General features: G+C 35.2%; 1 protein-coding gene across 2 annotated transcripts; it reads right to left on the bottom strand.

Moving 5' to 3' along the window:
* Positions 1-4,826: 4,826 nt before the first annotated feature.
* On the bottom strand, positions 4,827-65,588 carry LOC131073842 (aldehyde dehydrogenase 1-like). Of its 2 annotated transcripts, none has more exons than XM_058010354.2 (10): positions 65,305-65,588; positions 61,576-61,718; positions 60,578-60,731; positions 60,256-60,485; positions 35,288-35,377; positions 34,996-35,169; positions 34,749-34,886; positions 5,547-5,684; positions 5,379-5,440; positions 4,827-5,245 (listed from the first exon to the last, which is right to left on the bottom strand). In XM_058010354.2, the coding sequence occupies exons 1-10, from the start codon at positions 65,447-65,449 to the stop codon at positions 4,972-4,974; spliced, it is 1,548 nt and encodes a 515-aa protein (XP_057866337.2). In that variant the 5' UTR covers positions 65,450-65,588; the 3' UTR covers positions 4,827-4,971. The 2 variants fall into 2 exon arrangements, with proteins under 2 accessions (XP_057866337.2, XP_057866338.2); XM_058010355.2 differs by having other exon boundaries at positions 5,030-5,245; positions 5,402-5,440.
* Between the last annotated feature and the right edge of the window lie 56,308 nt (positions 65,589-121,896).

Here is a 121,896-nt window from a genome sequence, read left to right as displayed (position 1 = left end):
ACAAAGGTTTATTTTAAGCCTTCTAAGAATCTATGTGCAACTACTTTAAGTAAAACACTCAAATGCAAGTTGTATGTTGTTGATTATCCTCCTAGTTAAGCTAGATGAACAAGATATGATGTTTTACTTGAAAAACCCTTAATTTAGTTGAGGAAATGCATGAAATTTTCTCAAAATGAACCCTACACCCACAAATGTCAGTAGTTTTCAAATTTTCAAGTCTTGGACATTCGGACCTGCAAAGTTGTTAGCTTTTAGATTATAAAAATTCCAATTCACCCACTAACACAACATAAGTGCTAAAACTGCCACAAAGTGCTATCCCAACAAGCAAAAGCGCTATCCTAAACAACAAAAGCGCTAACTTGGAAGGAAAACACACTATCTTAAGCAACAAAAGCGCTAACTTGTGGGATATCCTACTGTTTGAATGCGTGAATTCATGATTAAAAGAACTATTCTATTGAAAACAGGCGCTAACCTAAGTGATAAAAGCACTTACTCAACAAATGCGCTGTCAGATTTCACATATGCGTGAAACTGACTTACAAAAGCGTTAAATTGATTTCACAAGAATAAGACAAGATATTAGAAAAGGTAAATACGCGGCCTGCGCCCCATGGTGGGCGCCAAAAATGTTGAGGTTAAAGATGAACTCCAAAGAAATGTCTTGAAACTTGTTAGTCCATCATAAAATATAAAAAAGGAAAGCTACATGAAACTTAACTTCAACCAATGAAGTAACATGAAGTAAATGAAATAAACAAGATTATACCTTTCAAAATTTACACCTCATTGTGTCCTAACTCCACTGTTCCTAGTTGTAGATGTTTTTGCTCTCACACAAGCACAAGTAGCTTCCAAGATGGCATATGAAGAATGGATTGATAGTTAACTGTTACTATGATATGCATATGCAAATGATTTAAGCTAACATGATATTAAGCTATGATAAGAATTCTAAAATTGCTAATTGCTTCAAATTTAAACTCACAGATGCAAGATGAAAAACTCCTAGAATGACTATATGATTAGCTATTAGTGTCAAAATGGCTTAGGAGACCTCTTTTATAGATTTTTGAGTGCATGAGCTTAGGTGGTAGAGATCAACGGTCATGATTGAATCTTGCGAATTGGATGACTATGAGAAAAAGGTTGAAGGTTGAGAGAAAGGGGAAAGGAGAAGACAAGTGTCACTCATCTCACCTTGACCGAGTTGAAGACTTGAAAGGATATAGGATAGTTGGAGAAGATGTAGGAATGAGAGGACAAGTGGACTCAAGTCCTCCTAAGATATAGGGATGCTGGAGAGAATATAGAAGAAAGCTAGGAAATATGTGTATGTACACAATATTTAATTTATTTTGGAAGTTGGAGATAAGTGGCTAATAAATGATTTTATTTTATTTTATTTTGTTGAATTAATTTAGCCACATGATGGATGAGTTGGCAAAGAAGAAGTGATGTGGAGAATGAAAGGTGAGTTGGAAAAGGGATTAAATAATTAAGAAATTATTTAATTAATAAGACAATAGGATAGTAGATAGAGGAATAATTAAATATTAGATATTTAATTAATTGATTAGAAGAAAAGGATATAACGAATTAATTAATAAAATATTTCAATTAAATTAATTAATAGAAAGACATGAAATGAATTAAATAAATTAATCTTTTCAAATTAACTATTTAATAGAAGAATAATTATTAAATAAATATAAAACATTTATTTAATTGCTCATAGACAATTTTATATGTATACAATCGTTGTTGGCAAATGCACACTCCAATGAGAAATTGTAGGTGATTGAAGGTATTGTCATTGATGGTAACCTTACAATCCTATGGCATCGACAGACACCGGCACAGGCACAGACACCGGCAGCGACAACGGCAAAGATGTTTACCGGCACCCTGGCCGACAAGATTTTGTTTATTGTATTTTGTATTTAATTGTAAAATCTTTTTGTAAGCCGATAAGGAGAATTGTATTAGGACTCATATAAGTACGAGATCTTGTAAATCATTTGTAAGAAGTGATAAATGCATGGAAGGAATGTAATAGGCAGATGCGAATATTAAGGCAGATTTTGGATTAGGGTTTTGAAGTTGTATGAGCTTAAACCGGTACTGAACCTAACATAGCAAATGCTGAACTGAAGCAGTACATGACATTGGATCTACATAATCCACTTTTGCAAGTTAGTGGGACTTCCTTTTTGTATTTAAGCAGTGAGCTTTAGGCAGTTGGCCTTCCTGCATGTGCAGGCCCCTATTGTATCAGTAATATTCACTTATTGGTCAGTGAGCGAATATTGTGGGTCACAAATCCCATTGAGGTTTTTCCCATACCGGGTTTCCTCGTTAAAATATTGTGTTATGGTGTGCTTTCTATGTTGTGTTTACTGATCTTATTTACTGCAATATTTCTGGTTTATCGGTACACTGTTTTGGCATGCAATTCATTTAATAAGTTTAGAAAATCCATAAGAAGCAACAAAGACATTGTGGAATTATCTAAGGGAGTCTCTTCTTTCTTCTTTTTATTTTGTTCCTGCTTCATTTGTGTTCTTTTTAAATCTCTTTTGATGTGTATGTGAAAGATTTTAGTTTATTTATTTTTGGTTTTATGGTTGGAAATGAACACTTGAACCTTGCCTTTGGCTTGCCCCCTTTTCCATGTATCATAAATTAATAGTTTTCGATATAGGTGCGAAGTGTTTTGAGCTAAACCATTTTTCTCAAAAGAACTATGTTGGTTGGAAGTTTGACATAGTTTCAAACTTTTACCTTCTTGTGCCATTGTGGTCATAACCTCACTGTTAATTTGTTTCCCTTTCATAATGATCTAATTCCCATTTCATTAAGTTTCCCTATTTCTAAAATAATGGTTTCATAGGTCACTTTGACCTTTTATTTTAAAGTCAAATTAAATATATCATATTTGTTAATTTAATTATTTAAAAATTCAAATTATGATTATATATTGATTCCTTAAAGCAAGATATCCTTCTAAGATGCATCTTTGACAATGAGGAAAAATGCGGTTTTGACAATGAGAAAAAAAGTTCATTTACATCTTCAATAAGTATTGAACTTGTATCATGCATACATTAAAATAATAAATAAATCAATGCACTAATCCATGGAAAGGTAGATTGGGTATCTCTAGGGGATATCATATTGATAGATATTGTATCCCTAAATTTAAAACTAGTATACCTATATTTAAAAAAATATATGTAAAATATGCTGAGAGATCTCTTATAATAGTAATAGAAGAGAATCATCTAGAAAATAAATGTTCTTCTAAAATGCTAAACACCAAGAATACAAATCCATTAAAGTCCTGCATGCAAAAAGCTGTGAATCTAGCTGGAGACAAGTGGTGAGGGTTCTACTTTATTTGGAGTAATAAAATAACACCTCAACAAAAGCTGAAACATGACATATTTCATGCATTTACCTATCATTTGCATGTCAAATTGTTTTTAAAATGGATTTTTGTTTATGGACATTTTGATGTCATTGTAGATGCCTCTCGATATTTGGCTAGTAATATTTACTATTTTTTGTATTTTTTATATTTTTTATAAATATTAATATACAAATGCTTGCAAAGGTAATAGGAGATTATCTAATAAAGTGAAATAATATGAACTTTTTGTTTAAAGATTGAACTCCAAACAAGATAAAAGTTTTCTTAGATTTAAAAGACTACTTGGTTGGTATTAATTATTTTTCAACAGTACACCAAATGTGATATTATCTAATATTGAGTTTAGATGTAAAAGTACTAGAATTTCTTTCATAATATTGAAAATATTTTGGTGGCTTTGGAAACCTTATCAAGACTGTGGAAAATGTGAACATAGATGAATATATTGGTATTGATAATGATGAGTTAAATGTGTTTCTTCATTTCTTACTAAGATATCTGATAGGTTTCTCGGTGATCATTATGGATATTCAACAAACTTGTTTACCAAGTAGATATGGCATGTGATTGCTCATCTATATATGGAAGGAAATAGTGGTAACAAGTTAAACTCATGGTTACGATTCTTCTCTAGATAGAATTCCACTCTTTTCTTTAATTTATTGTGTTTTCATTTAGAATAGGTAGCAAAGGCAATGGAAAAATTTAGATAAATCTTTATGTAGACTAATATTGAGCATTTGCATTTTGGGGTTGGGATCAAGGTTTAACCAACAAGATAGATTCATCATGGCTATATGATTCTTCTCTAGATAGAATTCCATTCTTCTCTTTAATTTATTGTGTTTTTATTTAGAATAGATAGCAATGACAATGAAAAAATCTATTTAAAAATCTAGATAAATCTTTATGTAGAATAATATTGAGCATTTGCATCTAGGGGTTGGGAAACAATTCCTTTCTATAGGAGACCTGTGTGGAGGTAGAGCTTGAATTGGACTAAAATCTATATTGTGATATTCTTTGTTAATATTTATATATATATATATTTTTAATGGTTAGTTTCTTTATTAGAAATGAATTTTTGATAATTAAATAGTCTACAAATTAAATTCAAAAGCTAGAAATTTCATTCTTAAAAATGTTTTTAAATTGTGCACATAATAATTTGAATCATCCTCAATTTAATATTTAATTTTTTTTAAAAATAAAATATTTAAACTTGTTTATGATTCATTATTAATTTTCACTTGTCTTAAACTAATTAAATACACAAAGAAAAACGTGTGCACCTCAACCATATGTTTAAGAATTCAAAACTTTAATTCTATTTTGGTGTACATGCAAAGAGGTTATAGAGTATCTTGAAATAAATGTTAAGTAGAGTAGCATATTATATACACTTCCAATATTTTTCATGTCTATAATTCAAATTGATATTATTTATATTAGAACGAATTAATAAAATATATTCAAATATAATAATGTTTAATTGAATATAAGAGTGTTATAATATAGATTTGGTGGATTTATCATAACCATGGTGACTCTTGAAGTGGAGTAATAACACACTTGACTTGTAAATAACTTTCAAGACCTGCAAGGCCAAGCTCTCTTCCAATTCCACTCATCTTATAACCTCCTAATGGACAATTGAAACTACCCGCATAATAACAATTAATCCATATCCTTCCAGCACGAAGAGATCTAGCAATTCTATTAGTTGTATTTATGTTGTGTGTGAGAACTCCAGCTACTAGACCATATATTGTTTTGTTCCCTCTTTCTATTACTTCTTCTATAGTCCTGTCAAAAAATTCATAAAGTACAAATGAATTTGAAAGAAAAAATAAAATAAAATAGTATGGAGGATAAAAGTAAACAATCATAATGGAACATTAAAAAATACTATTAATAGATTAATATTATACACTCTTACTTGAATTTTAAAATGGACATAACTGGTCCAAATATCTCTTCTTGTGCAATTCTCATATTATCCTGCATTGAACATAATAATGCTTTTAAAATAAATTATTTATTAATAAAAAACTAATCAAAATAATACTTTTAAGTTATATGTATTTGTTAGATATACACAAAATACCTCAACATCAACAAATATTGTAGGTTCAATATAAAATCCTTTTTCACCCAAAGAATTGCCACCTATAAGCAATTTAGCTCCATCATCTTTGCCATATTGAATGTATTTCAATATTTTTTCAAATTGTACCTTTTCAATCTACAATAAAACAAAAATATATATTTTAATATAAATATAAGTAATGTTAAGACATATAATACATTAGTGAACAATCCACACAATACATACTCCTTTACATTCATAATGAGAAAATTAGTTGTCTATACGAAATCAATGTAATCTTAAAATATTTATATTTAAATGGACTTTTAAAGAAATGAATATAAAATATTCATAGGTATAAATAATAATAAGCACATTAAAAATGTTTGTTAGAAGACTAAATTGATCTGCATCCTAAACTATGGCATTATATTAAGAGGAGTGCTTGCAAGCTAGGGGGATTTAAAACCAAGTTTCAACTCCTCAACCTATAAATTGTGTGTGAAGTTGTTTTAGGATTATATAGTGTCTTATGAATCTTGATTGTTTTAGCATAAGGAAAAGATTGATTTAAAAAAAAAAAAAATTCTGACTGGTGATATTGGCATGACCTGCCCTCCAGCTCTACATGAAGCATGTTTGACTTAAATCTTTGAACTAATGAAGAAAACATTGATTGTTATTTAGAACAATGTGAAGTGATTAAAACTATTGCATGGGTGATGACTTCAAGATACATTTCAAAATAATTTTTAATTTAGATTCATTGGCTATGGGAGGGAAAATCCTTGAGAATGGTGGTTATTCAATGACAAGAAATAAGGTATCCTAGAAAAATCTTGGATGGTAAAACTATGGGATGATTTCAATGGTATTTTAAATTTTGAACAAGGTGAATTGTAAACTAAGGGGAAAGTGAAAATTAGTGATGAGGAATTTCTTAGAGCCATGTATGAGTTTAGGATCTAATATGTTATAAGAATGATGAGAGTTTATCCAAATATTCTTAAATTCCAACTAGACAGAAATGAAGTTCTTAGGAATGTAGAGGGTTTTTCTCCTAAATTTAGAGTTATTTTCTTTCATGGATAAATGGATATTAAAGGATGATACTTTGCATTAAGTAAGATTGGAAAGGAAGGATACACTGATATTTTTCATCTCTTGAAATTTAGCTTCATTATTTTATATTTTCTATGGTCTTGCATGACATAGTATGTTACAACTCATGTTTTTTCATGTATTTCATTTTGGCTAAGATATTTAGAATGCTTGGGGAAGTGATTAATTTCATGAGCACATGATAGCTTAATCTCATACTATCTATGGTAGATTTATTATTTATCATGATTTGGAGCATCTACTTCCTACAAATATCAATGTAACAATGGATAATAGGTTTTTCATTAAGCTCTAGATTATGAAAAAAACCTTTTTTAAATGTTGCAAAATAGTTCATATCAGTAAAGTTGTCTCATTTATGTTAATAAAGGAAAGGTTCTATATTAAAAGAATAATATTTGGAAGATTATACAACTATTAACCTTTTACAATTTGTATCCATTAAATAAGTCATGAATGGTTCTATTATAATGATTTGTATATACCTACTCATAAATATTTCAAAGAGAAGATATTATATTAAAGTATGATAGGAGTACACTATCAAAGGGATAGATTTGCTATAAATGAATATGAATAAAGTGGAATAATTAAGTTTGGGGCAAAAGAAGAAACTAGGGTAAGAGAATAGAACCTCTTTTTTCAAGGGTTGTCAATTTCAATTAGAGACATGATAGTTGAGAACGAAAGAGTAGGAATTTAAATTTGTTAATTATGAAGGAAATGGTTTTAGAGACTGTTAATGTAGGATCTTGGAAAATAATAAAATTTATTATTTTCATAGAGGATACATAAGAATCATATTTTATAAAAATGAATATTTATTGTTGGAATATTATAGACATTAATGTCCCTAGAAAGAATTATTATGTTAAGATGTTTTAATTAGACAAAATTTCTATTTTGTAATTCATCTAGGAAATACTCTTCTTATTCTTTCAATTCTCTTTTGGGAAAATTATAGATTAGATGTCCTTACAAAATAATTCCTACCATAGGGTTTTTAGGGGCCTTGATTGTGTTATGGAAGACATTATTTTTTGGTGCCTATTTTTGCCAATGGAAAGAAATGGATGATAGAATCTTTCGAAAGTTTTGCTAAAAATACTCAAAGATAATTTTAGAATGTGTTCTCATCTTTCTTATCCTAAGAAAAATGTATGGCGAGAGATTTTTGAATTCATGGCTAAATTTGAGGATCACATCATTCTTAATGGGGGGATTTTATTGATATCTTATTAGTAAAGGATAAATTTGGTGGCATAAAGTTCAAGTCTTATTTTTCTAATGTTTTTGATGATTTTGTGCATAGATGTCAATTATATGATATAAAACCATGTAATGATAAATATTTGTTAAAATGATAGATTTAAATATTTTTATTATATTGTTGAAATAATAGATCATTTTTTGGTTTCTAATGAATGGCTCCTCTATGATTGTACCTTTTTATCTTTTTATTTTGCCTATTGTGGACTTCAATCATTTCTTCATTTGATTTGGAGACAAAGGTTGATAGTCATCGATAAGTAAGTTGACCATATTAGAAATATTTTTGAAGTTGGAAAAGAAATTGATTTGGAGAACATGTTTATTGAAGGTAAAAATAGTTATAGTTTTGGAGGATGTTTTTCAACTTGTTCAAAGGGATAGCCTTATAAACACTCTTCTTACAAAACATGAGTTCTTGTTGGATCAAAAAATATATTTTATAGAAATAAGAAATTCATTTGAGGAAAATATATCGTGATATGTGTATTAAAATATCATGATAGACATATTAAATAATTTCATGTAGCTACTAGAGAAATCTAATAAATACAAATATTATTTCTTCTTTTCTTGATATGCAATGATCTTTATTACCTCTAGTCTTGGAAATATTAGGTGATTAGAGGTGGAATTTTCTCTAATCTCTTAAAGGGGGATGATAGGGATAGGTAGTATGATCTGATGCTATTGGAATGAATTATGAATATGTTTTGGTTCCATTTTTTATAGATGAGGTATTAGCTACAATCATGACATTAAAAGGGGATAGTGTGTCAACTCTTGTTTTGGTCTACCTACTATTTTTTCTTAATATTTTGGGGATATTATTGGTGATGAAGCTATGTTGGATGTAAATGAATATGAATGGTTGGATTACTAAGGATATTGTCCCAATTCTTGCTTCCTCGTTGGTATTCAAGAAGTGTTGTTATTATATAATTTATTACATCATATTTAATCATTTCTTATAACTAATAGTAGTTGATCAATTGCTTCTATTCAATGTAATTCTTATCGTACTTATTTTTTTATTGCTCATTTTATAATGCAATAACATTTCTTGCTCATTTCCTTTGATCATGTTTTATTTCTCTCATTATGGTATCAAACTAGATTTCTTTCCTTTTCCTATGTAATGAAGGAAAATAAAGGACGTGAGATTTATGGAGACATAACAAATGGTGTCTAAATTCCAAGTGCCTATGTATATTAGTGACCTTCATGGAGTACACTAAAACTAGAATGAATAATAGAAAGATAGAGGAGTAGATGCTTCCATTGGAAGAAGAAGAAAAACATTAACATTGAAACCTTGTTGTAAATGAATAAGGCATGGGGAGAAATGTTATAGAGTAGCATGATTATGTGTGAGAATAACATGTGTTTTCTAGTCGATTAAAGGCTATTGCTAGGTATGAAATCGATAAAGAAAAGAATCATACATGTTATAACATTTTACATGTTGAAATCCATTGGATTTGTGCATTTCATGGTACATACCACTATTTTGAAGGAGGTCATTCAAATAGGCAAGGCCCTAACAAGATCATACCCTTATTCTCAAGATATAATTTTTTTCTAGTATGCAAAAGGAGATATCTACAAACTAAAAATGCACTACACATCCAATGTGGAAATGGTGTTCTATAATTAGAAATGAGCTGCTAGTTTGTAGAATAAAAGGCCTTGGATATATTGTAAATAAAAAGGAATGTATGAAAAATTTGTATTTTTGATAACAATAGTTCTAGTATATGTTTTTTTTAAATATAGTTTGTTTTTTTTGGATAAAACACATGGAGTGTATAATGTATTAATAATAGGATAATATAAGGTATGGGTACATAGATAAAGAAATTCTACAAAAAATGGGAGAAAGGCTGAACCATTGAGGCAACATAATATAACTAGACATGAGTAATATTCCTGTAGAACCTCTAGATTTAGACTCAAATATACATAGGATTGAAGAATCTAATATTAGATGTGTGGACCAAAGACACAAGATAGAAGAAAATTGTTAAGGATCAACTCTACAACAAAAGCAAAATAGCAAAGAGAGGCTTCATCAAAGAAGGTCCTTAGTGAAACTTGGTCACAATTGTGGCTAAGGCTAAGAAGAAATCCATAATCTTTTGCATCTTCCTCATAGATATCCTCATTGTTTGAATAGAAGATATGCATGGGTGCATAGTTATCATAAGCTACCCAAGATTTGAAGAGGTTCCATGCCTCCATTTTATCATTCTTGCTCTCCCATGAAAGATTTAAAACTTCACCTAAAGAGCTCGAGATTAGACTAATATTTATCCCACCCAAAGCTTGAGCTACATTTGGCCAATACTGATTAGACACCAATTTACTAACCACTATGTAGACCTAGTCTAGAAATGGGACTGTTTGGATCAATTGGGTGAAGAACTCAAAAACCTGACCATCATGGATATGAGAATCATCTTGATCAGTGTTGTGCTTGAGGATAAGATAAATTGCTTCCTAAACTGGCTCTTCCATGCTTCCCAAACCGACACATCCTCAGAATGGATGAGCCAATGACATTGATGATCTAGAGACTCATCTTCACAATCACATGAAACACCAAAGGATGTTGACATTGTAGAATGAGTGATAGACCAATTAAGATGCACAATGAGGCCCAAAATGGAAGCAAACAATTAGTTGTTAAGTATTGTAATGGCCTGTGTGATTGAAAGACACTTAAGGCCAAAGGTAGAGGCAAGAAAAGAGGCATATGAGCCTTGATTGCAAGAAAATCAAGGAGATGCACACATGTGTACATCGTATCCATTCAAATCCACCTTTCTTAGAAAAATGTTGACTGACGCATTACTAACTATGTAGAAAAGGGTCAAATCTTTTAAAAGATCAGCCATTCAAAGAGTGAGAGCAACAAACACACTAATGTATCCCCGAGAAAAGTGTTTCGATAGCACATGGGCTTGCAAACGGGTAAAGTAAGAAACTAAAAATGTTTGAGATGAATACATACAACATAGAGGCATGAAGGATGAATAATAACCACCGATTTGAAAGGGCCAAGAGAATTTCAGGGAGACTACACTATGCATGATGAGATTCACTAACAGAAGCATACATTGTAAGATTAACCGAATGTACTAGTCTAAATCCTAGGCAAGGTGGTTGAAGACACATGAACTTGCAAGTTGGTTGGGTCATAGTATGGTAAGAGAATTGAAATATGAGAATCATGCAAGGAGGGGAACAAAAGAGTAACTTTGAAAAAAAAAAACATTGAAATTGATGTAGTTAGCCAAAAACGGAAGACAAAAACCTAGATGAATAAAGAGAAAGTTAAATATGCTTAGCATCCTCATTAACTAATCAGGAAAGTAAGGGATCCACCAAAAACTCAGAATGATTGAAGGATTCCTCCACAACAACTTGGGATTAGCCCCTATTTGCCAGCACATCTGCAAATTTGTTTGCTTCTGTGAAGAAATGAAGGAGATGGTTATAGTAAAAAGAATTGAATACAATCTCAAGATTCTTGCATTAATCTTTGAGTTAGGAGCTTCTCTTCTTCTGAATGTAAAGATAATAATTTGGGAATCCTCTTCAATGATAAGATGCCTCACCTTATACTTCATCGCTAGTTTGAGACATGCTTCTGGAGCTCTTGCTTTAAACATTTTATTCATGTCATTGGGAGCTTTAGAAGAAAGTGTTGCAACAACCAACTCCATGGAGTCTCTAAGAATACACCCAACCCCTTAATTCAAGGGTTTTCTTTTGAAGCCCCATTAAAGTTCAATTTGACAAAATCTTTATCAGTGGGATACATTTAATTTATTTTCTATTAACTTTCTTAAGAGAATTGTTAAGAAGACTCCTTTTGAATGGGAGAGATATAATATTCCATTTTAAGAGGATCCTATTATCCTCAAATAAAAATAAAGAGTCCATTTTCTTGTGTTTGATAGTATATACATTTACTAATTTTGAAATTGATTTTTCAATGTTCAAGAGAACAAAATCTAGAGAATTTCTTTCGTTCTTAAAGATGTGCTTGTTTCTTTCCCACTAGATGTTCTAGATCGAGATGGATGGTGCAACCTTCCAAATCACAACAAAGAAAAAGTTTTGGTGGAGAAGAGACCATGATTCAAATACTTCAAACAAATCAGAATGAAGATGGGCACTCCAATGAAGTTTACCTTACAGCCATGATCAATAGGATTGAGCAAAGGGGTAGGTCAAAAAGTAAGTGATTTCTAGTTCCATATTCTAAATCACATAGCACACATTTCAATATAGGAGCAATCCCTAGACAAGAGCATCTATGACTAGTTAAAATCTTTCGTTTTAATGCTAACCAAGAAAAGGAACCTAGCTTAGGAAGGCCTACATCTAACTAGCAGAAGGAAAAACATCTTGTCTTTGCAACTTGTCTAGGATTTCTAATCATATTGTATCCTTGTTTGACTAAGTAATTAGCCAAAGTAGAGGGAGACCAAATAATATAGTCTTGAAATTCTTTAAAATGCACAAACCTTTGATTGAGTTCCCTTTGTAGAATGATTCTTTGATTTATATGAATAGGAGTAATGAAGAGGTCTTTCTAGTGAGATGATCTCAACCCATTGCAATCTTTAATAACAAAATAATCACTCACTTTGTCACCCCAAGCTTCTTTGAGGAGGGCCTTTGATTGATCTAATGAGTCCACATTGTTTAGGGGAGGAAAAACATTCCAAGAGTCCTCTCCCAAAATAAGGCTCTCCTCCCATCATGAATGACCTAGGTTAAGAAAGGAAGAAATATCTTTCTACAATCAACCATAAAGTTCCACATTTGGGACCCCAAAGGTAGATTTAGGGATGTGAAGATCCTTTCGGGGTCATTAGTGTCCAAATATTTTGATTTCATGGTTGTTGCCCATTTAGAGTTGTGGTTGACAAACATTTTCCAAACCATCTTTGTGCTTGACACCCCATTTCTATGTTCCATATTATGGATACCTGGCCCTCTAGCAGATTTGGGTGTAGATGCCTTCTCCCAAGATAGAAGATGGAGTTTTCCTTTGGGGTCTTTATTACCTTTCCAAATAAATATCTTAATTTTAGATTTAATGTTATCCCAAACTCCCTTAGGATTATGAAGAACTGACATGATGTAGTTAGGGATGGTAGTTAAGACAAATTTAATCATGAGAAGTCTACCTACTAGGGAAATACAAGTGTTTTTCCATGATGAAACTTTATTTTAGATTGAGTTTGAAATGGTATCCCAAAGTGATCTTTTGTTTTTCCCTACAAAGTGAGGAATGCCAAAGTATTTACTTGGGAGAATTCTTGTTTAAATCCAAGAAACTCTGATAACCTCTAAGATACACTTGAAGAGTAGTTATGAAAAAATATCTTTGATTTGGTAGCATTAATTTTCTGACCCGTGACATCACAATACTTCAACACTAATTTGATAGTTTGAGCCTCTTGCAAAGTGGTTTCTCTAGATAAAATTGTATTATCAACAAATAGGATATGTGTAAAGGTAATCCTGAGTGAGGGGTTTTGATTCCCCTCTACATCTGAAGGTGGTGTTTAGTAGTAATATATTTTCTAAGAGCTTCATCCAGGATGATGAATAAGTAAGGAGATAAGATATCACCTTGTTTGATTCCTTGGGACAAAGATAAGAAACCACATGGTTGGTTATTAATTAGGATAGAAAATTTGATGCTTGAAACACATTAAATGATCCATTTACTTCATTTGATTGAGAATATAAATTTGATAAGCACTTGCTCTAAGACTTTCCAGTTGACTCTATCATATTCTTTTAACATATCCAATTTTATAACTATGCTTTCCAATTTATGTTGTTTGATAGCGTGAAGAGCCTCATAGGCAATCAAAGAACCCTCAAAAGTTTCCTTTTCAAGTACAAATCCTCCTTGTTCTTCTGAGATGATTTTAGGAATTAGCTTTGCAATTCTGATTGAAATGGCCTTGGTAAATATCTTATAAATTGTATTGCAAAGGGAAATTGGTATGAAATCAGCAAAGGAATCAATACAACTCTTTTTAGGAATAAGAGATAAGAAAGTTTTGCTGAATTTTTTGAGGATATTACCATTCCTTATAGCCTCTTCAAGAGCTGGCTAGACCTTGGGGCCCACATAATCCCAACATTTTTGGAAGAAGAGGGCACTTAGTCCATTCAAATCAAGAGCATTGTCAAGGGACAAAGAGAAAACCACTGCCCTAACTTCTTCAAGGGAAGATGGTTTGAGGAGAGTTCAATTATCTTAATTAGATACCAAAGGAGGGATGCTAACATAGAGATCACAAAGATCATTTACTTGTGATTCTATATCCACTTGGAGAGTTATAGAAAGGTTGGTTAAAAATTAGACTGTCTCAAGCTGGATTTTGTCATTTTCAACTAGGAGGATATCAAATGAATCCTTTGTTTGAAAGATTGAATTCTTGATGGCTCTTAGTTTGGTTGAGGAATGGAAGAATTATTTATTTCTATCCCCATCTTTGAGCCAAATTTCTCTTGACTTTTGGCACCAGAATATCTTTTCTCTATAGAGAGCCTCATCATAGGCATGTTGGATTCTTTTTTGTTCTTCATAAGAAGTTGGATTGATACCTTTTTCAACAATTTTTTCATTAACCTTGGATAGCTAGTCTTCAAGAATGGCCTTGGAGGAAAATATATTTTTGAAAACTTGTTTGTTCCATGGTTTGATGTGTTCTTTAAAAAACTAGACAAAGTTGATACATTTTGGAACCCCAGATGAGAGGGGGAGTTTTGTCACCAAAATTTGAGGAGATGAAGGAAGGTCAAGTCCTTGAACCATATTTTCTCAAACTTGAAGGAGAACTTAGGTATATGATAAGCCCTACCAAATTCTAAAGTAATTTGCAATGGGAAGTGATCTGATCCAATGAGGGGCAAAATTTCTAAAACACAACAACCATGAAGAGAGATCCACATCGGGTTGATGAATAATCTATCCAATCTCTCAACAATATGAAGGAAATTAAACCTTCTTATCATCCATGTGAATTTTCCATTAGAGGGAATTCAATCCGTGAGATTATTGGTAGATACAAAATCACTTAAGTCCTGCATTTTCTTAAGAGAAGGGACTATTCCACCCACTTTATCTTTCAAGGATAGGATATCATTAAAGTCACGTCTAATTATGATTGGTTCATCCAATTTTTTTGCACATGCCACTGACAAGGAATCCCATAATAGTTTCTTTCAGACTATCAAATTAGGGTCATACACATTGAACAGATGGGAGCAAGTGTTAAAATGTTTGACTTGGACTTGAATCCAATTATCCCTTAGTGTGATTTTTTGAATCTAAATACATCTATCCTTTCAAAATATTTCCAGACCTCTAGAGGCCCCAATAGATGCAGATGCAATGTATTTCCATTTTTTCCACTTTGTAATGGGATAATTATATTACTCATTAAAGAATTTAGTTTCTTGTAGTAGTATTATGTCTACTCCATTAGCCTCAACTTGGGATTTCATGATACATTTTTTTTTAGGGGCATTGATGCCCCTAACATTCCAAGTTAATATTTTTATAGTCTATGTGGAGAGTGACGGGGTCTCCATGGGCTAGGATTGTCGTCCAATGTAGTTTGGATCCCTGCTTTGATTTCTTCCCTTAATTTTTTTGTTTTTTGATGTCTTGTCACCTTTTCCCTTTTCCTTTTTAGAAGGATAAGTAGAGTCTGCAATGGGAGTCTAGTTGATAGCACATGGGATAGGGGACTCAATATTTGAGAGAACTTGGGAGAGGAGGTCCTTAGGCCTATTCTAATGGTCATCTTCTGAGCTTGTGCATAAATCATGAAGAGGAGGTTGTTCTTGTGTAGGAGGGGCCTCCTTTCTGTTTGAACTAGTTGATTCAATAAGCTCATCCACTAGGAATTTAAATTAGTGGACCAAATATAAGATATCATTCCAATACAATTGTTCCATAGTGGGCAGAGCCTTTGGTTGAGATTGCCCGTTTTGGGAAGTGTTGATTGCAGTGTTAGCACGGCCAACGATAGGAGATCCAAAAAAAACTCATCTCTTGAAAAGCAAACAAACGTATGCTCCAAGATTCCAAAAGGCTAGGTCTTGGCTGTCCAAAATTCTTATTCCCAAAAATTTGGTTATTCTGAATATAGTTTTGTGGGTTAAATTTGAGGTTGCATTATGTGAACTCTACTCATGATAGGGAGTAGGATTTAATCTCAACTTAGTTAACTCACCAATTATTTGAGACATTGTTTTCTTAACAACTTCTAAGTTAGACATCAAATGTGAATTTTGTTCCTTATTTTCCTTAGCTTGCTATTGGAAAAAGGTTGTCTATGGGGCCTAAGGTCCACAGATCCATCCTATGACAACCTCTTAAACCTTGATGTGGTACTCTCCATATCACCCTAGCCCCTCTTTGTATTTCATCACTTTGAGATGGTTGGTTATTATCTTGATTGGTGTAGAAGTAATTATCTTTTTTGCAAGTGAACATTGTATGATCGTCTCCTTTGAACAATGTGCACTTTTTCCTCTTTTTGGCCCATCATTCATATGTATATTGGCAAACTTTATCACAATTGAAACAAGTTGCATCATACCTTCTTCTGTTTCCTTGGCCTCCTCTATATTTAGAGTTCTAGTTATCATCTTGGTATCCTTGGCTATTCATAGGACAAGAATTTTGGTTCTCCTACCAGGGGGAATTTGGTAGCCTAATTCATCTATCTCTTCTTGTGTCTAGTTATGATTTGAACAACATGCATTTCTTCTATTGTATATTGGAGTTCTATTTCTAGGATATTTTTAATTGAGATGTAAATCTCATTCTTGATAGTAGGCACAACACATAGAGTTATGTTTGAATATTCTTGTGGCCACTAATGTCTTCTCGACCCTATTGTTAGGACAATTTCTCTGGAGATGCTATTCTCTACCATAATAAGTACACCATATCTAATCTAGAACTCTAGGATTTGATGTCGTGATTTATTGCTATATCACTAGTTTTTTAACTTGATCTTGTAGGTTCTCCAAGATTTCTACATTCTGGTCTCTTTCTAGTAGCCTCCAAGGTTGGGCCTCTCTTCATTAGGCTATAATGATTATATCACTATAATTCTAAAAATTGCTTCCATCTAGCTCAACTCTAATTTCTCTATTTAGTCTAGAAATGAACCATTCAATTCTTAATTTTTTGGTTAGAGGTTTTTCAAATTTTCTACATACCTCTTTAAATTTTTTTATCATATTCTTTAATGGATGTTGCGTCATGTCTCATGCTTCTCATATTTATCACACTTTCATTAGGGACTATTGGTGTCTCAAAGTTTATTAATAATTCCACCTTAACATCATTCCATGTGGCTACATGTTGGGGGTAATGTTTAACATACCACTGTAACTCATCTTTTTTTAGGGACCCCACAAAATCCAACAATATTTCCTTGTCTACAAATTTCCTAATCTTCTCATATATAGATTGCAAAATGAAGTGGTGTTCTATTACATTAGTATTGTCAATACCAAATACTATAATTCTAATAATTGTATCCATTGTTTTAAAGTTTACTCTGAGGTTGTGTGGTGCTTGATAACTATTTACTAGATTGATTACCAGTTTCTTGCTTATGGGTTTATTTTCTCTTACTATTATTACTTTGTGGCTTCTCTTATCTTCCCTTGTCTCTTTCTAATTTTATGTCAAATTATTATTTTCTTAATATCTTACTCCATGGTATCTCTTTCTCATTGCTTGATATTGTTTTATCCTTCTCTTATTATTTCTTCCCTTTTTGTTGTGTCTTTTCTATCTCGATTCTTCTACTTTTGTATCTAGCAAGTGATGCGTCCAAGTTTTGAGGTTGTGTCATTTCAAGACTCCTTTTTACTCCTTGATTTATAAATTACATGTTACTTAGTCACACCTCTTCATTTAGTCCTTGCTTATCTTCTTCTTCGCATAATATTATTATACTTAAATTGCCCAATCTTTGCAAATAGTCATCGTTTATGAATACGATTATTTTTAAAGCTTGCAATTACTCATTGAACCTATCTTCTAAATTGATCATGATATTGTAAAAATATTTCTTGGGGGTTTTGGTAGGGCAAGAGCTATACTGCTACTACTTGACCCTAACAACAATTCCCTCCTTCCTTCATACCCTTCAAAGGTTGCTTGCATATCACTCAGTAACCCTTGCATTCTCTAAAATTGTTAGTTTATGTTTTCAAGGGTATCCTCTTCTCTCGGCAACATTTAATGTTAATTCTTTTTTATTTTGATCACAGGATGAAGAAGATCTTGAAGATAAATTCTAATTCAGAAATTGAATACAATTTAATTGGTTTATCTCTTTTCTTAGATTCCATTCAGGATCTAATAAAATATCATAATTTACATAATGACATTTTCAACAACACTTATTGGTGCACTTATTCCTCCTTCTAATTGTTTCTTCCCTTTCCATTTTTTGTCTCAATCTTATTTCCTTTCCATTAGAGCTAGCCATTGTATTTACTTTTCTTGCTTTGGTTTTCTCCTTGATCTATCTTGAATTCTTGTCATCACCTTTTTCTATGTGTGTGTAAGATTTGGTATTGCATTACACCTATATTTCATCTCATGGCAGTTATTCATTTGGTTTTTTCAATAGTGACATCTCTTCATATGCCTTGTTTGGGTCTTTTCCCCCTTTCCATTTCCCATCCCCTTGGTGCCTAACCGTCTCTCATAGGGTAGATGTCAATAAGACAAAATTTTGTCAATCATATTCTTATTCTAATTATTGCTCTTTATAATCTAGTAATTGATTTAAAGTTTGAAATTTCTTCTTGACAAAAACCCCAAGAGAACCTAACAAGGTCCCAACAACAAAACCAATGTTAGCAATAAATTTGAAGGAGATAGACTGGATTTTTGTTACCAAAGTATTTCTATAGTTATAGTCTTGAAACCCTAGACTCAATCCTAGTGGGATAGCAAAAGATTATTTTGGATCCTACTTTAGTATTCAATGTAAAATAAATAACACATACATATATCGTATCCACAATCAGATGTATTTAGATTTATATTTATATATCAATATATAAAGTAAATTCCTTATATCTTTGTTGAGTCTTCTATCTCTTATCTCTATATCTTATCTCTCCATTATATCTATCCTCTATTTTGGTGAATAGATATCTTTTGTATACTTATATTTTTATATAGGGACATAGCCCTTAGATAATATCTCTAACACCCTATCTTCCAATCTATATATTTCAAAACCTTGTTTCTAGATTACACCATTATATCTTTAGATTTGTGTCTATATCCTATTTTTTGGTCAACAAGAATCATTAGCAAAGTGACCATTCAAAACTTGAGTTGAAGAATAGATAAATAATTTTAACTAGTCCTTTAGATATATAATGAGCTAGAATGTAGCCAAATCGTTTAATAATAGGCACATACAAAGTTGGATCTAGAGGATTGCCTTGGCATATAGATCAAAAGATCTCAAATGCAATATATTTTTTACTACTAAGAGTAAGACAGGTAGAACCAATGATGAATGAATTGATGACCAAATTTTAGGGCTTGTAGCATTGCCAAGATAAATGACCAATCAATATGATTGGAAGCCTTAGCAAAGTCAATTTGTATGATAAGATCATGTTGATGATATCATCAAGCCTATTCCATGTCTTCCCAAACTATAACATTATTACCTTATATTTATTTAGATGTGATAAATCCATTCTATTGTGGTTGAATAATTTGAGGAAGAAGATGACACAATTTAAAAGCTAAGACTTTGGTGATAATTTTAAAGAGGTTTGGAGCAAGATGATGGGATACCAATTGTAGATATAATATTTTTCCTCATATTTAGGTTTGAATTTAATATTACCTTTGTCCACAATCTATCCTAAGGAATTATATAGATAAAATTTGAGCCTACCCAAAATTGTCACAAAGAGTTTTATATAATTCATAGGGAAAGTCATCATACTCAAGGATTTACTATTGGCCATAGTAAAATATATTTCATGAAAACCAATAATGGAGATAAATAGATCAAAATGATTTTGTTGGGAGGAGTAAAGTTCATAAGGAGCAACCTTAAAGAATTATTGCAAAGTGTGATCATATTTAGGAGAATTATCCTAAGCCTTAAAACCTACTCATAATGCTTGAAAAAGGCTTGAAGGATATCTATAAGATCCTTGACAATATTCTACCTATTCTTGATCTACTAAGCTCTCTTAGAAATATGAAAACCTCAAAAATATTGAAAACAAATCTTTACAAATTATATTTTCTATTCTCAACCAATGTAATCTAACTTTGATTTGAGAACCTCTAGTGGAGTTGTCATTAGTAATTTACTTTTGGTAATGGATATTATCCACCCGAATCTACAAATCATTAAGGCCTTGAATGATTAAAAAAATTAAGTTTGTAATGTAATTTTTTTAACCCATAATTTAGAATTGATAAGCTTAACGATTGTAATGATAGGCCTTGATGTTTCTTGATTGATTTGGTTTGATGATGAAGAATTAGATTCTCTTTTTACTTGTTTGTAGATCTAGGATGCCAAAAACACTATGCAAATATATTGAGACATGAGTAAAGTGTACTATACTTGTGTGAATTAGATTCTCCTTTTACTTGTTTGTAGGTCTAGGATGCCAAAAACACTATGCACATATATTGAGACATGAGTAAAGTGTATAATACTTGTGTGCATGCATCTTCTATAGTAGAAAATTCAATTTTACTTGATAGATGGAGAAATACAACTACACGAGGAAGACGAGAATGAAATGAATTAGACATCGGGTTGTAATTCACTCATATGGAGGCATAGTAGGTCTTACATCATCTTATTGCAACATAAAGTTAAATTAGGTCTTACCCTATAATGGTGGATCTAAATTTGAGATTAGGATGAGTCAATCAAGGAACAAAATATAAATCACCTCTATAAAAGGAGAAGTGTTTTCATTTTGTAGGGGGAATATAGGAGAGTAATTTTGAGATTACGAGGATAAGGAAAAATGATGAATTTTAGTGTGCTAGTTCTTCACCTTGGATGGTGATGCATGCGTATTTGTCATTTTGAAATGAATTATTTGGTGGAATTCAATAAAGTGTTGAATGTTTATTTTTTATTTTATGATGGATTTGTCAAAGTTTTTACAATACGTGTCCATGTAATATAATATTTTTATGCAAGCATTTTTTCTTTGTCACCAAATTCCTTAGGATATTGCACTTATGATGTTTATGCTTGTGTGAAATACTAGTAACGACATTGCAAATTAAATTTCATTGTGTCATTGAAAAGGGATAGTAAGATGAAAAGTTGATCCTTTTATAATCAATCTATCTCCTTTCCAAATCCCCATCTTTTGTTATTTTTATACATATCTTGCTAGTTTATGTGTAGTTTAGGGTTATATAGGATCTTATTTTTATCAACTTGCTATTTTAAATCAGATTTCTTGTGTTTGAAAGTTGTCCTATTGATGTTATAGTGGTGAAAGTTTTCATATCTATGCAATAAGTGATTGGAGTAGATATTTATGCATTGTTTATATTATTTGTTGAACTCCTAATGAATTTAGCAACTTGTTCACTTGTTTATCAACAACCCCTTATATAGGTACAAATACATAAGCCACTATACTATCCAACATTGCCATAACCTAACACAAAGAGACCATTGGGTTATCAATCTCTTGAGGTTGGTTTCCTTTCAAGAGAGGTGGTATATTTGGTGTTCTACTTGCATGTTGATGTGTGCATCAAAACACTCCTTAACGTGTATGAGTCATTTTTGTGGAAAATTATTGTTTGTTTTCTATAATACTAACTTTTTTCATGTATAATCAAGTAGATGTTATCTATTGCTATAATTTAGATTGGATGTTTGGTATGTAATAAGGCCCACAAATAAAAACTAAGAAAAATTATGATTAGTCCATGCCCTTTTTAGCTTCTACACAAGGCTTCATTTTTGGTCTAATATAGTGCCCCTCCCTGATTCATCTTTCCTTTTTGTGCATCGATAGTCTATATTGGCATAGCTTAGACTATTTTGTGATGCTTTGATTGGATGTTTATGGATTTACTTATGATTTGGATGCTTTTTTATTGGTGATAGACATTTTATATTTGCACTTGAAATTATGATTTTATGTGGATGATGATATTTCTAGATTATTATGATGATGGATTGCTATTTGATGATCTATATGAACTCATTTTACATGCGTGGTTTATACTTATTTATGGTGATTTGATGGTATCTTATGATGTACTAATCCTATGTCATGATTGTATTGGATATGATGATGATAGTGCTTGATTGGCGTGACAGTCTTCTAAGTGTATTCATGATAAAGACGATGTCATATTACTCTTTGTGAGCATCATATGATGTCACAATTCTCTTCACTTGCATGTTTATTTATGCTTATATGTTGTTGTATATGTATTGGTAGTGACATATTTGCAAGTACCAAACATCGACTCCACCTGGCTCCACAGGTCTGAGCGTGTCTTTATCCCAATGACAAGTTGATCGGAGATGACATGAAAGCCCATTCTATACTCTAGGTTTAAGTTGATTAACCTTGTCAGTGTAGTGTCTTGCTGTAAGATGTTGGTTAGTGTCAAGTGGTTTCTTGAGTTATCCTATTGTTTTTGTAGTGTTGTGATTATTGATTGATTTAATTATTAATTTATATAGTTTGATAATGCTAAATTAAATTAATGGATATACATAGTTTAAAATAATAAATTAAGTATATAGTTGATATAAACATTAAATATTAATATGTGATTATTATTGAGAATTTTTGTTTTTTTTAAACTATGTTTGGTAAACTTTTTAATGTGATCGGTGATGTTGGCACGACACGCCCTCCGGCTCCACGTGAATGCTTTTGACCCAGAGCTATGAATCGGTGAGGCTAAAAATGGGGGACCTCATCCCCACACTTCACTTGTTCAAATCTACGAGCACAATGTCCTAGCGAAGGCACAAGGCCTTGTGAGCACAATGGCCCAGCAGGGATTTGAACCTTGGTGGCCGCTTCACCAACAAAGTGTTTTAATCGCGACACTAAATGTATAAAGACATTATTGAGAATTATTATTATTTATCCCTTGGTTTTATATTTAAAATAATGATTTAATATCATTATTGTTTATCAAGGATTATTTGTTATTTATTTAATTATTGGGCTGTGGCCTTTAATATTATTTAGAGCATTTAATTGTAGAACCTTTGGTTATTTTTAATTAACAATCTTTTATATTTATTTGTGTCCATGGTTTAATTTATTATTGGATGATTATATTATTACTTACCCTCTTGAGTTATTTAAATAATTATTTGTTCTACCTACCCTATTTTAGTATTGGCTAAGATATTGGGGTAAGTTAATTAAATAATATTTATATTCTTGCCTTGGTATTTGCATCAAGTTGGTAAGAAATATATTTTAATTCTTTATTTTCATTGGCCAAGATTTTTCTATAGTTTTGGTTTTAATTTTTCTATTTATTGGATTTTGTTGTGCGTTGTCGGCGTTGGCATCTCTGCAAAAATTTTGTTGAAGAATTGATTGTGGTTGATTGGGCTTGGATTTGGATTGTTGGAGATTTGGATTTGGTTATTGCGCTTCTTCAATTTTTTTTGGGCCATTACTTCAACTTCTCCAGGTTGGAGCTTCACTACTTTCTTGCAATATACTGGCTAAAGGAATGAATGTGACTGTGTATGATTCTCAGTGGTTGCCTTGTTATATTTGATGTTTTGATTGTTTATTTTCTCTGCTTGTTGGACTTGTAGAGTCTTTATTTCCTTTATTAAGGTGTATGAACCTTCCCTTTTACTCCATTGAATCTTTTGGAGAGATCTTTTGCAATCTAGGTTGGATTGTGTTAGTTTGTGAGAAGGAGGTGTTGGGAACTGTTGTCAGTTTCCCTTATATGAATTTGTTGGCTCTAATTGGCCTTTGTATCATCTTTATTTGAGTCTTTCGCACCTTTTGGTAATGTCTTTTGGTCAAATTGAGAGTCCTTTGTGATTATGGCAAGTCTTGTTATCAATTTTGCCTGTTTACCTGTTTTCTACATTCTAGACCTAGAGATCTAATTCTCACACCAGGAGAGATAATTCTCAGACCAGGAGAGATAATTCTCAGATCAGGAGTGCTAATTTGGCTTCTAGATGCGCTAAATGAATTGAGGGATGTACTAAAAGAATCCAAGAAAGCGCTAATCTACCCTGTATTTTGTGTTGTTGATATTTTTGAGTTCTTTGTGTTGATTATCTAGTTTTGTGACTTTCTAGAGGTTGTTTACTTTTGGTTTTTCAGAGTTCCTGAGTTGTCCTAGGACCAGTTTTCTTATTGGAATAGATTCTATGTGTTTTGGTGATTATTTATTTGGGCTCATCTTGGTTGTAGTCTTCGTGTGGTAATTTTGATTGCATTTTGCTCATGAGGTTGTTATGATTGTATTTTTGTATTGTTTGATTCAAAACCTTGAATTACCAGGTCATGTACTATTAAGCCCATGGTCATTCTATATTATGTTGTACATATTTGTCACCCTAAGGTCTAGGTTCATGCTATGGGGGAGTGGGCTTCCAAGTGACTTGTTGGGGTTGCGTGGAGAAGACAACCAGGTTACTCGGGGTCTAGATTGCCAAAATATCTCATTGGGAGTTTTTACTTTGTAATCAAGCAGTAACTAAAATAATAAATTGAGGGTTGGGTATAATAGCTCATCTTAATAATATAAGAAGAGGTTATGGTGGCCCCTATTCCTTTCCTAGTGGTGGCTATCCAAGATAGGATTTGGAAGGCCTTGGTAACCTAGGTAAGCTAATCTCCCTTACTCCATAAAGGTTGAGATGGATCTGCATATGCATCTAGGATGGCCAGGACAGGTGCCCAGGTTCCCATTTGTCACATGTGATGACACTCTTTTCCCTACATGTAGGTGTTACTACTTATCAGATTGCCATTAGTTTTATGTCAAAGTTATACTATATACTCTAGTCGGTTATCTATTACCGAAATATTCAGTCGGTATGAACAGTCTAGTCAGTTACAGAAGAAAGCAGTCACAGAACGCAGTATACATCGAGCTGTCTATCAAGTATCTTTACATGTCTACTAAGCCGCAAAGATGACACATTGAGTTGATTTACACCGAGTGAAACGTGTTACCAGATTCATTGAACCTGGACATGCATATGAAAACCTGTTACAAGATCGAGGCACATCTAACCGTTATCACATTGGAAATTGCACTTAAAGATTGTGTATGATTTTGAGGTTATCTAACCAATGAAATATTTTGCATGGTTATTCATTCAATAAATCGTGTTTGTAAGATCGAAGCAATCAATTGGATCACCGTCATAAGAGATCTATTTATACAGCATGAGTTAAGAGTTAAAGGTGTGTGCATGAGTGTAAGAAGACTGTTATAGAGACACAGAGGTCACCAAGAAGGTTTTCAGAGAACAGTCAAAGAACAGAGTAAACAAAAGGGTTTACCGAGTTACTATATGGGTTACCGAGGTATGCTATAAGCAAGGTAACTTATTCTGAGCACATAGAATCTGCTATAACATTCTAGATGTAAAGTTGCAGATATTTGTAATGATTTTATTGTAATATTGTGAAGTTGTAAGAGAAACCTTTGATAGGGTAAAAGACTCTAATCAAGTCTATAAATTGTAAAACCTCTAACCAGGTGCAACATTTAGATGAAGTGTTGTAAAATCCTTTAGCAAGGTAGATCTAACAGATCTTGTTACTCCTAGCAGGGTATGCTATTAGAAATAGCTAAACATGTAGCTCTAACCGAGCACTCTTTATTATTGTAGTAGTGAAGTTGTGGGTGCCATCCCCACCACAATTTTTCTCTCTAACCAAGAGTTTCTGTGTAATCAAAATATATGTGTTATGGAGTGAATCATGTATGATTGTTATCTATTTGTTTTAGTTTTATATTATGTTACTGCACTATTCGGTTTATGCATAACAGTAAAGATATTGTTGAAGAAATGTTTTGAAGTACTGATTCACCCCTCCCCTCTCAGTACATTAGCTTTCCATATTGGGCCTAACAATTGGTATCAGAGCTTGAATCTTGGAAAAGGGTTTAACTTCCTAAAGAGAAAGATCTTATCAATGGAAGGCTATAAACAATCTCAGAGGATTGTGTATCTACAAGAAGAGCTGGATCATGCTAATCAAGTGATTGCAGACATGCAAAGGCAAATGCAAAAATCTTTGAAAGTGAGAAGAAGATTATTTGATGATTTGCAGGACTCTCAAGAGTTAGTGGAACAAATTGAGACATCATCTGAGAATAGTATATCTGAAGAGACTGAAGAAATGATTCGAGTATTGAAAGAAAAGAACAAAGCATTGGCTGATCAACTGAAAGCAATGAAAAGAGAACATGAACATTTCAAAACATAGATGACTGAAAATCTAGATGCATTGAGAACAACTGAGGATAAAGTAAGAGATCTAGAAAGAGAGAAACAACAACTTGAAGTCTTGGTATCTAATAAGAATGATGAAATCACAAGGTTAACTAGAATTCAACAAAACCTATCAGATCAACTAGGTTATGCACATCATGAAGCAATTCTGAAAAATGAAGAGAATCAAGCATTGAAACTTGAAGTATCAAGGTTGACCGATGAACTTGAAATAGAGAAGAAATCCAAAGAACCATTGAAGAAGAGTTATGAAGCATCAAAGATGTTGGATGAGTAGCTGAATACAAAAAGACCCAACAAAGATGCAGGACTCGGTTACAAAGGAAAAGACTCTACCGAGAAAGGAATTCATACTATCGAGAGAGGAGAATCATCAAAGCAAGCTGGAAACAAGAATAACATCAAAAGAAAGAAGCCTATTTGCAACTACTGTGGAAATCAAGGTCACATTGCTAACATATGCCAAATCAGAAAAGGTAAGCAACCGAATGCCACTAAGTCCAATGGTTATTGTTACAATTGCAATAAATATGGTCACACATCTAATCAATGTAGGACAAAGTCTGTTAACAATTATCATAAGGCAAAATTCAAAGGGTTTTGTAAAAACTGCAATAGATGTGGACATGGTACTGAGAAGTGCTGGTTTAAGCAAAAGAACTACATGTGGTATGCACACCGAGCAAATGCTAGAGGTTACCGAACTCACACAGATCCTTACCGACAGTATTCTGCAGTACCATGGGATTACAATGCATGGATATGGTGTGAATGTTGTGGAAGATATGGACATATAAGTGCTAACTGTTTTATAAGGTTTGGGATGTACAACCGAAGATCATGGAGGAATCTTGGTATGGCATGTTTTCATTGTCACAAGGCTGGACACTTAGCTGGAGATTGTAGAGATCAACCTAGAAAAGACACTGAAGAAATAAAAGAAAAATTAAAGATGATTTGGAAGAAGAAGGAAATTGTGTCAAATGAAGAAAGCACCTTACCTACCGAGTTAGGTGCACTTATTCCAAATTAATCGGTAAAGGTATGAAGGGACTGCATTCTCTAAAGGTTAAAATCTTAACAGTTCCTATTCTATTATGTACATAATTCAAAATCTACATGGTTAAGATGTAATAGTAAGTTTGAAATTCTATCAAAGTCTTTGAAGCACTTTACAAGAAGCCTGTCAAGTCAATGAATACAGGAAGCCTATCAAGTCGGTAAATGAAGGAAGTTTGGTTACTCGGTTAAAATGAGAAAAAGGAGAGTAAATTGGTTAAAGAGGAACCGAGTGCATTTAATGTTTTGACCTAATCCGCACGGAGCTTGATAAGGTATTTTGTGTACTTAAAAGTATTTTCGCAGTCATTTACACTTACCAAGTTTTCGAGAGAACAGAGCAATCGATTCAAAGGTGATCAAACCTCCTACAAAGCAAATTCAAGGTATTTACATCAAATCTCAACACATTGTTAAGCTAGTTTATCGATCTTATCTAGTTGCCATTATCTGCTAAGTATAAAGCATCTGTCATTTGAAATCCTGAAACCTTAAGGACTCTTTGTTAGTTTTTTATTTGAAATCTTCAAATGGCACCCAAGATCCAAGATCCCATAGTTGTCAAGAATGTAGAGAAGCCCTCACTGAAATACTCTTTGACTCCCAAAGTCGCTTCTAAACCGGATGACAAAATCGCCTTTTCACTCATCCCGGACAGAGTGTTGTTAGTCGAAGATGTGAGATTCTTCACCAAATGTCGTGTTGAAGAACTTGGTCATGTTGAAATCAGAGACACCTATGATGAGCTATGTATCGATGGTATATTGAACAACAAGTATGAGGACATCAAGATCAAGGGATTAATTGAAGCCCTAACCTATCCCCATGTGTTCAAACCCCAGTGGGTCAAGTTTGTTCTAAGCAGAGTTCATGATGATTTCATGTGGCTAGAATAACAACCATTTAAGATTACAAAGGAAATCATTCATCTGATTACTGGTTACCCTATCTATGATCATGCCCGAGCCCAGAAGATGATATCACAAAAGGAATTGATCAGTTTAACCAGAGTGGAATCTGATTGCAGAGGATTGAAACTGAATAATGTCACTGATGAAGAACTAAAATTTACCATTAGAGTTATGGGCTACTGTTTCTTCCAATCGGCAAGGGAAAACAGTGTTCCCTGTGTAGTAGTAGACTTGGCATACAAAATTGTGAAAAAGGGAATGAAAAATGACCTATGCGAGGTATTGCTGAAGAACCTATTTGAAAATCTGAACACCATCGGAAGTCGAAGAAGAACAACTTGGCTAATACTCTAAAGTTTGGATCACTACTGGTATGCATGTTTTTCTACTTTGAAAAATTCTTTCCTTCAGTTGGTAAAGTTGTTTGGGAGCTACACTGACCTATCACCCATCAGATTAATGACTTCATTAAGAAATTAGGTGATAATTTCAATGATATCATGGATGATTACTTCAGTAAATTTCAAGAGAAAATGCATAACAGATATAGGATTCCACCCCAGCTAGTAGAGAAATACAAAAATGATATATGTTTTGAAGTTGACACCGATTACTGTTATGTGAATGTTGTGGAACCAAGGACTCAATCTTTGTCACCTATGGGTTACGAGATTGATTTTGACATCACAAAACAACAAATGGATGCATTTCTTACATTGCTCAGACATGCTACTAAGTTGAGGTATGGTACCTATGAGGAAGTAAAGGAAAAGGTAAAGATGAATATTGTAGTACCCAAAGCTACAAGAAAGGTAACAAAGATGATTAAAACATTGTTAGAGAAATTTGGAGAAGACTCTTCCTCTACACCTGTCAAAGGCACCATTGCCATTACCGAAGAGGAATCTGAAGCCCAAGAGGCAGCTATAACATTGAGCACTAAATTGCCTAAGGGTAAAGTGTTAAAGAGAAAGAAACAAGACACATCAAAAGTCTCACCGACTCCACCTCCAGTAAAACGACCTAACACTAGAGCACCTGTAGCTTCACCGAGTAAGAAGACAAAGAGTGTTACTGTTCCCAAGGTAACAAAGACATACAAGAAATCTACTCGGAGACTCATTTTGGCAAAAGAGTCTAGTGATACCGAATCAGAAGATGCAAGCAAATTTCAGATTGTCAAGAGCAAGAAGGTAAATATACATAGTGTTGAAAACTTCTGTGCTAATCTGAAAGAATATGGTGGATTTGGAGGATTTAGATATGTCAAGTATGAAACCAGGAACAATGATGAAAAGAGACAAATTGAAGAAGCTGTCATTTGCACACTTCTAAAGTTCTGGTTAGCTCCATTAGAACTAGCTAAGTCACTTCCAAATGAATTGTATCTACATATTGATAATAGGAGGAAGTATGCAATGGACTCAGAGAAACAAATCAGAGAAAGAAGTCTAGTCCATCTCTTTCTTGATATGTCAGTAGCTGAAATAATGGAACACCTGACAACCTACAATTCAAAGTTTCTTGTCAAACAGAGAGCCTTAAAACTGATGAATGGGCTATATATTGAAGTAGAAAATGAGACAAAAGCAAAGTGGTAGGAAATCTTCAAAATCAAGGATGCCAGTGAGAAAGCTACAGTTGAAATCGTTGATATCACTGAGCATGATCCTAATGTCACTGAGCAAGGTCCCGATGCTACTGAACAAGACCCTGCCGACACCATTCAAATAGATGAAGATGTCATGGATACAGAGGCCCTGGAAGAGGAAATGATAGAAGGCACTGCATATGCAAAACCTGTATCTAGTGAATCCGTTTTGGAACAAGTTCAGCCTTATCCACCGGTCAAGCAACCTGTCTCAACCGAAACTCCTTAGGATACAGATCAAGGCACCGAAGGTCACAAGTCTGCAACATGAGAAGGTACTCAAGAACAGACATCTCAAGCACCTTTTGGCACTGAGAATGTTGCAATTGAGACACCAAGTACCAAACACCGAAGAACTCTACAAAGGCTAAAGGAACTGATCAAAGTGTTGCCTCTACCGGGCAACCTACCGAGGGTAATCAAGCCTCACAAGAAATTGTCTTAGTTCCATCAGTGAAAGGTAAAGAAAAGAAAGTGAAGAAGCATAGTTTTAAAATTGATTTGTCAAAACCCATAGTGTTGCCCAATGTAGACATAGAAAAATTAAAGGGGCGAGCACTCATTGATTTCAGTGAACTGTGCAAAGCAAAGGCCGAACAAGAGAAGCAAATGGCCATTCAAAAGAAAAATAAAGTACTTCAGAAGGTAAAAGAACTCCTAATAGATATGCTACCTGAAGCTACAGTATTAGCTGATGCAGCCATCCACATTCAACTGGATGAACTCCTAACAAAGATAGAGACATCTGGAGTAGATGCATTAGAGTATTTGAGCAAGTTGAAAGACAAAGAGCTCACTGCCAAGATGATAGAAGAGGTACAAAAAGCTATAGCTATTGGCAAAGTTAAACTTGTCAAATTTATTGCTGAGTTGACTCCTCAACTCAAGCACATTCATTATTTATTTCAGAAACTCTGCACATTTTCTTTATTCATTAAAGACATTAAGAATAAAACAGAGGCAATTGAGAAAGAGATCACCAATCTCTCAAATAAGTTGACCACCGAGCCAAATTCAGTTCAAAATTTTTATACAAAGCTTCAACAGCTCATGGCTCAACAATTGGACTTAAGAAATGAAGAACACAAGATCAGGATGGACATAATGACACTTTAGACATTATTCCTTCCCCATCTTTCATCAGTCCAAGAACAGATCAACCGAGCCACATACTTATCTACTACTCAAGAGGGAAGCACATTAGATGGCTTAATATCACTATTGGCTGATATTCAAGCACAAAATTCTTTAATGGATAGTGTAAAGGATGCACTCTCTGTCGCTCTCACCGATGCCCGGACCAAGTACAAATCCATTTTTGACCAGTTACCACCCCCGAATGGAAATTAATTTTTTGATGTTTGTCAAAAAGGGGGAGTGTTACTATATTTGGGAGGTAATATGTTACAGTACTAGGGGAGTGATCCAGTATTAATACAGTTTTGGGAGAATGATATAGTATTCAGAGTATAGTATACAGGGGGAGTATACCGAGCAGAATAAGCAGAGTATCCAAGAGCAGTACACCGCATAGTGTACAGGACAGTAAGCACAGAACAAGAACAGATCATCAAGCATGCAAAATCAGAGTTTTGTATAGTATATTGATAAGGGGAGTATATTTGATATATTATTATTAACTATTGTATATACTGTCAGCATAGTCAAATTTTGCAAAGTATATAGATTATTGAGTTATAACTTTGAAAGTAGTTTTTGTCAAACATCTCAAGTAATGTCAACAGGGGAGATTGTTACTACTTATTAGATTGCCATTAGTTTTATGTCAAAGTTATACTATATACTCTAGTCGGTTATCTATTGCTGAAATATTCAGTTGGTATGAACAGTCTAGTCGGTTATAGAAGAAAGTAGTCACAGAATACAGTATACACCGAGCTGTCTACCGAGTATCTTTACATGTCTACCGAGCCGCAAAGATGACACACCGAGTTGATTTACACTGAGTGAAGCGTGTTACCAGATTCATTGAACCTAGACATGCATATGAAAACGTGTTACAAGATCGAGGCACATCTAACCATTATCACATTGGAAATTGCACTTAAAGATTGTGTATGATTTTGAGGTTATCTAACCAATGAAATATTTTGCATGGTTATTCATTCAATAAATCATGTTTGTAAGATCGAAGCAATGAATTGGCTCATCGTCATAAGAGATCTATTTATACAGCATGAGTTAAGAGTTAAAGGTGTGTGCATGAGTGTAAGAAGACTATTACAGAGACACAGAGGTCACCAAGAAGGTTTTCAGAGAACAGTCAAAGAATAGAGTAAACAAAAGGGTTTACCGAGTTACTATATCGATTATCGAGGTATGCTATAATCAAGGTAACTTATTCTGAGCACATAGAATCTGCTATAACATTCCAGATGTAAAGTTGCAGATATTTGTAATGATTTTATTGTAATATTGTGAAGTTGTAAGAGAAACCTTTAACAGGGTAAAAGACTCTAATCAAGTCTATAAATTGTAAAGCCTCTAACCAGGTGCAACATTTAGATGAAGTGTTGTAAAATCCTTTAGCAAGGTAGATCTAAGAGATCTTGTTACTCCTAACAGGGTATGCTATCAGAAATAGCTAAACATGTAGCTCTAACCGAGCACTCTTTATTATTGTAGTAGTGAAGTTGTGGGTGCCATCCCCACCGCAGTTTTTCTCTCTAACCAAGAGTTTCTGCGTAATCAAAATATATGTGTTATGGAGTGAATCATGTATGATTGTTATCTATTTGTTTTAGTTTTATATTATGTTACTGCACTATTTGGTTTATGCATAACAGTAAAGATATTGTTGAAGAAATGTTTTGAAGTACTGATTCACCCCTCCCCTCTCAGTACATTAGCTTTCCATATTGGGCCTAACAGTAGGTCCTAGTGCCTTGAGTCATGTTTTGATGTGTTTCCTTTGGAGGATTTGTGATTGGGGATTTTATGTTGGTGATCATGTGCTTTATTTTTTGCATCCTTGTGTTAGTATTGTGTTATCCTTTTGTTGTTAGGTGTCAGCCTAGATCTAGAGTGTGAGTGGGATCTCGAGTCATCTCCTAGCACAGGGGGTGGTTCCTTATGGTTCCACATGGTCAGGTTGTTTGATGCCTTATTCTATTGGGATGTTCTTCGTTGGATGCCATGTGTGGATGTGGATCTCTTGTCTTCTCAGCTATGGATGGATACTTGTAGTGGATTGATGTATATGATTTATATGACATATGTATGTAATAGATTCATGGTGTAATTGTATTTGTAATTGAGAGCTATGCTCCTTGATGTAGATGTACATTGTGTTCATGAGAAATGGTAGATATTACTAGGAGAACCTAATGATGTAACGTGTGTATATTGGATATTGATTCATCACTGACAATAATGGCATTGGGTATATTGTTATGCATTTGGTTTCATGTAATATTAGGAATATGGTAGCCCATCTTGGAATTAGATTATGATATTAGAAATGAATAAGTAAATGGTGGTAAGGAACATTTGGTATTGGTGCTTTAAAATGAACCTAATGGGATGGTTGATGTATGCATAGTAAATGGATGTATTCATGCCAAGGATAGTAAATGATCATATGTATTTCTTGGGAGGAATTATCTATTGATAGAGTTAGTATGCAATGAGTTATATGAGTGATCATGTTGTTATTGTTTATGGATAGAGTAGGTTATGGTGTTGAGATACCCCAGGGAATGTTATTGATGTTTTGTATTTATTTCCACTTGTGATATGTGCTCTAGTGATTGTGGTCAAGATGATTAAATGATTATCTTGTTAGTAGATGTTAATGCAAATAAGTAGATGGTTATTTATGTTGCATTAATTGTTGCATTTAATTTTTTTTAATCTTTATTTGCATATTAGTTAGTGTATTTCTGTAGGTATTTTGGTGGGCATTACACCCCTCAACATGTATGAGTCATTTTTGAGGAAAACTATTGTTTGTTTACTATTATAGCAACTTTTTTCATATATAATCAAGTATATGTTATCTATTACTATAATTTAGATTGGATGTTTGGTATGTAGTAAGGCCCACAAATAAAAACTAAGAAAAATCATGATTGGTCCATGTTTTTTTAGCTTCTACAAAAGGCTTCATTTTTGGCTTGCGTTATCTTCCACTAAATGGGATAAACTATATAATCCATTTTTCAATTTTGATATAAAAAAAAGGGAAAGTGCTCTAATCCCTCACTTGATTGACCAACTGTAACTTATTTAATTTGTAATTGTTAAACAATATTTTTAGTTATATATTATTTTTTAATGGCCAAATTATCAACACGTACTAATCTTATTTACACTTTTTATATTACAATTTCAATCATTTTGTTACAAAAAACTTTAAGGCTTCCCAATTAAAATTTAAAATTTGGAGGATAAAAATATGAGATTAATGATTTTTAAAATAATACTTTTTCTTAAAATATATGATTTTTCAATTTGAAAATAATATAATCTTATGATAAAAATAGAAAGAGAATTAAGTGTGGTTCTTTCTTCTTCCATATTTCTTTTGTAAAGGTGGAAAATCTATTAACTAATTCCAAGTGAGTCCTCTAAATAGAATCATATTGAGGTAGTATAGTACCTGGGGACCATGTTGAACTCCTTGCTTAAATGGATCCCCTACCACTTGTTTATGAACTCTTTTTATAATTTTCTTCACAAATTCATCATACACATTCTCTTGAACAAAGATCCTCGACCCTGCCATACATATTTGTCCCTATCACATAAAAATATTTTTCAATTTTATATTAGAAGAAAATATATTACTGATTTAAAAAAAAAAATGACATTAATAATGTAATAATTTTTGAGTTGTTTGAGCATACCATATTTATATATGCAGCTGAATGGGCGATATCTACAGCTTCATCAATATCAAAATCATCCATGATAATAAGAGGTGATTTTCCACCAAGTTCTAATGTAACATCCTTCAAGTTGCTCCTTGCAGCTGCCTCCATCACCAATCTTCCTACTTCTGTGGACCCTGTTAATGAAATCTAAATAATACATACAATAAATTAACTTCAATATAAAATGGTTGCATAATCTTAATTTTAATTCAACCAATTATTAAGGTTTAATATAAAAAAGACATTGTGGTAAATATATGTATACCTTATCAATATCCATATGTTTGCTAATGGATGCACTAGTAGTTTCTCCAAATCCAGAGAGCACATTTAGAACACCAGGTGGTATTCCAACCTGTAAGTTATTAATGAACTAGTTATTTAATTATGTAATTGTAGATTATTTTCTATTAAGGATATGAAATAACTTGGTCATTTTAATAGGATAACCATGAAGAAATATTTTTTTACAATTGATTTTATATTATTATAAGTATTATATTTTATTTTATAAAAAAATTAATATTTATAATTCCTAAGTACTTGATTTGGTCAATAAACTAGAATATATCAACTTTCTTTATAACTAAATTTTGTTTAAAGAACAATAAAATAAAATGAAAAATTTACTTATTTGTTGTAAGGAAAACCACCTAACATGTTTAATTAGTTTTTGAAAGAAAAAAGAGATCAATTAACCCTATATATTTCATTTTTTGGTTGTGTTGGTGTATGATCTATGAATTCCATCACATTGAGGTTTTTTTCATTGTGATACATTAATTATAACCTATTTTGTTCATTGTGACACCTTAATTACAACCTATTTTTACTTATTATATGATGTATTCCATTTCACGTATTTTCTTTGATATTGCGAGTTCCTATTTTGTGATTGTTGTCATTGTGATACTTTTTAAATTAAAATTTTATTTATTTGTATTTATTATCAATAATCAAATATATTTATAAATTTGTTTTTTCTATCCAATACGAGAGCATGAGGACCTCTTTGACTAAGAGACAAGGATTGAGGGGTATCTATTCCACCAAATTCGCTTGAGGCATGATCCCAATCTCATCCCTTTTAGATGTCAAAACCTTGCACTCAACAAGAATTGAACCCTGGTGGGCTCATTAAGAATCTTTCAACTTCACCAGCAAACCAAGGGCCCTATTCTGATGATTAGTTAAATAGTGACAGTAACAAAAAAACATATTAGATAGAAAAGTTAAAAAATTTAGATGTCAATGAAAAGTATGTTAACATTCATAGCTCATATTTGGATTCCCTTAAAAAATACTTCAAGATTATCTTGAGTTTACACATGTGGGAATCACAAAATTTGTCAAATATATTGGAGCGATTAGGACATTATCTAATTAACTATATAATTAGGCCCTTTAATTACTATTTTCACTTAAGCTAAACTTAAGTGCTTTTTATCTTTTATTAGATCGAGCTAATAATATATTAAGTGAACTTAGTTGAGCTTATTTTTAGTACTTTGAGCTAATTTAAGTTTCCTAATTTTAGATTAGGTTTTTTTGCGTTCTATAAATAATGTCTTTCATTCATTGTAATATATCCATATCATTTACATGTTGATATCAATATTATATCTCTCTTTGGATCAATTCTCTCTCAAAGTTGCAAAACATAAATCATGGCTTCTTCTTTTCACATGTGATAGGGTTTTTTCTTGCAGGTGATTCATGGGCTTATGAGGTTGAACATGTTACAATTATGTCTTTGTCTTGTCATTGATGCCAACCCCATTGATCCAAAAGTAGACCAGTAGAGTTTTGGGTCTGGAAGTTGTGTTTTTGGTCTGAAGTTGGTCCAATGCGTTCTTGTTTTGATCGGATAAGTTTGTGTATAGATATTGTCTTTTGAGTTTACAATGAATACCTTAATCTATTGGGTGATGATCCAGTTGTTTCTTTTTGGTCCGATTTTACACGTTTGGTCTCAGTTTTGGTTTGAATTAAGCTCTGTGTGTTTCATATTTTGGTCCGGTTGTATAATCTGGGTCCGAAATGTCTATACACATTACAATCTTGCTTGTGGCCGACTTGGTGAAGATGGTTGTTCTAGATTGGTATATATATACATATGCAAGATAGATGAAAAATATACATGCAAGTGTGTGGAATATAGTAGTGAATATCTATGAGACTTAAAGTAAGGATGGTGATGTAAGTAGTGTTGCTATAGAGGTAATAGTTGGTACAAGGATAGTAATCTAGAAACTTGGAGGCCTAAACATTTTGGTCAGGTCAAAATTTGTGCTATAACAGAAATTATGATTAAAGCATATTGAGCGGCTCTTATTCATATCATTATTTTTTTATAAATTGTAATATTGTGTGCACAAGTATTTTTGTTGTATCTTGCCTCAAGAGTAGTTAGCCTTGGTTTGCAAGTCCAGAGTAGTTAGCTCCCTTTTTGTAAAATATTTTTATATAGTGGAGCATTTCTATGAGTTGGCGTTCATCGTGGTTTTTCTTAGTTTGGGTTTTCCACATATAAAATATTGATGTTCATGTGCAATTGATGAGAATGATTTTATAATATCTTCATTTGATGTTCTTCTATAGAAGTGGATGCTTGGAATAAACTTGTTAGATGCAAGATTGAGTTTGAAATTTCCATTCATGTTGATTCACCCCCCTCTCGACATCTGGTGTGTGTTCAACAATTTGTATCAGAGAAAGGTTCCTCTTGAGTAAGCTTAACCACTTGAGGTAGATCCAGAGTTTTGAACACTTGTTTGAAGAAGAATTAAATGTCATGGATGCCATGGAGCAGAGTGATTGTGAATGTGAAGGTAGGGTTGACATGGAAGGAGAACTAAGATTCGCTCTTGTAAATCGGGATGAGAGCAGATTCAAATTAAGGAAGGTTGAAGACAAAATTATGTACTTGAGAAAGTTGTTGGATGAAGGAAGAAAGAAAATGGATGATCTTGATACAAAGTTGAATAGAAAAACATAGGACTATACTAATCTTGAGAAAGAGGTGCATAAACTAAAAAAGGAGTTGGAGGCAAAGGAACAAATTAACAAAAGCTTGAAGTTAAAAGGCATAAGTGAAGTCCTTGATGTTGTACTTAGTGCTCAGAAACAAAGAAAAATCAAAGAAGGCTTGAGATATAAAGAAGGTGAATGTTCTAAAGAAAAAAGAAAAAACCAATGATATTCCAATTCATAATTTATGGAAACCTCCTTTGGTTCCTAGAACAAGTACTCTTTTAAGACTAATTATTTTTCTTGCAATAGATATGGACATATAGCTATTGAATGCAGAAGTCGGATAAGAAATCAGCCTATTAAGATAAGATGCTATTCATGCAAAAGGTTTGGACATAAAGAAAATGAGTGTAGGGACCTAATGATTTTGAATGGATACAAAATACAAATGTTGGAAAATAGTGTCATAGAATATGTTACTCTTGTAATGGATATGAGCATAAAGCATTTGAGTGCAGAGCGTCTAATAGATCCAGAAGTAACATAATGTATGGAATTCATCATCAGAGGAGCCTGATTTGCTATAATTATAGTAAGATAGAGAATATTGTAAAGATTGCAAAAACATATCTAATATGTCTTTTAGATCGACAAAGAATGTGAAAATAAACCTTAAGAAAGAAAAGATGAAAAAGATGTGGGTTAAGAAATCTGATGAAAAGACAAAGCAAAATACAAAAGTTGTGTCAGCACCAACCAATGGTGTTGCTTTCTTCGGAAACTAAATTAGCTTACCGGTCTAAGGGGGAGAATTGAAATAAAGATCGTGCACCCCCTCAAAATTTGGAGCAAAAGGTCAAAAGATAGCTTTCTAGTGCTTTAGAGTGTTTTATGGTTAATTTGGTGTTGTCGGAAAAGGAAGTCAAAAAGGAAGATCCATTTTTCTTGGGAAGTACACTTATCATTAATGCCGACTTGAATCGAAAGGAAATATATTGAGAATACACTTGAGTATTTCAATCACTTGCGAAGACAAAGGAGTTGCAATGCGAAGTATAGCTCTAACTGTTGCACAAAGAAAACCCTAAGCTTGCGATATGTCAATTTTGGTTGTTGTTGATCCAGAGTTGAATCCCCGACCTATGTTGAAGCCATATCTATTTGTAGTGATGTTAAATGATAAGGATTAATCATTATCAAAGATTCCTATTCATTTCCTATACACAGAGGATGTACGTGCTTACATACATGCTAAAATGGAAGAGGTGAGTCATCTCAAATTTAATGACCTATGGGAAAAAGTGATGGAAGAAGATGGTGTGACTTTGAAGAATGATTACAAAAATATTGGAGCTTTTGGGTTAGACATCTGGAGAGTTTTTCCTAATTTTTTTTATGAAACCGAATGGTTTAGAATCACTCTAAGACACATTCACAGTGATACAATGTACCTCAACAAACCCTACCAAATTACAAAGGATGTTCTTCAAACCCTAACCAATCTATAGTCTATGAATAATAACTTCGCCTCTAATTTGTGAGGAGTGAAAAGCAATAGAAGGGCAATGATAGTGAAAAATATCACTAACCCAAGAGTGAAGCTTGTTTCAAAATGCATAGCATACAAATTTATTTTCAGAATTGTGAGGGTATAGCCCCAGCTATAGCAATCCATATGGCCTTCAGAATTGTGGTATGCAATGAATCCTTTGATTTATGTGAAATTATTTTGGGAGAATTGATGGAGAACATAAATAAAACAAGAAAGAGAAAATATCCTTTCAAGTTTGGTTCGTTGATAATTTGTCTAGCTTTCATGTTCTTGAATGAACTCCCCATAAAGGACAATGTTGTATACGAGAAGACATCACCATTGGGAACACAAATAGGGGATTATGTGAGAAGATGCATGTTGGATGACAAGAGTTACCAAAGAGTTTTTAGTGGATGGTTCAAGGAGTTTCAAGCATCTATGCAATAGAGATATAGGTTTTCATCTGACTTGGTAAATCAATATAGAGATACATTCACTTTTATGGTTAGTAGGGATAAGTACTATATCATTGTAGTGGAACCACATGTTGGGTGGATTCTAGAGCTTTCCTACAAAGTATCTGATGAAATGGCTGAAGAAAACATTCTTCAAGTGATTAATTTGGACAAGGATCTTGTTGAGTCCCAATTCAAGACTGTGGAATAAATTGAAGAGAGTTTGAGGAAAGAAAGATTAGCAAAAACCTTAAATAAGAGAATGCATACGATATTTACTAAAATGGGGATTCTACAAATTGTAGAGAAATGTGCATCTCGATCATCTAAGTCTGCATCCTTTCTATCTTTTGCTATGGCCAGTATTTCAGATGTATTTAGAAATGTGAAGAAGAAAAGAAAACCAAAAAGGAAATTTGAAGCGCAGAGAAATGTAGAAGAGACAAATGAAAGCATTGATGAGGAGACAAAAAAGGAAATATTTGTAATCAGTACCAAAAGTAAAAAGGCAAAATTTGAAGAGATTGTTGAGAAGAAACCTCTAGTGAAGATGCAAAAAAGAGGTCCGTCCTCTAGATAGTGAAAGAAGAAGCCTACAACAAAAGAGAAGGGTCTGTAGGTAGAAGACTTAATCCTAGATAGCTTGGTTAATGCTCTAGTTGATAGAAAATCTTTGAATTATGTTTTAGAAGCCTATGATGAGTCTGAATAGGTGAACAAGGACATTTTGCAAAAGGCTATAATTAGATATATGATTTTGTTTGACAAAACCTTGAATGAAATTAAAGATGAAATCCCGCAAGATCTTTATGAAAGTTTGGTAGAGAAAAGAAAATATGTCATGACCAAAGAAACAAACTTTAAAACTCCTCCAATGGATAGGGTTTGTAGTCCTTTGGGCAAATAAGCTCGATTAAAGATTTAGCAATCATTGAATATCCATTTTTGTAATAAGGAGAGGGTAAATCTTATCATGGGTGATGATCCTAAGAATAGTAAAGAATAAGAAGACAGATAGATGATATCACTGAAGAAGTTGTAGAACAAGTCACCATCTCGTTGCTCATCCGAAGAAGGTTAAAAGGGAAATTAATTTGGGAGAGCCTAGTTGAAGAAGTGGTGCTCTGGATTTTTGGAGGAGATGTGCATGTAGTTGAATAGGAAACTATTCAAGATGTTGTAAATATTTCAGATATAGAAGCAAAAAAAGTTGAGAGGAAAGAGACAAAATAGGATTATGAAGATGTGTTTGATAACCTAGGGGATTTGTATGTTGATAATGCCTGAGACTCTTTATTGAATTCATATGGAAGTTCTTTCGAAGGAGAAAATGCAAAGAAAAACTATACACTAGTAGAAGGTGTGGGAAGACCTGAGGAAAAGATGAAAAGAGTTGAGTTTGAGAAAGCTACTAATTCTATCAGCTATTGTGCCCGATACTGTCATTTATCTTGAGTTGCTACATGTTCCTAGCTCTCAAGGTAAAGTTGATATTAACATGTCATCTCCACAATATATGTTTTTACTTGGTAACACTCTACTTTCTAAAACTAGAAAGAAAAGATTTGTCTTGAGATTTTTGGTTGAAGATATGTTGAAGTTTCTCCATGAGAAACTTCTAGAAGTGAAAATAGAATCCTGGAATGATGAAGTGCAAATGAGAAATGCATTTGATAATTTGAAAGTTGGAGCAATAAGTTTTGAAGAAAGAATAGCTAAATTTGTAGAATTTGAAGATGCCATTGCAGATATTGCAGTCATTACATAACAAGTGTACATAATCTCACTCTTGACTAAAGGAAAACATCACCTCACTTGAGGCCAATATAGATTGTGTAGTAGAAACATTTTTAGTCATATTATCTTTGTTGAAGGCCGCTAAGGACATTCAAAAGAAGATTTCAGACACAAAACAAGCAATCTTGGATATTTAAAAGACTTTTGATCCCAAGACTGATGAAGATGGTATAGAAAGGATGAAAATTGCACAGATGAACAAGAATTCAGAGCTATAGATTGTTTAGAAATAAATAGTTAAGAAATACTTTGACAGGTTGCGGGACAATTGAGATGCATATATTTGGATTGTTAAAAGTAACAAAGAATGCAAAGAGGTTGTCTATTGTTGTCTCATCTCCATCAAGTTGTGAGGAAGTTGAAAATTTTATTTTAGAAATGGAGAGTCAGATTAGAGTGCTTGAATCAGTAGATATAGACGGGAATGATGTTCTACAACAATTGCAAACAATACATGGTTGATCCGTTGCTTCGGTTTTACAATGTGCTTAATTTCTTTCTGGTAGTACATTTAATTTTTTATATATGGACTTTTTTCTTAGGGGGAGTCTTTGTATCCTTTGTCTTTTATGGAAAATGGGGAGGAAAGGATAGTTTTTGGATTGTGGTTAGTAGAGAAAGACAAGATTGGCAAGTTGGATGGCAAGTGTTGCCATCAATGATAAAAGGGGAGATTGTTACAAGTATTCCTTTGTCTTGTCATTGATGCCAACCCTTTTAATCCAAATGTAGAGAGAAAGTTGAGTTTTGGTTCTAGAAGTTGTGTTTTTGGTCTGGAGTTGGTCCATTGTGTTCATGTTTTGATCTGGATAAGTTTGTGTATAGATATTATCTTTTGAGTTTGCAAAGAATACCTTCATGTATTGGGTGATGATCTAGTTGTTTCTTTTTGGTCTCATTTTACACTTTGGTCTCAGTTTTTGTTCAGATTAAGCTGCATGTATTTCATATTTTGGTCTAGCTATATATTTTGGGTCAAAAATATCCATACAAGTTACAATTTACTTGTGGCAAACTTGGTTAAGATGGTTGTTCTAGATTGGCATATATATACATATGTAGGATAGATGAAAAATATGAATGTGAGTGTGTAGAACGCATTAGTAAACATGTGTGAAACTCAATGTAAGGATGGCAATGTAAGTAGTGTTGCTACAAAGGTAACAGTTGGTACAAGGACATTAATCCACAGACTTGGAGGTCTGGATATTTAGTCAAGTCAAAATTTATGATATAACATAAACTGTGATCAAAATACTAAGATGATCTTATTCATACAATTCTTTTTTTATAAATTGTAATATTATATCTTGCCCTATTGTAGTTAGCATCAGTACACAATTCTTTTTGTTGTATCTTACTCCAAGAGCAGTTAGCCTTGGTTTGTAAGTTTGGAGCAGTTAGCTCCCTTTTTGGATAACATTTGTATATAATGGATCATTTCTGTGAGTTGGCAATCATCATGGTTTTTCCTAATTTGGGTTTTCCATGTATAAAATATTTGTGTTCATGTGTGATTGATGTGAATGATTTTATAATGTCTTCATTTGATCTTCTTGGAAGTGGATGCTTGAAATAAACTTGTTAGATGCAAGATTGAGTTTGAAATTTTAGTCCATGCTAATTCAACCCCCCTCACAACATTCAGTGTGTGTTCAACATAACAAATAGATCCAACATGGTATCAAAGAACTAGATTTGCTAAGTTCTTGTCCATTTTCTGAGAGATCCGAATTTGAGGAGAAAAATCAGCTCATCTTGGAGAAAAAAATAATTTTTGGATTTTCTTTGCAGCCATAGAAAACATATGGGTCACTCTTCAGTTTCAAAAATTCATCAAATGTATGAAAACAAAAAATCAAAAGAGGAACTAAAATTACACAAAAAAAAGTAAAAAATAATGACTTGGCCTTAACTTTTCTCTATAAATTTTTGAGAGAAAAGATATTTGTTTTATGTTTTTTTCCCCAAAAACCATTTAGGTATATGTTAGATTTTGCATGCAATGAGTAAATTTTTCCAAAAACATATTAGAAGGGCCATGATCATTCGTTATCAGTTGCTAAATTTAATTTATTGTTCTTTTTTCCATAACTTTTTGCATATGGTGTCAAAAGTGGGAAAATGAGATATTGTTGGAAAGATGTATTTGAGCACTTTCCAATGGTGGTGGTTTTATTTTTAGATTTAGTTCCAAATTCCCATTATACTTAGTCAAATTCATAAATTTTTTAAAACTTTTGAGCTCATATCTTTTCACTAGTATCTTCAATTTTTGTAATTCTTGCATTGTTGGAAAGGTGATTTAAAAGCTATTCAGATCTACATATGTATTTTTTTTTTTCAGATTTTTCTCTAGGTATACTTTATTCAAATTTTATTGTTTTTGCTATCAAATTGATTACTTGGATATTTTGACACCTAGAATGGATCTATTTGTATGAGGAGACTTCATTTGATTTTCTTTAAATGTACTTAAGTTTTTGGGGTTTGCTTATTTAATTTGAGGTATTGTGGAATTTTTTGTTCATCCTTCTATTATCAGCCTAGCAAAGGGCATCATGAAACATCTTATGTGGTTTGATTTTTTTCCTTATCTATATGGACTCATCTCTCAACCAACCTCAAAGAGGGCCAAGCATGCTTAAATGTGTTGGCATGTTTGGCATAACTGATATAGACGGAGAATGATGATTGAACCAGTACAAGACTGTTTGAGATGACATTGTAATGAAGAGATTGAGATTGCATGATAGATGACTTTGATTAGTTATTTATGCTATCATTGATGGAAACTAATGTTTATTCATGTCTAATGATGTTTACTTATGTTGTATTGTGTCATCTAAATCTTTTGGTCTATCAGAGAGGGCTTACCAGTAAAGAATCAAGAAACTGAGAATTAGGACCTTAATTGGTAAACGAGGAAATATTCTGATTGTATCTAGCAATTGGTGATGATTGAGGCTTTGTGGTTATGAATGTAAGTTTCTATCATTGTAACATGTATCTGACCAGAACCGCATCATGTTGTGACAACTAGAAGTTATGTTTATAATTTTTGTTGAGTATTTGCCAGGGTTTAAGAAGGGTTTAAGGATCGGTAAAGAATTCTCTTGACTGGTAATGACTTTTGGTTTGGCAGTGATCTACATCAAGTTCACATGTTGATGATAACGCGACACAAACCACATGATGTGTTTGAAAGATGTTTTAGTGCTTAGCGGAATGAGCTAAGAGTTTGACTTTGTACCAAATTGACTTGTTGTGACAATTTATGATCATTCAACTACTGATATTGATTTGTAATTGATTGTAATGATCCATATGATGATCTATAATGAGTTGTAAAGATCTGTGATGATCTATGTAGTAAGTCTTAGGGTTTTGATGTTGACCTAGTTATAAAGGCTATTTATGTCAGTAAGGTTGATGTTTTGAAGTGTTAGTGATTTTGAGAAGTGTGTGAAGCTGAACTAGGGTGTGTGAGAAGATCTGCCAGAGTGATGCAGAAGAACTTAATTGGATCTGATGAAGAAAGCAGTTGAGTGCTATACACAGATCATTCACTTTTGTTCTCTAACAATTACAATAGCTAAAATCCCTTAACCGGGTAGGTCCTAATAGGCCTCACATTGTAAAATCCCCTAACAGGGTGACTCAATATCTGAGTTCTAAATCCTCTTGCAAGGTTGATCCTAACAAATCAAATCTCCTAACAGGGTTGAGGTAAATCCATTAACTGGGTGACTCCTAACAGGGCATCATTGTAAGCTTCTAACCGGGCTTGGCTCCTAACAGGGCGCATTCCGCAAGAGTGCAAAATACTTGTGGGTACCAATTCCCACCGTGGTTTTTCCCTATTTGGGTTTCCACGTGAAAATCATGGTGTTCATATGGTGATTTTTTTTGATGTGATGGTTTGCTTTACTTTCAATTTATGCATGGTTAATGAGCACTTAATGTGCAGTATTGATATATCAGTTTAGTAGATGTTTATCAGTAGATACCGATACTAGTAAATGACTCTAGTGTTGATCTATATTTGATTTGATGAATGTTTTACGAGTCTGAGTTTCTAATTTTAAATTACTGTTAATACTGATTGACCCCCCTATCAGTATTAACCGGATCCTCTAAGATTAACAAAATGATCATTAATGATCATCTTGTATGAGTGATTTGTTCTAATGTTGATATTGACACTATATGAGTTTTAGATATTGATTATCCCTAGACAATTTGAACTCACCTTTGGGAGAACTATGGAGACCCTCATATCTCTCCATTTCTATAGGATTTTATAGTAGATTATCTTGTTCCTCTTGCACATGTAGATTGCATACCCTATGATAATGGTACTTTTGAGATACTTGAGTATATCACAAGTTTGTCATGTCCCAATAGATTACAAACTTATCTCTTAGTTCTCACTCCTGATATTGAGACACTATCTCAATCTTCATCATCTTCTTTAGTTCTTGATTAGATTGGCATTGGCTCTAGCATGACCCCCATTGATGTAGTGTAGCATGACATTGTTCTTCTAGATATGGCTACTTGGGATTCATATCTTACAGATATATCATCCTTATTTATGGAGTCTCACATTGTAGATCTGGTAGATTTTTTTGAGGACATTCATCTCCTATTTATTGATAGCCACATTAGTTTTGTCAGCTTATCTTCATCACCCATGGATATTGTTCGACATCAATTTTTGTAGAGTCTTAGATTGTCACCTTCTACTTTGACTGGGCTTGTACCTAATTGGTTTGTGGCATTGTCATATTTCATGGACCTAGCAATATTTGATCAATTTCTAGAGGCACACACAATTTGGATTGTATTTTCACATCTACATGTTTATGGGAGGGGCTTTTCAAATCACTAATGGATTTATTTCTTCCTAAGGCGAGAAATGTTGTTTATAGGCAATGGATCTTGTTTTGTTTTCACACATTCATCATTGGCATAGGAACTAATTCTTCATTGGGGGATTCCTATCCTCAATTTCTCTCTCTCTCTTGTAGGGAGTGACATTCATTGTACTATTGTGACAAATGTATTCCTTGGGGGGTCACATTGAGTCCTCCTTATTTCCTTCTTTCACTAGTGCAGTTATTTTTTTTTGGAGAGGATTTTTGTCCCATTGGGTTTTCACCTTTTCTCTAGTTGTGAGAGTTGCATGTCTTTGTACATGGGTACCTAATTAGGCCCTTTTTGTTGGGACCCATTCATGCTTGCATATTCACATTCATCATTATCTCTTTAGCTTATCCCTAGGTCCATCTTAAGGGGAGGGGGGTTTGTTGGAGTAATTAAAATATTATCTAATTAATTATATAAACAAATCTTTTAATTATTTTGTTCACTTAAGCTAAACTTAGATGCTTTTTATCTTTTTTATATTAGGCTAATAAGAGACTAAGTTGACCTATTTGGGGAATATTTATATGCTTATCATTGTAGTGAAATAATATTGGTATTGTTATTTAATACAATTAATTAGATGAGATTATTAGTATTGTGCTTTGATTGATTATTAGATGTGAAAGGGATGATATCACATCATTCAAATATATGAGAATGCATGTGATGTTAAAATTCCCTTCCAATTAATTTAATTACTTCAATTGCACACACACACACACACACGCACGTGCGCATGCGCACACACACATGAGTGGGAACACTTGATGTGTGATTTTTTTAGTGACTATAGGTTCAAAGCATTGACTCCACCTAGTTCCATAGGTCTGAGCGTGCCCATATCTCTGACGGTGGTTATGGGAGATAGCACAATTGCCAAGTATGTCACCTAGCCTTAGACACCATTCCTAATTTGGATGATTTTCCCTTATTACATATGATTATATTTTTAGTTGCCATTTTGGTAATATCTGGTTACCCTTTTGCATTATTGTGAGATACCAATAAAGACTATATGTGCATAAATAGTCAGTTTCTAATTGTTGCTATCATAATATTAATATTAATGATATTTTCTATTTAATGAGATTTGGAGGATTACCTTGGGGTTCTTTTGGGAGTTTAATCGGCTTTATAAGTTTAATTTTAATTTTATTATCATTATATTCACACTCCAAAAAGTGATTTAGATTTTGGTGATTGGAATTTATTTTGACAACACTAGTTTTATTTTTTCTTCATCTTGCTCTCAAAACCCTACATGCTAATTTTGATTCGGAGACATTGGAGGATTCATTGGGTAGAATTTTTTTGGTAGAGGCTCAAATGAATTGTGTCGGTGAGCTCCACAAGTTGTCTGAATTTCGTAGCCTATCTTGGTGTGTGTGGATTTTCATTTCTATTTTGAAGTTTTCTTTAAATTGTGATGTATGAATCTTTATTTCTCCACTGTCTCTCAATTTGATTGTTTAAATCTTGTTTAAAATAATTCATGGAATGGTTTAGAAGATTTCCATCATTTAAATTTTGTTATTTTAATTTCTTGCTTGAATTTTGAAAATTATGGTATTATATGGGTGAAATGATGTTTTTATTTCATTTTTGGAGTATTGTGTAATCATAGACCAGTGGTTTTTCTCAAAATTTGATTTGAGAAGTTTGGAAGTTTAATCTTTTTGGAGGTCCATCAATGGTGGATGGACTCCACGATTGGTTTTAGCCCCAAAATGTGATTTGGATGAAAGTTGGAATTTGATGGCCTACATGAGACTAAGGTTAGGTTCTAGAGTAAGTGTAGGGAGTAGCTTCCAATGTGTCCCTAACCCGTAAGTGGCCCACTGACAATCATGTTCGAGGAGTCTCTTAACAAGTGAAAACATAATAATGAACTTGGGGTAAAACACATATTGAGATATTTAGATTCCTCAATCATACCTTGAGTGCTAGTATGAGGCCAAGGATGTATTGGGAAGGCATGCCCACACATGTGGCATCAAATCTTCCATGATCATCATTCTTGTCCGTATGAGAGAATGTTTGGTTCCATGTGTTGTCATTACTTTGTGCACACTGATGAAACTCACTTGCTTGTACTCTAGAATCTAATATCTTGAGTAGTTTTAGTAGAGACCCTCTATGGATTCATGAATTGGTATAATCTCCTCATGGATGTTGCATTGCATATTGTGTGTTAGTATATGCCATGTATGCTCTGTGTTTGTTGTTTGTGTAAGCCTATTATATCCTTGCTTGGATTGTATGATTGTAATGGACTTGTGACTATCTCCATGAGCACAGTGAGGTGAATCTAAGGGTTCCACATGGTCAAGTAGTGTTGCACACCATTGTTGGGGGCTGGTGGACTTAATTCATGATCACCTTGGAGAGCTACTTCACCTTCCTCAATACATGATCTTCTTCCTCCTTCTTCATTGCAAGTTGTAAAATGAATGTATATTATTGTAAATATTGTCATCATTGATGATTTTTTATACCAAGAACACTCCTAGTGGAGAATGATGTAATGAACAATTGATATAGATTAGTATAGACTTTTGTGGATCGGTGTTGGAATCAATCACCAAACATGATCTTGTATGCTTCTCATTTCATGATGCATTATTTTTTATCATAGGAACACTTCCATTGGTTCTTAAATTGAAATTAAATATGTTTCTCATTGTGTCATAGATTGGTTTAGTCATCTCCCGTTTGTGGTCATAAGATATTAACCGAGTTATAGTGGATTTGAGCCCTTTAGAGCCAATTTGAGCTCAATCAGAACCACCTAATGAGTTGTTCTTAGAGTCCAATTATGATTTATAGTTGCATGGGACTCTTTTGTGTTTGTATGTGATGGTTGTGGGTATTGTGAGTTGTTTAGTGGCATTATGAGTCCACCCAAACTCTGCCTTGTCTTGTAGGTGCTATCCAATGACCTAGTGTTACTCGCCTTGACCCATTTATGTACCTTTTCCCCCAATTCTCCCAATTCTCAAACTGTATGTTAACTCTACCTAGGGGTTCAGGGTGTCTAATATATCAAAATATCCAACCACGAATCCCACTGGTCTAAACAAACACATGCTTAGGGATGATAGTGCAAGTTCACCAGTCTTAGGAACATCGAAATGTCCCAGGGATATTAGCATGTCCTAGGGACACCAATGCAGATGGATTACACTATAAAACCATTCTAGTGTCCACTTATTGTGCCAATATCTAGTTGGAAGAATTGATTTAGGTTCAAGAGCCTGTACCTTGCCATTTAGTTTGAAGATGATTCCAAGAGCTAGGGATGTCAAAATGACCCCATTTCAGAGGCATTGTGAAGGTAGCAATATCAAGGAAACCTCAAATGTGGTTTGAATATGTTTTGAGTGAATTTGTGTGGTATTTAAGGTAATCATTGGTGACTACCATTGTGGCAAAGCTAATATGTGATGCCTAGGACCTAGTGATTGGTTTTGTTTGTCAATTCGAGTCTTGCAAGCTTGGGAACAGTCTTTTGTGACCCTAAACACCTCATGGACCTCTCCTAAGGTTTGAATACCTTTCCCCTTGTTTGTTATTGTTTTGTTTTTTTAGTCTTTCACTTGTGTGTAGTTGGTTATCAAGAGTTCAATCTTATCTTCAGGTTTGAGCATTATACTTGTATATGTTATGCATGATGACATTGGATTACTTCAAATTTTTAATGCATTTTATAAATATTTTTCTCTTATCCTCTTGGGTTCCTTGGTGGGTAATTATAGGGGATACCTCTAGAAATATTCAATAGAACACAATACTCAATATGATAATAGCCACTAGCTCTTATATGTACTTAATAATTCCTTGGTTATTACTTAGGTTGACATGGATACTTAACTATAACCCCCAGGATAACCTAACTAACTATATATAATTATAATTATTATTATATAACTCATTTAAGAGTTAAGATAGCCACAAGTTGATCACTCATAACACAATACATGCTATAGGATTAGGGGTGTAGTATTCACCCCCTCTTTACAAAAGCATTTTACTCAACACTAATCAATAATGGATGATTCTACATTAAATATTCATCTTTCCATGTGCTAACTTTGACCAATAATTGTTTCTATTTAATGAGGTACTTTGTGATTGTCCCATTGACTAGGTTGAAAGGACTAGAATACTGAGAGTGGCGGGGGGGGTGTGAATCAATATTCCCACCAATAAAAACTTTTAGCAATACTTTAATCATCCAAAGAAATATCAAACTTCATCAATCATACTTAACAAACATAAAATGAAACCTTGAGGCCTTGAAGGGTTTTATGAAAACCATTGAATGGCTTATTGATGGGAATAAGAATACTGTGGATGAATACAAAAAACTCTGCAACAAAGTCATGATCCTGGAGACCATTAACATTGGAGAGGGGAACACTATGGCCGATTATATCGAATATTTGAAGAACACAATTGCCAAAGCGGAAGACATCAGAGATGCCTTTAATCCCCGTTTTGAGAAAATTGAAAAGGAGATACGGGATAGAAAAACCCTGGAGGAAACTAGCGGAAAAACGCTCTCGGATACAGTTGCCAAAGTGGACAAGATAGAGGAGTGCCTCAAGAACATTGCAGAGCAGAGTCTCAGCATTTTGAAAATCTCAGCCAACAACACCCATACCCTCATCAGCAAGCTCGATGATGAAAAGGAAACCCAGGAAATTGACCTGGATGCAGAAGGAACCGGGGAAGCCCAAGGTTCCAAAACTCGCACCCGTGGAAAGAGGAAGGAAAAGAAAGTGAATAAGGACCTGGAGGAGCTAAAAGCAGTTGGGGCGACCTATGATGAGCTGGTGACTAAGGCAGAGGATTTGCTGAAGAAAATTACTATGTAGTGTCTCCTAGGGTTCTTTGCTATTTTTTGTTGTTTAGCTGTTTTTTTTGTTCGCTGGTTTTTTGGACCAGTCGCTTTGTATGAGGACTATTTTCTCATCTTTTTATTTAACTATGTTGTAATGGTTTCGGGTCCTTAAAACCTGTTTTTCAATCAATCAGAACAAACATAAAATGCAAAAGTAGAGTAAACACGAGGAACACATCCACAAGAGAAACACTAGATTTTATATGTGGAAAACCCAAATTGGAAAAACCATCGAGATGGTTAACTCTTAGGAGAATATAACTAGTTATATGCTATTTACAAAAGGGGTGGCTCACTGCAAAGATACAAAAGAATGGCTTACTATTAGAATTCTCACTACAATAGAAAAGGTTGAACTGAAAAGGATTGCATCTCCAAACACATGATATCAGTTCTAAGGTTAAGCTCAGATTATTATCCACAATCTCTACAACAGATCTGGTTAGAGAACTCTGTAGAACTATCTTGCAGTAGGTTCGGTAAAGGACAACTACACCACTCCAACACTGTTTGACTTCGTTGTTCACACCTTACACTTTTCACTTTGCTTCTCTGTTGTCTTCACTGCTAAGTCTCTTTCGCATACACACCTCATATACTTCTTCAATTTCTTTCTCATACACACACACACACCTCTCTATATCCAACACAAGCTACTAAATATATGTATATATATTGGAGGACACAAACACATAATAGTGTGTCAGCAAAGCCCAACACGTTATCCAACACAAGAAAAACACTCACGCCAGCCTCTGCAAGATATCTACACACTTTCTTTTTCATACTTCATTTTCCAATGCATATACCGAGATTACCGGAATGGGCAGGGTCATCCAAACCCAAAAGATACTAACCCATTATAACAAAATTAAGCATAATATCTCCAAACTTCCCAAGATATAGAATCCATGCATACCAAGAGTGTCACAACACGAAACTTGAAGAGATACTACTGGCATGATCAAAACATCCAATATCGGAAAGATACCGAAACACATAACTAATACCAGGACCAATGAGAATTCAAAATTATGGAATAAAGAACCTCCAAAAATCACCTCAACATATCACCTTCATCTTACTACATCATAACATATGTCCATAGAAGAACTACACACACCAACTGCATACAGTATCCAGGCTATTTCAGATAACACAAAACTACACATACCATACTGTTTGGTCCAAACCGGATAAGCTAGTTTGACATCAATGACAACAATATTCACATAAGTCTAATATGTCATGGTCCTCAATTTCATTATGAGTGTTTGAAAAAATATTTTAGGCTCCAAGATGGGAATCCCTCTGTATCTAGCTTAGGTAGTATTGTTTGTGTTAAAATTTTCCATTGATCCACTTGACTCTTCATTTTTTCTTGTTCTTTTGCCTTGTTCTCCTTGAGACTCTAGCCTTGTTTGCACAGTTGCTAATGAACTAAAGAGTTTTTTATGGAACCCTAGCATTGATTGGATGTCCTAACTAGAATCTCCTTTAGGAGGCAACCATTTTCAAATTTTGAAGATTAGTTAGAAAATAAATTAGGATGTTTGAGAATAATTTTTTCTTGACACATAGAAATTGGTTGTAAAAAAGAGGAATGTGTACTAGATAGATCTATTTTGTCACTTTTTATGCCATTTATGCTATAATATTGTGTTTCATTCCTCACACAATATTCCTTTTCCAACACCTCTTTAACGATAATTAAATAGGATTTCCTCATATATTGTGTTCATCATTCCACCAAGCCATGCATTGGTAATATTTGGATAACATTTTTTCTATTTTTGAACACTTATTTCAAAATTTAAATACCTCTATTCTCACAACCATTGCAAGCTAAAAAATAAATAAATATCAATATCTTATTTAGCAAAGTATTCAATAATTTAGAAGAACAGTCTCCATTAATTTTCAATGAGCTTGATATACTCTTTAACCATTTTGTGGATTGTATCTCATTGGATTTTGGGTACGAATCCCTCCATTTTCAAAGGCCTTTCCCTCCATGATATACACTACAACAACACTACTTTGTATGTCACATTTTTATGTTTTATCCATCTGAGAGTGCATGCAAAAAAGAAAGTAGATAATTATATTATTCTACAATATTGTAAGTTCAAATTCTTCACCTTTACCACTAGTGATAGACTTCTTTGTAGAACTTCTGAGTTTAGTGATATCAATTGTTTTTTATTAAGGCAAAATAGGTTCTGAAGGGACTCAGAACCCTTTAACAGAATAACATATAGAAGTCTAGACTTAACAAGGCATTGAGCCTAAGAAGACCTCGAGATCCAACAAGCCCCATAAAAAAAAATCAACATTACATCAAAGGGGCATTAGTAAAACAACCCAAAATTACAAAACCAAATACCAACAGATAAATCTAGACATAGAAACACCATTAGAACCAGAACCAGCATAGGGACAGTAGGAAACCAACACTACTCTAGCTGCTTCATAAACTGTTCCATCTCTTTTTCGATCTGAATCATAGTGTTGGTGATCCTCTTAAGCTTCTGAAAGTTAGGAGGAGGTCTTGCTGCCTTTCTCTTGAAATTGCCTCTTGTCCTTTTATTGGGGTTTGTGGATATGTCTTGTTCATTATTGGTTTCCACATCCACCACATCTTTTAGCTGGAACTTCTCTTCAAGACTACAAATCATGTTATTGAAGCTTTCCATTGTGGCACCAATTACACCACGACTAGTCTTAACAATAGCTTTGATGGACTCCTTAATTTTTGCAAATTGCTCTTCCTAAGTAGCCATCCCAACTTCATAGTCTTTTTTGAAGTTATAAAAAGCTTCCATTGTGGTCTTAAGGCAATTGATGATAGAGGCCTTCTCCTCGTTAGACTAGGGGCTATTCTCTATGGGAACCTGCATATTATCCATATTCTTAACCTTATCTTTAACTATCTCCAGGTTGTTGTTGTTGACTCTTTGTTTCATCTGGATATCCTTTATCTCATGGAAAATCCACTTAAAAATCTTGAAGGTATCAACCGCCATCTTTGGCTAAGGTTGGGACATCAGTCACAGTCTCCTCAGAATTGAGCAAATGCGAGGGGTCAAGGGTACTCGGAAAGAGCTGACGTCTCTCCATGTTTTGATCAGGACAAGATTCACTAGAAATCAAAGGGGAGGAAAGCTTACCCTAGCTCTGAGGGTTATCAACCAAAACACCAACATTCTTAGCACCCAATTGAATATTGGTTTTGACATTATTCATATGCATGTATATTTCATTGTCTTTCCATTACTGTTTTCTCTAGCTAACATCAACAAATTTGCTATGAATATATATAGGATTTAGTATATTAATTCGAAGTTCTTAATATCTATATTCTTCTTCTTCTTTTTTCTCTTTTTTATATCAAATTTAATTTCATCACCTTTATTGTATTATGCAATCAAAAAAACTAAAAAATACCAAAAATGTCAAAAAAAAAGTTCTTGACATTTTGTGTAGAGGAGATTTTTTTTCAATTCTAACATTTTTTGTGTGGAAATCACTTAGTGACTATTTTTGTACAAACTACTAACTTGTTTTTTGTAGGTTCACTTACAAAAGACTTCAGTTTTGAAATGATCACAGATTTGATTTTTGGTTTCTTAAATTATTTTCTTTGATTGTTTACATTAATCATGTTGTTTGGTGATTGGATTTATGTATGATATCCTCTTGTTCCTTTTAGGAAATATTAAGGATAAAAAGTGATCCAACTCACTCTTTTTTTCCTTTTTAATTTTCAGTGAGCCTATACATAATTTCATCACTCTATAGGATGATCCAAACCCTTGTGTTTTTGTGAGGCATATAAATTTGGAAGAGAATTAAAAGACTCTCCCATTGAGTGACATTTTATTTTTATTTTTGGCTAATCTCGCAAGAGCTTTGTACCTTGCAAAGTGAAGGTAGAGAGTGGGTTGCCCTCTCACACCAAGCCATTAGATATACCCCTTATTTTTACGGACTTATGTCTCATGTAACTTCAAGTATATAGAGGAAACCCCTCGTTAACCTTGTACGTCCTAGTTATATAACCACTTAACTGTCTTTTTTTGTAGTGCATTAGTAAGCAATTAGTTGTAGGAAGCTATTCCCATTAGAAGTGACAGTAGTAATATATGTGTATAGTAATTTGTGGGCATAGGAATTTGTAGTCCTCCCACATGTAAGGTTGTAGGTGAGGTCTTAGACCTTGCAACTCAAGGTCCCTAATAAAGGGTTGAGGCTATCCATGTTCTCAAAGTTGATATCTCTATGATCCTATAAGGATTGTTAACCTACCTAATTAGATATGACTATTGGTGTGTCTTTTGTGCCTTCATTTATAAAATTATTAAGTCACACTCCCTACTTTAATTATAACAAAGGGGAAACTTACCACTATTTTAAACCATAGTCTTCTAAAAAGAATTTGCTTGTAGTCCAAAGTATAACAATTTTTTTTTTATTATGGGACCTTAGTTGTCCTTTTAACATGCTGATGATGATGATAGCCTTGTTGAGCAAGATGAATATTGTAAAAATGATAGTCTTGTAGATAAAGACAAATGAAGTAATGGATCCCTTAACAATGTTATCTTAAGAAATCTATTCACCCTAAGTAGGGAAAAGAAAGATATCATGCTTAGGTACCCCATTGGTGTTATGATAGGTGTCTCAACCTTGCTTCTAATGTGAAGATTACAAAAAATGTAATTTTTGGATACAAAATGAAAAACTTAATTTATGGGCTAGAAAGTTGTGTTTTAGGCAAAATAAGTATTCCTAGTTGTTTGGTAATACTTATGCGGTGCCTGTTGCATATATCTCCTTGAAACTACTTTAATTTAAAGAAATGTGGGCCCATTCAACCCAAAAACTCAAAAGTTATGGCATCCATAAGTTTGCATAGGAAAAATGAAAGAGCCACAAAGGGGAGTTACACCTATAGACCAAATCATGATGCATCTTATGATACATCATAAGACAACTTTGATTGGGGAATAATTTAGGTTCCATTGTTTGGATGTTTTTAGGTCATGGGCTTCTAGTTACCATCTGATGGTTTTGAAATTTTTATCTCTTATATAAGCTATAAAAATTCTTGAAGATCTCCAATTAGTGATACTTTTATCAAGGTTTTCTATGCAAGTGTATTATAACCATGATTTATTGAATAATACATTGATCTAATTTAAAGTGTGGGCTTTTTCTCAAAAGGGTTTTTCCCATGTACACCTATATTATGATATATTATTAATTTTATGTTAAGATGCGTTTCTTCTTTCTATAATTATGAGAATATTAAAATTTTCAAAACTCTCTCCTTAGAATATTAGTGTAGGAAGCATTTCCACATGTCTTCCTTTCATTTGGTATCAAAGCCTAATCACCTCAGATTGTAAGTGTTGGATAGAGGATTTTTCGTACTATTCTCTATTTGAGTGGGAGCTTATATAGAGAAGGTTTTATTCTTGTTACACAAAGGGACGGAAAAGACATCAAAGATAGAGATGGATAAAATGTTAAAACACAAATTTTTAGTTGTCAAAGCTTGAAATGGAGGATGTGTTAATAGATAGAGATATATAGATTGTAGTATCTAGATTGAAACCTATTATTGTTGTGATTGTGGTACTTTATCTAACCATTTAGACTTTAGGAACTATTCTCATCTTAGTCTTAAGCTTGCTTAGTATTTTTCTTTCCTTTTTTGTCTTAAACTATAAGATTAAGACACTTGACAAAATCTTGTGAGCTTTACAGCAGTTCCCCTAGCTAATAGAGAAAAGGTTATTTTCTTTCATTATATCACTATGTAATTTATTTTTTCGAGACAATACAATAATTTCCATTGTAACACTCAATTATGGAAGGATTTTTGGCTTTAATTGATAGATTACTACTTTTGGATTCATTATTAGTCCAACCTAGTATTTAAGCTTAGAATCAACAAAATCCTCAAATTTTAAGAGCTATTGTCTTACAAGATTATGGAAGGCCTCTTGGAGAAAAATGAACCTTATTGTTATGTTTATAATGTCCAAAAACCCTAAGATCACTTGTCCAATTTTCAAATTAGAGTAGGAAATTTTTGGTCAATTTTTTTTGGGCTCTAAAACTCATGCGAAAAAAATGTGCAATTATATGGATCCACATGGACTATATGGTTGCGTTGTAACAACACCTATGTCAAATTTTGGTATCTCTACAAAATTTATTGGTGGTCTACACTCTTTTTGACATTTATTGCAATTTTTGGGGAGTTCCTATGTTTTTTTGGCATTTTTTTTTGTGGTGACAAATTTCATGGGTTTTTTTCATTTTGTGTGTTTTGCAATAATCAATGATGATTCTTTTGACTAGTTTTAAATTTTTTTTACACCATTTAAATGCATATCCTTGGTACTAGGGTTTTAGTGTTGGTTGTTCATGCCTAGGTTCTTATAGATAAGTAAATCCTTTACTTATAAGGACTATATTTATTTAACTCCCAACTCTTAACTCAAGTCTCTATTACCCTTAGAATTTGACTCCTTTATTGTAAGCCGTTTAGAATTTTCAAAGACCCAAGAGAGAGTGAAGTGAGGTTTCTTTCTATATGACCTTAAGTAGGATGTTAAGGTATTTGTAGTAAAATATGAGTTGTGCTAACAAAATAAGGTGAATATTATCAAATTCTTAGTATTTTTGTAAGCAATTCCTATTCCACATAATGCTTGGACTAATATTTCTATGGATTTCATTATGGGGCTTTCAATATTAGGAGGTAAATATGCCATTTTGGTTATTGTTAACCACTTGACCAAATATGTTCATTTATATGCACCACCTCACCCTTATATTATTGTTATGGTTGCTTAACACTTCTTGGATTTAATGTTCAAACTCAATGGGATGACCCACTCCACTGTTGGTGATCAAGATCCTATTTTTACCAATATTTTCTAGCAATAATTGTTTAAGTTGTAAGGTGTTAATTTGAACACAAGTTTAGCCAAACTGAGTCTGTTGAGAAATTCCTTGAGGCTCACTTCCATTATTTTGTGTCAATGAAATAGGGACAATGGGCCAAGTGGCTAACTCTCACTAAATGATGCTCGAATAGAACTTATCATATTGCTTCCAAAATGACAATCCATGAGGCTCTCTTTGGTACTCCCCCATCTTCCTTGGTTACTTATATTCTAGGCTCTCTTAAGGTTGTATTAGTTGATAGTACTTTGGCCAAATGTGAGGAAATTTCCCAAATCCTTAATGCCAATTTGGTCTCGAGACTAAATTGCATGAAACACTAAGTAGATCAACATAGGACAAAGTAAACCTTTTTTTATTGGTGATTATGTCTTTTATGTCTCCAACCATACAAGTAGATGTTTCTATACAACAAGTGAGGTCATGTAAGTTGGATACAAATTTTATGACCCTTACTAAGTGATCTAACACATTGGTGAGGTGGCATACAAGTTGGAACTCCCACCCTCTTGTAAGATCCACCTAGTTTTTCATGTCTTCTGCCTCAAAAATGTGCTAGAGATTGTTACTTGAATTCTAACAAAGGTACTAGCATTGGACAAGGAGGGATCCATGTTTTAAGAACTTAAGGCTATATTAGACAAATGCACCAAGCACCTTTACACTCATTCTATTGATAAGATTTTAATCTAATTGAAGGGCTTGCAATATAAAGTGATAGATGAGAACCCATTGGCATTCTTTCTAAGTTTTCTCACCTCGTGCTTTGAGGAAAAAGTTTTTTGAGGGGAAGACAATGTTATGAATTCTATTTTGTAGTGTAGTAGCTAGTATTAGTTAGTTGCATAATGATAAGATCAACACCTATAATTACGACAATAAGATAATCTAGAAGAAGGATCACATACAACATGAGAGATGTTTGTGGGCCAAGATGTCCTACTACCCATAATATGCAAAAAAAATAGACAAAAAAAACTTTAGGTAGGGAACACCATGTAATATTCCTTGTGAAAGAAGTCATTCCATGTGATATCTCCAAGAGATCTCAAATACAATACCATACTCATCACATATTCTTACAGGTATATTTAACTTATTTATATAGACCTCTTTATAATAACATAATGAAGAGGTAAACCACTAAATCGATGTAGACCTCCCAATTACTTAATATAAATCATGACCCAAAATAACTAACTTATGAGATGTGTATCATATATTAGCATCTCCATCCACCTATGCATATTATAATATCATATATCTAAGTATATGATCCATATACTATGTAAGTCATATCACACTAAAATATTTATCCCAAATGCATGACATAGTAGCAGTTGTCTTCAATAAAATTCAATATATTGTAAGGACTTCTTGAATGGATGTAAACTCTATTGATTGGTAACCCCATCCCCCATTCTATTTCTCTCTATTCTACATATTTATGTGTTATTTTAATAAGTTTTCTCCCTAAACAGATGTAACAAGAAATGTAAATTACTGCATTAAATGTCATCAATTTATTTAAAAAAGCAAAAACTAGAAAGCACAACTGTAGGACTTATATAGGTAAAGACTGGTTCCTTGATTGAAAGAGCTAAAAATTCAGTTGATTTTGAGATGAAAAGTTAGTGATAAAATTTCAAGTTGCATACCTCTCTGGACAAATGAGCACAGTAAAGTGCAGTCAAGGGGGTCTGTTCTGCAGATTTGATAACCACTGTGCATCCACAGGCTAAAGCAGGACTGATCTTAGAGAAAAACATGAGGAGAGGATAGTTCCAGGGTATAATCTGACCACACACTCCGATGGGTTCATGCAATGTATATCCCTGGTACTGCCCACTCATCTTCAATGTCAGCCCATGAATTTTATCAGCATACCCTGCAAAAAGGTCATGCTTATAGGAACTATAATTTTGAAAAATAAATAAGACCATAAAAGTACACTTCCTAATTAAGCAACTTTTCCTTTACCAGCATAGTAATGCATAATGTTAGAAGAGCCGGGTACATCCAGCATCTTAACCATATCCAAAGGTTTTCCACTATCCCATGTCTCCAATGCTGCAATTTCATCTGAATGCTGGAGAAGCAGATCTGCATATTTGTGCAGTATGCGGCCTCTTACCTGTAACCAAAACAGTATTCACCTTATAACTGGCATTAATTTTTCGGTCTTTTAGATTGAGATGCATAAGTTTCCGAGTCTGTATGTTTTCACTCAAATTTTCAGATCACATTCAATAATCCATTCTTCAATAATCCATCATCAATAAGAAGAAAATATACAATAAGATTGCAGAAATAAATATGGATGCTGTCGAAAGAACACATTGAGCTTAGACAAGGGTGTTGGCGATAAACAGTCAGTTTGTTAGCTACAATGCACTGGTTATTAAACAGTGGTGCACTGTTAAAGATCTTCCAAAACAGGGAATGTGTGAGATGATTAGGCAGGGTTTTGATCATTCCCAATTTTGTATGGCACAGGTAAACAAAGACACCATCTACACAAGTTGTACAACAGAGGTTACAGGTATGTCCAGGAATGCAGAGGATGAGGAATTGGGGTTTTACTGTTCACAGATTGGAAGGCTCTTATCTAAGGGTAGAAGGTTTTATTCAGGAGAATTCCTTGCATTAGACAGGCCTTGTTCAGAATTTGTTATCCATTCAGAGTGGCAATTATACAGTTGGTTTTTGGTATAATTTATTCAGTAAGAAGACTGTTGAACAATTAGAGTGTTGAGGACTCATCATCGCCTTACATAAAAAAAAAAAGTTGTGACAGTCGATTTGATCAGGATTCTGTCCTAAGAACTCATGGACATTAAAATCTTGGTGGCAACTCTAGAGACTACTTGGTAGTCCAGGCTAACAAGGGAAAGCCTTCTAAGCTTTCAGGGTCACTAGCTCAAACTAAACAATAAAAATTTCTCTTGAACCGTAACAAACAAAACCAAAAATCATACCTGGCCTGACATGCGAGGCCATGGTCCATGATCAAAGGCAGCCCGGGCTGCTTTCACAGCCAAATCAACATCTTCACTGGTAGCTTCTGATACACTCGTTATAACTTCCTCTGTTCTTGGGTCAAATGTCTCAAATGTTTTCCCTGCACATAAATTCATTAAGATCTTTAACTGGAATTGCTAATTAAATTTATTCTATGATCTCTAGATCAAGTTTTGAAAAGATTTGGTATGATGGGTGAGAGATCAATAGAATCACAGACTTACCACCTGAACCATGTTCAGCCAGTTGGCATAAGTTTTTCACACTTTTTGTAGGATTAATATTATTAAGATTTTTTTGGATTTACTTGTATATTCTTTAAACATAAAGGGGTAAAAATATTATTAAACCAAGGAGACATTACAAAGCAAGGCCATTAAATGGCCCTATCAAGATCAACCAAGTGATCCAATTGATGAGACAAATCCGGGGGCAGATGGCCCCGATCCACCAAATTCCAATCATGCATATGGTCGGAAGCCCATTTAGCCAAGCAATCAGCCACACCATTCCATTCACGGGGAATATGGTTGAAAGTAACATGCTCCAGAGATGCACAGAGAGTGAGAATTTGTTCAACAATCAAGGCCAGCTGCCAGCTCACATTATCCATATACTGCCTTTTCAGTAAGTTCACCACAACCTGGGAGTCAGACTCACATATGATCCTTCGCCAACCCAACTGATTGGCCCGCTCCATAGCCACTAAAATAGCCTGAGCCTCCATAAGATTATTCGTATGAAGACCCTTATACTCAGAGAAAATAAATTGAACATCCCCTAAGCTATCACGGCCCACACCTCCAATGCCAGCATGACCAGGATTACCACGAGAAGAGCCATCCGAGTTGATTTTTAGGACTCCCAAGGGAGGAGGGGACCATCTTCCCTCCCTATTCACCTTTGGGGTAGGATGCCTACACCTGTTACGCATGAGTTGTCGTTGCGGAGGAGGAAGATGAAGGCGATTACAACAATCAACATCCCGAGGGTCCACCCGCATAGTCATATCACACTTAGCCACAATAGTTTCCCCTAAGGAGTGTAAAATTTTCCTCCAAAGGTGAGGAGCCATCAGCTGCAATTCTTGAAAGATCCGCCTATTCCTCTCCAACCAAAGATTCCAGATAATAAAGGAAGGCCCAATGGCCCAAGCAGCCTGGAGAAAGGAAGTAGAAACAGGGGCCCTTCCCCATCGTTCCCAAAATTCCACCAAAGAGGAAACATGCCAGCAAGTCGTATTCCACACTCCCCACCAGAGGTGCCAAATCTCCCTAGCATAGGAGCATTGGAAGAAGATATGGGATACACTCTCTTCACAACCTTGACACAAAACACACATAGAAGGGCCTTGAAAACCACGCTTACATAAATTATCCCAAGTGAGACACCGATTTTGGGCCACTAACCACATAAAGAAGTTGCACTTGGGCCATGACAACTTGTGCCAAACATGCTTCCACCAAGGGACCTCAATGTCCCCAAACAACTGCCTACCAATCTGTTTATAACCAGCAACCACAGAGTACTTTCCAGACAAGTCTGAACCATCCCAAGCCAAAACATCAGTTCCTCTCAAAGAATTACAAGCACGGGAAGCCAAAAGTTGGGAAAGCTCACGCCTATCCCCCTCAGACCCTCCTGGAGGCCACTCAGAAGGGTGCTTCCAACGAAACCGAAGAACCAAACCATCATGTTGTGCCACCTTATAATGCTCCACAGTATCCCAGCCAGCTGAGCTAAAAACCTCAGACAGAGGCTGGAGATGAGGAAAAGAAGAAAGAATAGGAGGGTGACCATCCCAGGAATCTAACCAAAAAAGAGCCTGTGAACCCGAATGACAGATCCAAAAAAGAGCATCCTTAATCAACTGCGCCCCCACTTTCAAAGTATGCCAGATCATAGAACCACCCCCCTCCAGAGGATAGCGAGGGACCTCAAAAGAAGCAACACCCCGAAGATATTTAAGGTTGAGAATACGAGCCCATAACTGGTGCTGATGGGTGCACCAGCGCCAGTAAAGCTTAGCAGCAAGAGCTTTTCCATTCAAAATAGCAGAGCGTAAACCAAGACCCCCTTCCTGCTTAGGTCTACACACTGATTCCCACTTAACAAGGCTCCATTTTGAAGACAATAAATTACCGCTCCAAAGGAATTGACGAGAAAGAGCATCAAATTCCTTAAGGAAATACATAGGAGCCGCTTGAACAAAGCACCTGTAGATGGGAAGGGCCTGGATGACAGACTTAAGAAGAGTCAATCTAGCTGCAGAAGACAACCAACGATGGGTCCAATGAGAAACCTTTCTCCTAAGCTTATCAAGCGACTGCTGCCAAGAAGATCTGGGCAGACGGCCAACAGTAAGAGGAATACCCAAATAAACAAAGGGAAGAGTTCCAATTTGAAACCGCAGAATGGCAGCAATCCTATGCTGGATAGCTTGAGGAGTATTAAAGAAGAAAATAGAAGACTTTTGCTCATTGACTCTCTGGCCCGAAGCCGCAAGGTAGATGTCCAAAGTTTTCCTGAAGGAATCAGCCTCCCTAATACGAGCCAGACCCATAAGAGAGGTATCATCCACGAATTGGAGATGAGAAAGTGTAGGCAAGCCCATCCCCCACTGCCAAACATGAATCAAGCCATGAGAAACCTGAGATTTAAGAAGACGGCCAAGCCCCTCAGCCAGAATAATAAACAAATAAGGAGAGAGCGGATCCCCCTGACGAAGACCCCTAGTGGCCCCAAAAAGCTCAGAAGGCTCCCCATTCATAATAACCGAAAAGGAGGAAGAAGTCACACAACTCAACACCCAACTCACCCAATCAGAGGAAAAACCAAAGGCCAACAGAATCTTCTGAAGAAAACTCCATTTAACTCTGTCATAGGCTTTGGCCATATCCAACTTGATAAACATAGACCTCCCCTGAGAAGTAGCCATGGAATGAATGGCTTCAGACACAACCACCACCCCATCCAGAATTTGCCGCCCAGCCACAAAGCCGCCTTGCTCCTCAGAAATAATCATTGGCAAACAAGATTTGAGTCTCTCAGCCATCAACTTCGTAATAATCTTATACGCCACATTACAGAGTGCAATAGGTCTAAAGAGATCAAGTTTGTCAGCACCTTCCTTCTTAGGAATGAGAACCAGAAAAGTAGCATTCAAGGCGCGAAGCATCTGCTTACTATGAAGAGACTCACAAACCACCTCTAACAAATCCTGCTTCACAATATCCCAAAACTCCTGGAAAAACTCAACTGGGAACCCGTCAGGGCCAGGGGTTTGACTTTCAGATTATATATTTTTTTTCAATTTGACATTTTAGATCATATTTGTAGTTTTTCTTTCTAATAGTAGATCATTAATCCAAAAAATATACAATCCAGAAACAATCTTAATGTTAAAGGGACCAACAAAACAGGGTAATAGAGCAGTGATAAATTATTATATACAGTAAATCCAGAAACAATCTTAATATTAAGATAACTAACAAGACATACAAAGGTAATTAACCAAAATTTAAGGCCTGGAAGGTTTTAAAAAATGGTTGCCATACTAAGTGCAAGATCACTATAACCACAAGCTTGCTAGGTGAACCAAAATTTCTGTCATGAACTACTTCCATGTTCTAACATTCAAGTTCAAAAATTGTATGGATACAAAAGTAACTAGATTAGTATATTACCTGAAACTGAATCCACAAACTCTCCATTAATGAAGAGCTTTGTGTATTTCACTGTGACTGGAGGTTTTATGGGTCCTCCATCCTCCATCACTAACTTCCATGGCCCTGCTTGTGCTTCTGAACCATTAGATTTAGGAGAGGCCATGACCTAAGTTTAGTTTAGATATTTCCTTCTCTACACAAACCCAAATCCCTAGCAGGCTTAAGAAAAGCTAAGCATAACAGAAAAACAAACATATACATAACAGGCCGGATGACTTGCACCAAATATTCGACAGCTAAGAGGTGAAAACGGCCACTTCATATTTCAAATATCTTATTAGCACGTTTAAATGATTTCCAGTTTTATATTCTCAATTTCCATCTCCACGTTACCTAAAATCAATTAAACTAAAGTTTGCTACATATTCCTTGACAACTGCACATTCAAAACATTTCCAACTGAACATTACCTAAAGGCAGATGAACGTCATTATCCCTCGTTTAAGGCAAGGCAACAACCACTGCAATTGTACTAAAACACTATATTTTAAAATCCTCACAAGCCATAATAATTATAATAGTGTTATATTGAAACAATGTAATTACAAAATGAAGCTACCAGCAGGTAGCTAAAATAAAATAAGAAAATACAATGAAAAATACAAGCAACAACTAAAAGTTGGCTGATCTAAGGTTACAATTCATTTCATTACTTGACATAAATCTTGTTTTTAGATTAGGAATATTTCTATGATATAAATAAGTATTATTTGTTAGTTAAATAACATTTGTAATCTTGTTTTGAATCAATTAAAAAAGAATCTTTCAGATAATATGATATCAAGATGAGATAGAGATGTGAATTAGAATGTGGATTTAGCTACTTAAAAAAGAAAGAGATGTGAAGAGGGAGAGAAGAAAGAAGAGGAGAGCAAATATATTGGATTTGAATTTATTATCTTTATTCATTCATCCTTTTCTTTTATTTTTGTTATTTGCTTCTTCTTCTCATATCCCCCTTTTTAAGGTAGGGGATAGGACCTTATACTTGCACACCCTAACTTCATTCATGTCAAGCTCTTAGATAATATATGAGATTTTAACCTAGAGCTATGAACCTGATGGGGGACCTACCTCATCCCCACTCATCCCCATTTATCAATGTTGAGACTCAAATCCACGAGCACATTGGATCAACAAAGACACAAACCTATGATCACAATGGTTGAGTGGGGTTTTGAACCTTGGTGGGCACAACACCACCACCACTTAACCAACACATTATGGGATGAACCCCTATTACACATTCATTACAAGTTAAGAGCCTAAATCTATTGTTTCAACTTTTCGGTAGAAACAAGAACTACAAGATGATTTGTTATGCAAACATAGGTCCTAAAGTGGTCATTCACAAGTATCTACCAAACTCATAAATTGATGACCCTAATTACTATAAGCTACTACCACTACAAAAACTTATATAAATCCACAATTGACACTCACAAATCCACTTAAATGAACTTTTAGATGAGCATCCCTTATCACATGACAAAGTGTAATTTGTAATACATTTTGTAGAACTTTAATATTCCACATTATGCAATTAGAAATGTATTATCTCAAGTTTAATATCTCACACTAAATAAACTATTAATTCATGGTTTATTTACCTTTCATGTCCACTAACCATGTAAATCCACACCATTAAAAGCTATATATGCTTAACCTAAAACTAATTGTTAAGATCATTTTTCTCTCATTCATTCTTGATGCAGGAGCATCCACGTTTCCATAACCTGCCTCCCTGTACCAAATGGTAATTATAAATCAGAGTATGCGCATTTATGTATGCAAAATGTGAAATTAAGGGTTGCACACCTTAACTGTTTGACAAAATACCTCTAAGAAATGCTATGGAATAGCCCCTAGAAACCATGTTAATACTTTTGCATGACCCTAGTCCCAATGTGATTTGTTCTAGGGGTGGAAAACTGAATTTTATTATATGGACAGCATGTGTGTGTCAGTTGTGAACCTTGATGCTAATATTATTGAATATAATTATTGTCTTTATTATGTTATTAGTAATTTAATACATTTATTTTGTTTAGACTAACTCAGACTAATGACGTGTGGGTGGACTTGTGTAAGGTTTGTCTTTGGTTCCAAGTACATGGGTGCAATATGATGTGGATTTTGTGGTTTTGTTGGTCAGAGACAGATGGTCCAATGTCATCCTTGTGTCAAGGTCTTTCGTTAACCCTTGTAATAATTTAGATTTTCGCAATCCAATTAAATTGAATTTGCAATACTTAATGATCTCCTTAGGAAGATAAGCGAGTCTAGCGAGAATTATTTAAACTATCGTTTAATATTAAGACCCTATAAATTTATTCAATCGCCATGATTTAGTTATTACTAATTATGTCTATAAATATTAATAATGTCCTAACTACGTATTTGTTAAATAGAAGCATTGAATAATAATAAACTTACCAAAAAATAATTTTATAAATTTTATAAATAATAAATATATTAAACGATGAACAACTAAATATAAATATAAACATAAATAAATAAATCGAAACATATATAAATAATTAAATTTATAACATGTAGGAAATGAGTGCAAATATAAATAATAACTAAGTTAATACATGATCAAAACTCCCGAACGCATAAGAAAAAACAAGCAAAAATAAATAAAAAATATAAATATAAATAAAATAAAATAATTTTGAACGAAGTCATAAGTCCAAATATAGTTTTAGTATATGGTAGTGCAAATTATCTTGCTCTATATAATATATAAGTAGTTATATTTTATTTGTAGGAGGTCATATGTCTAAGCTTTAGTTCTTCTCATTCATTATACCACCAAAACTTATGGTTGCCTTATGAATAAATGTGAAAAGCATTTGAACTAAATTATATCTTCAGCAAGGCGTAACTATTCATTCAATCTGATTTCTAGATATAGTTTAATATTTTGGATATCATTATAAAATACAAGTACTCCTTATAAAATCAATATATAGTTGATTCCTATCATTTCCGATATTTTACAAACAAGTTGTGGGCATAAGATGGAGGCTATATATAAGGTTGATATTGATGGTAAAACAAATATGTCAAACTCTATTAGTTTATCATTTGTATATGCTAAAGATAAGCCTCTTAGTAGTGTATGAATTGTGGTTGTGAAACTTAAGTAATCGAAAAGTATTTTATCTTTTTCTTATAGAAAATGTATTTCATTGTTATAGTTTCTTGTGTTTTTCTTATAATGGGTTTGAAACTATATATACAGACAATTTATTTAAGTTTCTAATAATGAATTTTTAATCTAAAATGGAATATAAAAATAGTAAAATTTAATTTATTGGATTATTAATCTTCTTTACTATTCATAATGGATAAAGTAATTTGGAAACAGACCCAATGCTCTTAGGATGAGATATTTTAACAATTGCTTGGAACCTAGACATTATCATTCCTGTACTGAACTCTATCACACAACCATGCTCATATTTGTAGATTTTACTTGTTTTTTATTTACAATTCATGGTTATAGTTAAACACAAGATAAAATACCTCGTTGGAATAAGATAGATACCAACTTAGAGGATTTTTCTTGGATGTATGCAATGATATTAAAAGAATTTATAGTGCAATCATTGTCAATGAGAGTAAGTTGGTATATGCTTCTTAGAATGTTATGTTCCTCTTAACAAAGTATTGACATCATCTTGTTCAATATTTATTTAGTATGAGCGTATGCTTATGAGTACTTAACAATGTCTTCACTATAGGAACATGTTGCAATTATATTCAATGTTGCATGATGATACTCTCACTAATTGCTTCAACAAGTGGATAAATGCTTTATGTGACTATATGATAACTATAGACCTTCCAAGTATAAGAGTTTTAATATTTGACCTAATAAGAGACTAAGGGAAGGGTACTATAGTTATACTAAATTACTACATGATTAAATAGGAGTAAACTATCATTTAGTTTAATGAGAATGAGTTAAGAGACAAACCATTGGTAATCAGATTATATGGCATCTTCAGATGTCTTATTTATTGGCATATAGATCACAATTGGTTGTAAATGGCAATTGTAAACATTATATAGTAAGAGAACTGAAACTAATATTTTGGTGACACTAGTGTCAAGAAACCATCATAAACATTTGATGGTCAAAAGTTAGAAAAGAGTGCAATGTCAGTTATTAACATTAGACAAGGCTATAATAAATAAAAGGTGCTAGTTAAGTTAAGTTATGTCAACCAATAAATAAAGGAAGTGGGTTTTTGGGCATCAAGGTAATTATGTGTTGAGTTATAAGCTTAAAACGTTATGTTGATAAGACAAACTTTAGGATGTTCAAGTCAATTTAAGAACAATAATAATGGGTGGAGTTGATTAGATACCGCCATATCTTTAAGGGAGTTGTTGTAGTATTGGTTACTAAATTGTGAGTTAGTTATGGTTTCCTAAATTCAATGTTAAGTGTTATTGATTGAGAGGAAACTTTAACCAAACCTTAGTTTTAGGGAATTTGGTCCCATTGAATAAGTATCCACGACCATAATCATGGTGTTGCTTTAACAAATTCCTTGTTGGTGATCATCTTTCATAATATGGGGTAAATAATATATTTGGGTAGAGTCAACTGAAAGATTATTGCTAGTAGTGGCCTCAAATATTTAAGTAATCATTATGATATTAGCGCTTGGCTAAGAAAAGTATCATGGACCTTAACCTCCATCTTGAATTTAGATTGTCATATTGTAAGGGTTCCTAGTAGGCTTGGCCTTAAGTTAAATATTATGTGAGAATATGGTGCCATTGTTTTAGAAATTATATCAATATCAAATAGTTATTACTCATTCTTCCTAAGGTCATGTTATCAATATATCTTTTATTTTAGTAATTGTTGAGATTTTAGATACCTATAATATTGGAAGTATCAGATGTAGAGTTATAGTGAGAAGATATCAAGAAATACACAATTATGTGACCATTTTGGGAAATGTCCATTGTAGCAACAATAGGCAAAATAAAATTATTCAATGTTGTTTGACCCTCCTTGCTTACTGGAATAACTAGACATGCTATATAGTTCTAGAATGGTATTTGGGTATTGGAATAAGGGTCTATATTATTACAGAATATTTATGACCCCCTGAGTATAAAACCTCATAGAGAATCTATTATATAGATTTCGAATAGAAGTGCTTCCTATAGAAATAGGGTTGGCTTTCTCTCTATATTGTTAAGCATTATTAACAAGTGAAAACACTAAAATGAAAATTATTGCATGAAAATAAAACTATTCTTATGGGAACTTGTGCTTAGGCATACTTTGAGAGAAATCTTGTAAGGATAACTATGTGTGACTTTGACCCATTTGGAAGCAAGAACATAGGCAACCCTTGGATGAAGGATGCCCCTATGACCTCAAGTTCGTAGGGGTAGGGTCCAGGGGGGATAACTCCAAGGTTTGATTTGTTCCTTATTTGTCAACCTTTCCTCTTTAGTAGGTTTCAAAAGAGCATGAATAGGCATTAGAAGATTATGAAATAGATAAGAAAGCATGTATGTATGTATGTATGTACATACATACATACATACATACATACATACATATATGTATGTATATGTATGTATATGTATATGTATACATATGTATATATATGTGTATATATGTATATGTATATGTATATACATGTATGTATACATATACATATATACACATATATGTATATATGTATATATGTATATATAGATAAGAAAGCCTTATAACACACACACACAAATATATACATATGTATATATGTATATATATGTATATGTATATATATCTATACATATATGTATATATACATGTATATGTATATGTATATATATGTATGTGTATATGTATATATATATTATATATATACATATACACATATATATGTATATATATGTGTATATGTATATATATGTGTGTGTGTATTTATACATATATATGTGTGTATATCTATACATATATATACATATACACATACATATATACATATATATACATATATGTATACATATACACATATATACATATATATACATATATGTATACATATACACATATATACATATATGTATACATATACACATATATACATATATACACATATACACATATGTATATATGTATATGTATATATATGTATATATATATATATGTGTGTGTGTGTGTATGTGTATATGTGTATATGTATACATATACTGATATACATACATATGTGTGTGTGTGTGTATGTATACACACACACACATATATATATATATATACATATGTAGATGTATACATATACATATATACATATACATATACATATATATGTATATGTATATGTATATGTATATGTATATATGTATATATATATATGTATATGTATATGTATATGTATGTATATGTACATGTATATACACACACACACATGTATATATATGTATACATATACATGTATATGTACGTACACACACACACACACACACACACATATGTGTAGACACCCAAAATTGTCATGTCTAATTAAATAAATATTTTATTTATTTAATTATCTAAGCTTAATTCTTCTATTAATTAAATAAATCCTTATTTATTTAATTAATTCATTTATCCTCTTCTAGCCTTATTTCTCATTTAAATAAATACATTTATTTATTTAAATTATCCTTTTCCTAAATTAAATAAATATTTTATTTATTTAATTATCCCACTTCTTCTATTAATTAAATAAATCTTTATTTATTTAATTAATTCATTAGCTTTTTCTACCCATGACACGTCATTCATCTCTTAATTCCTACACTACCTACCCCTTTCATTATTTTATTATTTCCCTTACCTACCCTCTAATCATAGCCGACCTCCTTTTACACCTCTCAATCTTATCCCTCCATTTCATATTGTGTCTTCTATATAAGGAGATGCTTCCTTCATTATCAAATCCTAATCAATCATTCTAATCAGACATCCTAATCATTGAGTCTAAGGAATCATCTTTTATGCACTTGACTACACTACGATCCTACTTGCAACCACATTCCGTTCTTTGTTGAGCTCTTGTGCACATAAAATCTGAGAGCAAATATATCAAGCAAGATCAATGGAGATAGGAAGAATGGAGATCCAAACCCTATTGGACATGTGATGGTATAATCTTTGTGATTTCATTTGATTTGCATTGTCTTAGGTAATCTTCATATGTTATGGTGGATCTTTGTTGATTGTTAGGCTAGGGTTTTGTGGTTGAATTCATTTAGCCTTTCAATATTGTTATTATTGTTATCCATTTTCACCATATACATTTTGGCATGCTTGGTGGGACTCTTGTCCCTTTTGCATTTAACATTTTGTTGCAGATTTTGTGTTTGAAGTTGCAGATTTGATGTTTTCGGCAGTATTTTGATATTTCCGCGTCTGCATTTTTTCGGATCGCGTTTTTGATTTTCTGGCGCGTATGCGACATCTGGATCTGTGTTTGTGTATTGGCAATATTTTATTTTTGTAGGTTCAGGAAAATGCATCTGTGTTGTAAAGTCGCGTCTGCGCTGGTTTTAGCCACGTCTATGTCCATAAGACACGTCTGTGTTCTTCAACCACGTCTGTGTCTCACAGAACCGCGTCTGTGTTATCTAGTCACGTCTGTGTTGAGGGTAACCGCGTCTGTGTTCATCAGTTTTGAAATTTTTGGTTTTCATTGATTCAGTTTTTCGGATTTTGCATTTAGGGTTTCAGATCTGGTTTATTTTGAGCTAACATTTTTAGATCTAGCTAACGAAATTGGTCCAGCTTGTCTTGAAAGAAAAATCGTTTGGTCGAAGGCCCCTATTTTCCCAAAGTCTTTTGGGTTTAAAATTTACCTAACTTGTGTGCTTGCAGGAAGGGGTGATTATTTCAAACAATCCAAACTACTAACAACTCTTTGTTGCAGGACCTTGGCAAGGGTTTTTGAATTTTTATTGTGTGCCTTGTTTTTATAGACTAGCAAACACTTCCATTGGTGCACTAAAATTGAATCATTGTCTTTTGTGTCTTGAGCAATAGGCTCTTTTTGTTTAATCTTTAGAGGGCCTGTCTTCTCGTGTGGTCATTAGGACTACTAGTGAGAAGAGAACGACCCAAGTGATAGCGAGGAAAACCCACCTCTTCCGAACCACTATAAAAAAAATGTATTCATGGTGAAAACTATGGATAACGTGTGCTAATTAGTTCATACTGACACTATGTCTCCCCATAAACCTGTTTGATCAAATTTATTTGATCAGTTGTAGGGCGTAACCCCTACCGGCTAGGAGCCTTTTGTATTTACAGAGCTGAAAGTGCCGCATGTATGGCCACACGAGCGGATGTCCTTACTAGCACCATTTTGTTTTAGAAGCCCAAATCCTTCTAGTTGTTGAGGCAGGAGGTCGGACCTTTGGTAGCGGCCCACACACATACGGTTCTTAGTAGAGATACAAAGTTCGCCACGGGGAGTTTTCGTGGGGACTGATGCTTGGCTGACCCGAGAAGTGAGTGCCGAGGGTGGAGCCAGTGAGGTCAAGCATCTAAGTATCCGCTCTGAATAGCATAGCCTCGGGGGTAAAACCCCATGTGGGATCAACAACTATTGTCTTGGCCAGCCATAAGAATTGTGCTTGACTTATGTTAAACATTCAAAACATTCAAGACCAAACAACAAAACATTGTGTCTTTTGTGTCTTCAAGTGTATGCAAAACATTTTTACATCAAACAACACACTTTTCTTGGAGTCATTTTGAGTCTAGACACTTGCAAACATTGGGTCTTCATCTACACTGTGTCCTCTTGTCACGAAAAATAGTCGAACAGTCAGATTTGGTCACAACAAAACGACTTCACAGATTGGAAAAATTGCACAAATTTTACAGAAATGCGTCTGTGTCGGACATAATAGCGTTTGTGTTGTATAACTGTGTCTGTGAAGGGCAGAATCGCATCTGTGTTCCAACAATCAACATTACATTTGGCAAAAAAATCTCAGAAGCACGTCTCTGTTAAACAGAGCCACGTCTGTGAAGTATACAGGCGTGTCTGTGTTCAGAATTGAAAAACTGTTACAGTCCAGCAAACAAACACAGTCAGTTTTGGAATTCTTGAGCTTCCTAGGTCATTTCTCTAGGGTTCATCTAGCATTCAACCTGTCTTGGGGTCTCACAAAATCCATCATTGCTTCACATCTCACTTTACAGTCACACTTGTCTAAACTTGAGTCAAAAGGTCACTTGCTTGTCCTCATCATACTTTGTCAACACACTACATACAACAACACTTTGCTAAGTGGTCCCTCATCAAGGTTTCTTACCTTTGGGTCTCATTTGGTCTTACTTAGAGTCAAGGTCAACTTACCTCATCAAGAGAAACTATCATCTCTTTGGAAGTCACACCTACTCTACTACATACATACTTGGTCTTACACTTTGGACATTGCAAGTACACTTCAGATTCATTTACATTTCATCCAACTCTTGGTCTTCCATACTTTTTCCATTTTCATCTAGTCTCACACATCTTGGTCAATACCTAGTTCATGGTTGAAACCCGTCTTCAAAAATATAGGAGAGAAACTAAAGAGGCTCAAGAATCTGCAAACATGAGTTCTTATGAGTATGACAATGAGATCTTTTTCAATTCTGATCATACTACATTACCTAACATGGATGCCTATAGAAACATTCCAAATGTTGAGAACATGGACACTATAAACAACAATGCTACACATAATGACAATATGGACAACTTTTCCGTACATTCAGCAGATGTGGAAGAATCCATTATGAATACCCATTTCAATCGATTGGTTGAGGAAATAATGAGGAGAGATAGACAATACTTCTTACAAATGATGGCACAAAGTGGAGCCAAGATACCTCATGATTTTGACATGTCTCAAATAATGGAAAATCAACCTTTGCAACAACCTCACTCCAACATGGATCAAAGGGGACCTAATAGTGGAGGAAATAGAGGACCATATATGGTACCTGAATCACCATCAGCTTTGCTTCAAAAACCAGAGGTCCCACATACACATGGTCAAACATATGATACTCACCTTCGCAGACCATTATGGAAGTCTTATGGAGAAAAATATGCTCAATCACATATCAATGCTAAGGATCAACCACCAAAGCAATTGGATATTCAAAGGCATGCTCAAAATTTGGACACAAGGAAACCCCGCGTCAAATTTGGGGGCAACACATTAGAACATGACATGCCTGTAGAGTATGGTATACATGCACAAAATAGATATGGTGTTCCTCAACATGAATCTATACCAAGTGGTCCATATATGCAGCATCATTACAGACCTCCTCCATATGAACATGTGTATGATCAATATCATCCATATATGCAACATGCTCCTCCTCCAATGGGTACCTCAAGCATAGGATATGGTCCAAGAAGTCGATCTCCACCTAAGAGTAATTTGGAGCAACAAATCAGAGACTTACAAAAGAAAATGGAGGACATAAATACACCAAAGCCAACATACACAATGAGAGATATATGTCCTTATCCATTTGACAAGAGCATTCCAATGCCTCCTTTTCCTACACATTTTGTGATGCCTAAATTTGATAAGTATAGAGGAAAAGGGGATCCTAAGGCACACATAAGGCAATTTTTCACAGCTTGCATTGAGGTAGCCGTAGAAGAGACATATTTGATGAGATTATTCCCACAAAGCTTAGGTGATCAAGCTATGGAATGGTTCTCCCAACTCCCACCTATTAAGTCATGGGGTGACTTAGCAGAGGCATTTATCCAACATTTCTCCTACAACATAGAGACAGACATATCAGTCACTACTTTGTGCAACACCAAGCAAAAAGAGGGAGAGTCTTTTGCATCATTCTTACAAAGATGGAGAAATCTAGCCAGCAGATGCTCTTGTGAAATTCCACAAAAACAAATGGTAGAAATGTTCACCCAGAATGTTAACAAAGAAATTGGCTATGATCTAAGGAAAGCTTGTTTGTCCACCTTCAAGGACGTTATTGAAAAAAGCTTACCTACAGAAAAGGTTCTAATTGAACAAGGAGTCATCAAGATATTTAAGGAAAACAAAGATGACTTTAAAGGAAAAGACAAGCCAAGATTTTGGAATAAAAACAAGAACACAGTCAATGATGGTGTTGTTGATGCCAACACAGTGCGACCCAAAGTCATCTTTTCAGGATCAAGTTCTACAAACAATCAAGTGAATACTCAAACAACTTCCAGATCATGAAGGAAGTACACTCCATTGGGAGAACCACTTGAGTCAGTCTTCAAGAAGTTAGTGGCAAACAAGGTAATCACAGTTCCAGATTTTCCTCCATATGAACCAAAGGTTAAACCAAATTGGTGGAATGATGATGAGTATTGCAAATTTCATAAGAGCAAGGGTCATAAGACAGGAAATTGTCATCGACTGAAGAACATCATACAAGATCTCATTGATAGAGGCAACATTGAGATTGAGGGACATTCGTCTAATCAAGAACATGAGATGTTTAAGGAACCATTCCCAAAACATGACAAGGGAAAAGCTAAAGCCACAGAGGATCAAACCAACTATACCAGAGCATTTTACAACTATGATTCAACTATCAATCACATTTCAATGGACAATTATGTCTCTACCATTATCATCAAGGACAAAACGTCTGAAAATCCTACTTAGAGACCCAGGATTGTCCTAAAAGGCGTTGGATCTTCTTCTGAACCTACCTTTGAATGTAATGTCACAACTCGTCGAGGTAAAATCACTTTGCAAGGTGCTCCAACTAAAAACACCACTTCTTCATCAACCAAACTTGAATATGACCTTGTAGAACAGTTAGGGAAGACACCTGCGCTCATCTCCATTCTTGAGCTCCTACGCATATCCCCTGCTCATAAAGCCATTCTTGACAAAATCTTGAGAGATATTGCCATTCCTACTGATCTAAACGTGGACCAGTTTCAAGCCATGGTGGGATACCTTTCCATTCCACACTCCCTTACTTTCACAGAAGCTGATGATGCCTCCGTAAGTCAGCCACATAATGCACCACTACACATTGAAGCCTTCATACACAAACATCGAATAAAAAGAGTCCTGATAGATGGAGGAGTAGGTCTAAACATTTGCACATTAAGCACTATCACACAATTGGGATATTCTGATAAAGCTATGAATTCTACAAACAAGATCACCATTAAAGCATATGATGACGAAGAGCATTCATCCAAGGGCACAGTCACCTTACCTCTTAGAGTTGGGCTAGTTACAAAGGATGTGGTCTGTCAAGTCCTGGATTTAAATCTTACTTATAACATATTGCTAGGACATCCTTGGATTCATGAAATGAGGGCAGTCCCATCCACATATCACCAATGCATTAAGTTTCCTCATAATGGAGTGGAAGTAACAGTTAACGGTGATCCTAATCCATTCATATACTGCAATAACCTGAAATCAAAGATTGAGACCATCATTCCCAGTAATTGTGAGGTTGTTCCTTCTTCGGCATACATTGATCCTGAGTCATTAAAACCTTCGACATCAAAACAAGGTGAGCTTAAAGGCAAATTTTAGGACAAAGGCATGGGGGAATATACTTTAAATCAGACCATGTACTTACGACAAGTCATGAGTTCCCCAAAAGAATATGGGAGACCACATCCTAACAAGCAAGTATCCATCATGATGCTCAAATGGGACCCTACTACCTTTCAAAGATGGGGTGAACTAGAAGAGGAAGATTTATACCAAATGCTTTTCAGGGACAATGAAGAGGAAACACAAGATCACATCAATCTACTGTGTGAGAAATATGGCAAAGGCTTCAAAATTCTACAAAAATTTGGGTATGATGGAAAAAGCCCTCTGGGGTTACGGAAGGAAGGCATCATTGAACCTTTACAACCTGAATTGACTTTCAAGAAGGAACGCTCGAAAGGACTTGGTTTCTTAACTTCCAAGGTCCACACCCAAAGGACAGAAGAAGCCATACAAATCAAAGCTGTCAAAATTCAACAAGAGGATTGCTATTCCACAGATTCCAACGAATGGGAATGGGGTTCTGACAAGTCTTCCAGTGACTACGAGCTCACCAGACATTCAGAGAGCTAGATGAACCCATAGAAGAAGAGGAGTTTTATAACAAGTTCAGAGTTGGTCAAGAAACAACCCATAAGGATTCCACACAGTCCTTGTCTCAAGGTTCTAGGTTGAAATCACATAGGATGAGAACACCTGTCCCAGAATGCGCTACTAGTGATGATAATTTGGATTCGCTCGCAATTGAGATTGATGAGGAGAGTGCCATCGATGACCTCGATAATTACCTTGATATACCCGAATATAACTGCATCTTCACTCTTAGCCCTGCTGACTTCGAAGACATTAACGGCCTTCCCCTTGTTCACCACTAACTCATTGACTGGGATCATGAAGGACCTGCACAGTTTGACACATTCCAAAACGATGAAGCTTTTATTGACTATCTGGGTGTACAAGATGATCTTCCCCCTGGAGACCATAAAGCGGGATACACTATAGAACTCAATAGCGTGGCATATTTTGGTAAGGGTGTCGGACCTTCCAGTCGCAAAAATGTGAAAATAAGAACAAACCAAGGGTCTTATAGCGAAAACCACATTGTGGCACTATCTGACCCCAAAAAAGTAAAAAGAAAGGACGTATCTGAGGGTGAAAACCTCTCTGAGGCACCCGAAGATGGAAGGCTTGACATTCTCCCAGCATCATATGAGGAAAAGTCATCCATGTTGGTAGAGGAGACTATCAAAACAAACATTGGTACAGAAGAGGTTCCACACAACATATTCCTAGCTCAATCACTGACAGAGTCCAAAAGGTCAAAATTCATAAGTTTCTTCAAAGAACAACAAATCAACTTCGCCTGGTCATACGCTGATATGCTTGGATTAGATCCGGATTTGGTAATGCATCATTTGGTAGTCAAACCAGGGGAAAACCAGTAAAACAGAAACTAAGAAAGATGCATCCACAAGTGGCATTACTAGTCAAAGCAGAACTTGAGAAATTACTCGATGTCGGATTCATACACCCAATTGATTATCCTGAATGGATCTCCAACTTGGTACCTGTTAGTAAACCAGATCGCAGCATCAGAATTTGAACAGATTTCAGAGACATCAACAAAGCTTGTCTAAAGGATGACTTCCCATTACCAAATATTGACTTGATTGTTGATCTCACAGCAGGTCATGAAATGTTATCACTGATGGATGGATTCTCTGGTTATAATCAAATAAGGATCGCACCCGAGGATCAACACAAAACAACATTTACTTGTCCGTGGGGGACTTTCTGCTGGAATGTCATGCCTTTCGGGCTAAAGAATGCAGGTGCTACATATCAACAAGCCATAACTACTATCTTTCATGATCTCATGCACGTAACCATGGAAGATTATGTTGACGACCTCTTGGGCAAATCAATAGATAGAAATACACATTTGGACATACTTTCAGTCGTCTTTGATCGGTTGGAAAAATACAAAGTAAGATTAAACCCCAAGAAATGTGTCTCTGGAGTAACCTCCGGGAAGCTCCTAGGATTCATTGTATCCAAAAGAGGAATTGAAGTGGATCCAGCAAAAGTTAAGGCCATCTTGGAAATGCAACCACCAAGAAATATCAGTCAACCTTGATCCTTACAAGGCAGACTCCAATCCATCCGAAGATTCATAGCACAATTGGCAGATAAGTGTAATCCTTTTCAGCACCTACTACATAAAAACATCAAATTCAAATGGGATGATAATTGTCAACAGGCTTTCCAGACGCTCAAAGATTATCTTCTAAATCCGCCAGTTCTGATGCCACCGATTCCAGATCAACCACTGTTGCTATACATATCAGCTACTCCAACAGCACTGGGGGCACTCTTAGCACAACAAATTGCTGAGGGCAAGGAAAAAGTAGTATACTATATCAGTCGCACATTAGTAGGATACGAGCTAAACTACACACCAATTAAGCGTGCATGTCTCACCGTGGTCTTTGCTTCGCAGAAATTACGACATTACATGCTTACTCATAAGACTAAGTTAGTTGCAAGAATATACCCATTGAAATACCTTCTCAATAAAGCAACACTTACGGGGCGACTAGCCAAATGGGTAATGATCCTGAGTGAATTCGACATCGAGTATGTGGACAGAAAAATAAAAGGACAAGCCATTGCAGATCAATTAGCAGATGCTCCGATGATAGATGATGTTCCTCTAAGTTCAGAATTTCCAGACGAATCCATTTTGACAATTTCACATGCAAAGCCATGGCAACTGTACTTCGACGGCTCATACACACAGCATGGGGCAGGAGCTGGCATCCTCTTTATAACTCCTCAAGGGGATTCTATACCAAAATCATACCGCTTATCATTTCCTTGCACTAACAATATAGCGGAGTATGAGGCATTAACAACAGGATTACGAATCGCAGTTCAATGGAAGATCCAGGAGCTTCGCATTTTTGGGGATTCCCAACTTGTCATCCGTCAAGCAACTGATGATTACCAAACAAAAGATGAAAAGTTGATGCCTTATAAACAACTGGTGGATGACCTGAAACAACACTTTACAAAGATAGACTTTGAGCAGATACCAAGAGAGCAGAATCGCGCCGCAGATGCCATGGCTACAATTGATTCACTGATTGATTTACCTCCAAACGAGACCCGTTATGAGTTCTTGGTGGATAACCTTTTGGTCCCTTCATATGAGATCATGCCTACTGAGACACTATGTGTTGTCGGTCCCGAATCCTAGTTATATGGTTCCATTTTCACATACCTACATGACAATACTTTACCTCCTGATCTATCAAATAACCAATGTCGCACTTTCATTCGCCAATCCTCGCGATATGTCATTTTAGCTGATATCCTATACCGACGAGGTCTAGATGGCACTCTTCTTAGATGTTTAGAAAGTGATGAAGCTCAGATTGCGTTACGGGAAGTGCATGAAGGGATATGTGGTCCACATGCTAGTGGTCCTACCTTGGCCAAGAAACTCATCAGGACTGGATATTACTGGCCCAATATGGAAAAGGACTCATATTAGTTTGTCAAGAAATGTAAGCAATGTCAAATTCATGGAGACCTCATACATGCGCTAGCACAAGAACTTCAACCACTTGCGTCTCCTTGGCCCCTTTGTCAGTGGGGACTCGATCTCATAGGCAAGATTCACCCTCCTTCTTCCAATGGTCATAAATTCATTATCACTGCCGCAAATTATTTTACAAAATGGATTGAAGTCGTTCCTCTCACACAAGTTACTGGAAAACAGATTGCTACATTCATCCTCAACTATATCATTTGCCGATACGGTATTCCTGTTTCCATTATCACCGATAATGGGCGTCTCTTCAAAAATCAGGATGTTCGTGAACTCTGTGACCGCTTCCATATTTCCCATCGTTTCTCCACACCATATTACCTCCAAGGTAATGGCCAAGATGAGGCGTCTAACAAAACAATCCTTAAAACCCTAAAGAAGACAGTCGACGATGCTGGTCATAATTGGCATATCCAACTTAATCCTGCACTTTGGGCCTACTGCACAAGTGTCTGCACACCTACAGGAGCTACACCCTATTCACTTGTCTATGGCACTGAAGCTATCTTGCCTATCGAGGTCGAGCTACCCTCTTTACGAGTCTCTTTGCAAAACATCATCAGTGACGAAGACTATAGGGTCTCTCGCTTACAAGAGTTGGAACTATTGGATGAACGAAGACAAACTACTTTTAGTCATCTCAAGGCTTACCAACAACGAATGAGTCGCAACTACAATCACAAAGTCAAGCTTCGCACATTTGAGGTAGGTGACTTAGTTCTCAGAGAAAATCCTAAAAATCAACAAGACAGAGAGAAGAAGGGCAAGTTTGAACCAAACTGGCTTGGTCCCTACATTATTACAATAGCATATGGATCTGAGGCATATCAGCTCTCAACTATAGAAGGTGAACCTTTGGAGGATCCTATCAACAGCATGCACCTTCGCAGGTTTTACACATAGCTCTTCAGAGTATCCTAATTCAAAAATACAAAAAAAAAAAAAAATCAAAAAAATTCAAAAATATGAAAAAATTATAAAAATAAAAAATCGTTACTTTGCAAAAACCTGGCAAATAGGCGCCTTGTGACACAAAAAACATTGAAAAATTGAAAAAAGTAAAGAGAAATAATTTCGTCCAACGGCGAAAACCACTTCGGTGGCGCCCTGGGCAAGTACCATGGTGAAAACTAGGTCACTAGCGCCATGTGTAGAGACATTGCTCCTCCTTCCTTCAAGATTCACTTTCATCCTTTCACTTTGCACACACTCACGACCAATTCGTTCATAATAAACTTACCCATTCCATCATGGCTTGCTATTGATCTACCCAAGATTGGTTTTCCATTCATAATAAACCTCTCTTTTCATTTCCCTTTCCATCCATAATAAATCAGATCCTATCTGTGGCTAAGGCAAATCCTACGTCTAGTGATGGGTGTGGAACTGAGAACATCACATGTTTCAAGGAGTACAGTTTCTTCCAGCTTTCTTCAGTCTATCCGCGCACAATCCACAATAAAGCAACATTTGCATCGCCAATCCACGATAAAGTTCCGTCTTCTTCGCAATAAAGTATCAGTTTCATGGATTCAGTCAGTTTCAGATGAGACACAGCAGCAACAATGGGCTTCAACAAATCAAATCTTTCAACAGACTCAAACAACATATGGTTCAGTGCTATCTATCCTTTTTGTGAAAGTAAACATTGTGACCACAATCAAATAAGACTTATACAAGTGACAAGAGACACTAAACTTGAGGGCTACAGTGGATGTTGGTGTCGAGTCTTGGTTTTCTTTTGATTTTATCTTTTTTGGTGACATGTCTTTTAGCTTTTCCGGGATGTCTCTGACTAGAGATTCTATCTCCAGGATGTCTTTGAATAGAAAGGCGAGGATGGGGTATCGTCACCTATTTGTATTTGCTGTCTGTGGATTGTCTCTTAGTAATGCTATGACTTGTCCAAGGATAGGAGGACATTGTGAGTCTAGTGTAAACTGGGGCATTCCTTGTTTGTGACTGTCTTATCTCCATGCAAACAGGTACAATGACTTTCTGGGTCGAACATATGCCTCGATTGTCATAACCTACTTGCCATAATAAAGCTCAATGATGATAACGCACAAGAAGCTCTTTCACTTTCATATCTTCTGTCTTCCATCCCCCTTTCTTGATTGACTTCCATCATCCTTCTCGAGTCCGCGTAGCCTGCTATCACATGACTGAGTATAATGACACACCAAAAACACTTGCATTTCATGTAGTTGCAACTGCATTACCACATATAAGCATTTCATACATACATATATATATATCACAACTGCATCACATCCTGCACACAACACCTGTTAGCACAATTTACATTTGCATTGTCATATTCATCCACATTACATACATTTACAATAGCATTGGCATAACATGTTAAAACATAAAAGAACAAAAATATTGCATTGCATCATATACATATTTGCATCCATCTCATAAGCAAACATCACATAAGAACATCTCATCACATAGGTACACATGCATATAGCTGCCGCAAAGATGAATCATCTCATATATATATATAAAGTGTCATGATACAATGATGTCAAAATCATATGGCTACAAAAGCACCCGCAGGTGTCTACAATACAAAAATGGTACAAAAACTGATACATAGGGAGCCCTCTATGGCTATGATGAACTCCCTCCCTCGGAGCCGCCTGGCCTCGGTGGAATCTGAGCCCTTGAAGGACCTGCCCCAGGATCATCCCTCCTGTCTCCTCTATCTGGTGGTGGTGGAGGACCCATAGCCCCACCACTCGATGCTTGTCTCCTCCGGCTCCCTCCCGTAGCTGTCACTATATGCGACGGTCTATGGAAGCTCCTCACCCGCTGATCTGCTGGCACTGCACCATAGTAGAGGTCTCTCCAGTAGGCAATCTCCTCCTCTGCCCGCAGGACATAAGCATATCCTACCTCTGTATCCTCCGCTGCCTGTCTCCCGGCCCTCAGTGCTGTCTTAGCCTCTGTATAGCGCTGGATAGCCTGATCTCACTCCCGTTCAGTATCTCTGAGCCTCGTCCTGAGCCGATCCCTCTCCCTCTCCAGCTTTTGGATCTCATCTGCCTGGCCCTGGCAGATCTCCCTCAGCTCTAGCAGCTCATCCTCCACTGGGTCAGCCCCCTCTACCTCTGCCTGTGGCTTCCCCTGTACGGGTGCTTGCCCCTGTGCCTGTACCTGTACCTGTACTGGTACCTATCTCTGTCCCTGTCCCTGCACCTGTACCTGCCTAGGACCCTGTGCTGCTGGCACCTGTAACGGCAATCCACCGCGACCCCTCACCACCTGAGCCTGCCTCTCCTCTCCATCCTCCCTCCGAGGTGCAACCCTGCTCTCTCCAACTGCTCCCCTCCTCCTCCGTCGGCCTCTGCCCCCATCACCTCCACCATCATCATCATCACCACCCCCATCTCCATCCAATGCCTCTCCCGGATCTGTCAAGCATGGGAAGGGATGCTCTGCCCAGTAAGCTGTGTACTCAACATCCATGTCGGCATCCTCGATCTCTAGCCACATGTCCCAGGGTAGGGGCATCATCTCTACCAGCTGTGTCACTACCTGATCATACGATAGCAAGGGCCCAAACTATGCCTGATCTCTAACCGTACGCGCATACATGCCTGAGCCCCGGGGCATCCTCTGAATCCTACCAAACTGTCGGCCGACTCTGTCCACAAGCTGTCTCTCTAGCACATAGGGCATCTGCCCAATCAGGTACCTACTCTGGAAAGTGTACGACAGCTCGACTGCATCATCCTCCCACTGCTCATAGCCTAGGTATGGTCTCCATATGACCACATCAATATTGTCTATCACTCGCTGCCAATGCTCTAGCCTGCCAATCCGTGGCTGCGAGGTGATCATATCATACAAATGAACAAAGCTGCGTCCATAACCCCTGCCCCTGAAGTGTATCGGTCGGGTAACCGGCAGATGCTCATAGGCCCATACCTGCAGCAATGTAACTCCGCAGCCCAATCCCACTAATCCATGATAGACAAACTGATGCAGCTCGTAATACAAATGGGCCAGCACACATGGTCCCCAGGCATATTTGGTGTGCTACGTCACCAGTGTCTCCAGTGCTCCTCCCCAGCCCACAACCAACCCTCGTGTCACCCTATCCAGACACAGGAACCCACTGATAGCTCCTCCTACCACTGTCGACAATGCTAACCCTGTGGCTATCATGGTATCCCATGCTACGTGTCCTGCCCTCATCTCCAGTCCTGGGTCCTGGAACACCCATCTCAATGCCTCCCTGTCTCCATCTCGATTGTATGGGATCGGCTCCCCATCAATCGGTATCCTCAATATCCTGTATACATCCTCCAGGGTGACTGTCATCTCACCCATTGGCAAATGGAACGTGCACGTCTCAGAGTGCCATCTCTCAGCTAATGCAGTCAGCAAACCCATGTTCGCCCGAAACTCGGGCACATACAGAACATGTCTCAGTCCCATCTCCTCAATAGCAGCTCGCTCCTCGGCTGTCAGCTCAGGTCGCAACCTCTGAGTCGACGGGAATCTCTCCCGTGACTCTAGCATAGGCAAATACTCCTGCAGTCAAGAAAATCACTCATGTCAGTCATAGTGGCATTCACTGTTCATCACAAAATGCTACTTTTTATCTAAATGCATATGGCTATCTATCCTAGTGACACTCACTGTTTATCACAAAGTGTTGCTTCTATCCTAGTAGTACTCACTGTTCATCACAAAGTACTACGTGTGTGACACTCACTGTTCATCACAAAGTGTTACTCACATTTGCACTCCCTATTCATCACAAAGTGCTGCTCATACTCTAGTACTCCCTGTTCATCACAAAGTGTTACTCACATTTGCACTCCCTATTCATCACAAAGTGCTGCTCATACTCTAGTACTCCCTGTTCATCACAAAGTACTCTATCTTGGTACTCACTGTTCATCACAAAGTGCCTTGATCTATCCTAGTCTTCCTAGAGGACCTGCTTGAGTGTATCCTCTCAGCAGCTTATCCAATCGACAGCGTATGTTCATCACAGAACTGCCGATTTGACCTTGAAGACACAAACACGCTTACCTGACATAAACACGCTTTCAGACTGCACAGACGCGCCTGAAAAACACAGACGCGCTTGATCGACACAGATGTGCCTATGCTCTGCACAGACGCGCCTGGGCGACACAGACGTGCCTTCTTGGCACAGACGTGACTGACCATCATAGACGTGGTCGCATTTGACACAGACGCGGGTTCCAACATAGACGCGCCTGGCACAAACACAGACGCGCCTCGCGAGCACAGACGTGCCTGGCACCAACGCAGACGCGCCTAGACATTTTTTGACACTTTTTGGACCCTAGTCTAAGCACATTTATTACCCTATCTAGCATGCATTAATGACAAAATTAAATGCGTCGAAGTACGAGGAGGTTTGGTGGTACTTACCGGCTCTCCTGCCTCTGCTGGCCTCTAAAATCGGCGAACGCGGTCGAATCTATGAATGAAGGCCATCGTTGTTGACTGCTACTGCTCTATTTTCACTCTGCAATCTGCTCTTGTGGATGTGTAGATGACAATGAGGATGTATTTTCCCCCGTGGTCTATCTTATAGACTACCCCTAGCCTTCGTTTCCCGAGTCAGTCTTCTTTATCCCGTGACTTTGTCACTTTATCTGGTCAGTCCATTCTAGCCTTTCTTTCTTATCAAGAGATTGTCTGCAATCTTTTCAGACATTTTCATCCAATCTCTCGAGGGGGCATATCATTCCCATCTTGGGGCAACTTTGTATCAGTTCATCTTATCTTCTTTGAAACAACGCGACAAGCTGCATTGTCTCAAAGAGGGACAAAATGTAGACACCCAAAATTGTCATGTCTAATTAAATAAATATTTAATTTATTTAATTATCTAAGCTTAATTCTTCTATTAATTAAATAAATCCTTATTTATTTAATTAATTCATTTATCCTCTTCTAGCCTTATTTCTAATTTAAATAAATACATTTATTTATTTAAATTATCCTTTTCCTAAATTAAATAAATATTTTATTTATTTAATTATCCCACTTCTTCTATTAATTAAATAAATATTTATTTATTTAATTAATTCATTAGCTTTTTCTACCCATGACACATGTTATTCATCTCTTAATTCCTACACTACCTACCCCTTTCATTATTTTATTATTTCCCTTACCTACCCTCTAATCATAGCCGACCTCCTTTTACACCTCTCAATCTTATCCCTCCATTTCATATTGTGTCTTCTATATAAGGAGATGCTTCCTTCATTATCAAACCCTAATCAATCATTCTAATCAGACATCCTAATCACTGAGTCTAAGGAATCATCTTTTATGCACTTGACTACACTATGATCCTACTTGCAACCACATTCTGTTCTTTGTTGAGCTCTTGTGCACATAAAATCTGAGAGCAAATATATCAAGCAAGATCAATGGAGATAGGAAGAATGGAGATCCAAACCCTATTGGGCATGTGATGGTATAATCTTTGTGATTTCATTTGATTTGCATTGTCTTAGGTAATCTTCATATGTTATGGTGGATCTTTGTTGATTGTTAGGCTAGGGTTTTGTGGTTGAATTCATTTAGCCTTTCAATATTGTTATTATTGTTATCCATTTTCACCATATACAATATGTATGTATGTATGTATGTATGTATGTATGTGTATATATATATATGTATATATATGTATATATATATATATGTATATACATGTATACATATGTATATACATATATACATATATACATATGTATATAAATACACACACACACACACATAGACCACCTTATGGTTGTTTTGTTTATCTATTAGAGGCCATCTTGTGTTGGATCTAAGTGAAATTTGATCCTAGACCTATAAGACTTTGTATATATACTCCTAGACCTATCTTGATTATAATCTACTTGTTCTGAATTAGGAACCTCTACTAAGCCATGTACGGGGACTGAATTTAATAGAAATGGATGGAGATAGGACTTTATGATGGCATAGGTAGAGGATTGTATTCTGTATACACCTAAAAATGGTCTGAAGATAATTAATTAAATAAGAAATTATTTAATTAATCCCCCTTCCCAGTTTAATTGAATTCACTAGCAATTTGATGAAATTCCCCATTCACTTGCTTATTAATAAATTTAAGGATTTATTTAATAAGTTCATTTCAATAGTCCCCTTTGATTAATTAATCTGAATTAATTAATCCTCCCCCCATTTAATTCTTTTCTTCTAATCCCCTAATTAATTAAAACAAATCAATTTATGAGTTGTTGAAAGATAATTAACCTTTTCCTATTATTTGAATTTATTAACTCAAATTACCCACATGCCTCCTAACTTCTAACCACCTAACCTAACCCATTCTACCTAATCCTGGGTTTAACTAACCCTATCCTATCTTGCACATCCTAACCTCCTATAGGGTGGATATTCTCCCCTTAAGACACATGAAACTTATGCCACATGTCTCCTCCCTTGGACACTTGCCCTCTTATGAACAAGGCTCCTTGACACTTGTCACCATAGAGATGACAAGTGTACCTCCCTCCAATCTCCTCCAATTTCACCCTTGATATCTTCAGACTCAATCTTGATTGTTGATTCTTGCCACCTCACCCCTATCCTTGGAAATCTTATAAATATCTCTCATTTTGGAGCACAAAGGATCCCATACCAAGAATTGTTATTATAGGCATATCCCCATCTCATATCATTTAAGCATTGTTATTATAGGCATATCATCTCTAGCATTCTAGTTTAGCATTGCTATTATAGGCAATTGCATCTTAGATCTAGTTTAATTTGATCATATTCTAGCATAATTGTTTTATCATATAGCATGATCAATCTCTCATCTAGATTAATTTAATAATCATTTAGCATGATCAATGCATATCATTAGCATAATTATCTTCTTGGATCAATCTAGCTTAATCATGCATTCATCTAGTTTGCACATCATATCATTTTAAATCCTTCGTCTAGGTGTAGTCAAGTCACTGGGATTTCTTATCTAGATCTGAGAGAAAATCCACACTCTCATCTCTTGGGAGGTGATAGGTTGCTTTGTCTTAACCTAATAATAGTGTGAGACTATTTTTTATTTCACTGATTCACCCCCCCTCTCAGTGCTTTATAAGTTTATCAAGCAAATTGAAATCAAATGATAGATAAACTAGTAAAAACATATAAATAATTTACCAATGATTGCGCATATAATCCAAAGTGTTATAAAAGCAGTCACCACAAGCAAAACATTCACCATAACATGAATATTTATACGTGGAAAACCCAATTGGGAAAAACCATGGTGAGATGGAACTCACAAGTTAACTATCTACATAAATAGATAGCTGACCAGTTAAGGTCTACAAATGCTTTGTTAGGAGCAGAACCTATTAGAGATCTCAAGCCCTGTTAGGATCTATACCCGGTTAAAGGTAAACTCAGTGGAGGGTTTAGATCCAAATTAATGAATCACCTTGTTATATGATTTATACAATGAAGCTTGTTAGAGCTTACCCAGTTAAGGGATTTTACTATTGTAGTTGTTAAAGAGCAACAATGGGAATGATCTAAGAATAGCACCTTCTACTGGTTTAGATCCTTTTCTATGCATACATTACTGTATCACCGACATACTCTACAATTCTTTCAACAAATCGCATCCACTCCAACTCATATCATAACTTGCATCTTCTATATCAAATATCTCATCACAATGTATTTTTATAGATATTAGATTTCTTGTTGGATCCTAAACCTTGACACAATTTCCTAGGTTCAATGAATTTGGACAATCTTCCTTAACATGACACAAATTACTACCATAGTGTCGATCGGTGGTAACACATCACAATCGGTAATAACTCATCACATAATCTAGGAAACCAGTTAAGTGTTGACCGCTTCAATAATCACATTCTGATTCACTTGGATTTATACTAGATTATTGTCTCCACGCTCCTTCTTGACTTTATCTGCTACATCGCAAAAATGGTAACTCTAGAATTGAACAAAACCGATTGACTTAACTACATATACTAGTTATCTACATATACCGGTTTAGACATCTTCATACTGGTTAGACTTCTTCACACATATGATACTGGTTAACAATACAATGACTCAATAGTACCCGTTTATCTTAACTATGATAATCAAAACATATGTGCCATCAATGACAATACATGAAGTCCTCAAATACAAAAATCATCGTCAAGCCAACATTCTCCCCCTTTGGCATTGATGGTAACACTTATGAAAAAAATTGTCAACTAAGTGTGCAAAACAAAAATTGACTCCATGATATAAACTCCCCCTTAGCAATTGCATGCCATTAAAAAATTGCCATTACTCCCCCTTAACAGTACATACAAAATTTTGACTCTTAAGCTAATTCTACTCGCCCTTTGACAACAATTCCAAATAAAGAATTAAAATACATACATTACATCAAAATTTGTCATCAAAAACTATATGTATAGAGAGATAAAACTTTTAAGATCTTTACAATGAAATTCTTAAGAAAACATCACTGAAATGAAACTTCAACTACTTAAGGTCATTGTCCCATGTTTCTAACAGTGTCTCAGTGATTTCAACATGTGTCAAAATCTATGCAGCAAATTCTTCCATAGCATCAACAATGCTCATCTCCAGGGTAGCCAAAATTGCTTCAGACTCCTTGTATGCTCTTTGTAAGATTTCAACTTTCAGAATTAACTGATTCTCTAGCTCCTTCATGGATCTTATCTACTTCACCTGTTCAAAAATCATAAACTTCTAATATGTGTTGTAAGGCATCAACATATTTACTGAAATTCAAAGCGGAATCTTGTACCGGTATGTATGCATCACTTATCTTGTCTAGTTCCTTCTCTGTATCTTCTGTCTTTTTCTTTAAGTTGGAACAAAATAATGATACTTTAGATATAGTGGCCAAAATTTTACCGCCAGTTTCTATTCCAGTTTTCAAAAGATTTTTGTTCACTGTTAAAGCAACCTTGCCTTTGTCAATTTCTGAAATCAATTGTTCTCCCCTTCTCTTCCTGTAATCTTTTTCTGCTAATTAAAGCATGAGCTACCTCTTCAAGTGATTTTAGTTGTTCATTGACATCAACAACTAATTGTCCAAGCTTTGCAATAGGGGTTGATAGATTATCTGTATCAGTCTCCGGTAGGAGACTTGACAAAATTTTAACAACAGTTTGAATGTTCTTTGCTTCTCATTTCTGCTCTTTCAACCTCTTCTTTTGTGCTCGGGATTACATAGCAGTAGAAATCTCCATTAGTTCAGAGGCACTCAAATTATCCATATCTATAGGACCTTTAATACTCACAGAGTCCCCATCATCATCATCATCGATCAAGGTTTTCTTCTCTTCATCCCTTTTCTCTTCTACCTTCTTCTCTAGTTTATCTTTCCCTATCTCTATTTGTTCCTTTTGTATTGTTGTAATGACTGGTGGTAGTTGACTTTCAACATTATGTTCCTTTACTGGTGGTGGTTGCATGTCCACACTTTTTTCAGTAGCTGGTGCTTACTCTGCTTTCTGTTCCTTAACCATATATGGTTCCTATTTTTTTTCCTTGACCGGTTCATTATTAGTACTAGTTGTATTAACAATATCCTCGGTATCTTCAGTTTCAACAACAAAGAATATGACAGGTGGTGAAATAGTGTCACCATTATCCTTGTCAGTGTATATTTCATTTGGTGCAACTATTTCTTCAGTTTCCAGTTCTGGTGGAGCTCTAGTTTCAATTTGATCAGGTTTATTGTGATAATTCTTCAATTGTTCATACATCTTTTGAATATCTTTAGCAGCTCGTTGAGTATCATCTTCTAGTACCTGTATTTTTCCTTCCAATAGTCTCAGTCTCCTTGTTCTTGTATGAAATTGTCCTTTGTGTTTAGCAAGCATTTCTAATAATTCTTCATGAGACAATTCAAGAAATTATTGAACAAAAATTCTATCTATAATCTCTTTTTCTTGATCTATGATCAACTTCCATTTATTTTCAAGAATTAAATTTAAAGAATAAGAAATTTCCTTTTGAATTTCATGTGGTAAACTGTTATATTGACATAGGTAGTTAATTACCTCTTGTACCACTTCTTGTTTTTGAATCTTATCAAAAGAATCAAAATAATCCTTTACATCATCAAATTGCTTTCTTTTTAAAGTGTTCAGAGTCCTCTCAAAATGACTCATTGGATTGAAAGATGCAATATCAATAGAAATATTTTGTTTAGGGATTTCCCTTATTGGTTTAGATTTCCTACCAGTTCCCTTCAGCTTCTTCTTTTCTTCCTCAAACTTTGTTTCCTAGGATTCTTCTTGTAAGATAAAATGTCTGCCTCTCTTCCTAGTGGCAATCGGCTTCTTTGTATACACTCTAGGTTTTGGTTCCTTCTTGGATTGAACACTTCTTGTTACTCTAATACTGGTTGACACAAAAGTTGTTTCATCATCTTTCTTCTTTTTCTCCTTCACACTACTGGGTTGTGCCTGTGCAATTCTTTCTTGATATGTACCTAGTCTCTTCTTCTTTGTGTCCTTAGGTGATGCCATAAGGTTGTTAGCATAACTGATTAGTAAGTCATAAAATGTTTGACCACTTCATCCGATAACCTCATTCTCATACTCATCTTCTTATGAAATTAATTAAAATACCTATTCATAGAAATTGGAAATGTGTTCTTGGCAAACTTTATACTATTCTTAATCTGGGCTGAAACAGGTGTATCTCTTGACCATTGGATATCACCAATACCAGGAATAAAATTCTGAAAATAGAAAAACAATCTGATCAAAATTTGCCCAAACTTGAACTTATGATTGTTGTCCTTTGTGATTGATTTCATATTAAACATTAGCTGACTTTGCATTGCCTCACACAGATCATAATCTGCATCTTCCTTTATCATCCGGTAGGTAGCATGTACGACGGTCGATGGTACACTATTCATTTGGCTAGAATGAAATATTCTGTAACCGATAACCATTGTAGCATATTTGACTGCTTCATCTTCAATGTTCCCGACTAACATAGCACGACCATCACAAGTGGTCTTTGTTAATTCAATAACAATATTCTATGACATTTTCCTCAACTTGGGAACTTCACTTGTTTATCAGAATCCAGTCATAGCATGAATAGCCTCCTTGGTGATAGTATGTGTTGGACACAATGCACTACTGAGAGGGGGGTGAATCAATGGTTCTCAATATTTCCCCTTTAACTATCCTATGTGAGTATATCGGTTTAGAGATCAAGATCAATGCATAATACCGGTTAGTAGGGAGACCAACACAAATACAATCACACACAAAGGGAAATCTCATAACACCAGTATGTACGAGGAAAACCCAAGATGGGAAAAACTCAGTGAGCAATTGTCACAACCCTCCCTTATCACTTTTATATTTAAAATACAATTCTATTATATTTTTGGATAAGCTATTTAAATGATTGAATGAATATTATAAAAGAATAAAATAATAATACACACACACACACACATGGAAAATATACATTATCTTTATTTATCTATTTTCCACTTCCAATTATAGCACATGTTGTAGGAAGAATAAGAAGCTTCTAGAGGATTCTCCACCACCTTGCATGCAACTCCTCCCACTAAGTCTAATCAATTTGCATGAAGTCCAAAATTGGGAAAGAATCTCCTTTTTAATTAAATTTTCTAGATAATGGAATGGAGGGAATTTTCTTATAAAATTATATGCAAGTTTCAAAGAAGGGAGTTGATTATGTTTTGAAGGAAATTTCCCAAGTTTTAGAAGTAGATCTTTTGGTAGTCTCATTTTCATTGCAGGAATTTTAAGTTGTTGTTTGAAGGATTTTCTCTCAAGTTGCAAGGAAGGATCATAAGGATAGTTAGTGGATTCAACATCAAGCACGATAAACCAGGTTCTCTCCTTGTCACTTATCTTTACATTTACTTATGAGGAATTCGTAATATCAAAAATATAGTTATAGATCTTCCTTTATATAAAGAAATTCTTTTATTTGATTTTCTTATTTGGGGATAAATAATAATGATGATGCTTTCATATAGTGCATGTAAAATATAGTTATTTAATTATTTTATTTCCCTCAAGAAAATATGCACATGATCTTGCTTTTGTTTTCTCCCCAAAATTTTAACAAAAGAAAATCATATTCCTTTATTTGTTTAAAATCTCTTTTTCTGAAATCAAAATTCTTCCTATGTGATTTGGATCTTTATTCCTCCCTCTAATTCATTTCTCTGGTTCTTCGAATGGAAATCTGAATCTCATTCTTTAATCTCTCTGTGATTATTTAAAATTTCTCTGTGATTATTTTTAAAATCTCTCTGTGATTTTATTTTTAGTTAAATAAATCTCTCTGTGAAATGCATCTGATAGGGAGGTAAGTGCTGGGTGGATGTTAGGTGTTTAGTATGTTTTCTTGGCAAAAGTTCCTTATTGTTTTCAAGGTGTAAACACCTTGATTAGAGTGCAAATAGATCAAAGGCAGTCTAACAACTCACCTTGCTTCACCTCCCTATGTCAAACTCATCTTGGTTGCTCAAGGGCTTCAAATCCATTGTTTTTGTCTTCCTCTCTAGTGCTACAAACCAACTTATGGAGTCTACCCCACCAGATATGTTAAATGTATGCAAGGACAACTTGTCCCAACTGGACTTGATGGTTTTTAGGCTTTACTTTCCCCATTTGTGTACCCGTTTTGTCAAAAACCCAATTTTAGGCCTAAATCGGGCTACTAGGAATTAGCCCTCCTTTTGGGGTTTTGTGCTCACCCTGCTCCAGCGATGGACTTCCAAACAAAAAAAAAGTTGATATTCGGACACCCTTTTGGGAGTTCTTGAAGATTTTCCAAGTTTAGGGGTCCCTAAGGCCTTCTCCGTGACTGTCCCAAAAATGGGCATAAAAAGAGGGTTTTGGTAGGGTTTGTTGGCAAAATCAAATTTCAAACTTGAGACCCTCCAAATGACACAAGAATACTTAATCCTACCTTGCAACTGACTAAGTGGGCCACAAACAAGAAGATTTAAACCTCACAGGGTGGAGAACATGATTTTTACAAAATGCACATAAGGAAAGTGCAACATTTGACAACTTCTCATTTTTGCCTTCTACAAACACAACTTTTACATGAATACCAATTACAATTTGAAGCATGTGAACATGAACATCATTAGTGACAAGAAGGAATCAAATTAGCCCTGCACAAAAGGCATTAGGCAATTACAAAATAACAAGTAGTTCACTATCAAGTTAATTATGACTGCATTTTGCCCTCTCACAGCCTTTTCACTTTGGACCTGCACTTCACACTATTAGAACTCCTTTCCAAGGTCCATTTTATGCTCTCTTAACAATGTTCTGCCTTTTGATGCTTAGTGTCCTTCATACCTACCATTTTGAAAAGGGAGATTACATATACAATCTCAAAACAAATGTAAAAATCAGTCCTAGATGACTGTAACAACCTGCTGCGCGTTTACCATTTTGCCTAAAGAGATCATTGATTGATCTTGGCATTCACAATACCCATGGGCAGGGTTTACACCACTCCTTGTTCTTTTTTTCAAACAAACAAATATTATACAAGGTTTACACACACCAATAAATGGTGGAGAGCAAACAAAGGAAGGAAAAACTACTACCAAACAGTGACTCACTGTTTTGGTTTACAGTGCACAAAACTGAAACATGTAACCCTCCTTGTCCTATCTTAGGAAGCCTCTTTGCTTGCACATATCACTTGGAAATCAAGCAGGTCTATCCACCAAATGAATGAAATTGCTATGGAAGAGCAAAGCATCAAACTTATACAAGACCCTAGCCAAATGGCACACTTGCCTAGGGCTCCATGGCCACAAAACTCCTTGCACCTACACTCTTGAAACCAAAACATATATTTACATAATTTACAAATTGACCAACTAGTTCTTGAGAATCCATGAACATTTTAGGACTTCAAGAAGCCAAGTTGGTCAAGCATCCTTGCCAAATTCCTAGACAAGGCAGTGAAACTGTCAAATCAAACTAATTTTGCTACAAACTCAAAACTTGATGAAATTGAATGCCACCAAAGGGAGAAGTTTAAGAAACCATAGTAGAAACTGAAAATGCAAGAATAGTACGGCCAAGTATAGCAGGTGTATGGACTACTGTTCACATGAAGTTAGAAACTAGGGAAAAACAAGGTAAAATGAGTGCAAACTTTTAAAATGATTAACAACCCCTATTGATCAACCCTTACAATAGTTCCAATAGGAGAATAAATACCACTCCAGGTTGGTTAGCCTCCTGTGTGGACAGGTACATGTCCAAGAACACTAAATTTGACATTTTGATGCCTAAATGACAACTTTTGATGCCTAAATGACAACTTTTGATGCCTAGAAGGTGTAGGGTTGATCTCAAAGCCTACAAAACACCTAAGAACACTTCTCACACCTAAAAACCAAACAAAAAACATGTCAAGACATTTTCAAAACAAAAACATATTAAAAACTCACTTTTTACAACATTTTGCCAGGCAACTCCAAAACTGGCAAATTTGAGCAAAAGATGAAAACAGGAAATCAAAACCACACAATGAGTTCAAAACTCATCCAAACAACCTAAAACAATACAAAAACAACTTAATCAACCTTTCCAACTCAAAGCTAATAAAAATCAAACTTACTCTCAAACTTGTGTTGAAAATGAGGCCTAGGTGCTCCTGCACCAACGTCGAATAAAATTTCTCTGTGAATATTAGCTGAATCTCTGTGAATATTAGTTAAATGAGTCGAATAAAATTTCTCTGTGAATATTAGTTGAATCTTTGTGAATATCAGTCGAACAAACTCTCTCCCTGTGAAATCTGAAAATAAATAATCTTCCTGTAAATAACTCTCTATCCCCCTCTCTGGACATTGGTTGAGAAATAGAATATAATCCCTCTGTGTAAGCTTGCATTTCTCAGTTTAACACCTACCTACTTCTCAATAACCTGTGCATCGTTGGAGCAAATTACTTCTCTGGTTATTTTTATTTCTCTGTTATATTTCGTCCCTGGGATTAATATGATATTCTCTCTTACATTAATATTTTTTTTATGTATACATACCTATTTATGCATTCTCTTTTTATACAAATTAATATTCTGGAATGAACTATATATATATATATATATATATATATATATATATATAAATTATGCAAAGTGATTAATATCTATATTCGCACAATACAATGCATGTGCATACCGGCTCGCAGGTAGAGGACGAAGTTAATACTCCACAGGGAGTGGTATCGTAACGGTACCCCCCACTAGCCTGCGGTCACTGCTACGGCAGTGGCCGCAGGGTAGTGGAGGGGACCTGTGGGGTCCCACTCCCATTAACCCTCTTTAATGCCAATCAAATATAATTCAAAGGGCAATGTAATTGTTAAAAAGAAATTCTCTTTTTCATATATGTTTAAAATGTTAGTTTATTTAAATTCCTTCTTTTATATATAAATATAAATTTTAGTTAATAAATTTTTATTTTTATTTTCAATAAAAGTGGATTATTCCACTACACTTTTTTTATTAATATTTTTTATTTTTTACACAGGATTCAAAGAGCATACCAGAGGAAAGAACCCTGGGAAGAAAACCTCCGGTCATAGCTCATAAAATAAACCTATAGTATCTAACAGATCAATTTATACACCCCGCCCAAAACCACATACAAAATGCAGGCACAACACATATAATATCAGTTTTGCATAGAGCCCATATGACAATTTGCCAAAAAAACCCATCGGATGATTTTCAAATGTAGACTCCATACCTGCTATCAATGGAAGAAGACAAAATTTTCCAAAGCCCTGTGCCAAATCCCATGAGCCAAAAACCTTCTTGCCAAAAAAGAAAGTATCAAAAAACCTTTGGAAAAACACTATTATATCAAATACCATGACCTCGAACTCTTCTCTAGACAATGAACATGAATACTTGAAATGAAAGGGGAAAGCATGAATAATTATCATCATAAAATTTTACATCAACGTTACTCAAGAAAATCATATGACTATTGCTGCAAACCTTCCCATACCCTAGAAGGAATTTCCTCAAAACCCACCTCTCGCTGATTAGCATTGCTATCAATGGCTAAATTTGCCAAATAATCTGCAATCTTATTAACTTCTTTGTAACAATGGGATACCAAGAAAGATTCAAACAATTCTAATTTTTGTAAAATGGGATCAAGTATATACTGCAAATTCCAACAATTTGATTTCTTTTTCATAACACATTGAATAATCACCATATAATCACCTTCAATTATTAAGTCCTTAATTTCCTAAGAGATTGCCATATCCAATCCAAAAGACAAAGCATGAAATTCCGCATAATTGTTAGTTTTAAAACCAATAGCATGACACTTCGCTCGAATAAAATTTGTATTGTGATCATAAATTACCATGCCTACCCTAGCCGACCTAGGGTTACCATGAGAGGCCCTATCAAAATTCAGTTTAAAGTGCCCCTACGGAGGAGGTTTCTATCTAGCAGAGCATCTCTTACCTATTGCATCATTCTTTTTTAAAATTGAACCATGAGAGGGTAAAACTGACAGCAACTTCCAAACTCTAGTAACTCTACTATCCTAGTGTGAAAAAGAAGTAAGATTTTCCAAATTCTTATTGTAGACATCTAAAAATGGTCAACGCTTGCGGAGTCATACTTTAACATTTGCGCATTGCCTTAATTTACGGTTCTTGTGTCGCATTAACATTTCTTCTATGTTGCACACTTGGTCTTTATCATTTGTGAGCATTGAGTCCTTCTTCTACATTCTTCATTTTTCTTGCTTTCGAATTTGGTCTTGTCGATAACAATCTCCAGTCATGATTTTGGTCGATTTTATCCTGTCACATCAATGTGTGTGCTCATTTATCATCATTTTGGACATCGTCAATCCTAATCGATGATAGAATTAGGGTTTTGTCCTCTTGTCAATCTCGTCATTTTGCGATCGATTTGTCATTGATCCTTGTCCTTGTCAATCTTGTCTTTTTGCGATCGGTTTATCATCGATCCTTGTCCTCTCCTCAATCTCATCATTTTTGTGATTGATTCATCATCGATCCTTGTCTTTGCCAATCTTGTCATTTTGCGATCGATTTGTCATCGATCCTTGTCCTCTTTAATCATGTCAATTGGCGCTTTTCAATTTGATCTCCTTGTCAATCTTGGTCAATTTGTCATTGATTTTTGTCAACCAATTTCAATCATTTATCAACATTGGTCCTTTGTCAGTTAGAATCATGATCAAATCGACCGTACATCAATTATCTTTTGTCAAGACCTAATTGTCATCCTTGCATTTCTAATTCATCTTCTAGGGTTTTATGATTTATTCATTTAATCTTGTTTGTCATTTTCCCTCTAGGTTAAATAATTTATTTATTTATCCTAAGTCTTCTTGTCACAATTAAATATTTATTTAACTGGCTAATTAATTCCCCCTCTTTTTGTGAATTAATTAATGAATGAAAAATTGTTAATTAATTCACCTAATTTTCTAATTTCATCAATTTCTAATTTCCTAATTTCCAATACATCACTTCTATTTTCTCATTTCTAATTTTCCTAATTCCTAATTTTCACCTCATTTTCTAATTTGCTAAATTCAATTTCCACCTAATCAATTCCTCTCTAGTCTCTCCCTATTTTTGTGCTTCGGTGGAAGCATGAATTTCTCATGCGTCATACTGTTGGCATAGCAAGATGTCATAAGCTTTTAGTCCTCTAACCTTTTCATGGGCAATATGTCATAATTCGTGACATAGAAGGTGTCATAACCTTCTTTCTTCAACTCAATTGTGCCATTTTTGAAATCAATTAATCACATTTTCGAATCGAATCAATCAATCACATTTTCGAGTAACCTTATGCTACAAATTTCATCAATGACTTGCTTTCCACTTGCAAATGCACTTTGTAGGTGAGAACAACATCAAATTGGAAGGTGAAAGAAGAACAATGGAGCCACATGAAGGAGATATTTGCATTTGGTTTACTTTGATTTCATTTTGAATATCTTGTCTTCATGTTTTCATTGATTGGATTAGGATTGTTTTCATTGCAGTTTTAGGTTTTGTGATTGTCCTAATTGTTATTTGCTTTGATGAATTCTCAATTCCTATTCTACATTTTGGTGAACCCGACGTGAACTAACCATTTAACCATGTTTTGAGTGCCTTTTGAGCTATTTGCAAGTGAAAAAATCAAGAAACAGGGCAACTCAGAGCTTTCTGGACACTTATAAGGAGATCTGCACCTGTGTTAAGGAGATCTGTGCCCGTGTTAAGGAGATCTGTGCCTATGTAAGGCCAGAAACGGGGGTAAAAATTAGTTGTTTTTCTTGCAAGTTTGTTTGTTTGTAATCTGTTTCTTGCATTAGGGTTTTTCCTTGGTACTAATTCTTTGTGCAACATCTTGGCGTTACGTATGACGAAGACAAAAGTACAACTACTAACGGATCTTATGCAGGACGCGGCCAAAGACTCACATTAAAACATCTTTCTTGCAAATTTTTAAAGTAGTTGTTGCACATTTCATTTCTTAAAGGATAATGAACACCATGCATGCTTTGTTTGTTTTCAATTTGATTCCATGTTTTAACCCTTAGAATTGGGCCTACCTCCCGATCTGCCTGGCACTTCACACAGGCATTGGTGAGAGGGAACGACCCTAAGTGGTGACAAGCTAAAGCCAAGCTCTTTTGAACCACTCTAAATAACTGTGGATGCAACGAAAGTTGTAGACAATGGGTGCTGGAATGGTATTGCGATGATTTATTCGCCGGATCAATACCCACCCGAATGAATGCCCTTACTAGAATCTCTTGTTTAGAGGCCAAAATCCTTCTATCTATTGGCTCAGGCATTGTGATACGCACATGCCAAAGACACCTCTCATGTACTCCTTAGTTAGAGATAGCAAGTTCTTGGGAAGTGATGCCCCTTGAACTCGAAGCTTGGTATGCCCGAGAAGTGAGTGCACTGTAAGGGGGAGCCAGTGCTACCAAGCATCTAGCTATCTGACTAAGTGTTGTATTTTATGGTTAGAGGATTCAACAAATATTGCCATTGCCAGCTGTAGGATTTGTTGTGAATGAGCATGATTGTCTTGGGTCTAAGTCTAAACATCTTGTCTTTTGTGATTGTCAAAAGTTGAATTATACAATTGTCACAAAACATCATTTGTCAAAACAAGTCCAAACATTGTCCAAACAAGGTTTTAAAAAGAGAACATTCATCCAACAAAGTTCAAAACATTTTCAAAACATGGCTTTCAAACACATTGAAAAACTTTGTCTCAACATTCATGTCACTTTAGGCTAGGTTTTGCATAGTCCAACTTAGGTCCTAGGGCATATTGTCATCTCCCTTCATTTTAGTCCTTTTCATTGCAAGCATCCTCATTTTGTACTTAGGTTTTAAAATCATTTCCCTAAGTTTGCATTTCATTGTCATATCCAAGATATATTTCCATTTAGGTGACATTTGTGCATTATCCTTGTCATGCTAAAATTAGGTCTTGCCTAGGTTGCATTTTGCATATTCCAAGTCATTGGTCTTCGCATATCCTTATCATTGTATTGTCATCTTGTCCTGGCTTCATCTTGTTATATCATATCCTTACATCATTTTCATGTCATATCCTAAGTCATTGTCATAATCATTGCCTTCCTGCATTTAGTCTCAAAAATTTGGTTTGTCAAACTTAAAAAATCAAAACTTTGGATGATACCCTAAGTTGTTGTTAGGAAGTCTTGACCTTGTCTAAATTTTGTCTTTTCATTAATGTCACTTTTGTCAAACCTAGCTTAGTATCCAAGCATATAGGTGAGACATTGTCAATTTGTCCTATTGTCATTTGGTCCTTTGTCCTTTAAGGTCTTGGCTTCATTTCAACTTCCCAAGGTTGAGTCTTTAGGTTTGCATTCCAAAAGTTTGTCCAAATCTTGAAAAACAACAAAAACATAGGTTGCATTCTTTCCATATATTGCATTTTCATTTATTTAGGTTGCATATCATACATCATCCTTTTAAAATCAAAAAATTCCAAAAACATTGCATAGTGACATGTTTATTGAAACAAGGTTCCAAGCACCAATGATGCAACAAAGTTTGACATATCAACCGGCAATGCAATCGAATTTTAATCCAAGGCAATCACAATTATATCCAACCCAACAACAAGGCAATATCGGTCAAACTTTTTATGATGAAACAGGGCTCCAAATACAAAAACTAGAGGAAAAACTAGTTCGAGAAAAAGAGATCTTGGAACAAAAAGTGAAAAATAGTGAGAAGAATAGATCACAAATGTCCAAAACATTTAAAAAATTTCAAGGTCCAAACCCAAAATTTGAGCCAATTGATGTAAAAGCTCTTATTGAACGATCAGACATACCAGCTCTCATCTCTCAAATAGAGATGATGAAACAATTTCAAAAAACAAGCACAAATTTCAATCAAGTCCCAAATCAAAATTCATTTGGTCAAATTTCATTCAATCAAATCTCGAATCAACAACATATCCAATAGACACAACCAATGGTCCAACATATACAACCAACACAACCAATGGTGGAATATCAACAAGTTCAACCAACATATCAATGTCAACAACCACAAACCAAACATTCAAAAACAAAGGTTGCAACACACACCAAGCCAAATTTTGAACATGTCAAACCAATTTGGTCAACATCTAGTTCGAAATCAAAACATGACATCAAACCAAAAACAAGTTCAAATTCCAGATACAACCATGTCAAAACCTTGAAAGAAAGGTGGCTTTATTGCAAGGCTCTTAAGGAACCTACCAAGTGAGTTCTTTGAAGAAGATCAAGATAATACACTTATGTCTAGCAATGCCTCATCCCCCCAAAAACAAATTGACTCTCCAGTGGCATCTATCCCTACACCTCTAGAAGTTTCACAAGAACCTTCCATATTGTCCTCATCAAATAATACACCCAAGGATGCAATTATCCAAGGGCTATCCATAATTGATTGCCAAGATAATCCAATTCATGATGCACATCCTTGTCATGTTTCAGAAATACTAGACCCAATGCCACCATGTACTTTATTGCCATTACCTGTTTTAGAGGACCCCATTCGAAGTCCCTCTTCCTCATGTTCAAGCATTGATTCCTTGCCAGAATCCATCACAAATGTTCAAAGTGCATTTCCTTCATGTTAAAACATTGATCCCTTGTTAGAATCCCCCATGCATATCCAAAGTCCAACCTCATGTCAAGAGGATAATTTAGAGCACAAAGAAATGAGTCCTAAAGAAAATCAAGATCAAGATCCTGAAACCTTATCATCCCATCCAATTGTTGACCAGGACCCCATGTTCCCAGACACTCACGATGATTCCCCTATTCTTGTCCATCATATCCAAAGTCCTATTGACACTCCATTCTTTGAGAAAGATCAAGATATCCCAGTCCATCCAATCCCAAATGATCCCCTTCCATTTCATGAAAAAAAATGTCCTTTCAAATCCCATTGACATTCCACTTCCTAAGAAAGATCAAGATATCCCTTCCATCCTTTCTGATGATCCCATTAAAAGTCAAGAGAAAAGCACCTTTAAAGAGGATTCCAATGATCTTCCTCCTTGTCAAGATCAAATTATTCCTTTAAATCCTTCACATGATCCTTTTGTTCCTCCATCTCCTTGTCTTAATGCTCCATATACACTCCAAGATCGGATTTCTTTTGATGATCCCATTATTTCTCCCATTCCATCTCTTGAAGAGCCTGTCATTGAACCATGTCCACTACACAATCCTAGTCCCCCTCATGATCCTAATCCCCCTCATGATTCTAATGTGTCAGTGCAAGATGTTCATGAACCCTCAACATGCATAATGGGTTCTTCCACTTTGGTGCAATCTGATCCACTTCAAGATCTCATTATTTCTCTCATATCATATCCACCTCATAATGGACTCGCATCTTCTTCCCAAAGAAAAGAGTATCCTACAAGTCAAGATATTCATAAAGGCAAAGGAGTAGATCTCCATAAGAAAGAACCCCTCCATATCAAAGAAGATCTTAAGGGTTATTTCTACACAACTCACTCTCAAGATGTTGGTATCCCCCCATCAAAATCAAAACATACACCTTCCCCATCATACTTTCCATCCATCTTAGGTCCTTATATCCCTTCATCCTCTATGCAAGGTCAGAAAAGGCACACATCCTTGAGTAAATTTCATCAATCCAAAAGAAGTCCATTTCATTCATATCCATCCATGCATTCCTTTCCCCCTCCAAGCAATTTGGATGCCAAGTATAAATGTCATAAATCTAGCAATCCACATGTATTCAAGGATCAACGTGTCCAATATAATCAACATGTCAAAACAAAGAACAATATGATCTATAAAGAAAAAGAAATATCCAAAAGGCCACAAAGGCCCATTGAGAAAAATAAACAAAATTCAAAATATATATGGGTTTCTAAATCCCTTGTGCAAGCAATGCACTCCAATGAACCACAAAAGCATGAAAAATCAAAAACCATGTGGATCCCTAAGCGGCTCCTTGAAGCACAAAATCCTAAGGAAACATCAAAATTGGTGTCTAAAATTGCTATTCCTCCATCCAAATCTCTCAAATCTATTCCTCCATCACCTTCTCCATCCATTTTGGGCCCTTATGTCCGCAAATCCCTAGCTATTCCTCCGTCAAAATCTCAATATCCAAAATACAAATTTCCTCCATCAGTCCATCACCCCTCAAGGTGTGTGCCAATGCTAATCTTGCCTTCATTTCCATGCACTGAAGCCCAATTCTTCCAATACCCTATCCATTATCCAATGCATATTTTCCATCCTTCCATCCCTTTGATCCAATCCTCTGCATAAATCCTCGCCTTAGTTTCATCTTATTTTCCATGTCCTTATCTTACCAACGTCTTTGAGCATACCTTTAAAGGTCATGGTCCATTTTTTTTCAAGGCTACTATCCAAAACAAAAAGATGTTTGAGTCCTTCCATCACCTATCATGTGTCCATCTTCTCTTGAAAAAGTCAAAATACAAAATACAAAAAAAAAAAGTGAAAAATTGAAAAAAAAAAAAAGACAAAAGAAAAAAGTAGAGCAAAAATAATTTGTCCACTGGTGAAAACCTGGCAAACAGGCACCTTGGGCAAGTACCATGATGAAAACCTAGCAAACAGGTGTCATGCATAATCTATGAACTTCTTTCATACCATACTTGGGGACAAGTTTTATCCTATCATATCCTTTAGTCCTTCATTGTTCTGAACCCCTGTCATTACCCTCCATTATCCTATTGTCCCTCATGTCCATTTCCTCTTTCCACCTTTGATCTTGACAAGGCTGAGGATCTTCATGAGCATCATGCATCTTGTTTGCAGCTTTTAGTCTATCATAGCTTTTGGTCTTTATCCATTTGCTTATTATAACCTTTCATCCATATTCCCTAGCTTATTGCAACTTTCTGCCACTATCCCTTAGCCTACCCCGACCTTTAGTCCATGTCCCTTATCCATTCTTGGTCTTGCTTATCCTATCCATATCTTATCACTATCCATACACTCTTTCTATCCCTTGATCTTGATCTGACATAAGGACGTGAAATGCAAAACATGTTTTTCAAAAATCTCTTGACATGTCCCTCATGCCATGTCACTTCTTTACATTGCCATATCCAATCTCTTGTTCCATTGTCTCCATAATAAAAGGCCTTTATCTTCTTGCTATCCACCATCATTCTAGCAAGCCTATTTATTCACCTGTCATATTCCTTGCCTTGCTAGACACTGGGGGCAAAATCCTAGAAATTGAAAAATGTCCTAAAAAAAATCATAAAAATTGAAAAATGTCTTGAAATAATCCAAAAAAAAAATCAAATAATGTCCTTAAAAAAATCCCTAAAAATCATATAATGTCCTGAAAAAATCTAAAAACAATTTCTTTGGCATTTTGCATTTCGTCAATAAATGGTCCCCTTTGTGCATAGACAGATCGCTGAGCATACCTCCAATGACAATCAATCAAACATTGTGCTTTAATGAAATCATGCATTAATAGATGAACTTTTCAATCAAACCAGGCATTCAAACTGATCAAAATTGTCATGTCAATCAATCAACATCAATATCATTTGTCCTTGTTACTATTATCATGGGTCTTATACAGGGTGTGGCATACTCAAAACCAGACTATGTCCTGTCTTAGACGGGGGTACCGCATTCCTTGAAACCAGATAGCATGATCATTCTTCTTTTCCACTTTTGACAATGACGATTAGACTATTTGTTTGAATTGGTTGAATTTGTGCGTCTTATCTTTTTACTGATTTATCTTTGGCTTTGATCATGTTCCTATGTTGCTCGATGATGTCACTAAGTGATTTAGAGTGACCAGGATGGTTCATGGTCCCTTTCCTTTTTTGTTGTGTTTTTTGTTTGTGGAATGTTTGTCACAAACTGGGGCAACTATATCATTGGGTGTCTATGATAAGAATGTTCACTTTGTGAATGCTGCACATACCTCGACCCTTGATGTATGCACCCTAGGATGCTTCACTCATTCCTTGTGTGCGATGTGTCTGTCTTTTACAAAAGGGGTTGCGTTCCAGCTCTGGCCTTCAATGCCATGATACTCTGCATCCGCTTTGCTACAATAAATAAAGGTTCTCACCTAGTTATGTGCCTTTGCGAAAGCAAGTTTTCCTTCATCTCTAACTGTCCTCTGTCTAATTTCTTCTTACTAACATTTCTTCCGTCACTCTTGGCAATCCGTTTGAACCTATCATCTTCTGTCATTCTTATCGATCACTTGGCCTCTTTTCTGGATTTTTTGAGCAATTCCTCGAGGGGGCATGCATATGTCATTGTTATTGTCTGGGGCATTTTCATTATTGTTCTTTGAAACAATGCTTAGAATCACATTGTCTCAAAGAGGGGCAAAATGTAGACATCTAAAAATGGTCAACGCTTGTAGAATCATACTTTAACATTTGCGCATTGCCTTATTTTAGGGTTCTTGCTTCGCATTAACATTTCTTCTATGTTGCGTACTTGGTCTTTATCATTTGTGAGCATTGAGTCCTTCTTCTGCATTCTTCATTTTTCCCGCTTTCGAATTTGGTCTTGTCGATAACAATCTTCAGTCATGATTTTGGTCGATTTTATCCTGTCGCATCAATGTGCGTGCTCATTTATCATCATTTTGGACATCGTCAATCCTAATCGATGATAGAATTAGGGTTTTGTCCTCTTGTCAATCTCGTCATTTTGCGGTCGATCATTGTCCTTGTCAATCTTGTCATTTTGCAATCGATTTGTCATCGATCCTTGTCCTCTCCTCAATCTCATCATTTTTGTGATCGATTCGTCATCAATCCTTGTCTTTGCCAATCTTGTCATTTTGTGATCAATTTGTCATCGATCCTTGTCCTCTTTAATCATGTCAATTGGCGCTTTTCAATTTGATCTCCTTTTCAATCTTGGTCAATTTGTCATTGACTTTTGTCAACCAATCTCAATCATTTATCAACACTGGTCCTTTGTTAGTCAGAATCATGATCAAATTGACCCTACATTAATTATCTGTTGTCAAGACCTAATTGTTGTCCTTGCATTTCTAATTCATCTTCTAGGGTTTTATGATTTATTCATTTAATCTTGTTTGTCATTTTCCCTCTAGGTTAAATAATTTATTTATTTATACTAAGTCTTCTTGTCACAATTAAATATTTATTTAATTGGCTAATTAATTCCCCCTCTTTTTGTGAATTAATTAATGAATGAAAAATTGTTAATTAATTCACCTAATTTTCTAATTTCATCAATTTCTAATTTTCTAATTTCCAATTCATCATTTCTATTTTCTCATTTCTAATTTTCCTAATTCCTAATTTCTAATTTTCCTAATTCCTAATTTCCACCTCATTTTCTAATTTGCTAAATTCAATTTCCACCTAATCAATTCCTCTCTAGTCTCTCCCTATTTTTGTGCTTCGGTGGAAACATGAATTTCTCATGCGTCATACCGTTGGCATAGAAAGATGTCATAAGCTTTTAGTCCTCTAACCTTTGCATGGGCAATATGTCATAATTCATGACATAGAAGGTGTCATAACCTTCTTTCTTCAACTCAATTGTGCCATTTTTGAAATCAATTAATCACATTTTCAAATCGAATCAATCAATCACATTTTCGAGTAACCTTATGCTACAAATTTCATCAACGACTTGCTTTCCACTTGCAAATGTGCTTTGTAGGTGAGAACAACATCAAATTGGAAGGTGAAAGAAGAACAATGGAGCCACATGAAGGAGATATCTGCATTTGGTTTGCTTTGATTTCATTTTGAATATCTTGCCTTCATGTTTTCATTGATTGGATTAGGATTGTTTTCATTGCAGTTTTAGGTTTTGTGATTGTCCTAATTTTTATTTGCTTTGATGAGTTCCTAATTGTCGTCCTTGCATTTCTAATTCATCTTCTAGGGTTTTCTGATTTGTTCATTTAATCTTGTTTGTCATTTTCCCTCTAGGTTAAATAATTTATTTATTTATCCTAAGTCTTCTTGTCACAATTAAATATTTATTTAACTGGCTAATTAATTCCCCCGCTTTTTGTGAATTAATTAATGAATGAAAAAATGTTAATTAATTCACCTAATTTTCTAATTTCATCAATTTCTGATTTCCTAATTTCCAATTCATCATTTCTATTTTCTCATTTCTAATTTTCCTAAATCCTAATTTCTAATTTTCCTAACTCCTAATTTCCACCTCATTTTCTAATTTGCTAAATTCAATTTCCACCTAATCAATTCCTCTCTAGTCTCTCCCTATTTTTGTGCTTCGGTGGAAGCATGAATTTCTCATGCGTCATACCGTTGGCATAGCAAGATGTCATAAGCTTTTAGTCCTCTAACCTTTGCATGGGCAATATGTCATAATTAATGACATAGCAGGTGTCATAACCTTCTTTCTTCAACTCAATTGTGCCATTTTTGAAATCAATTAATCACATTTTTGAATCGAATCAATCAATCACATTTTCGAGTAACCTTATGCTACAAATTTCATCAACGACTTGCTTTCCACTTGCAAATGCACTTTGTAGGTGAGAACAACATCAAATTGGAAGGTGAAAGAAGAACACTGGAGCCACATGAAGGAGATATCTGCTATTGGTTTGCTTTTATTTCATTTTGAATATCTTGTCTTCATGTTTTCATTGATTGGATTAGGATTGTTTTCATTGCAGTTTTAGGTTTTGTGATTGTCCTAATTGTTATTTGCTTTGATGAATTCTGAATTCCTATTCTACACTTATAAATAAATGACAAAGCAACCTCAGAGATTGAAGACTCAATTTTTAATAGAACCTCAGACACAGGAGACATTGTTTTTTTAGTTAATAAAATTTTTAAACTTAGGTAAATTTTAGATTTATATCTAGTTTTAACAAATTTATATTAAATGATACTTAGAACCTCTTAAGATCCACTTAGCAATTAAATGACTTGAAGCTAAATTCTATGTTGGGATTTATGGTATTATAAGCGATATTCTCGCATTCAACTTACCCTACCTTCGCTTCATGCAAATGTCTTTACATTGCTTTCAATTATTGGTGTTCCCTTCTTCATGCAAATTATATGTTTAATTGTTAGTATGCAAGTTACCTAGCTATCTTTATTATGCAATTTATATTCAAGTTTTGAATAATAAATAATTCTAGTTATGGTTTTTATTCCATGTCATTCATCAAGTAGTTATTTCAATTAATTGAGCTTTGCAATGTCTAAATATACGCGTTTAATTCATAATTTTTTTCCAAACATGATGTTTATCATATGTTAGAGAAAAAAATTAAATAAAGGAAGTTGGAAAACCAAAACCAAGTAGCGTTCGGTATATACAGTGCCTCTGGGTCACGCTTACAGGTAATGTCATCGTGTTGAACTACTGCACTTAACGCCTAATAAAGCTACATCAATGACATCTATGGCATCATCCCTATAAATCGTCAGGGAGTAATGAGGGACAGTTGGAAGTTAAAATCCAAGGGGTGGGTAATCCCCCTTGGATCGATAATTTAATAAGATAACTCTAAAATGATCTTTCATCCACTGAGTTAAACTATAGTAAACCCCTATAGGGATGGTGAGTGAAATGCTTTTATGAAATTGATTTAATCTCAAAAATTGTTGTCGATTGACAATTGGTCATGGGTGATGCTTATGATAAGAATTTAGGATCTAGTGTTTTAGGCCACAAGCAATAGGCCATCTTGAGCCTTTTCTTAAGTGCTACCACCATGGGTAGCAACCACAGAGAAACTGTCTGGGACATTGACCCTAGAAAGGGTTGCATACCCACTAATCAGTTTACATCAAACCATAGAGTAGAAAACATAACTACATACTTTACGCCTTGATCCCGTGCCGAAGCTGGTATGTAGGTAGTCTTGGAATAGAGTTGTCCCTCGTACTCAGGCGTTTGTGGGTGGGGTCTAGGCTTGGTAAAAGAAAGATTGAGTAAGAATCCTATTTGAAAGATAAGATAATTAAATTGGAAAAAGTAATTCAATGCATACTCGGAAGGAATCCCGTATGGATTCACTTGACTTCCTGAGGCTTTTAGCCAAATTCCAAGGCGGAACTCAAGCTTGTATTATGTTGTTTAATTACTCCTAAGGACGACGAGCTCAGTGCACTTTTGTTAGAAGAGTGTAGTACTTAGTGAGTGGCTCAGGACCCGAATGGTCCCGATAAGTCCAAGTCTTTGCCCAAAGCACCTCCTATCCCGATTTGGATAGATGCCTATCCCATATTGGATAGATGAAATCTTATGTCCCGTATGGACAAATGCCTAACCCGTATGGATAGATGCTCATCCCGGATGGGTGAATGCCTAATCCAAATGGATGGATGCCCAGAGTATGCAATTGAATCAAACATAATGATTAAATTAAACAAAAAAAAAGAATGGTCAGTTTTGTTGAGTTAATTATGGTGGGTTATTACATGTGGTATCAGAGCAAAGGTTCAAATCTAGGCCTTGTGATCACTTCAATTTATACAACTAAGGGAATGTTGTGCAATGGTAGAAATTAAATTTTAAAATTTTAAATCAAGAACTAACTACATAATTTAACTTTTAGGTAAAAACCTAGAATGGCTAGTGGAAGAGGAAGAGGAAGGGGTAATGGAAGATGTACTAGGAGTCAAAGGGAAGAAAACCATGAGGAAAACCATGAAGGAAACCATGAGGAAGACCATGAAGAGGATTGACACAACCCAGGAAATAATGAAGATGGGGTCAAAGCTATAATCGACCTTCTAATCGAGCAAAGAGATAAAATCAACTTCTTGGAACAATCAATGCAGGACCTTAGGGAAAGGCAAAATGAATATGAAAATAGAAGTGGTACCGAAAATGGAAACCTTGGTAGCAATCAAGGGAATATGATGGGTAATAGAAAAAAAATAACATATTGGAACTCTCCAAGGACTTAAAGAAAATCACCCCTCCTAAGTTTGATGGGAGGCAAATTGGTGAATGAGCTGAGAATTGGTTAAATGAAATGGAAAAGTATTTTGAACTAAGAGATTTTAGCAAAAAAACCAAGGCTTTATGGGGTTCCTATCAACTCACAGGGGAGGCAGCTAGTTGGTGGACCAACACCAAGGAACAAAATGGGTATAGCAGGGATACAGTCACATGGGATCAATTTATTCACCACTTCTAAGAGAGGTGGCTCCCTCAATTGTTCTTTGATGAGAAGGTGACAAAATTCCATAGTCTACATCAAGGGCCCCTATCCGTTCAACAATATTGGGATAAGTTCACCAAGTTGCTTAAATATGTACCTATGTACCAGAAAGATGAAGAAGGCCAAGCAAGGAAGTTCATTTTGGGGCTAAATACCAACATAGGGGTAGAGGTTGACATGCATGGACCCAAAAACATGAATGAAGTACTTGAAAAGTCCCTAAGGCAAGAGAGGAAGATTCAAACACTAGCAGGGCGGAACTATAATGGGAACCACTCATTTAAAAGGAAGCAGGAATTCAATGGGAACACTAATTTCAACAAAGGTCAAAGGAATAATTCTTTCGAAAGAAGGCCACCTCCTAATCAATATCAGAGGAATGGAAATAATGATAATAATAATAGGGGCAATAATAACAGAGGCAACTATAACAGGAATGACCAACAGAACAGAGTAACTTATCCACCCAGGGCCAATGAAACAAGGAATGATCCCCCTAGGAATCAAGGTAGGAGGGGTCCTCCAGGTGGATGGTTCATGTGTGGGGGAAACCATTTTTCTAGGGAGTGTCCTAGGATGCAAGGATAGATTAGGGCCAATCAACCCCAACAAGGGCCCCAACAAAGGATTCATGCAGCAGTTAGGAATCGAAGAGGAAGATACCAGAATGTTCCTGTGGAAACTACAGGTACACTATTTGAACAACCAATTTCAATTCTAATTGACGCTGGATCATCTGAATGTTTCATCTCACCTGAATTAGTAAGCAAATATGAATTAAAAGTTAATCAAATGGAGTCATCATGGACAGTTCAATATGGGGATAAGGCAGCTAGGGAAGTAACTAAGTGTTTGCCGAGGGCAAGGGTAGATCTCTATGTGGCACCCCTAGGATTATACGATGTAATTATTGGAATGAGTTGGTTAACAGACCATCAAGCTAATGTAGATTGCTATAACAAAGTTGTTGAATGTTTGGATGATGGGGGGAAAAAGGTCAAAATCCAAGGAAAGTTTAAACCCATTAATATAGAAACCATATCAGCCATGCAATTAAAGAAGGAAAGAAGAAGAGGAGGCCAGATCTATATGGTTGAAATTGATGAAGGAGAAGAGGAAAATACATCAACCTTTGAAAATACCCCTTTCCTAAAGGAATTCAAGGATTTTTTTCCAGAAGAATTGCCCAGCTTACCCCCTAAAAGGAAGTTTGACTTTTCTATCGAAGTGCTACTAGGAGCTGAACCAGTATCAAGGGCACCTTACCGAATGAACACAACTGAATTACAAGAGCTCAAAATGCAATTAGAGGAACTCTTAGCTAAGGGATTAATAAGGCCAAGTGTATCACCATGGGGAGCACCAGTCTTATTTGTTAAGAAGAAGGATGGAACCTTAAGACTATGTATTGACTATAGGATGTTGAACAAGATCACAATAAAGAATAGGTATCCCTTACCTCGCATAGAGGATCTTTTTGTCCAAATGAAAGGAGCAACAATTTTCTCAAAGATAGACCTCCGGTCAGGGTACCATCAACTTAGAATTAAGGAGGAAGACATTCTGAAAACAACTTTCAGGACTAGATATGGGCATTATGAATTCATAGTAGTTCCTTTTGGTGTAACCAATGCCCTAGCTGCATTTATGAACCTAATGAATAGTGTACTCCATGACTACTTGGATAAATTTGTTTTGGTATTTCTGGATGACATATTGATTTACTCTAGGAATGAGGAGGAACGTTTAGTACACCTACAAATTGTTTTGCAAAGGTTGAGAGAACATAAGTTATAGGGGAAATTGTCGAAATGTGCCTTCTTCGAGGAGAAGATTCACTACCTTGGGCATATAATATCAAAGGAAGGAATAGTAGTTGATCCAGATAAAATAAAGGCACTAGTAGAATGGCCAATCTCTAGAAACGTTTTAGAGGTAAGAAGCTTTATGGGGCTAGCAGGTTATTGTAGGAGGTTTGTGGAAGGATTCTCTAAGATAGCAAACCCCATCACCTCATTACAAAGGAAGGGTAAAAGGTTTGTGTGGACAGAACAAAGTGATAAGGCATTCCAAATTTTGAAAGGGAAACTAACTTCAACACCCATTCTAACGATACCAGATCCAAATGGACACTTCACAGTCATAACTGATGCTTCTATTGAGGGTTTAGGATGAGTACTTGTCCAAGATGAAGGGGTAGTAGCTTACGAATCTAGAAAGATAAAGACTCATGAAGTTAATTATGCACCCCACAACTTAGAGTTAGCAGCGATTGTGCATGCCCTACAGAAATGGAGACACATCTTACTAGGGAAGCCCTTTGAGTTAAAGTCAGATAACCAAGGACTAAAGTACATCTTTACCCAACACCACTTAAATGCCAGACAAAGAAGGTGGTTAGAGTTCCTAAGTGAATATGATTTTGAAATTGAATATATTAAGGGGAAGGAAAATAGGATGGCAGATGCCTTAAGTAGGAGGAGACACTTGATGACTATAGCAACATTCAAAACTTCTTTCAAAAGGCAAGTAATGGATGAACAAGGACATGACCCATGGTATGAGCAAGTCAAATTGACTTTAGAATATGATCCAACCGATCCTAAGATTGGAGGGTATACATTAGATGAAGATGGGTTGCTCAGATACAATAATAGAATCTATATTCATAATTCAGGGAACTTAAGGGAAGTAGTCTTGTCAGAGGCTCACAATGCCCCTTATTCAGGGCACCCAAGAGTTAACAAACTTTATGTAGATCTAAAGAAATTATACTTTTGGCAAGGGATGAAGAATGACATTGTCAAGTATGTGGCTAAATGTTTGGAGTGTCAAAGAGTAAAGGCAAAACATAGACATCTAGCTGGATTGTTACAATTGCACGATGTACCTCAACACAAGTGGCAAGTTATTAGCATGGATTTTGTGCAAGGGTTACCCATGTCACCTTCTAGGCATGATGCAATAATGGAATGATGGTGGTAATTGATAAACTCACTAAGGTGGCACACTTTATACAAGGGAATCTGACAGATGATGCACCTACCTTGGCTAGGTGTTTTGTTAAGGAAATATTTAGGCTGCATGGAATACTAGAGAAAATCATATCAGATAGAGATGCTAGATTCAATTCAAGGTTTTGGACCACTCTTCAATCAGCTCTAGGAACTCAACTAAATTTTAGCACTGCATACCATCCTGAAACCGATGGTCAGACAGAAAGGGCAAATCAGATTATGGAAGACCTACTTCACATGTATTGCATGGACCAACAAAAGAAATGGGAAGAGTACCTACCTCTGGTAGAGTTTTCTTACAATAATACATATCAAACATCTTTGGGAATGGCACCTTTCAAAGCTTTGCATGGTAGACCATGTTGAACACCTTTGAGTTGGGATAGTCTTGAAGATAGAGTGGTTGTTGGACCAGATATTTTGAAAGAGAGGGAGAGGAAAACTAAGGAAATTAGGCAAAGATTGAAGGAAGCCTCAGATAGGCAGAAAATTTATACAGACAAAAAAAGGACACCAAGGGAGTTTGAGGTAGGAGAAAAAGTCTTCCTAAGGGTTAGGCCACACAAGAGTTCCATAAGGTTTGGGAAAAAGACTAAGCTTGCACCTTGTTATGTTGGACCCTTTGAAATATTGGGAAGGATTAATCTAGTTGCATATCGGTTGGCCTTACCTCCCCAGTTGAGCCGAATCCATGATGTCTTTCATGTATCTCTTCTTAAAAAGTGTGTACCTGATGAGAAACACATTTTGAATTGGGATGCTTTATAGGTCCAGGAAATGGGAGGAATAATGATAGAGCCATTCAAAATCTTGGAGAGGTGCTAGTGCCAGTTGTGCAATAGAGAGCTTGATCAGTGCAAAGTACAATGGGACCAGTATGATGAAAAGAATGCCACATGGGAAGATACTAAGGAAATGTAGCAGTTGTTTCTTTTTTTGTTTTAATCATGAACTATAGACTCTTTTGGATGCGTTCAATAAGTGCATCGGGACGATGCACAAATTAAGGGGGGGAGGATGTCACAACCCTCCCTTATCACTTTTGGATTTAAAATACAATTCTATTATTTTTTTGGATAAGCTATTTAAATGGTTGAATGAATATTATAAAAGAATAAAATAATAATACACACACACACACACATGGAAAATATACATTACCTTTATTTATCTATTTTCCACTTCCAATTATGACACATGTTGTAGGAAGAATAAGAAGCTTCTAGATGATTCTCCACCACCTTGCATGTAACTCCTCCCACTAAGTCTAATCAATTTGCATGAAGTCCAAAATTGGGAAAGAATCTCCTTTTTAATTAAATTTTCTAGATAATGGAATGGAGGGAATTTTCTTATAAGATGATATGCAAGTTTCAAAGAAGGGAGTTGATTATGTTTTGAAGGAAATTTCCCAAGTTTTAGAAGTAGATCTTTTGGTAGTCTCATTTTCGTTGCAGGAATTTTAAGTTGTTGTTTGAAGGATTTTCTCTCAAGTTGCAAGGAAGGATCATAAGGGTAGTTAGTGGATTCAACATCAAGCTCGATAAACCAAGTTCTCTCCTTGTCGCTTATCTTTACATTTACTTATGAGGAATTCATAATATCAAAAATATAGTTATAGATCTTCCTTTATATAAAGAAATTCTTTTATTTGATTTTCTTATTTGGGGATAAATAATAATGATGATGCTTTCATATAGTGCATGTAAAATATAGTTATTTAATTATTTTATTTCCCTCAAGAAAATATGCACATGATCTTGCTTTTGTTTTCTCCCAAAAATTTTAACAAAAGAAAATCATATTCCTTTATTTGTTTAAAATCTCTTTTTCTGAAATCAAAATTCTTCCTGTGTGATTTGGATCTTTATTCCTCCCTCTAATTCATTTCTTTGGTTCTTCGAATGGAAATCTAAATCTCATTCTTTAATCTCTTTGTGATTATTTAAAATTTCTCTGTGATTATTTTAATCTCTCTGTCATTTTTTTTTTAGTTAAATAAATCTCTCTGTGAAATGCGTCGAATAAAATTTCTCTGTGAATATTAGCTGAATCTCTGTGAATATTAGTTAAATGAGTCGAATAAAATTTGTCTGTGAATATTAGCTCAATCTTTGTGAATATCAATCGAACAAACTCTCTCCCTGTGAAATCTGAAAATAAATAATCTTCCTGTCAATAACTCTCTATCCCCCTCTCTGGACATTGGTTGAGAAATAGAATATAATCCCTCTGTGTAAGCGTACATTTCTCAGTTTAACACCTACCTACTTCTCGATAACCTGTGCATCGCTGGAGCAAATTACTTCTCTGGTTATTTTTATTTCTCTGTTATATTTCGTCCTTGAGATTAATATGATATTCTCTCTTACATTAATATTTTTTTTTTGTATACATACCTATTTATGTATTCTCTTTTTATACAAATTAATATTCTGGAATGTACTATATATATATAATGCGAAGTGATTAATAAATTTATGTGATTATGCGAAGTGATTAATATCTATATTCGCACGATACAATGCATGTGCGTATCGGCTTGCAGGCAGAGGATGGAGTTAATACTCTGCAGGGAGTGGTACCATAACGGTACCCCCCACTAGCCTGCAGTCACTGCTGCGGCAGTGGCCGCAGGGTAGTGGAGGGGACCCGTGGGGTCCCACTCCCATTAACCCTCTTTAATGCCAATCAAATATAATTCAAAGGGCAATGTTAATTGTTAAAAAGAAATTCTCTTTTTCATATATGTTTAAAATGTTAGTTTATTTAAATTCCTTCTTTTATATATAAATATAAATTTTAGTTAATAAAATTTTTAAACAGGTAAATTTTAGATTTATAACTAGTGTTAACAAATTTATATTAAATGATACTTAGATCCTCTTAAGATCCACTTAGCAATTAAATGACTTGAAGCTAAATTCTATGTTGGGATTTGTGGTTTTATAAGCGATATTCTTGCATGCAACTTACCCTACCTTCGCTTCATGCAAATGTCTTTACATTGATTTCAATTATTGGTGTTCCCTTCTTCATGCAAATTATATGTTTAATTGTTAGTATGCAAGTTACCTAGCTATCTTTATTATGCAAGTTATATTCAAGTTTTGAATAATAAATAATTCTAGTTATGGTTTTTATTCCATGTCATTCATCAAGTAGTTATTTCAATTAATAGAGCTTTGCAATGTCTAAATATACGCGTTCAATTCATAATTATTTTCCAAACATGATGTTTATCATAAGTTAGAGAAAAAAATTAAATAAAGGAAGTTGGAAAACCAAAACCAAGTAGTGTTCGGTATATACAGTGCCTCTGGGTCATGCTGACGGGTAATGCCATTATGTTGAACTACTGCACTTAATGCCTAATAAAGCTACATCAATGACGTCTGTGGCATCGTCCCTATAAATCATCAGGGAGTAATAAGGGACACTTGGAAGTTAAAATCCAAGGGGAGGGTAATCCCCCTTGGATCGATAATTTAATAAGATAGCTCTAAAATGATCTTTCATCCGCTGAGTTAAACTATAGTAAACCCCTATAGGGATGGTGAGTGAAATGCTTTTATGAAATTGATTTAATCTCAAAAATTGTTGTCGATTGATAATTAGTCATGGGTGACGCTTATGACAAGAATTTAGGATCTAGTGTTTTAGGCCACAAGTAATAGGCCATCTTGAGTCTTTGCTTAAGCGCTAACACCGTGGGTAGCAACTGCAGAGAAACTATCTAGGACATTGACCTTAGAAAGGGTTGCATACCCACTAATCAGTTTACATCAAACCATAGAGTAGAAAACATAACTACATACTTTATGCCTTGATCCCGTGCCGAAGTGGGTATGTAGGCAGTCTTGGGACGGAGTTGCCCTCGTACTCAGGTGTTCGTGGGTGGGGTCTAGGCTTGGTAAAAGAAAGATTGAGTAAGAATCCTATTTGAAAGATAAGATAATTAAATTGGAAAAAGTAATTCAATGCATACTCAGAAGGAATCTCATATGGACTCGCTTGACTTCCTGAGGCTTTAAGCCAAATTCCGAGGTGGAACTCAAGCTTGTATTATGTTGTTTAATTACTCCTAAGGATGACGACCTCAGTGCACTTTTGTTAGAAGAGTGTAGTACTTAGTGAGTGGCTCAGGACCCAAATGGTCTTGATGAGTCTAAGTCTTTGGCCGATGAGTCTAAGTCTTTGGCTAGAGCACCTCCTATCCCGATTTGGATAGATGCCTACCCCGTATGGGTAGATGCCTATCCCGTATTGGATAGATGAAATCTTATGTCCCGTATGGACAAATTCCTAACCCGTATGGTTAGATGCTCATCCCGGATGGGTGAATGCCTAATCCAAATGGATGGATGCACAATGTATGCAATTGAATCAAACATAATGATTAAATGAAAAAAAAAAAAGAAAGAATGGTTAGTTTTGTTGAGTTAATTATGGTGGGTTATTACAACAATGCTCTTGGAGTCTACTGCTCCAATCGAGCCTCACAATGAAATATGTTACAATGTTTAGGGCACCAACCAAAGGAGCTACAACCCCTAATAGTTTAGGGCACCAACCCAATGAGAACCAACCCCTAACTAATTTATGGGCTACAACCCAAAGGAACTACAACCCTTGCTAGTTTATGGGCATCAACCAGAAGGAGCTACAACCCCTGCACTGAACTACAACTTAGTGATCATAATGATAGCATCAAATATAAAAGTAGTTTTTTATTACAAGTGAATCTCGCAACCATTTCATAAACCTTACTCTGTCGATGAGAAACCTTCTCTGCTACACCGGTACACCTCTCTCTGCTACTGCTTTACCAGTTTACACTCTATCGGTTCTCTCTATTGGTCACCTCTTCTCTGAACTGCTTTGCTGCTCTCCACCACTGGTCTTGATAACTCAATCATATATCTATCATTTGATTCCTGTCGGTCCTAATCTTTCCTTCTCTATAATCTACTATGGCTCTTCTATGCTGGTTTAGTCACCACCGGTTTCCTTCTTTGTCAGACTCAATGCCTGACTACCAATTGCCTCACTCATACCAATTGAACTCTTAGACTTGATTCTCTCTCTCCCACTCTGAATCTCGATGATCACTTGACTGATTTTCTATCTTTGGCAACATCAACACTCTTTCTCCTCTAGCACTCAAATACTTCATAGTAGCTATCTTCTCTCCCAGCCAACAACACTTAACACTATCTTTGGCTTGCATATTTATAGCCCAATCTTCTTGCCAAAAGCCACATTCAAACTAGGTGCCTTAGGGTTTTCTCCACTGATCACAAGGCACATCAAATCCAATCAAATCTGATCTCATCACAACTTAGAGATGTCTTACTGCACATATCTCCCATTTTTGTGCCTTCCAGAACATGCTTTCCTTTTTTAGAAAACCTGCAATAAATTTGTTGGCTCACCTCTTGGTCAATAACCATTAGTTGCTCGATAGATTGCTTCAACAACTTTGATCTACATCCATACAATTTGCATCAATCAGTTCACACCATGGATATGGTCAGATACGTCCTACCTCGAGTCGCAACCCCTCTGCAAACATCCCTCGAGCTTCGCAGTCACCATTAATGCTGGACCAACTGCCAACTACCTCATCGTCACTCTACACTGACCTATGCAAGTTCGTCACTTCACCTCCACATGACATTACTATCGGTATCCACCTTGGCACACTACTTTGTCGGTTTAGCTTAGTCACCGACCACTCACATAACCAGTATACACATACCAGTTCACTGACCCTACCAGCATAAATCACCTTACCGGTTATCCTTCCTGCCATCACCTTTTCTATTCTACTGGCGTAACCCTTATGTCTGCACTCCACTACTCTATTGATGAAATACCTCTATGAATATGTTCACTTTCTGGCACCATAGCAACTATGACAAATCTCCTTATCATTCATTTTGCTGCACTCCTCTTTATCAGGTGAGAACCTTATCTTCCTTGTCTCTTCTCTGATGTTTCACCGGTTGACATAACATGTCAACTATCACCAATGCAGATTCTGGTAGATATGTCTGCTGGTGAACAACATAATTTCCTTCTTTCTGGTGAGACACATTGATGACACCAAGTCATCACACTCCAATTGTTCTACATCAACCTTCATCGACATCCTGGTAGCACCATGTATATTCCTGCAAAATCACTAGCGCCCTTCTTCATCAAACCAGTTCTCCTCTCAACTAGTTTGTCAAGATGACAAACACACCATCTCAACTCCTCATTCTTCCTTCAATGTCCCAGTATTACACCTTGTTTCCATAAGCATATCCTGTGTATATTGCTGATCACACTCTCTAGAGGCTTAATTGTTCTTAGACTCTGGAAGCTTTCTCTTCTGATCTCTGCATTCAATCACCTACCTATCTCAAGGAACCATTCTATTGGTACAAGTGTGACTTTATCGAGGGGAGGATACATTTTCAACATGACATATGTCTCGATGGTTTTC

Source organism: Cryptomeria japonica, chromosome 9 (assembly GCF_030272615.1).
Source record: "Cryptomeria japonica chromosome 9, Sugi_1.0, whole genome shotgun sequence".
In the NCBI taxonomy this organism is placed as follows: Eukaryota; Viridiplantae; Streptophyta; class Pinopsida; order Cupressales; family Cupressaceae; genus Cryptomeria; species Cryptomeria japonica.
This window is presented reverse-complemented; position numbering and strand designations above follow the sequence as displayed.

Bases quoted from the DNA above. Each gene is read 5' to 3' on its own strand.
- LOC131073842 (XM_058010354.2), bottom strand. From the start codon at position 65,449: ATGGCCTCTCCTAAATCTAATGGTTCAGAAGCACAAGCAGGGCCATGG. The intron at 35,170-35,287 runs GTATACATATAT...TGTATTATTTAG, and splicing joins AACATATGGATATTGATAAG to ATTTCATTAACAGGGTCCAC. The intron at 5,441-5,546 runs GTATTTTGTGTA...TGTTCAATGCAG, and splicing joins CAATATTTGTTGATGTTGAG to GATAATATGAGAATTGCACA.